This window comes from Coregonus lavaretus (assembly GCF_964263955.1).
Source record: "Coregonus lavaretus genome assembly, chromosome: 23".
Classification (NCBI taxonomy): Eukaryota; Metazoa; Chordata; class Actinopteri; order Salmoniformes; family Salmonidae; genus Coregonus; species Coregonus lavaretus.
This window is the reverse complement of record NC_140010.1, coordinates 40,688,818-40,810,713: the sequence shown is the minus strand read 5'-3', so window position 1 is coordinate 40,810,713 and position 121,896 is coordinate 40,688,818. Positions and strand designations below refer to the sequence as shown.

The window sequence follows — 121,896 nt, the reverse complement described above, 5'->3', positions numbered from 1 at the left end:
TGTCGGGACTACTTTGTTTGGTTGGGACTTGGGGAATAGGTTCGCTACTGCCGTCAGAACCGCAACTGTTCATAAAGGATCAAATGTAACTGGGTGACGGGGATGACATGGGGTTTATTGAGACAAACAAATGGGGCCTCTTCAGTGTTTTCTAATACTGGTGCACACCGTATGTAGACGAATGGACTGTAGGATGTAAATGAGAGATGAGGATGGATAAATTAAGTTAATGAAAAAACATAGCTTATATTTTTGTCAGCCCTAGAATGGCTTTTCCAGTGTCCAGAACAAAGCAGTGGATCGTGGAAGACTATTTTCTACTTGTTTTGTCTTTGGCGCTTCACATTCAGAGAGGAATTTGTGATTCCTTCAGTGAGTTTCCACCATTTGCATTGACAATGAAACACGTTTTCCAGTGGGGAATTGCTAGACACCAGACTAGTTAAATTAGATGTAATTGTATTGGAAGGTCCATAGTACAGTGAGTGTATTGCTATGAAATTGACAAGTGGATACAGTTAATCTGAGAACCTTTTGTTTTCTCAGTGGTATTTGAAATGGAACCCTGACCTAAGTTTTGCATGACTGAGGTGATGCAGTGATGTGCATGGAACAATTGCTAATTGGTGTTTGATACTGGACTTGCTGACAATGACACGTTTTATTTCAAATGTTTGTCTCAAAGCGATGCAAATATTTGTAGAGACAGTCCATTACCTTTGTACAGGACCCCAAACACTTGGACTTTGTAAGGGAGGCAGAAATGGCTTATGGGATTATTGTGGTTCCACCAATTCCACCCCAGTTTTACTGGGTGTTTTGTCTTTGCTCTCAGTTGATGTACTCCTGTATGTCCTCCTGTATGTCCTCCTGTATGTAGCCGTGCAGGAAGAGAATAGGGTAACACCAAGGAATTATATATACACTAGATGACTGATAGGGGGCGCTGTGATGAAGCCACCGTGCCTCCATCTTGGCACTCCCCCAAGCTAAGCTATATGCAATTGTTTTAAGGTCATACCAAGGATCATTTTGCTATTTGATTTTGAGACTCCTTAAAGTATGAAAAAAAAATAGTAAAACATGATTTGATGGAGAAATAAAAATGGGCCTTACAACTGTTAGCCCATACAGATTAACTACATGAAACAGCTAGCCACCCCAAAAAAAATCTAAAGGAAGTTTGTTCTGAAGTGTCTGTCCTTTATTTGAAAGATCAGGATTTGTGTAAAACATATATATATTTTTTTACACGTATCTAACCCCTTATTTTTTGGCACTAAATAGTGTCCATAAATACTTCCATTTATTTTTTTCAACCGGTACCAGGGGACCTTCAGACGAGGCTTGTGAGGCCAAAACAACCGACGTGTTTGTGAGAGTCATCTTTCCATAGAGGGTTCATAATAGTTTGTAGGCCAAACCGTTTGGACGCTACAGACTATCTTGTGAGAAGACCGATCTTCGGGATGTCTCATGGTCTGACAAATACCGCGCCAGCTCTGTCTTTCACCGCAGATGCGGAAGTGTGACATAGACGAGTGCTGTGGATTGATGCAAATAAAACAGATCTCTAGCTTAAACTGATAGATTTTTATGGGGATGTTTTTATTATGCTAATTAGATGTCCGCGGGGGTGCGGACATCGACCTTAGGGGTTTATATTAACGAATGCATTTGTAAGGATCCATGGGCTGTTCTGAATGCTTGTTGCAAGTCTTTACAAAGCACTACGGCTGTGATAGTAGGCACTATAAATGCATAATGCACAGGTGGTTTCGAGTGTTTGTATTTATTTATTGCTATTGGTGTCACTCCTCTGGTACAGGGGATGTGAGAGTGGGGAAAGACAAGGTTGAGAAAGATTGTTTATATATATACATATTGAAATGTCTGTATAAAAATGTATATAAAAACATAAAAGCAATGTCTGTCATTTTGTGTGAAATATGTATGAAAATAATATCAATTTGTTGGGTAACAAAGAGGACGTGAATTGTATGTACTGCAGAAATGTACATTTTACATAGAAGAAAAAAAGTATGAGCAATTTCTAACAGTTGCATTTGTATTACACTTGCAACCATACAATACTTTTTTGTAATTTGATTGTAAAATGGAAAGCTGTTGTGATTCATTTAAATCACTAGGAAAATTGTCAAATTGCTTTCTAAGTTACATGACTATTAGATGTAACATTTTGCTGCATCAGAAAAACTGAATTTAAAGGTGCACTATGCAGAAATCACTCGGCCATTTCCTGGTTGCTAATATTCTAATAGTTAGCCTAATTTCAGTTTGTGACTAAACAAGCAAGTATATAGTGTAGAGAATCATTGTACCATCTAAACCGCTGTGAAATATATTTTCCATAATGAAAAATATTGTATTTTCAGCTGTTTGAAACTGGTGTAAAAAACCGAAAGTAGAAGACGGAAAGCATAGAAATGGCACGCACAGAACAGATCTACCACTTCTTAGAATTGCTTTCAATGAGAATGATGGATCTATAACACATTTCTATGTGAATTTGGTCAGGTCGCTTTAAAAGTAGCTTTAGCTGCAATTACGTGACCTGTAAGATCTTATGCAGACGCGTTCTTCAGAAAGGGATACTTTTGTAATATCAGTTTATAAATCGTTGTCAAATACTGAAGCTTAATACATACAGGTATCTAAAATTGTCTTTGGGAAATCAACTACAGCCAAGGTTAGTGGAAAAAGGTATGGCTGTATTGAGTGGATCGTCCCTTCCTAGAAATGTGCAATACTTCTTAGGTCTAATGCTGCATTAATGCCCAAGTGGGAAGCTAGTAAATATCAGTTGGATGCATTCACGTGCTTTAAACTTTTTATAAATGTTTTGTTGCATGTAACTGCCAAAACTGCTGTTATCGCGGTCAGCATGTGTGAAAAGTTGGAGCTCAGGGATGATAGACGAGTTTCCCACTAGTAATTACGCATTCAAGTGGATTTTTCCCAGTCATATGTTGTAAATACCACTTGGTTATGAACACAGCATAAGTTCTGGCTAAATGTAGTGTACTATATTAGTAACAGAGCTGAGCATACTTCTCTTTCTCTCTTACATTGAAAAGCTTTAAATCCAGTACAATCAAATATACATCCATTTAAAAGGTTGAAATCACACAAGAAGAATTCAAGAGAAAAAAGTGCATTTTATTTTTGAGGGTTTGACCAGATGTTTCAATGGAGGGAAAGCAGCAACAGTCCTCCGGACTGTTAGACCCAAGGACAAAAAAACAGCAAACTCCTCAATATGCCCCTCCCAGTCAAACTCTGTAGAAACCATTCTTGTTCAAAAAAGCCTAAACTGCTTTAATTAGAAATTTCCTTCTCAAAAGTTTTAAAAAAGAAAAATGTTGCAACAAGTTCATAATAAACACCTAGAAAGGCATTGAACACGTAACAAAGCCCCTGTAAAAGAGATCTTGTCCCAGTTGAATAAAAGTGCTCCGGGTCAACAACGGTGGGAGCATGACTTTTCCATTCCTCCCTTTATTTCTTCCCTCAGTCTCACTCTCTCCCGTCTCTCATTTCTCCTTGTGAGAAAGAGGTGGGCGGAGCCAACGTGTGAGCGACTTGATGACGCCGCTGTGACTGCGCCTGACTTGCGAGGAGGCGTGTCCCGCACAGCCCCTCCTATTTGTGGGGGGGGGGGGGTGGCTAGTCTGAGTCCGAGTCACTGCTGTCCTCTGAGGAAGAGCTGCTGGAGCCCTCGGATGGGTCGTCGTCATCATCATTCTAGAGGACAGAGACAGTAGAACATCTGGGTCAAATACATTTGACTATTAGTGCTGTGTTTGATTTGGTTTGCCCACCTCAAATACTTTTATATTTTGCTTATGTATTTGACCCAAGTCTGCACAAAGCATAGTGCCGATGACCTTTGGCTTAGAAAATTCACCTCATCATCGTCGTCATCTTCACTGTCGGAGCTGCCGGACGATTCTTCGTCGTCATCAGAGTCTGACGAGTCCGTCTTGTCATCGTCCGAGTCGGACGAATCCTGCTGGAGAGCACAGGGTCACGCCTTTACCGCAAACTCGCATGTTTACAGAATGTCACACAGACGTGCACAGTATACATGCTTATAACGGCACATGGAATACACAATTACAGGACACAAACACGATAGCATAACATATACCACGCACACAAACACCCTCCGATGATAACAGGTTAAAACACACTAACTAAAAACGTACTGACGTAAAAGCACGTAAGACACAGCAAAATGTACGAGTAACCAGTGTCATACTGCCACAGACAAAATGCAGACTGTTTGAGCCTTAATCAGGGTAGGGACTGCTAAAGCCCACAGAGGAATCCAGGTCTTGACGATCTACCTTAACTCAGGGTTTCCCAAACTCAGTACTGGGACTCCCCTGGGTGCACGTTTTGGTTTTTGCCCTAGCACTACACAGTTGATTAAAATAATTTGGTTTTTAAACCATTAAAATGGCAGGAGCCCACACACAGCCCAAGGTACCACAGCCTGACCACCACCCATGCACATGCCACTGCCTCAAAATCAGAGTGTTTGTGTGTAAGGGACTGAGTGAGTGTGACTAATGCTTCTGTGTGTGAGTGCGTGGATTTTGAGTGCACGCCTGTATATCTCCGTCTCTGTGTGTGTGTGTGAGAGAAGCAGTCTGGCGAGAGCGTCGGAGTTACCTTGGCCCGGTACGCCATGGCCCGCTTGCCCCCCCCGACCCCTGCTGCTGCGGCTCTGGCACCTACCGCCTTCCCCTTCACTGTCGCCGTCACGCACACCTTGGCCCCCTGGGCCCCCCGCACCTTGGTGGTGCTCCGCCGTTTCTGCATGGGGGAAGCGAGAAGGGAGGGGGTGGGTGGGTGGTGAGGGAGAGATGGAGGACAGTGGGTGGGTGGTGAGGGAGAGATGGAGGACGGTGGGTGAGGGAGAGATGGAGGACGGTGGGTGAGGGAGAGATGGAGGACGGTGGGTGAGGGAGAGATGGAGGACGGTGGGTGGGTGGTGAGGGGGAGATGGAGGACGGTGGGTGAGGGAGAGATGGAGGACGGTGGGTGAGGCAGAGATGGAGGACGGTGGGTGGGTGGTGAGGGAGAGATGGAGGACGGTGGGTGGGTGGTGAGGGAGAGATGGAGGACGGTGGGTGGGTGGTGAGGGAGAGATGGAAGACGGAGAGGGAGAATGGACAGGGGGGTGAAAATATGTAGGGTGGGCGGCACACAAACACGGTTCAAGCTCAAAGGAATGATGATTAGTAGCTAGATGCTAATATAATTATGTTATTTTGCCATTCAAATGCAATAATGTTAGATGCCCGCTTGTGCATACAGATAGTCACTATTGCAGTCACATCAGGCTACAAAGACAGAACAAGCGGGCATCTAACAAAATATATATTTGTTGTATGGTTTTTAGTACTCCAGCTACAGAGAAGAGAGTAGCTGTAGCTATGGAATATGAAGGCTGTGAATGGGGAATACAACTATTATAGCATTAGTGTGTGTTTGGGGCATTGTATATGAAGTGCTATGTTAAATGAGTGTTTCTCACCGTGGTGGAGAACTCTCTATAAACCGCTCGCTCCTGGGGAGAGAGAGACTGAAGGGGACGAGAGAAAGAAAGATGGGGGAAAAGAGTAAGGGGGAAGAAATGACCAAATAAAAAGACTGATTTCTTCCAAAAGTGCTGTCGCTAACATTTGATCTATCATTTCAACTGTTTAATGATTTTTGAAGAATAAATACAACAATACAGGTTCTGAGTATGCGTCTTGTATCAATGTATCCTTATGCGATCTGGCTCGTTCCGTTTGATATTTGAATGCTTATTTGATTATTTTCAGGCAAGGCGACTAACAAATAGCCATTCTTTGACCTATGACCCCGAAGATTACCCTCCCTTACCTTGACCCAGGCCTCCAGCTCGGCCTTGTACCCGATCTGCTGCTCCTCCACCAGCTTTTTGTACTTGTCCTTGTGGCTCTGGCTGAGCTTGTGCCAGCGCTTGCCGATCTCCACCATGCGCTCCTTCAGGCTGAAGTGGTTCAGCTCGCCGTTGGTCAGCAGCTCCTGGGAGAACATCTGGTAGCCACTCCTGCAGAGAGAGAGACAGGGAGAATGGTTTAATTCAAGATGAATTACACCCACATAGCAGTCAATACAAACTAAGGGTGTGAACATTTAAATGAAAAGTAACCCTTAACATTAAGAAAAATCCCTAAACTAAAAACAATGAGGGTTTTTTCTCCACAAAATGTTTTACAAAATCACAGTGCGGTTATCACAAAACGACCACTAGCAGGTCCCACTCCTCATCATAAAGGGAAAATATTTAACAAATAGGCCTACCTAATGCAACAATGCTGTAATATTAGTAAGAGGGGATATGCAGCATCTTCCAAATTATTTGCCACGGATACAAAGCAATACACACATCTTTAACAGTTGGAGAAAAAAAAGCGTTGATTACAGAAATTATTCCAAATGGCACACTATAGCAGTTTGCAAAAAATCCAAAAACAAACCTAGACAAGACTCATTTATTATTCCAAACTGCAGCTCGTGGTTGGAACACACATTTCCCTACTTTAATCAACCAGTCCATTTTGAATTTGTGGTAAAGCGGTCTTGATTTGGCAAGGAATGTAGCTCGTCTACATTTGTTTGTGTAGCCCATCAGTTTTTATAGGCAGTAATTTCTGTAGGCCTAATGTGTAGAGGGAGTGGTCGGATCCAAATTGAGTGAGAGTCACGTAATGGAGGGAAAAGAGAATGTAGGGAGAAGAATTGTGATCACTTGGCTAGGTTTACTTTTTGTTGTGAGTAGCTAATGCACATAATGAAATGGAAGGAATACTAGAGTCAACGTGAATTAATGGTTGTCTTCAGGACAAGATTTCACCTGCCCGAAGCAGATTCCAGATGTCGCCCCCTAGCAGTCACACCAGGCAATATGATTTGACATGGAATTTTATGAAAATGTCTTATTTTCAAGATACACTATGCAGAATTCGCTCCGCCATTTCCTGGTTGCTAAAATTCTAATAGTGTGCCTATTTTCAGTTTATGTAACAAAACAAGCAAGTATAGAGAATCATTGTACCATCTAAACTGCTGTGAAATATATTTTCCATAACCAAAAAGATTGTATTTTCAGCTGTTTGAAGCTGGTGTACAAAACCGAAAGTAAAAGACGCAAAAACTAAACTTCAGAACGGGAAGCTTAGAAAAGGCGCACATAGAACAGACCTATCGCTTTTTAGACTTGCTTGCAATGAGAATGACAGATCTATAACTCACATTTCTATGTGAATTTGGTTGGGTCGCCCAAAAAGTGACATACTGCAGCTTTAACCAATAAATAAAATAGCGGTTTAAATGTTTTCCATTTGTCACATCCCTAACAAAAACTGCAATCCAAGAGCAAATAAATGGCATAGGTCCATCTAAATACACTGAACAAAAATATAAACGCAACATGTAAAGTGTCCCATGTTTCATGAGCTAAAATAAAAGATCCCCGAAATTTTTCATATGCACAAAAAGCTTATTTCTCAAAAATGTTGTGCACAAATGTGTTTTAATTTTATTTAACTAGGCAAGTCAGTAAAGAACAAATTCTTATTTACAATGACGGCCTACCAAAAGGCCTCCTGCGGGGACGGGGACTGGGATGAAAAATTTAAATATAGGACAAAACACACATCATGACAAGATACACAACAACACTACATCCCTGTTAGTGAGCATTTCTCCTTTGCCAAGATAATCCATCCACCTGACAGGTGTATCATATCAAATAGCTGATTAAACAGCATGATCATTACACAGGTGCACCTTGTGCTGGGGACAACAAAAGGCCACTCTAAAATGTGCAGTTTTGTCACACAACACAACGCCTCAGATGCCTCAAGTTGATGGAGCATGCAATTGGCATGCTGACTGCAGGAATGTCCACCAGAGCTGTTGCCAGAGAATTGAATATTAATTTCTTTACCATAAGCCGCCTCCAACATCATTTTAGAGAATTTGGCAGTACATCCAACTGGCCTCACAACCGCACACTACATGTATGGCGTTGTGTGGGTGAGCGGTTTGCTGGTGTGATCAAAGTGCCCCATGGTGGCGGTGAGGTTATGGTATGGGCAGGCAGGCATAAGCTACAGACAACAAACACTATTGCATTTTATCAATGGCAATTTGAATGCACAGAGATACCATGACGAGATCCTGAGGCCCATTGTCGTGCCATTCATCCACCACCATCATCATCTCATGTTTCAGCATGATAATGCACGGCCCCACGGCGCAAGGATCAGTACACATTTTTTACATTTACATTTTAGTGATTTAGCAGACGCTCTTATCCAGAGCGACTTACATGAGCAATTAGGGTTAAGTGCCTTGCTCAAGGGCACATCGACAGATTTTTCACCTAGTCGGCTCGGGGATTAGAACCAGTGACCTTTTGGTTACTGGCACAACGCTCTTAACCACTAAGCTACCTGCCGCCACTACACTACACAATTCCTGGAAGCTGAAAATGTCCCAGTTCTTCCATGGCCTGCATACCCACCAGACATGTCACCCATTGAGCATGTTTGGGATGCTCTGGATTGACAGCGTGTTCCAGTTCCCGGCAATATCCAGCAACTTCGCACAGCCATTGAAGAGGAGTGGGACAAAATACCACAGGCCACAATCAACAGCCTGATCAACTCTATGCGAAGGAGATGTGTCGCACTGCATGAGGAAATGGTGGTCATCCCAGATACTGACTGGTTTTCTGACCCATGCTCCTACCTTTTCTTTTTTAAGAAAAAAAAGTATATCTTTATTCCCAGTCATGTGAAATCCATAGATTAGGGCCTAATTTATTTATTTCAATTGACTGATTTCCTTATATGAACTATAAATTGTTGCATGTTGCGTTTATATTTTTGCTCGGTATACATATTTACAGTGCCTTCAGAAAGTATTCACACCCCTTGACTTTTCCCACATTTTGTTATGTTACAAAGTGGGATTAAAATATATTGAATTGTCAACAATCTACACAAAATACTATGTTATGTCAAAGTGGAAGAAAAATTCTAACATGAACAACACAATATGAGTCTTTCTGGGTAAGCCTCTAAGAGCTTTCCACACCTGGATTGTGCAACCTTTGCCCATTATTCTTTTCAAAGAATGTCAAGCTCTGTCAAATTGGTTGTTGATCATTGCTAGACAACCATTTTCAGGTCTTGCCATTTTCAAGCAGATTAAAGTCAAAACTGTAACTCAGAATGTTCACTGTCTTCTTGGTAAGCAACCCCAGTGTAGATTTGGCCTTGTGTTTTAAGTTATTGTCCTGCTCAAAGGTGAATTAATCTCTCAGTGTCTGGTGTAAAACAGACTGAACCAGGATTTCCTCCTTAACGATTACAAGCATACCCATAACATAATTCAGCCACAACTATGCTTGAAAATATGGAGAATGGTACACAGTAATGTTTTGTATTAGATTTGCTCCAAACATAACATTTTGTATACAGGACAAAAAGTGAATTGCTTTGCCAAATTTTTTTGCAGGATTACTTTAGTGCCTTGACACAAACAGGATGCATGTTTTGGAATATGTTTATTCTGTACAGGCTTCCTTTTCACTGTCAGTTAGGTTAGTGTTGTGGAGTAACTACAATGTTGTTGACCCATCCTCAGTTTTCTCCTATCACAGCCATTAAACTCTGTAACTGTTTTAAAGTCACCATTGGCCTCATGGTGAAATCCCTGAGCGTTTTCCTTCCTCTCCGGCAACTGAGTTAGGAAGGACGCCTGTATCTTTGTGTTGACTAAGTGAAGTGAATTGATTCACCATCCAAAGTGTAATTAATAACTTCACCATGCTCAAAGGAATATTCAATGTCTGCTTTTTTTATTTGTACCAATCTACCAATAGGTGCCCTTCTTTACAAGGCATTGGAAAACCTCCCTGGTCTTCGTGGTTGAATCTGTGTTTGAAATTCACTGCTCGACTGAGGGATCTTACAGATAATTGTATGTGTGGGGTACAGAGATGAGGTAGACATTCAAAAATCATGTTAAACACTATTATTGCACACAGAGTGAGTTTATGAAACGTATTAAGCACATATTTACTCCAGAACTTATTTAGGCTTGCCATAACAAAGGGGTTGAATACTTATTGACTCAAGACATATCAGCTTTTCATTTCTAATTAATTTGTAAACATTTCGAAAAACATCATAACACTTTGACATGATGGGGTTTTGGGTGTAGGCCAGTGACCAAAAAACTCAATTTTAAATTCAGGCTGTAACAACAAAATGTGGAAAAAGTCAAGGGGTGTGAATAATTTCTGAAGGCACTGTATAAATTGATAAAAGGACATGCAAGGGACCTATACGAACAACAATTAGCAACACACAAAAGTAAGTGAATCTAAGAGCCTCTAGACTTAAAGTCCCTGATTAAGGTGGTGAACGACACTAAAAAAGGAGAAAAACAATGATGGTGCAGGTCGTTGAAAAATAAGAAAAGCAGATGACATTTGGGGAAAAGGAGAGACGTAGCAAATGGACGTAGCAAAGTAAAACAAGAAATTTAAAAGAACATGGGCCAGGATAAGCTAAGAAAAGAAACCATATGACAAAAAGACACCAGTAACATCAATAACACTCAAAAGAGTCGGCGTGTGGTTACTCACACTGGTGGCTTCTTGGGCTCCCCTTCAAACTTGGGTTTCCTCTGGCCTGCTCCTGACTGGGGTGTTCTAAACTCCAACAATTCCCTCTGCGGGACAAGCACTGTCATTATACCACGAGCACAGTTCACCACACACACACACACACATTACCTTGCATCAGACCTGGGTGTCCTGTACATGTCAAATACTTGGAATACTATCCCAAGGGTTCCATTGTATCGGGCAAATTAAATCAAGTATTTGACAGTATTTGACCCAGGTCAGCAATATGGGCAATGGTATGGCTCATGAAAATTACACACAACAAAATACAGGGACAGTTAATTGGATAATCTTTAGAAATACCCATGACATACACTGCTCAAAAAAATAAAGGGAACACTTAAAACAACACAATGTAACTCCAAGTCAATCACACTTCTGTGAAATCAAACTGTCCACTTAGGAAGCAACACTGATTGACAATACATTTCACATGCTGTTGTGCAAATGGAATAGACAACAGGTGGAAATTATATGCAATTAGCAAGACACCCCCAATAAAGGACTGGTTTTGCAGGTGGTGACCACAGACCACTTCTTAGTTCCTATGCTTCCTGGCTGATGTTTTGGTCACTTTTGAATGCTGGCGGTGCTTTCACTCTAGTGGTAGCATGAGACGGAGTCTACAACCCACACAAGTGGCTCAGGTAGTGCAGCTCATCCAGGATGGCACATCAATGCGAGCTGTGGCAAGAAGGTTTGCTGTGTCTGTCAGCGTAGTGTCCAGAGCATGGAGGCGCTACCAGGAGACAGGCCAGTACATCAGGAGACGTGGAGGAGGCCGTAGGAGGGCAACAACCCAGCAGCAGGACTGCTACCTCCGCCTTTTTGCAAGGAGGAGCAGGAGGAGCACTGCCAGAGCCCTGCAAAATGACCTCCAGCAGGCCACAAATGTGCATGTGTCTGCTCAAACGGTCAGAAACAGACTCCATGAGGGTGGTATGAGGGCCCGACGTCCACAGGTGGGGGTTGTGCTTACAGCCCAACACCGTGCAGGACGTTTGGCATTTGCCAGAGAACACCAAGATTGGCAAATTCGCCACTGGCGCCCTGTGCTCTTCACAGATGAAAGCAGGTTCACACTGAGCACGTGACAGACGTGACAGAGTCTGGAGACGCCGTGGAGAACGTTCTGCTGCCTGCAACATCCTCCAGCATGACCGGTTTGGCGGTGGGTCAGTCATGGTGTGGGGTGGCATTTCTTTGGGGGGCCACACAGCCCTCCATGTGCTCGCCAGAGGTAGCCTGACTGCCATTAGGTACCGAGATGAGATCCTCAGACCCCTTGTGAGACCATATGCTGGTGTGGTTGGCCCTGGGTTCCTCCTAATGCAAGACAATGCTAGACCTCATGTGGCTGGAGTGTGTCAGCAGTTCCTGCAAGAGGAAGGCATTGATGCTATGGACTGGCCCGCCCGTTCCCCAGACCTGAATCCAATTGAGCACATCTGGGACATCATGTCTCGCTCCATCCACCAACGCCACGTTGCACCACAGACTGTCCAGGAGTTGGCGGATGCTTTAGTCCAGGTCTGGGAGGAGATCCCTCAGGAGACCATCCGCCACCTCATCAGGAGCATGCCCAGGCATTGTAGGGATGTCATACAGGCACGTGGAGGCCACACACACTACTGATTCTCATTTTGACTTGTTTTAAGGACATTACATCAATGTTGGATCAGCCTGTAGTGTGGTTTTCCACCTTAATTTTGAGGGTGACTCCAAATCCAGACCTCCATGGGTTGATAAATTTGATTTCCATTGATCATTTTTGCGTGATTTTGTTGTCAGCACATTCAACTATGTAAAGAAAAAAGTATTTAATAAGATTATTTCATTCATTCAGATCAAGGATGTGTTATTTTAGTGTTCCCTTTATTTTTTTGAGCAGCGTGACATCCAGCAAACAAACACCCATACACACAAATGTCAAGACTCATACAATGGCAGAAAGCAGAAGAAACCAACAACATCGAGAAAAACAGATCACTCAAACGCATCCAGACGGGACGGATCCCCCAACTCCACTCTCCGTCAGGGGTGGCTTGGAGGAGGGTGTGGGATGAGGAGGGATGGGGGAGAGAGAGGAAAGAGAAGGGGTGGGGAGGGCGACCAACATTTTGACATTTCTTCAGCACAACCGGAGAAGACAGCGGTCAAAACATCTGGTCACTGACCACGGGCCGGTACTGAACCTCGTAACGCTTCTGGTCCTCAGCCGCCTTCTTGATCCACGGGATCTTCTCCTTCTTCTCCATGTCCTTCCAAGCTGACTCCATGGCACTCTGGGCCTTCTTGCGGTCACTCTGTAACCAGAAGACACGGGACACAGAATTTGTATCCCTCCTTAGGAATGTATGGATTAAAGCACATTCCTAGATGCTGTACGGCAGGGGTTTTGATTTGACCCACCAAGGTATACAGTGTTTAAATTTTTTTTTTTAAAGGTATGGTGTTGGGGAAAAATAACTACTTTAATCTAAATGTAAAACACTAAAACGAGATAGAAAACTATAAAAATGTATATGGCCCTACAGTACAGTCGTGGTCAAAGGTTTTGAGAATGACACAAATACTAATTTTCACAAAATCTGCTGCCATGAAAATGTACTTAATCCCCCAAAAAACATTTCCACTGCATTTCAGCCCTGCCACAAAAGGACCAGCGGCCATCATGTCAGTGATTCTCTCCTTAACACAGGTGAGAGTGTTGACGAGGACAAGGCTGGAGATCACTCTGTCATGCTGATTGAGTTAGAATAACAGACTGGAAGCTTTAAAAAAGGTGCTTGAAATCATTGTTCTTCCTCTGTTAACCATGGTTACCTGCAAGGAAACACGTGCCGTCATCATTGCTTTGCACAAAAAGGGCATCACAGGCAAGGATATTGCTGCTAGTAAGATTGCACCTAAATCAACCATTTATCGGCTCATCAAGAACTTCAAGGAGAGAGGTTCAATTGTTGTGAAGAAGGCGTCAGGGCGCCCCAAGAAAGTCCAGCAAGTGCCAGGACCGTCTCCTAAAGTTGATTCAGCTGCGGGATCGGGGCACCACCAGTGCAGAGCTTGCTCAGGAATGGCAGCAGGCAGGTGTGAGTGCATCTGCACGCACAGTGAGGCGAAGACTTTTGTAGGATGGCCTGGTGTCAAGAAGGGCAGCAAAGAAGCCACTTCTCTCCAGGAAAAACATCAGAGACATACTGATATTCTGCAAAAGGTACAGGGATTGGACTGCTGAGGACTGGGGTAAAATCATTTTCTCTGATGAATCCCCGTTCCGATTGTTTGGGTCATCCGGAAAACACCTTGTCCTGTTGTGTCGTCTGCAAACTTGATGATTGAGTTACCATCAGTCCTGTGTCATGCCAACAGTAAAGCATCCTGAGACCATTGATGTGTGGGGTTGCTTCTCAGCCAAAGGAGTGGGCTCACTCACAATTTTGCCTAAGAACACAGCCATGAACAAAGAATGGTACCAACACATCCTCCGAGAGCAACATCTCCCAACCATCCAAGAATAGTTTGGTGACGAACAATGCCTTTTCCAGCATGATGGAGCACCTTGACAAAAGGCAAAAGTAATAACTAAGTGGCTCGGGGAACAAAACATCGACATTTTGGGTCCATGGCCAGGAAACTCCCCAGACCTTAATCCCATTGAGAACTTGTGGTCGATCCTCAAGAGGCAGGTGGACAAACAAAAACCCACAAATTCGGACAAACTCCAAGCATTGATTATGCAAGAATGAGCTGCCATCAGTCAGGATGTGGCCCAGAAGTTAATTGACAGCATGCCAGGGCGGATTGCAGAGGTTTTGAAAAAGAAGGGTCAACACTGCAAATATTGAGTCTTTGCATAAACTTAATGTAATTGTCAATAAAAGCCTTTGACACTTATGGAATGCTTGTAATTATACTTCAGTATACCATAGTAACATCTGACAAAAATATCTCATAACACTGAAGCAGCGAACTTTGTGAAGACCAATACTTGTGTTACACGACTGTATATTCATAAATAAATATAAATCTAATGCTGTTTTGCGGACATAAAATGTTACTCTTTCTCACCCTGTACTTGGCCAGGTAGTCTCCTATGACGCTCTGTTGCCACATCTCCTCGGCAGTCTTAGGCGTCTCGGGGAGTTTGGTCCTCTTCTTGCCGTCGCGCTTCTCTTTCGCCGTCAGGCCGGCGTGCACCCAGTGCTCCAGCTCAGCTTCACGACAGCGCTCCTGAAGGAATCCGACACAGAGACAAACCTGGCGTCAATGCAGGTGACATATACATTGTGTACCTAGTATACCTTTCAATCAGAGGAGGCTGGAGGGAGGAGCTATAGGAGGACTTGCTCATTGTAATGGAATAAATGGAACGATATCAAACACGTCAAACGTATGGAAACCACGTTTGGGACTGTTCCATTTTTCCATTACAATAAACACGTCCTCCTATAGCTCCTCCCAACAGCCTCCACTGCTTTAAAATGTAAACAATTCACCACCTTCACTGTATCTTAACAGCTCAAACATCCCCATGACCCAACATATGAAATACATTAGTAAACCTTCCTTGTGACTGACCAGGTGGAAAAAAACGTTCACCGTAACTTAGCAAGATATAGCACACCTGCACTGTAACTTAACAGAAAGACATAGCCCAACTTTCCCAGTGGCTGATAGGTGGTGACATACAGTACCAGTCAAAAGTTTGGACACACCTTTTCATTCCAGGGTTATTCTTTATTTTTACATTGTAGACTAATAGTGAAGACATCAAAACTATGAAATAACACATACGGAATCATGTAGTAACCAAAAAATGGTTAAACAAATCAAAATATATTTTATATTTGAGATTCTTCAAAGTAGCCACCCTTTGCCTTGACAGCTTTGCACACTATTGCCATTCTCTCAACCAGCTTCATGAGGTAGTCACATGGAAAGCATTTCAATTAACAGGTGTGCCTTCTTAAAAGTTAATTTGTGGAGTTTATTTCCTTCTTAATGCGTTTGAGCCAATCAGTTTTGTTGTGACAAGGTAGGGGTGGTATACAGAAGATAGCCCTATTTGGTAAAAGACCAAGTCCATATTATGGCAAGAACAGCTCAAATAATCAAAGAGAAACAACAGCATCATTACTTTAAGACATGAAGGTCAGTCAATCCGGAAAATGTGAAGAACTTTGAAAGTTTATTCAAGTGCAGTCGCAAAAACCATCAAGCGCTATGATGAAACTGGCTCTCATGAGGACCGCCACAGGAAAGGAAGACCCAGAGTTACCTCTGCTGCAGAGGATAAGTTCATTAGAGTTACCAGCCTCAGAAATTGCAGCCCAAATAAGTGCTTCACAGAGTTCAAGTAACAGACATCTCAACATCAACTGTTCAGAGAAGACTGTGTGAATCAGGCCTTCTTGGTCGAATTGCTGCAAAGAAACCACTACTGAAGGACACCAATAATAAGAAGAGACTTGCTTGGGCCAAGAAACACGAGCAATGGACATTAGACCGGTGGAAATCTGTCCATTGGTCTGGAGTCCAAATTGGAGATTTTTGGTTCCAACCGCTGTGTCTTTATGAGACGCAGTGTAGGTGAACGAATGGTCTCCGCATGTGTAGTTCCCACCGTGAAGCATGGAGGAGGTGTGATGGTGCTTTGCTGGTGACACTGTCTGTGATTTATTTAGAATTCAAGGCACACTTAACCAGCATGGCTACCACAGCATTCTGCAGCGATACGCCAGCCAATCTGGTTTGGGCTTAGTGGGACAATCATTCGTTTTTCAACAAGGCAAAGGGTGGCTACTTTGAAGAATCTAAAATATATTTTGATTTGTTAAACACCTTTTGTGTTACAACATGATTCCATATGTGTTATTTCATAGTTTTGATGTCTTCACTATTATTCTACAATGTAGAAAATAGTAAAAAAAATAAAGAAAAACCCTTGAATGAGTAAGTGTGTCCAAACTTTTGACTGGTACTGTACCGGTTGTAGTTTTGTGAGACCCACCTTGGCAGAGGTGGACTTGGCTCTATGCGGGCTGGCAGCAGCCCCCATGCCAAGCCGGGAGCCCCCCAGCTTCTCCTCCGTCATCACGCGGTCCCTCTCCTCCTCCGGGAGACTCTGGGAAAACAGAACCGACATGGAGGCTGTCATAGACTTCCACTTCTAAAACTCAGGTCAGCTAAGAATGTGTAGTGTGATGTACAGTACTATAGATATGGTTATATTCAGTTCTACTTACCTCTAGAAACCTCTGTAGGTCAATTTCATACTGCTTTTTTTTCTGTACCCAGACACACCAGCAGCGGGGAGAAAGAAAGAGCATTGCTCAGATTTGTGAATGACAATACATAAACTTTGTCATCATGACAGAAACCCTTTCAAACCTTCACAACACATCTTCGGCTATAAACAGGTATTTCTCTATATTTTCTGCAAGGTTTCCCAGAAGCAGCATGACATGGCAGCAAAAAACTAACAATTGAAACCAATAGAGGCCAAAATATTTGAAGCAGCTATTAAGGAGGCAGACCTGGACCTGTTTACGAAATGAAAAAGAAAATGCTGGTGTTCATTGCATTTCCTCATGAACAGAGCTGAACAAGACTGACCTGCTCGCAGCGTTTCTGAAACATGTCCTTCTCCTTCTGCGTCATTATCTTCCACTGCTTACTGCACAGCACCATACGCTCCGTACTGGGAACATCCTTCATGTTCACCATCAGCTCGGCACAGTATAGGGAGTAACCATTCCTGAAGACCAAAAACCATTTGTTCAGCCCCAGAGAATTAGACTACACCACAGGTCTTTAAACTCCACAGAAACCAAGAGCTACTGTTTGCATATAAAGCAGTGCTTCCTAAACTCTGTCCTCGGGACCCCAAGTGGTGCACGTTTTGGTTTTTGCTGTAGCATTACACAGCTGATTCAAATAATCAAAGCTTGATGATTAGTTGGTTATTAAAATTAGCTGTGTAGTGCTAGGGCAAAAACTAAATTGTGCACCCAGGCGGGGCCCCTAGACAGAGTTTGGGAAACACTGAATAAAGGATCTCCTATCCAAAAACTCATGAGGGCCTAAATCCCTTTTGGTCTTTTCAGAACTGCCAAGAGACCGCCGAAGTCTGGTAGTGGTAGCGCTGGTGATACTGGACGGGGGTTCGAGCGCCACCTCAGTCGCTTTTCTGTGCCCCTATACATTCTTCTACCCCCTCTCCACTTGCCCACTATTCTTTCATTAAAATAATGTGACTCCGATCAAGCAACTTACGGCGGTGGTTTGGTTGGCCTGCCGTCAAACTTGTCCTTGAGCTGCCGCTCAGCTTTGGTGAGGACGGACTTGACGTGCTCTTCAGCATCTGGATGGGCCTCTTGGTAGACTCTCATACTACCCTGTAGTGATAACCATAGATTCAATCAAACTTTTTGGGTGACAATGAGAAATGATGGACAATTTCTCCTCATCAAGACTTGTCATCGACTGTGACTTGTGCTCTACTTCCGAAAAGGGGATGAAATACTCTTTATTTAGAATGTGCATGTTTCTCTCTAGGCAGTGTATATCACACATGATGAAGAGGCAAATGTGCTGGTTTCCTCTACCAGGAAAAGGTAGTAAAGGATTACCAAGTTGTGTCCTGACAAGGTGCTATACTTTTGAATATTTACTCTTGACCCTTTACCCCTAAACTCTTACCGCATAGTCTTTTTGCAGCTCCAGGGCCTTGCTGATCCATTTGAGTCTCTTCTTGTCTGAGAGCTGGGACCACTGTCTCCTCAGAGCCTCCTTCAGCTCCTTCTGGCTCACCTGGTAACCCCAGAGAAAGGAAAGGCATTCATCATTCACCACAAAGGATTCCAACAGGGACATTTTCTTTTGAGGGTGAATTCATGGAAGCACAACACTCAACAGTTCCATTCAGTGAAATCCCAGACTTAGCTGGGCAGGTCCTCTGCAAACACTCACATCGGGGTGGAGCTTCATGTAGGTCTTCTTCTCATGGTTGTACCACAGCTGCTGGGGCGTCTTGGGCTTCTCAGGAAGGTCCGACTTCTTTCTCTCCTCTATCAACTCCGGGTGGTCCTCTCTGGCCGTGAACAAGAGCAAAGACATTAAGGCAGATGTATATGGGTGGTATACCCTTTCAACAAACAGATAGAGGAGTGATTACTTGGGTTTTTTCAAGGGAAATTAGTCAGCTTTGGAATGTGTTGTTTATTATTCAGCAGCGGAAGTTAATTTGGCCACTGAACACTAAGTAACTTGTTAACCGGCTTCAACAAGACAGAAAATGCCACTCACTTGAATCGGGCCATATTCTTCTCAAAGGACTCCTTCTCCCGCTGAAACTCTGTGATGTACTTTTGCTGTGGGGAACAGAGAATAACCCTCCGTCAATTAGTTATTAACTGAAAAAATAACAGAGATACTACAATTGAAGAAGTGTAGCTTCTATTCACAAACCACTCTCTGTTTTCTATACAGTGATGTCATGTCTAGATGTGAGATCTGCTTTGAATTAAATAAAGATTATCCCAAAGGCATAATGAAAGAGCATGGTAGAGTTGACCATCACTTTTTTCTTGTCTGGGAGCTCCTTGTATTTCTTGGACAGAATCTTGGTGAGGTCAAGGTTGCTCATCTCCGGGTGGATCTTGGCATACTTAGCTCGCTTCTCCATAAAGAACTGGAAATACGGTGTAAGGGGTTTCTTTGGGAAGTCTGGGTGTGTCTAATAGGGTGGAAAACAGAATAATTGTCAATCATATGGTAGAAGGCGTGAGATTGGCAACAGTATTGTGAATGATCAAGTCTTCTCCTCCAAATAACCCTAGTATTTCGTGGAATTTCCTGAGTACAAGTTAACACCTGATTCCTTACCTTCAATTTCTTCCCTTTGTAAGGGTTCTTCACAAACTCAGTGACGTCAACTATGAGCTCTGTCATAGTCCTAAACTTCCGCACCTGAAGACAGTGTCAAATAGATAAAAAACTGAAATTCTGTTTCAAACATTTTCATAGTGCCATTTTGCCGGTAGAAAAAGACTACAGACATATTTTTCTCCAATTTCTGTGACACTCTTCCCTCCACAGATTCAAAACAGAAACTAGATTTTCTGCTATTGTGATTGGCTGAAATTGTGATTGGCTAACCTCAGTAGACACCTTCGCCCACTTCTGTTTGCACATGTCGCCGGTGAAGTCTCCGAAGCAGACCTTCTGCCAGTCAAAGTGGGACTCGGTGGTCTTGTATTTCATGGCGTCACCATCAGGCAACAGGCTCCGAATCCTCTCCAAAAGTGTGAGGCAGTCCTCCTTACTCCATGCATCCACAACTGGAACATAGACAAACACACAACCACATCTGTCAAGCAATATCAAAGAGCAGGTGTTTCCTTTGTTTTGACTGGCCCCTTTGGTAGACACAATAAACCTCAAGCTGACCCTGGAACAGATAAACTGAGAGACATATCTAAGTAAATGTCAAACACACATTGATCTTTCAAAAGTCAACCAGAATTCAACACAATATTACAAGATAAAAATATACTCCTACATGTAATTACATAAGCATGAAGGAAGGATACACAAAATTACAAAACTATTATTAGAATAAATAATATATATTGTGGTTGATGAATGGTGGTTTTGATTATTTGGCCTACCTGGCTCGGTTTTTATCTGGACGGTCTGGGAGGCAGAGGGCACACTGCTGCTGCTGTTCATGGTGCAGCGTCTGTGGGCAGCTCAACTGACCCGATTCCTAGAGATTCTGGAACCACAAAAGCATTCAATATTTAGGGTCCTGTCTTGCTACAACTTCAAAAGAACTCCCATTATAGACAAATTAACTATGGCTAAATGTGGACATATACATGGAGAGAGCTCTTTGAGCTAAAACCTGTGAGTAAAAACTCACCAATTCCAATATGTAAAGATATTGATCTACACAATAACATTTCTCAAATTCAAGAACTGACTTTTGACGTTCCGTCCACGGGTTCTATACATTATCCTATGGTTACGTCCTGTCCACGGGTTCTATACATGATCCTATGGTTACGTCCAGGACTAAATTCATTCAAAAACATTGATATGGCTTATCCAACGGCTGTGGTAGGAACGAAGCAGGGATTTTACACAAACGTGTCTGTGGGAGGAGAGGCAACTCAAGGACCATTCCTGCAAATAGTGGTAATCATTGATCTAAATATATATATATATATTAGATCAATGATGACCAATGATCATAGGCTATAGAAATAATCACTGATCTGACATGACTTGGTTGGTAGCCTAGCATAAAATCTATTTTCACACATCTATCAGTGATGTCTTAAAGGATGGGAGGAATGAAGGATGTATAGGTTATCCCAAAACAGGGGCCTCATCTCCATTACAGGCTATGCATTTGTCTCAGCTATACCGCTAACTTAGGCTACTTGTTCATCGTATAGAGGCTAGTGTCTACTCTAGACCTGTAATAGGTTATAATAATGGACCGTAAAATTGCTCAGACAGGGCTTTACTATGCAAGCTGCACATCACATGGGTTCAGGGGAAGCCCATGAGCCAGGGACGCACAATCCTTTGACGCAATCCGTTCATTAGGCTACATTCAGAAGATAATAAGCTTAGGCCTATTAGTGACAGTCAGTGACAGTACCAGTATAGCATTGCTTTGGGGATATCTGGTGTGTAATCTCCCCCTGAACTGCAGTGGTAGGGTACACATGAACCACATACTTAGAAATCACTCCGTTTCCCCAGCCACACCAATATTTCAACATTCATTTTCAAAGGAATAAAGGTAAATTAGAAAATCTCAATTTTACAGTGTAGAAAAGTTATCAATTAAAATTGTAAACAGTTTTATATTATTCAATTTAAACAAGTGGATCAGAAAATAGAGAAATTGAAACTAACATATTATTCAATGTGAATGAGTGTATTAGATCATTAGACTAATATTAGACCCTCTGCCCAGGTTCATCCTACTATCTATCCACCCTTTTATCATATGACAGAACAACATTGCATAGCCTACTTCAGGGCAGTGGCACACAATATGATAACTGAGAGAACCGAAACGATCAATTTATTGTTTCATCGTGTTGTTTTTCCAAGGGCAGCCGATTTATTATTTATCGTAGATATGAAAATAAGGTCCTTATGTTTCCAAAACTGTACGGCAAGCGATGTGTGTTAATGTTCAGACCGAGCGTCAGGGCTCTTAAACATAACTCCCCGTACAGAAGACACCTAGGTCCAATGACAATTCGTAATGGAACGGTCATGATCAAGGGCTAGGGGACGATTAGTTCCGCGGCCATACTGGCCTTTTTCTGCTTCTTTTCATCAGGCCCCTGACCCAAAGCCTACCTAACAGCGACTGGGTTGGTCGATCTGGGTTGGGTATATAGGCTAGCCTTGGTAGATAGCCTAGGCGGGAGGGAGCGTTCTAGAGAAGGGAATAGAATGCTGGAACAGCTTGAACATTCCGTGGCGGCGGGCTGAATCGAACTGCCAGAAAGTGCGCGACTACCCCCGCCCGCTTCGCCCAAGCGGTGGCGCAGCTGTGAACCCGACGGAGGCGCCGCTTTCTCGGTGTATAGGCTACAGTGTTATGGCCCGCTCACAAGGTCAAACTTCGGAACACACAACAGATCTTGCAAATTTATTCGAGAACATAGGCCTACATTGCACAAAAAAACGTGTTACATTCATGCATCTGCACATCTACCGATAAATCCTGAGAATATATTTAACAGACAAACTATGAAAACATAAAATGCTCATCATAGACTGCATTCACATATTTCGAGGGGCCGTGTTATTGCTAATGTAATGTATTTCTATTATTGAGTCAAGACTACTCATAGCCTTCTAAATTTGTCTTGGGAACACTGACCGTTTTCTGCTTGTTACCCCAGTAATGGCGCCCTTATTCCGGCAGGAGTCAAAACGCAGCTTCCGCTGGCACGAAAAGCCTTCTTAACAAACACATTTTTGGAAAATATTATATTATACATGACTAAGATTTACAACAACAAAAACGCTCAGTAGACTTAATTTCTTATTAGCAGACTGGATGTGTAGGACACGTACATTTTGTAGTACAATTCGTTATTTTGTGAAAAGTAGTTTTAATGGTATAATTTGGAGAAGATTGCACAGTTAAACTGTCAATGTGGTTTTATAAACTACCAAAAGCAGTAAGTGCAAATTTCAGAAACGCTTATGAAGTGAGGAGTTGCTGAAAAACAGATACGCGAGCGAGCACATCTGCTTGCTCTTGCCCCGAAGCTCTCACTGCAGAGCCGCCATGAGTGTTACAAAGACTGGGGGAGACACGACTTGAAAATCGCTTATAACGTCGTCAAAACACAACTTTTCACTCACCTTTCGTGACAGTTAGAAACCAGCGTTGTTACTACAAATCAAGGTATTCGTGTTAATTATTTTAGGGCTGTTTAAGTGTCTATTTTTCAGCCGTAAACCCCAGGGAGTCAGGTTGAAACGGATCCGACAAAATAAGCGTCTGTTTCGGTATGAAACTCCGCCCAGCGCCGCAGGGGGAGGAACTCCAAGGGAAAACATGCGAGAAAAAGGAGTCAAAGACGGAGGCTGAAACTAAAGACATATGGCAGTATTTCATGAGAAATAGCTTGATTGTGGTGCTGTAATATCTTTAGTGAATAACGCATTTAGTTTACACATTTTATCAATTTAAAATAATTTCGATATTTTTTGACAATTCATGACTGTCTTATTCTTATAGTGATTATCAATAGTGTCTTCTTATTTAAAATACTTAATTCTAGCTAGACATTTAGCCGCAACCCCCTTCATTTTAGCCAGAGTCCATTAAGTGCTAAACCCATTAGCCTATCCTCGTAATAACACTGGGCCTCAGAACAAGCTACAGTGGGACATGGGAGATCCAGGGATGGAAAGTTTCATCCAAGGCTCGGAATCGAAAGGCATGGGAAAATAAATGAAATGTTCACGGATAATATCCAAGGTCTTGTTTGCTAATGCCTACCGCTATTCTGAAGTGACAACTCTAGACCACGGTCATGTAGGCTACCAACACCAATAATGTGCAACTGCAGCCAGCAATTCAGGGCGTTCCTGCATGGGATTGAGCTTTCCATTGTTTCCTTTATGAACAACCCTCACCCTTGAGCATCCCATTGGTTCCTTCATGAATGCCCCCACATCGAGTATCCCATTGGTTCCTGCATGAACGCCCCCCCTCGAGCACCATGTCTTCACTCTTGTATGTGGGTCCTTCGCTCCCACCTGCCCTCGACAGACAGGGTCGAAGGACAACCCGGTCACCCCCGCCTCATATTAACACAGCAGGCGGGAGGCTGCGACAGCTAGCACACGATGTTGCCTTCCGCCTTCCAGAGAAAACCGTGCCCGACAGGCGGGCCGAAGGACACTATCTACCGGTCATCACCGCCTCCCACTAGCACAGCAACTTGATAGTTTGATAGTTAGTGACACTGTGTACTAGCTAGCTTGCTAGTTAGCACACGGTTTCGCCCCCGCCTGCTGTGTACCGGAGTCCTCCTTAGGACTAGCTGGCTAAGCTAGCACACGGTTTCGCCCCCGCCTGCTGTGTACCGGAGTCCTCCTTAGGACTAGCTGGCTAAGCTAGCACACAGTGTCCTTCACTCCCGCCTCCCGAACGCCTGCCCTCGCCGTTGTTAACAGAACTGCGAGAAAACAGTGCCCGACCAGCGGGGGCAAAGGACACTGTCTACCGGTCGCCCCGCCTCCCACTAGCACTACAGTAGGGAGGCTGGGGCGACACCGTGTACTACCTAGCTTGATAGTTAGCGAAACTGTGTGCTAGCTAGCTTGTTAGTTGACCAGCTAGCACACAGTGTCGCCCCTGCCTCCCGCCTGCTGTGTACCGGTGTCCTACTTAGGACTAGCTGGCAAAGCTAGCACACAGTTTCCTTTGCTCCCATCTGCCCTCGCCGTCAGTCACAGAACTGCGGGAAAACAGTTCCCGACAGGCAGGAGCAAAATACACTGTCTACCAGTGTACAGCTAGCTAGCTACCATTGTTGCCCCCACCCCTTCTTCTGTGGGGTTTATTGGCCGCAGCCAATGTCATTGTGCATTAATGCCACCTAATGTACTGGAGAGCCCGCGCCTCCCGCCTGTCCTAATTTGAAAACGGACCAATAGAAGTATGCAGATGCAGGAATGCCCACTTGCAGGAACGCACCGAATTGCTGGCCCAGTTGCACCCTCCTCACCAACACAGCCGTCACGCACACTCACTGCCGTGGGATTAATTGAAACTGGCCGAATAGATGGGGAAAGGAGGAGACTTTCACTGGAATCCCACCTCATCTAGTTGAGACTGGAATGTAATAATAACCGTAGGCCTGTGGTATTTCAGGCAATGCAATTAAAGGTTATGAACCTATTTCTAGAGAAGTCAAACGTTCAGCCTGCTGCACAGACCCTATGGACGCTCTAGTCTAGAGCGCCTGGTTAAATTGTGCTTGTGCTTAGGAGCATTTTTTACATCTCTAAATGGTTAAACTAGTGAGAAATCTGTGATTTTTGACTTTCCATGGTGTGGACAGTATGTGTTACGACAGTACACAAGCTGACGGTTTGACCACATCGAATTGGGGGGGAATTACACATCCTTTTCAGATTGGTGATGTTAGTATAAAAGTTCATAGTCAACACAATGACACAAGATCAATTGCTTAAAACAGATCCATGTCTTTGGTTTTGTACTGTTGATTTTGTCATATGCGCTGGCGTTCGCAGGACTTGGAACGCAGGTATAATTTTATTTCTCAAATGGGCCGGAAAATTTGGGACAATCTCTATAAAAGTCGCTGGTCAGTGGCCATACACCTATACACGGAAATATCAGGCAACTGTTGTCACTGTTGATATCTTATGAAGGGTCGTAATTCGTTGAAGTTAACTAACAGAAAAAGTGGAGTATTCCCTTTTCCGTGATGGCAGCCTCCCGAAATCAACATCCGCCATTCCAAAATATAGGTAGAAGCCTTCTACAAATTCTCATCTAACCAACCATGTATAGGTTATTCCAAGTTGAATAGTGTACATTTAAACAGCGCTACACCCCAAACGTTCGCCCCCGTTCTATTGATTTCAAAAGAGGCGCCTTGATCCATAGGGGGCACAAGGACACGTGCCCCCACAGATTTGTCTGTTCCAAAAATGTTTTATAATAATAATATTTTGTTGTTGTTGTTGTTTCTCTGTAATACTACTAGCCACCTAGCAATTGTATGAAGTCGGCTTTAGCTACTCCAGATAGGTTCCCAATTTCCCAACCTCATAACTAGCTACCAAGAAGCCATTTCAGACTATCAATCAAGTTAGAGTAGATAGCTTGTCTAACTATCTTAGCTGGCATACCTGCTGGCAATGTTATCAGGCTTTAGAAAAGCAAGCAATTACTAGATGTACTCAATAAGACTCACAGTCCTTTCAATATTTTACCCAGATTTTAGCAGAGAAGCATATTTAGTTTCTTTAAAAAATAACCATCAGTCAGGAGGATACAGGCAGCTCAAGATGTATGCTAAGATATGCCCCCCCCCAAAAAAAGTGTGTTTCAAAAATCTCCAACTTCTGGACTGAGGAAATAGTCCCCCTCCGGACCACCCCTAAGCCATCCTCACGCACTTTGTGCCCCCTCACATTTTTGGCCTGCATGACGCCCCTGGATTTCAGCATGATATCAATGGAAGTGATGAACAAAAAAAAGTGTTGCATTACACTTACAGTACCAGTCAAAAGTCTGGACACACCTACTCATTCAAGGGTTTTTCTTTATTTTTACTATTTTCTACATTGTAGAATAATCGTGAATACATCAAAACTATGAAATAACACATATGGAATCATGTAGTAACCCAAAAAGTGTTAAACAAATCAAAATATATTTTATATTTGAGATTCTTCAAAGTAGCCACCCTTTGCCTTGATGACAGCTTTGCACAGTCTTGGCATTCTCTCAACCAGCTTCATGAGGTAGTCACCTGGAATGCATTTCAATTAACTGGTGTGCCTTGTTAAAAGTTAATTTGTGGAAATGTTTTCCTTCTTAATGCGTTTGTGCCAATCAGTTGTGTTGTGACAAGGTATGGGTGGTATTCAGAAGATAGCCCTATTTGGTAAAATTTAGTGGTGTGGATCAGAAAACTAGTCTATATCTGGTGTGATCACCATTTGCCTCACACATCTCCTTCGCATAGAGTTGATCAGGCTGTTGATTGTGGCCTGTGGAATGTTGTCCCACTTCTCTTCAATGGCTGTGTGAAGTTGCTGGATATTGGCGGGAACTGGAACATGCTGTCGTACACGTCCATCCAGAGCATCCCAAACATGCTAAGTGGGTGACATGTCTGGTGAGTATGCAGGCCATGGAAGAGCTGGAACATTTCCAACTTCCAGGAATTGTGTGCAGATCCTTGCGACATGGGGCCGTGCATTATCATGCTGAAATATGAGGTGACGGCGGCAGATGAATGGCACAACAATGGGCCTTAGGATCTCGTCACAGAATCTCTGCATTCAAATTGCCATCGATAAAATTGAATTGTGTTCGTTGTCCGTAGCTTATGCCTGCCCATACCATAACCCCACCGCCACCATGGGGCACTCTGTTCACAACGTAGACATCAGCAAACCGCTCGCCCACACAACGCCATACACGCTGTCCACCATCTAACCGGTACAGTTGAAACCGGGTTTCAGCCGTGAAGAGCACACTTCTCCAGCGTGCCAGTGGCCATCGAAGTCGGTTACTGAACTGCAGTCAGGTCAAGACCCTGGTGAGGACGACGAGCACACAGATGAGCTTCCCTGAGACGGTTTCTGACGGTGTGTGCAGAACTTCTTCAGTTGTGCAAACCCACAGTTTCTTTAGCTGTCCGGGTGGCTGGTCTCAGATGATCCCGCAGGTGAAGAAGCCGGGTGTGGAGGTCCTGGGCTGGCGGGGTTACACGTGGTCTGCGGTTGTGAGGCCGGTTGAACGTACTACCAAATTCTCTAAAACGACGTTGGACGTGGAGATGGTAGAGAAATTAACATTAAATTATCTGGCAACAGTTCTGGTAGACATTCCTGCAGTCAGCATGCCAATTGCACACTCCCTCAAAACTTGAGACATCTGTGGCATTGTGTTGTGTGAAAAAAACGGCATATTTTAGAGTGGCCTTTTATTGTCCCCAGCACAAGGTGCACCTGTGTAATGATCATGCTGTTTAATCAGTTTCTTGATATGCCACACCTGTCAGGTGAATGGATTATCTTGGCAAAGGAGAAATGCTCACCAACAGGGATGTAAACAAATTTGTGCACACAATTTGAGAGAAATAAGCTTTTTGTGCATATGGACAATTTCTGGGATCTTTTATTTCAGCTCAATAAACATTAGACCAACACTTTACATGTTCCATTTATATTTTTGTTCAGTATAGCTATCTGTCTACTACAAATTGTCCTCTAACCAGTGATGTACACATTATTCCCAGATTCCGTGTGGTTTTTGAGCTGTGGTAGTTTCAATCGATGAGTGATTTATTGCCACTTGACAATGTGTGTGCAGTTTTTAAGGTGCATGTTTAAAAAAATACAAGTCATACGATTATGTATAGATAGTACATTTTATGTTTATGTTTTCAATTATCACAAACTGTTTCTGCATATTGGTTATTGATTTGGACACTTTAAAACTGTGTTTTGACATTGGGCTATTTATCAATATGTCTTGTCAACAGGAAGCAGCGACAGCATCATTTTCTATTTAAGTTTTAGGAATATACCAGACATCACCATGCCTACGTATTCCGTTTATCGTCATCAAGTTTAATTTGCCACGGACTCATGATACTTTTATTTCAAACTTTGACAGCAGTGTGTGATACACGTTCTTTTTGGCTGTTTAGGTGATAGATCATACAATATGATGATGACAAGAAGAAATTGTACCATACATCATTTATATGGCCTATCCTTAATATGAATGTCTACTTTAAATTAATCATGTTTCGGTATCCCTCCCTTAACAACTTTACACATATCTTTGTACAGGGACAGACACATCCTTGCAAATAGAAAAGAAAACACAACTTTCAGTTTAATTTAATCATTAATAGACATTTACTTGTACATATATAAAAATAACATTTAAAATCAGTCAAAGCCCTAATTCTACAAACTTGACATGGATAAGAGCAAGGCAGATTGTCTATTTTAACATCTTGCAATGTAGCTAAAGCCAAAGCACTTGAACCATGATTGATTCCTAAGAAAATATATGGATATATTTGTATGTAATATATTATATTTCTTCTTTATTTCTCACTCATGCTATAATATTTGCAGTTAGAATACAATGTGAGAGAACAATATATCAAAAATATTTTAGCATATTTCTGGATGCTAGCTTTGCAACATTGCTTTGGGATAATTGTGTGGAAAGATGATATGACCTGGTGAACTTGACTAAGCACACACATTGAAAACTGTAACAACAGCAAGCAAATCTGCAAAGGAGGCAATTTTTTGGACCACATGATGACAACAAACACATACATGGCAGCCAGTGCTCTTCCTTTGCAGTGATTCAATGAGACACTGTTATCCTACTACACACTTTTGAAATACTTGCAAACAACTGTAATTTTTCAGTGCACCGGCATGATGTTTCACTTTAATGTGGTAGAAAGTAAACATAATCTCAATAACTTGTATTATAACTGCGTTTGTCACAACACATTCAGTGACATTTTATGATGGAAACAGCTGTTATTTATGGACTATCCTCATTGGCTTTATAGACATGATTAGCTACTGAGGCCCAAAATGATGTGCATACTTAAAAATGCTTAACATTTTATTGAATAGAATGTCTCCTACTTTTGGTTAATGTACATTAAAGCCGACATTCTGTACATACTGTTGTTCAGACAGTTAAACCAAGACTATACACCTAGGAGTGCACAACAGTGAAAATGAAGTAGGTAATGGGACCAAACATCTTTAACATGTTTGGAGAAGCACAGTGGTGAGATCTAAGCAGCAAGTGATTGGTCGAAAGCGACTTACAGTATCTGCTCTTCAAAAAATATAATGTTTTTTGTCAGTCATACAGGATTTTTTTTGTTGTTGACACATTTACTTTCTTAGGCACAGATTGCCAAATGAATTAATGAAGGCTTCTCGTGTGTACCATCCCAAATATACACCAGGGGGTACTGTAGTGCTACTTTATTTCTAGGGCTGTATTCATTCAATTGCAAATAATGAATCAATTTGAATAAGGGCTGTTTTTAAACAACAGTGGCTGCGTGTCCAAATTCTCTGGATGCCTCTTACTGATAGCTAAACAACCAAACCTTCTGCGCATGTGCAGGATTCTCTACTTTACGAGCAAGCCCTTTGTCAAATCTGGTTAACGCCTACACGGTAACCCATAGGTGTATCCATATACCGTATGAAAACATTCTGCCCTCTCATTGGCTAGAATGTTCCCGCCTGTTCCCGCCTCCTTCCTTCTGCCTTTGCAGACATTTATTCCTGTTGTTAGAGAGGAGACTCCTGTATCTTGTCAGTATGTCACCTTTGTTAGCTCTGGGGAAGAGGCGTCCACGGGGGCGGGATAGGGGCAGAACGAGGCGGTTCGATTTGGTCGTGAAGCCTTTAAACAACAATATAACTGATGTAGGCACCCCTATTCTTAATTTATCATACCCCTGTAAACACACCCCCAACACCTGAACAGACCCTGTCTGTCCTCTAGAACAAAAACACATTCGATTCAATCACTGCACACGTTTCTAACACAAACTTACTGAGACGCAACCAGAACTCTTTGGTGGGCTTGTTTAAACTGGTACCGCCCGTATGTCATCATAACCAGCTTGCATAGCCACATATCATATGTGATAACGCCACCACAGAAACAAACAGAAGACACAGTAAACAATACATTATTTATATCTGCTTTCTGCAGAAGTCTTGAATAGGCACTGGATATAGGCTACTCAGGGGGAATACACTACAATGGCAAATGGCAGCACACTTACAGCTAACATACTATCCCTCACCTGCTTACAAAACAAATGTTTCTGTATGGATGGTTTCTCTGCCATTCCAATTGCCTTTAGTCCAGTACAATATGTCTAATTTGTACTGTACCTCAAATTGCTTAAATACAAGATTGGCAAATAGCTTGCGACTGTGATACCAGTATAACCTTATTACACATAAGGTTATAATGGTATCACAGTCACATGCTATTTGCCAAAAGACAGTTGGACAGGCCCCACAAACACACACTGCTAATGATTGGTTGATTGTTCTATAATGCGAAGCTCTTCCACTCTTGTATTTAAGCAATTTGAGGTACAGTACAAGTTAAACATATTGTACTGGACTAAAGGCAATTGGAATGGGCATATTACCCTTCCTCTTTGAAAACAACGTTTAACTGAATGTGGCCTAGTGGCCCTCTTGATGGGGGAGCATTAGATTAATCGAATTTTTGTTGCTTTTACTTTGCTTACCACTTTTGTCAGTGTGCATTATAGTAAGTGCTTCTCAGTGAAGCTACAAAATGAATTAAATGAATTTGCCATACTGGTGGGCCATGTAAAATCATGTGGAATTGAGAACCATGTAGTGTACATTCTACCCACTCTTGAATGCAAAATGTACCATAGTAGTAATAAATATGTAACATTCTAAAGACTATTGCAATGATACGCCTAACCGTGGGCACTAGACTGAATGGTAAATGTTTGTCTATGACTATGTTGTATACATTTATCAGTAATAAAGTGCTTCTTCTTAGGTCATGACCTCAGTGAAGGTGGTTCCTGCCCAATTCCAATGCACACTTTGAGGAGAAGGTGGAGACTTGAAATTGGGCTCTAGTCTTTGACACATAGCAATTCAAACTCCCACCTGACATTAAAACACATCCCAAAGATACCTAAAAACACGATTCGACATTGTAACTCAAATAATGTCGAAGGATAAATCCACCTTGCAAAAAGCAAAATAGTGAAAATAGACAAAAAACATGATTTGGAAGTTGGAACCCTAAAAACCTTTCAAAATAATAAAATAAAAAATGAGTAAAACCTTTCAAACTATCAGTGGTGCGTTATAAAATATCAGGTGAACAAACAAAGGATTTGGTGGCTTAGGAGCAACTTCCTGGAGTATAGGGCTAGGGTGTCTATTGGTTGGCAGAATGTCCATCACGTTGGCCCCATCTCTGTGTACTCATCCTGTCCCTCCCGCTCATCAAACTTAGGTTCTGCGTCATCTGCATCCAACTAAGACACAAAGAGAGACCAGACATAAAGAGAGACCAGGGGTAGAAGTCAAGGGTCATGTTATGGCCAGGGTTCAGCTGCAAAGGGTATCAGACTTTCCCAGATAATTTCCCAGGCAAAGGCCCCCGAAGCAACATCCAACTGTAAACTAAAACCAATAAAACCCTAACTCTTTTAGGCGGTGGCAACAGTGTGTGTGTGTGTGTGGGGGGGAGGGGGGGGGGGTAGACTTACACACTGCATCTCGCGCGTGGTGAAGATGCGGGGCAATAGGAACCATTTGACGGGCACGGTCAGGATGAGGACGAAGGGGAATGCCAGCGAAGCCGCGGTGGACATGACCGCCCACAGCGCTGCCAGACACACCAGCTGGATCCCCGTGAACAGGTGCATGCGCAGAGTCCTCACCTGTAACACACACATATTAGAGTAGCAGTAGTAGTCAGAGTCAAGAGTCGGCTTTCCCTGCCCTTCAGATCCTAAGGACACTTTTACAAGATAGAACCAGTGTTGTTGTAAAGTTTTGATCAGCTACTCTGGGGGTTTGTATCATTTGATTTACACAACATGCCTACCACTTTGAAGATGCAAAATATTTTTTTTTGTGAAACAAACAAGAAATAAGACAAAAAACAGAAAACTTGGGCGTGCATAACAATTTTTTATTTAAAAAAAAATTGTCATTTAGCAGACGCTCTTATCCAGAGCGACATACAGGAGCAATTAGGGTTAAGTGCCTTGCTCAAGGGCACAGACAGATTTTTCACCTAGTCGGCTCAGGGATTATAACCAGCGACCTTTCGGTTACTGGCACAACGTTGGATGAGTTCTGGTGGTGTACAGCAATCTTGAAACCATACCACAGATTCTCAATTGGATTGAACCTCCGTCCCAGTCTCAAATCTCTGGAAGGCTGAAACAGGTTTCCTTCAAGAATTTCCCTGTATTTAGCGCCATCCATCATTCTTTCAATTCTGACCAGTTTCCCTGTCCCTGCCGATGAAAAACATCCCCACAGCATGATGCTGCCACCACCATGCTTCACTGTGGGGATGGTGTTCTCGGGGTAATGAGAAGTGTTGGGTTTGCGCCAGACATAGTGTTTTCCTTGATGGCCAAAAAAGCTCAATTTTAGTCTCATCTGACCAGAGTACATTTTTACATTTACATTTACGTCATTTAGCAGACGCTCTTATCCAGAGCGACTTACAGTTAGTGAGTGCATACATTATAATTGTTTTTTTCATACTGGCCCCTCGTGGGAATCGAACCCACAACCCTGGCGTTGCAAATGCCATTCTCTACCAACTGAGCTACCTCCCTGCCGGCCATTCCCTCCCCTACCCTGGACGATGCTGGGCCAATTGTGCGCCGCCCCATGGGTCGAACTGACTTCTCCTACTTAACATGCCTTGTTGTTCTGTGGTGAGTCCCTTGTCAGGACATACAGTACACATATAGATGGCATTGCACAGGGCACAAACAATTGTAATCAGATCAGATGGTAATTTTCCATGTTTCTTTTTGTTGTTCAATTGCTTCACCTCTTTAAAAGTATTTTTGTGGTAGTCTAAGAAGTTTAAAACATTTTACTTAAGCGAAGCAGTGAAATATAGTAAAAGTTAAATATATAAAAATATCTGGTCTGATAGGGTTAACTCTTGTCCGAGGTAAGGCTGCAGACAGTCAAAAGGGAAAATAGTGCCAAAATGCGTAGGTTTTCAATAATAAATACTAATTTTTCCTACTCAACGTCCCTTGTCCTCAAATAGTGGCAGAATTTCTCACACAGCTAGTAAAATTATAGCCAGTAACTTCCCAGTGGGCAAAACTGGTTGAAACGTAATTTCAACCAGTTCTGCACAGTGTTTGTCCCTCCATCGGTCTTGTCAGAGCTCTGAGGTGCTGGTGGTGGCTCTCTTCTGGCTGATGGACCTGGACCTCCTTAAGTTGAAGGTCTGCTTGGAGGTCCTAACCTCCCTGGTGATGATGTAGTCACACAGAGCGGCCAGACAGCACGTGATGTTGGCCAGACTCATGGCCACCTGCAGGAACAGGCTGATCCTCGTCTTGGCCACGCAGTCCTCGATCACGTGTCTATGTACCTATGATGAAATGTTTTCCACACACATAGCTACGTCTAGCCTACTTGGACACCGGGTCCCCATATTTCCCACTCTCCCACGCCGAATAGCCTGAAGCCATAGGGCTCTTCTCGCAGGTTCAAGAGTACCTTCTTCCATATGTTTGGGGAGTCTCCCACATGCCTTTTGGCGAACACCAAACCTGTTTGCTTATTTATTTATTTAAGCAATGGCTTTTTTCTGGCCACTCTTCCGTAAAGCCCAACTCGGTGGAGTGTACGGCTTAAAGTGGTCCTATGGACAGATACTCCAATCTCCGCTTTGCAGCTCCTTCATGGTTATCTTTGGTCTCTTTGTTGCCTCTCTGATTAATGCTCTCCTTACCTGGTCCATGAGTTTTGGTGGGCGGCCCTCTCTTGGCAGGTTTGTTGTGGTGCCAAATTCTTTCAATTTTTTGATAATGGATATAATGGTGCTCCGTTGGATGTTCAAAGTTTCAGATATTTGTTGTAACCCCCAACCCTGATCTGTACTTCTCCACAACTTTGTCCCTGACCTGTTTGGAGAGCTCCTTGGTCTTCATGGTGCCGCTTGCTTGGTGGTGCCCCTTGCTTAGTGGTGTTGCAAACTCTGGGGCCTTTCAGAACAGGTGTATATATACTGAGATCATGTGACAGATCATGTGACACTTAGATTGCACACAGGTGGACTTTATTTAACTAATTATGTGACTTCTGAAGGTAATTGGTTGCACCAGATCTTATTTAGGGGCTTCATAGCAAAGGGGGTGAATACATATGCACGCACCACTTTTCCTTTCTATATTTTTTAGAATTTTTTGAAACAAGTTTATTTATTTTTTTCACTTCACCAATTTGGACTATTTTGTGTATGTCCATTACATGAAATCCAAAGAAAAATCCATTTAAATTACAGGTTGTAATGCAACAAAATAGGAAAAACGCCAAGGGGGATGAATACTTTTGCAAGGCACTGTAGGTGTGGTCGAGGTTTGGGCAGTACACTGACCTTGCAGACATAGGTGTGGTCGAGATTCAAGCAGTGCTGACCTTGCAGCTGTAGGTGTGGTTGGGATTTTGGCAGTACTGACCTTGCAAACATAGATGTTGTCGTGGTATAGCGGTACTGACCTTGCGGACATAGGTGTGGTCAGGATGATACTTGGGGGGCATCAGAAGCAGCAACATGCGCTCGGTGAGCTGGATACCGTTGAGGGACATGACGCCCATGTAGAGGAAGATCCCAAAGAGCACAGCGATGGGGATCTGACGCAGGAGATCGCCGATCACAATGGACAAACCTAGCAAGGGGAGACAGACGTGAGAAGATACATTTTCCTTGGAAATTAACACACCATTTACATGAAGCATGTGTCTCGACCCTTACAAAAGAAACACATGAAAAAATCCTGTGAAAAAAACGTGGCTTTCCGAGACGTATAAACACACGTGTGAACAAATCACTTGTGAAAAATAAAAAACTATTTTTGCTGAATTTTTCGTTTTAGACACGTGAAGTTTCACAAATACATTTTTTAAGTGTTTTTTTTTCTCACAACTTCCAGTTATATCTGGTCTCCCATCCATGGACCGGCTAAGACTGCCCCTGCTTTGCTTCAGAGGCAAACCAGCAGTGGGATGCAGAGCACTATGTTGCTTGAATGAATCTTACAACTGGAAAAAGTCAGCGAAAGCAAAGGCCGGGGTAACGTAACCAAAAATTGCAGAAAAGAGGGAGCCATTTTATTTAATCACGTTATCATATAAAATATTTCACATATATCAATTCATTTGTTCTCACATTTCAAAATTATTTCCTTGCAATGTTTTTTTTGCTATCAATATTTTTGGGTTTATGTTTTGCTTTCAATATTGTTTGCGATACTAAGAATTTGGTTCTCGATTTCAGAAGTTTTCCTTGATATTAATGGCACAAAAGTAACTCACTCACTAGAGGATTGCACCATATAATAACACTATTACTCTATTAAAGGTTTTTAAAGTGGCAATCCTTAATTGAAACCTTAACAAAGTGTCTCCCCGCCCAGTGGCGACCCGTCATTCAGGGCAGGTGGGGCAGGGCAGTTTTTTGTTGTTGTCTGTTTTGCATGTTATTTTGGCATTAATACGTGTCACATATCAGTTTGCAAACAGTTAATAAAGCTGCATACAAATATGGTCTCTTTTTTGCTTTCTTGAGTAAGGCAGCTCAAAAATTCAGATGTTTCAGGCTAGCTCATTGCTATCTGTGGTGGTGGGGCAGCCAGCGGAAAATACAGTGCGTAGGTGTTGGTAATGATTGGCTCAGTGTTCCGTCACTCATGGGGACTCTACGTCACCGCAAAATCTACAGGGAGAGCTCGGAAATTCAAGCCCCTTGGGATTTTTGGAAAACCTGTGCATTTTGGGAAAGTTTCTGGAATTTTGCAACCCTACTCTCGAGTTAGACATTGGCCCTAAGTTAGAGGGGTAAAGCCTACCAACGAACAAAGCTACGAGGAAGCCCGTCACCCTCTGCTCTTTCAATTCCTGGATACGGGGCTTGTCGCCAGGGGCCACCCCCTTGTAACGCTCTGCTACGCAACCCGAGTGTGATGGACCCAGACATTATACATCGGGTTAGGGCCAGGTAGGGCCTGTTTCTTAAATGTTTTTTGAAGCTGAGCCATTTGTGCGTGCTCTGCTGCGCAGTACAGTCATTTCTGACTAAGATCATAACAAGGTGTCATAACAGTGCTTTAACCTCGTCAAATATAAAACAGGAGAGATTATTTCACAGAAAATAACAATGTTCCTTGAGTTTTGTCTGAGTTTAGAGTGACGAAAAGTAGCTAACAGCTTACTGCTGTCTCATGTCTCTTCATTGAGCAGAGCAACCCAAGCAGAGCTGTTGCTATGGATACTCACAGACTCAGAGCCTGCATGACCAGAGCGTATGACCAGAGCCATTTGAATGTCATCCATTAACCTACCCCCAAGAAATGTATTTTGTCCACTGTTCCTCGAATGTCCCTCAAAATCGTTCTCTTGTCCCACATTTGACCTTTTTAGGTGTGGTCACCCTAATTCCAACAGTGGAAACATTACTACTGCAACATGTTAACAGCATCTTTTCACATAACAACATTATTTTAACCCCACATGGGAATTTGCAATTCCACATGTCAAAGTGCCATTTTCACATTGAAAACATATTATTCTCCTCACATGTGAAAATATGGTTTCCCGTGAAATTTTAACCCAACATGTGAAAACAGCTATTTTTGGAAAACCTGTGCATTTTGAGAAAGTTTCTGGAATTTTGCGACCCTACTCTCTATTTAGGCCTGGGCCCTAAGTTAGAGGGGTCATGCCTACCGACGAACAGAGCTACGAGGAAGCCCGTCACCCTCTGCTCTTTCACTTCCTGGATACGGGGCTTGTCGCCGGGGGCCACCGCCTTGCTCATGACGGTAAGGGCGTTGGCGTGAGTAACAGAACGCACGGTGGCAGCGGCCAACCAGGGCAGACCGAACAGGGCCGAAACCCCACCTATGGCCACGATGATGAGCAGGTCAAGGTGGAAGCCGGAGCCCTTCAACAGCATCCGTTCCTTCTTACTGACTATCAGCCTGACGGAAGGAGAGAGACCAAAGAGAGTGTGGAAGAGAAAGAGAGGAAGTGAAGAAGAGAGAGAGTGTATAAAAGGAGAGGAACATGGAGGGAGAGGGATTGAGTGAAGGAGAGAGAGAGATGACTTGTATTACTCTATAATATGTAAGATGGGGGTGCAGAGGTAACGGGTTGGAGGGGTCCCTTAAGCCGGGTGTACACTACGACTTTCAAACTCCTAACATCGCTAAACCAAGTTAAATGACCATCTTTCCTGTAGTTTTTTTTTTGTCTTGCCAACGTATTGGTGCTCACACTAAATGATGTGGCACAGACGGGGGTCACACACTACAAGATTCTTCCCTTGGTCGTGAGGATTGTCGATACCACGCTGTCTCGCTACAACAATGATGTTATGATGTGATTAGATTTAACGTAGCTGTGGCTCAAAGCAGCCTCAAATGTTTTCAGTCAGACATTTACGCTTGCCATACAGAGTTGAAATATCTAGCCAACATTTTGAATTGAATAACATTGCTTGTGAACTTCAGAGGTGTAACGATTTGACAGTTTGGCTTTGATTAAAGGAAGTACAAACACATACTAGTAGTAGTCATCGTTCCTACTTGAGAGTCTACACATTCTGGGTGATGCGAAACAACGTTATCATCTCACTGGCTTCTTCTCTGGCGAGCTCTCATTGGCTATTGCTGATCACCGCTCTCAAAACGTGTCATTGCACATCTCACACTACAAGAGCATTGCAGATTTTGTGCCGATAAAATCAAATATGTCTGAAAATATCGGGATGTCTGGGACTGCTCAAAGACGAGATTGGTAGCCCTCAGATTGCGTCTCTGACCCGCTCATATAAACAAGCATCGGTGACGGCCGCGCGCCCTGAGCAGGCAACGACATGGGGATTTTGTCTCCGATCTCAAAAACGTGTCTGGGACAGCTAAATCAGGGCCTTCTAGTGTACACCCGGCTTTACGTGGTGATCTGCGTCTCCATGAAGATGAGGATGAACACAAGCAGGGCGGGTAAGATGCTGATGGCCATCATCCAGACAGGGAACTGGCCGTCCGAGCCCAGCGGGGGGATCAGCCACCCTCGCTTCTCAGGACTGGTCACCGAGAAGCCTGTGGGCACGCTCAGCTTCTGAATAGGGGGGGGAGGGGGGGGTCAAAGGGAAAAGGTTAGCCTGGGCTGTTCTCACTTCTGATTGGACTCTCTTGACATTTGATCTTGACCTATATCTCACCTGAGTGTAGGTGTCTTTTATGCTGTAGTCCACCAACACCATGATGAGAATCGCTATGGGAACCCCGAAGTCTCCAATCATCCTACGGAGCTGAGACAAAGAACACGCACAAGTCAGATTGAATATAAACCTGTTGCTTACTGCCACATGCTCTGCCACACGCATTAAAACTGCAATATGTAACTTTTTGGGCAACCCGACAACATGTACATAGAAATGTGAGTCATAGATCTGTCATTGTTATTGAAAGCAAGTCTAAGAAGCGGTAGATCTGTTCTATGTTCACTATTTCTATGCTTCCCAGTCTTAAGTTTAGTTTCTGCATCTTTTACTTTCAGTTTTGTACACCAGCTTCAAACAGCAGTTTAGATGGTACAATGATTCTCTACACTATACTTGCTTATTTTGTCACATAAACTGAAATTAGGTAAACTATTAGAATTTTAGCAACCAGGAAATGGCAGTGATTTCTGCATAGTGCACCTTTAATGCATTTTGAATGTATTTTTTAAGGGCCAATACTGTATGGGTATGGTGAGGCAGCCCAGGCTTACTGTACTTACCTTGCCAGGGAAGAAGGCACTGTTCTTGAACTTGCGCAAGTAGAACGCAATGAAGAACGTTCCGGACATGAGCACCAGCGTCAGGAGGGCTGTGTTGGGCTCCCCCACCACCTTGCCAGGCACGCCGACCACAGTGTTGTTGCATGATGATGATGTCCATGTGTCGTTGACCAGGTAACAGCGTTGGAGAGGATGCTCTTGAAAGATCTGGTTGGGTTTTTAGACAGATAGACAGACACAGAGACAGACAGACAGGCAGACACACAGGTAAACACACAGACAGTTTTCTCATGAGTCTCATACATTCCTGCACCATGGCAGCTGTGTCAGGTGTGCGATAGATGACCTCCGTTTCAAATGCTCTTGACGGAGTCATAATGCATGCAGCGGTATGCTAGCAATGAAAGCTATTAACTTGTTGGCCAGCGGACAAGCTAACCCAATCAGCTCCAGCCCAGTGTTAAAGGGCGCTCCTCTTCCCAACCCAACCTCACCTTGCCCAGTTTTGAGAAAGTCTCGTAGATGAAGATGAGGGAAATGAGGAAGGAGAAGATCTCCTGGGTAAAGCGCGAGACAAAGCGGACCAGGAAGCTGCCCTCAAAGGCCACTATGAGGACCACGATGAGCACCAGCCAGAAGCCAATCCACACCCGGCCGGTCAGGTACTCTATGTGGTTGGCATTGCAGAACTGCAACACAGAACAACGAGGCACAACTTTGGGGGATGTTCAGAAAGTGACATTATCATGCACACATTACAACTGTATTCCTTGCACCAGCTAGGGTTGCACAATTCCAGAAACTTTCCCAAAGTTCACAATTTCTTTTCAGTTAAAGGATTTCTGGAATTAGAAAGGAATAAGCAGGAAATCCTTCAACTGAGAATCCTGTAATTTTGCAACCAGTCTATTACTTGTAAATCCTTTCCAGGGGAGTGAACAAGTGCACAATTTGGGGAGAAGGGGGAGTAACGGAATGGAAGAAATGGGGTAGTTGCTCACCGAGTAGAAGGCCTCCTCAAAAACCAGGAGGGGTCCAGAGAAGCCCACCACCAACAGAGGCTGTGCCCCCAGGAGGGAGAAGATGACCCCCTGCATCGCTGTGGCGATGATCAGCTCTGACACGCCAATCAACCCCCCCGTTTTCTCACCTAGAGGAAGAAGAAGAGAGGAAGGGATGGAGAAAGTGAATACCAACTAAAAATGATACAGCCAACGATAGACTCTATCCCTATTTTTTAGCTTAATTTCTATTTAGTTATTGTTTCCTTCCTTCCCTCCTTCTTTCCCTCCACCCCTCCTTTCTTTCCTCCCCCAATGGGTGACTGAGTGACTGACCCAGCAGTCCTCCAAAGGTGACGGCGGGCGACAGAGCAGCGAAGTAGATGAAGATGATGGCAGCCATGCACTGGGGGTTGAGCGCATCACGGAAGTCGCTGGCATATTTGGGGTAGCGCCGTGCGGCGTCACCAATCAGCCCCCCAAACAGGCGGCCCGACCGGCGCAGAGGGTCATCCCCAGGTTTGAAGGGCGCCTGCGGAGCTGAGGGAGAGGGTTATTTGGTGGTCAGTTAGCCCTCAAGCTCCTTCCTCCAGTATGCATCTTTGTCACCCTTGTTCATGGGACCTTTGGGCATTTTGGCCTGTAGTTTGCCCTCCGGTTCCTCTCTGTAATATATGTCTGTGCACATCTGAGTGTATCAGTGTATGCCTGTCTCTATTACCTTTATCCTTTGGGCTCTTGGGCTCTTTGACCTTGAGCTTCTTGCCCTGCTGCTCCTCTCTCTTGTGGAGCATCTCTCTCTGGAAGCGGGCCACCGAGCGAAGCAGCTCCTCGCCGCCCACCTCAGATGGCGGCAGCACAATGCTACAGTCCAGAAAGCTGTTGATGGCATTCAGCAGGTCCTGCCGCTCATCCGCCAGGTACGCCGCCTCGTGGAAGTGCTGCGGTAAAATGCCACTTAGCAGAGTTTTTCAAAGTGATTTACAGGACAGTAAGTGCATAATTTTTTGGTATGTGATCCCTGTGGGTGTTGAACCCACAATATTGGTGTTGCTAGTGCCACACTCTTACCAACTGAGCCACACATGGCAGTATGGGTTACCCAACGGTTAACTCGCCTTGTCAGACATAAGTGTGGAGATGGAGCGGCCGATCTGGTGGTAGTCGATGTTGGCGATGGGCGGGCCCATTAGAAGGAAGAGGAAACGCACAGGAACGGGCACCTCCAGCACGGACTCCAGCAGTACGGCTTCCTGCAGACGCACAACCGCCATGGATGGCTGCTCCAGGAAGGCCACGGTGCCTGCGGGAGACAGTTATTACATGTAATTGAACTTTAATGATTCGAGGCAAGCAACACTGAACCATGCATGAGAGCACCAGCTGTTCCGGACGACTGTGTGATCGTGCTCTCCGAGCCATAAGACTGCTAAATATTTAGTTAAATAGTTAATCAAATAGCTACCCAAACTATCTGCATTGACCCTTTTTGCACTCACTTTCTTTTACTCATCACATATGCTGCTGCTACTGTTTATTGTCTGTCACTTTCTTCCTATTTATATGTACATATCTACCTCAATTACCTCGTACCCCTGCACATCGACTCTGTACTGGTACCCCATGTATATAGCCAAGTTATCATTACTCATTGTGTATTTATTATTACTTTTATTATTAAGTGTTTTACTTTTTTATCATTTCTCTATTTTCTTTCTCTCTGCATTGTTGGGAAGTGCTCGTAAGTGAGCATTTCACTGTCTACCCCTGTTGTTTACGAAGCATATGTCATGACTTCCTCCGAAGCTGCCTCCTCTCCTTGTTCGGGCAGGCTTCGGCGTTCATCGTCACCGGCCTTCTAGCCACTGACGCTCCTCATCTCATCATTGCATTTGTTTTGTCTTGTTTATTACACACACCTGGTTCATATCCCCTCATCATTACCTGTATAAGTGTTCCCTCTGCCCCCTTGTCTTTGTGTGTGATTGTTTATTGTGAGGATAGTGAAGCTCGGTGGAGCTCCTTGTATTTTGTATCGCCGGGATATTTCCCCGTGTGCCTTGTTGGTTCCAGTGCGCCTGTTTTGCGCACTGGAGTGTTTTGACGCATTACTGCGTAACTCTGTGTTTTCGGAATAAATCCTGTTATTCTGTGATTTACCTTCCTGTGCCTGACTCCTGCGCCTGACTTCTTCGAAATCACTCATCACATGTGACAAATAACATTTTATTTTATTTGAGTAGTAAGGCATACCTACGAGGACGACAGTGGCCTCTGCATTTTCCGGAATCTTCTCCAGCAACTTGAGCTCATGTTTGGACTTGGACCTGTGCATGCCCAACATGGGAGGATTGTCTTTCTGTAGACGAACAGGGAGTTTAGACACCAAAAACCCACACACACTCAAGACTCAAAAACCATAAACAATCACCCAGACAAGTGGACAAAGATGAATGCACACCCACCCACAAACACAACTCAAACAACACACTATTACACAAACAGAGCTCACAAAATTCCTGCACACACACACACACAGACAAACTCAACCCCACACACTCCCAAAACCACAGCCACACTTTCAAGTGAAGACCTCGCTCTTCTCCATGTCAATGCGGGTGTCTGTAAGGGTGCCGGCGGCCTCTCCTCCACCAATGAGGGGGTCAGTGACAGAGGGCTTGGCTTGGCCTGTGTGGTTGCTGCTGCTGTGGTGATTCACCATCAGGGAGGCCAGGCTGGCGGCAGAGATGTTCCGCGTGAAAGAGCTGTGTTCCTTCTCGTCGCTCGGGTGACTGCGGGCAGAGAAGAGGAGAGAGAGAATGCCTGAACTGAGTTTGTGTAAAAGTACCAATGATGTATATAAACACTGTGAATATCGTAGGTAGCAGGGTAGATAGAGGATTGCAGACAGTTAGAGGAAAGTACCTGTGTTTGAGTAGTAGGGCTCTGAGGACATTGGCCCGGTCCTCCACTTTGATCTGGTCAGAGATTATCATCTGCTCCACCACCTGATGGGCGATGCCAGGCAAGGTGTGCTGGTTCAGGTCCAGCAGCACCGCACCTAAAGAACACCCCCCAATGTTTCCCTTTAACGCCACAAATGCTACTTCCTTCTCTTGCCTTTCTTATCCTTCGATTTGTATTTATTCCTCAATTGTATTATCTTCCTCCCCTCTCTCTTCCTCCCAATCTCTTCCTCCCCTCTCTCTTTCTCCCCTCTCTCTTCCTCCCAATCTCTTCCTCCCCTCTCTCTTCCTCCCCTCTCTCTTCCTCCCAATCTCTTCCTCCCAATCTCTTCCTCCCCTCTCTCTTCCTCCCAATCTCTTCCTCCCCTCTCTCTTCCTCCCAATCTCTTCCTCCCCTCTCTCTTCCTCCCCTCTCTCTTCCTCCCAATCTCTTCCTCCCCTCTCTCTTCCTCCCCTCTCTCTTCCTCCCCTCTCTCTTTCTCCCCAATCTCTTTCTCCCCAATCTCTTCCTCCCCTCTCTCTTCCTCCCCTCTCTCTTCCTCCCAATCTCTTCCTCCCCTCTCTCTTCCTCCCCTCTCTCTTCCTCCCAATCTCTTCCTCCCCTCTCTCTTCCTCCCCTCTCTCTTCCTCCCCTCTCTCTTCCTCCCCTCCCTCTTCCTCCCAATCTCTTCCTCCCCTCTCTCTTCCTCCCCTCTCTCTTCCTCCCAATCTCTTCCTCCCCTCTCTCTTCCTCCCCTCTCTCTTCCTCCCAATCTCTTCCTCCCCTCTCTCTTCCTCCCCTCCCTCTTCCTCCCAATCTCTTCCTCCCCTCTCTCTTCCTCCCCTCTCTCTTCCTCCCAATCTCTTCCTCCCCTCTCTCTTCCTCCCCAATCTCTTCCTCCCAATCTCTTCCTCCCCTCTCTCTTCCTCCCCAATCTCTTCCTCCCCTCTCTCTTCCTCCCCAATCTCTTCCTCCCCTCTCTCTTCATCACTCCTTTTTCTCTTTTCCTAACTCACCCACTCCCCTCCCTCTTTACCCTCTGCTTTCCCAACTCCTTCTCCCCCCCTCGCCCTCTTTATACCCACCTAGTCCCACCCTCCCTCCCTCCCTCCCTCCCTTTCTTCCCTCACTCTCCCCTCTTTCTCTCACTGTGGGAGATGGTCTTGCGGAGCTCCAGGAGACTACGGAAGGAGAGCGAGGCGACGTGGGGTTTGCCCCAGCGATCCGTTTCCTCCTCCACGTCCTCCTCAAATTTGATCCAGCGGGCTGTCTCCCGCCACTGCAACTCCTGGTTCTTATCCATCACCAGCTCGTTCAGCTCCACAAACACCTGGGATAATTTTTTTGATACAATATCAATATTTATATCGATTTTATTTTTAAAAAATATTGCAACTCTGTGAAGTCCAAACAACTGCTTGCTGATTGTCCATTGGGCCAGGTGTAAATGTTTTGGTAGCCTTTTAACATATCCCAACCAGTTTGAAAACAATGGGAAGCCCTTGATGGCCCATCTGCAGGCAATCATGTACACCAAGTTGAGAGCCTGTGCGAAGGTCTGTGAGAGGATTTTGCAGTACGGCTTTTTACATAATACTGTAGCTTAACAGGAACGATAAACCGATATCACAATATGCCTTGCACATATCAATATCAAATGAATGATCGATGTTTGTGCCCAACACTATTCTTTACAGTACACAGTAGTACTGATCTGGAGCATCTAATCTAGAAACCATCTAATCTCGTGTTTTCCTAACACCCCCAGATACAACACACAAAAACACACAGCAAACATTTGGGTGGAACACAGGGTCTTTCTGTAGACGAACGGGGGAGTTTAGAATGTCACACACACATTTTCCCATTTTAGGTGAGTTCCAACTCATGTGTCGCAATAACCAAAATACATTTTATACATTGGACCATACTTAAATTAGTGTTTCTAGTGTTATTACTGTGAGAACAAGAATAAATCCTTAAGTTTCCCTATCAAAAAGAAGTGTTGTATCAACCAGACTAAGCTCCCATGAACAACAATAAGACGTTACAACAGGTGCATGAAGACATTATGGCAGCATCCAGCATGCATCAAGTGTCTACAAACCCACCATGCTGTATAGGTGTGGCGTTAGAAGGTAAGTAACTGCAGTCCAAATCAATCTGAAGGCTAACACGGCAAATCCATTGTGACCCGGGCTAAAACCGGGTTGTGTTTTTTCAAAACGACCCTACCTTCTGGTGCCGTGCCATACGAGCCACGAACTCCAAGTGAATCATTCTGTCCGAACGCGAGGTGGACCGATACTCTTGCACTGGCTGGGTGAGTGAAAAGCAGAGATACTGACAAATCTAATAGGGCAGGCTTGCCTTACAGTCCCTAACACACACACGTTCATAAACACAAACACACAGTTACTGGCTCAACAAGAGAGCGCATGTGAAATGGTCTGTCCATTGTTTTACGTTCACTCTATCACACCTGAAACACACACACAGAAGAGACTGACGTTTACCTGGCTACCCTAATACAACAAACTGAACTCCCTCGTTGACTTCCTAGAGCCCCCTTGTGTCGTGTTACCTCTCCTCTTTGTCTTGTGGCATGTGAAAGTCATCCCTAAGTTCATTTTTAACGTCTCACCTTTCCCTGACTGACTTAAGTACCAAAGCAGGGAGTTAATGTACAGGTGAGACATTGACTTCTTAACCCAAACTCTTCTTCATAAAAACAACTTGTGCTACTCACGTCACTGCCTGCTACTTGTAACCAGCAGTAACACTACTGGCCTACATCAGTGGGGGTCAAATGAAGTGTAATAGCATACAAAAATGTTATGTAAGTCTATGATGGACCATTCCGGTAAAGTAGTAGCAAAACATGGAATTTTGCCAAATTCACTGCCCCATAGAACCCATTATCCCCTTGTTCCCTGGTACCCACCTCATGTGGGGTACGGTCCAACTTGCGGCTGTGGGCACTAGGCTCCTTGTGGTCCTTGCTGATGTGCACCACCTGACCCTTGTTGCTCTTCCTGACCAGGTGACGGCGCACCGCGGGCACATCCTCGAACCTGTGGCCTAAGGGACATTGAAAGAGAAAAATAGAGAGAAATGTATTTTCTGGTCCCAAACTGCTTTTCGCCTTGTTGAGTAAAGGTAAAGACATCTTTTTTCATGACAACATCAAAACGTTTGGGAAAGACACCATATTTAGGTTGTAAACAGTAAAATATGTATTTTTCTGGTCGCTGAAATTATGTTTAAAATACCTCCTTTTACAATCAAACCAGTCACAAAAGACTTCAGAATAATGTCATTGCAACTAGTTTTGCCTGCTGCAGTGTGTTTTAACAAGCACGGTGGGAACACACTCAGATTCCCACGGGTGTACTTTTCTAGAAAACAACATTTCAGGATTGGCTTAACAATAGGAAAGCTTTCCAGGGAATCATGGTGGGACTTTAAGGTTTTAAAACCCAAAGAAAACTAATCAACCTTTGTCCAGACCAACCCCACTTTCTTCACTCACTTCACATATCTCAAATAGAGGCAAATCCATGGCTATCAAATTAAGATAATGGTTAGCAAACCATTGATACAAACTTTTAACATGTTGATCTGAATGACAAACTTGCACATTATATTATAAGTTATAACAATATAATAATTATGTAAATATATATTATGTAATGGATACTCACAAAGAAATTGCTTCTGACTCAAAGAAAAGTGCAGTTGCAACGTTTTGACTTTCAGAACACAGAACCAAACCATGCTTCCAAAATGAATGATTGTTTTCCAAATAATGACATATGGGCACACGGCACACACACGCATGCACACAGACTTTTATCTGAACATGAAACCAACAATGGAAAACTGGAAAAGAACTGGTGGTGGGCAGCTATGGGCTACTCATATTCCTACGGTGCACAGTAAGCATGTGGGATGGACGGCCTTGTTTGCTTGTACACAGAACAATTCATTCCATATTAGGATCAGATTTAAGATAACAAATGCAAATTGACTGTGGAAAATTTGCATTTTGTGTCTACATATCAAGGTTTTGTAAGCTTTCCATAAGGGTAAGGACAATCCAGATATAAAAACATGTCTTGGTCAAGGCATTATTGAACAACGTTCTTTCATTGTTTCTCCTTAGTGATGATTGGATAGGTTATCCATGAAGGTTACTGACAAATACCCTATAGATTAACATACAACCAAAGTGATGTCTAGGAGATGTCATGATAATTTCATATATCCTAATGATTCACACTAAATTATTTCGCTGCTTTGTCTCTCGCTACATACTTTAGTATGAGACTGCCATCATTGAAGTAATTTGTGGTGACGAGGGGTGTTGTACAATGCAAAGTCATCAGCGATTGGATCGTCTCTAACCAATCAGAGTATCAAAGCCAATGAAGAAACCAATCGGTTTCTGGACCAATCAGAGGGCCCCGAATGTGTTCGCATTCGGTGAAGGGTCGGGGAGGTACTCAGATCCAGACTCATTGCAGAGAAGAAACTAACGTCCGTGGGCGTGGCGTAGTGTTTGGCCGGAGCAATGAGTCTAGGGAGCCAGGCAAAATGTCATAGTGATATCAGGGTCAAATCTGAGTATTTCCATCATGTTAAAATAATGCCATAGATAAATCAAAAGAATAAGTCATTTGCTTCAGTGATGTAGCTAGTATATCTGTGTAAAGTGTTTTCAGAAATGCAAAAATTATGTCATAATGATGATAGCCCCATACAGTGAGGGAAAAAAGTATTTGATCCCCTGCTGATTTTGTACGTTTGCCCACTGACAAAGACATGATCAGTCTATAGTTTTAATGGTAGGTTTATTTGAACAGTGAGAGACAGAATAACAACAAAAAAATCCAGAAAAACACATGTAAAAAATGTTATAAATTGATGTGCATTTTAATGAGGGAAATAAGTATTTGACCCCTCTGCAAAACATGACTTAGTACTTGGTGGCAAAACCCTTGTTGGCAATCACAGAGGTCAGACGTTTCTTGTAGTTGGCCACCAGGTTTGCACACATCTCAGGAGGGATTTTGTCCCACTCCTCTTTGCAGATCTTCTCCAAGTCATTAAGGTTTCGAGGCTGACGTTTGGCAACTCGAACCTTCAGCTCCCTCCACAGATTTTCTATGGGATTAAGGTCTGGAGACTGGCTAGGCCACTCCAGGACCTTAATGTGCTTCTTCTTGAGCCACTCCTTTGTTGCCTTGGCCGTGTGTTTTGGGTCATTGTCATGCTGGAATACCAATCCACGACCCATTTTCAATGCCCTGGCTGAGGGAAGGAGGTTCTCACCCAAGATTTGACGGTACATGGCCCCCTCCATCGTCCCTTTGATGCGGTGAAGTTGTCCTGTCCCCTTAGCAGAAAAACACCCCCAAAGCATAATGTTTCCACCTCCATGTTTGACGGTGGGGATGGTGTTCTTGGGGTCATAGGCAGCATTCCTCCTCTTCCAAACATGGCGAGTTGAGTTAATGCCAAAGAGCTTGATTTTGGTCTCATCTGACCACAACACTTTCACCCAGTTCTCCTCTGAATCATTCAGATGTTCATTGGCAAACTTCAGACGGGCCTGTATATGTGCTTTCTTGAGCAGGGGGACCTTGCGGGCGCTGCAGGATTTCAGTCCTTCACGGCGTAGTGTGTTACCAATTGTTTTCTTGGTGACTATGGTCCCAGCTGCCTTGAGATCATTGACAAGATCCTCCCGTGTAGTTCTGGGCTGATTCCTCACCGTTCTCATGATCATTGCAACTCCACGAGGTGAGATCTTGCATGGAGCCCCAGGCCGAGGGAGATTGACAGTTATTTTGTGTTTCTTCCATTTGCGAATAATCGCACCAACTGTTGTCACCTTCTCACCAAGCTGCTTGGTGATGGTCTTGTAGCCCATTCCAGCCTTGTGTAGGTCTACAATCTTGTCCCTGACATCCTTGGAGAGCTCTTTGGTCTTGGCCATGGTGGAGAGTTTGGAATCTGATTGATTGATTGCTTCTGTGGACATGTGTCTTTTATACAGGTAACAAGTGAGATTAGGAGCACTCCCTTTAAGAGTGTGCTCCTAATCTCAGCTCGTTACCTGTATAAAAGACACCTGGGAGCCAGAAATCTTTCTGATTGAGAGGGGGTCAAATACTTATTTCCCTCATTAAAATGCAAATCAATTTATAACATTTTTGACATGCGTTTTTCTGGATTTTTTTGTTGTTATTCTGTCTCTCACTGTTCAAATAAACCTACCATTAGGACTGATCATTTCTTTGTCAGTGGGCAAACGTACAAAATCAGCAGGGGATCAAATACCTTTTTCCCTCACTGTATGTAGGAATGCAAGAACGATGTCATAGTTAAGTCTGAAGTTATATCACAGCCCTGTGTGGTCATAGAAGTTCTGCTATGACGTCACAAAAATGCCAACGTTAATCTCCTGTGAAGTCATTGAAGTGATGCTGCTATGATGTCATAGTAATATCAAAGGTATAGTCCCAGTCAGTACTAAATAGAAAGTTGCTGCCCCGCCCACCTGTGGGGAAAACAACCAATGGTAACCTTGGTTACCCCATTGGCTCAAGGCAAAAACTTTTTCAAATGCAATTTTCTTGTTGTCTGCTTGTTTTAGTCAATTACAAAACTACATTTAAGTAAAGTACATGTCTAAAGACTACTTTTCAACATTGCCTGTTTTCGACCGTTCTCACTACTTAGAAAAATGTAATATTATTGTAGGGCTTCCCTCATGCCCCTTTTCATGATGGCGCTACATTAGCCACATGAGTAAGTGCTAGCTAGCTACCAACCAGAACATTAAGCTAGTCAAGACCAACAACATAAACAAACTGACTATACAGCTACAAGTAGTGAGTGTACTAAACAAACTATCCTAAACAAGTTAAATGTCTTGTGATGAAATGTTTTCCACACACATAGCTACGGGTAGCCTACTTGGTCCCCACAATTTCCCACTCTCCCATGCTGAATAGCCTGAAGGCACAGGGCTCTTCTTGCAGGCTCGATTTCCCTACGTGGGAGCATTGCGAACCATAGGTTGGGATTTTTGACCTGGTCACATTTACTTTAACAACACAGCAGCTTTTCAACATGTTTTGTTATTTCTGTATAACAAAAAATGTACGACGAAGTTGGCTTTTTTACAATTGGGGTCAATGGGAAAGAATGTTTGTTTTCCCCAGTTTGTGGGCGTGGTTGAAGGGAATTCTTTCTTATGACATGAATACCAACTCAGAGTATTCCCTTGTGTAGTATGAAAATACTGATGATATCACAGTAATATCAAAGTTAATCCCAGGTGAAGTCATAGAAATAATGCTACAATGATGTCACGGTAATACCTAAATGTATCTCCTGTGTAGGCCTGGAAATACTGCAATAATGTTATAGTATTATCAAAGTTAATCCCCTGTGAAGTCATTGAAATTAGGCTGCTATGATGTCACAGTAACAACAACATTAATCCCAGGTGAAGTCATAGAAATAATGCTTCAATGATGTCACAGTAATGTATATATTTAGTCTTTATGTCAGAGTAATATGAAAATGTATCTCCTGTGTTGTCATGGAAATAATGCTACAATGATGTCACGGTAATATCAAAATTAATCTTCTGTGTAGTCATGGAAATCCTGAAATGATGTCACAGTAATATCAAAGTTCATCCTCTGTGAAGTCATGGAAATAATGCAGCAATGATGTCACAGTAACAACAACATTAATCCCAGGTGAAGTCATATAAATAATGCTTCAATGATGTCACAGTAATGTATATATTTAGTCTCCTGTAAAGTCATTAAAAAGGAGCTACAATGATGTCATAGTAATACTAAAATGAATCCCCTGTGAAGTCATTGAAATCATGCTGAAAACATGTCACATGACCAAAGTTAATAGTTTAGTCATGAAATGCTGCTATGATGTCACAGTAAAGTGTGAATCAGCCCCCTGTGTCATGGAAATGCAAGTATTTCTTAGTAATATTAGCCTTTTGGTCATTATATGTCATTATGTACTCCAAACCACAGAGATTCTATAAATTACATGATGTAATTCTATGCTCCAAAAATCATACCCCTCTGAGTATAGTTCCTGTTAAGGTTTCCACTTTCCAGATAGTGTTTCCTTGCCACTGTGGTACTGCATGATCTTTGAGGTTCTAGGTTGGAAAAATTATATTTATTTATTGATTGATTTGTTGATTGACTGACTGATTAATTGGAACTCACTCTTGATGCCATCCAGGTCGGCGGAACCCAGCATCTGGGCCTCGCTGTCGTCAGTGGCCTGGCGCTGGTGGCGCTCCTGCTGCCCGCCCGTCATGTTACCCGAGCGCAAGCGCTCCTGCAGGTCGTAGCTGTGGCTGCCAGGGGGCGGTGTTCTGGAGGAGGAAGAGGAGGCGGAGAAGGGAGGCGTGGAGCCCCGTGTGGAGGGGCTGTGGGACTCCTGGGAGGGGGCGGAGGATAGGCCATTCCTCCCTTTGTGGGGGGCCAACACCGACTCCAATGGCTCACTGGGACAACGACGATGACATGCAAGTAATTAGACAGACGGATGGACAGGCAGGCAGGCAGACAGACAGATAGATAAAGTACTGTGACTGTGTGTTTCTCTGTGCACACACGTAACTCTATGCATGTGTTTGCAAATGTGTGTAAATTGCTTTGTCAGTTTGTGTGTGTGTCACAGGAGGTTGGTGGCATCTTAATTGGGGAGGACGAGCTCGTGGTAGTGGCCGGAGAGGAATAAGTGAAATGGGATCAAATACATCAAGCACATGGTCTCCATGTGTTTGATGCCATTCCATTCACTCTTTTCCAGCCATTATTATGAGCCATCCTCCCATCAGCAGCCTCCACTGGTGTGTGTGTGTGTGTATTGGTACGTCAGTCTGTGCATGTGTTTATGTGCATGCATGTTTGTGTGCATCTTTCTCACTTACTCCGTGGGTGTGGCATCCTCTGGCAAGTTGGTACCCAGGGCAGTCTCGGGTACGATGGTGAGGCGTCTGGGAAGGGTGGCACTGCCAGCCTTGCTGTGCGTAGGGGTAGGAGTGGCACTGGCAGGGTCATCCTCAGACACAAAGAACTACAGAGAGGAAAGATTGGGGTCAATGAGGAAGAGGCCTACCTAATAAAAAAGAAAGTAGCTGTGTGTGTGTGTGTGTGTGTGTGTACAGTATGTACTCTATGTATGTGTGTTTACTATAAACTAATATACTATAACCAATACTGTGTATACTATAAACCACTATACTATAATGTAAACCATTATAAGCTTGCAACTCCACCTGCACATCGTCGTTGTGTGTGTCCGTGTCTGTATCAGGTGTGGGTGTGGTGGTCAGCCCCCCCTCTCCATTGTTCTGGCTGTAGGACTCTTCATCTTCCTCCTCTTCTTCCTCGTCCTTCTCTATGGTGCATGCTCCGCCAGCCCCGGATCCACTCCTCCACCCGGCTGTAGGACTCTTCTTCTTGCTCTTCTTCTTCCTCCTTTCCGGGGGTAGTTTGGACAGCGGGTGGTGGATGTGGTGGGAGGAGTGGCGGTGGTCTGCAGACAGGAGAGAGAAACCGTGTTGGGTCAAGTAGTCATTTGGTGACACACTTCCTTTTTGAGCAGCTTTGTCTGTCTTTTAATGTGCGTCAAAAGCTGATGAAAGCTACATTTTTGATGGACAGGGATGGCCCATACTCTATACTATTTCCAACCAGAATGTGATGTCAAGCTGTACACGGTAACGGCAGATACTCTTGCTTTGGTACATAAAACAATGATTTAATAGATATGAAGGGTAACAAGTGAAACATTGGTGGCTCACACTCAAAGTCCTCCTCGTTGTAGGCACGGTGTTTCTCTGGGGGTCCACGGGCCGGTGGGTGGAGGATCTGCTGGAAGAGCTGCACCCCCAGGGTCTTGTTCAGGTCCCGCTCTTCATCATCATCATCTTCACTCCGCCTAGAAGGGGGCGGTGGCTGGACCGGCTACAAGGGGAGGGTGGGTGGTCGATGGGTGGTTTGAGGTTAGTGATGATTTCATCATAGTCACGGATTCATAATTACATAAGATTTGATGTATTTTGTGCATTGCCCTATGACAAACAATGTCAGTATACAACAAGTTATTGCTCACGTATACCCTTTAATCATATATCATTGGAAAGCTTAGATACACAGCTATCAATCAGACACATTTTTGGAATGTTCAGGTCAACAGTACCTTGACCTTTGACCTCTAGGGTACATATCAGAATTACCTGTATAAATTGCTTTAAAAAGTAAACCCTGATACGTTTTAATCTTTGTTTGACAAGTGGTTCTGAAAGGTCATGAAATTACCTTTCAAATGATATATAATAAAACCAACGTAGAAAGCACCAGCTACAACTATTGTTTAAAAATAGCCCATATTGTGCAATTGACATTAAAAAGTTGGAAGCTTAGCCATAGAGTTTAATGTAGCAGCAGCTATGTTTTTGGATTGCAACTTTGGTGATAGAGGCACCGCTTTTCACACACACAGCTAGATCAGGGTTTTAAAAAGATTTTGGAGATACAACTCAATGGCGTCTCATTGGATTAACTCTGCATTACCATACCTGTATGAAATATAATTGTAGTATGCCCAATAATATGTTAAATGTTCATAGTGATGTAGAATACACAACCAAAGGAGCCATGTGTGCCAGATATGACAAATTATTCACACAATTGTGGTAAGAATGTGCCCATAAAGCTGTCTGAATCACTCATTTCTGAACATGTTTCAATCCTTAATTGCAATACTTCATCTTCAAACATTTACAGCGCCTTCAGAAAGTATTCATACCCCTTAACTTATTCCACATTTTGTTGTGATACAGCCTGAATTCAAAATGGATTGAATATTTATATATATATACACACAATTTATATATATCTACACACAATGTTTGTTAGGACATTCAAAAAAGGCATAACAATAGCGTAATTGCTAACAAGAAATTAGCATCATCATAAACTGCTGATTAAACTACAGCATACTATGGGATATGATTGGGAGTCATTGAAAGTGCTAAGTGCATGGCATCGTGGATGACAATAGGCAACACTAGAGGGAGACATAGCCACTGGTAAATGCCAGGTGACTGACTAGTTGAAAGAGCTTGATGCTTCAAGTATTTTATTGCAATACATATATTTGATTTGATTTATTTCATTCATGCTTGCAGTCCACAAGACTGAATTATGCAGAATTCACAGATACATTTAGACAAAAGCTTAAAAAACACAGGATACTACATTCAATTAAAAAACATCCTTACCAATTATAGTTTAAAAGTCAATTTGGTTGTTAAAAAGTCTGAAGGCAGTGGTTACATTTTTCAGTCTATTTGTCCTTGCATTGATGCTGAACAGTTGGCTCTGGTTGCGGAGGACTCTGCCAGTGCTGTCTCCCCTTCTCTGTGGTAGGAGATCATGTATAGGGTGGTCAGATTGGTGCATGTCAGTGACCAATCTTACTGCTGCTTGCTCTCTCCGTGAATGTTAGTGGTGGAAGGGTCAGTGGCATGTCTCTGTTTTTCGTTATTATCTTGCTTGCCCTTTTCTGTACCCTATCCAGTGCAGCTTGCTGCTTCTTTGTGCAGCCCACAAGCAACACACTGGCATACTCCAGGCATGGTCGGATCAGAGTGGTGTAGATGTCCACAAGGTCATCAGTGGGAAAGCCGTTTCTTGCCATTACAGTCAGGAAGTGGAGACGCCTTGATGCCTTTTTCACTACCTGATCAATGTGTTGGTTCCCACTAAGTTGGTTGTCCAAGTGGAAGCCAAGGTATTTTGTGCTTGTTACAACTGGAACAGCCTGTCCACCCAGTATTAGTGGAGCTGGTTGGGGAGGATTTTTGGAGAAGCAGATTCTTAGTTTGACAGACTTCTTCCCATTAAGAAGCATGTTGTTCTCTGCCGCCCATTCCTCCAGTTGCTTAGCCTCCTCTTCCATTCTCAATGTTTGCTAGCCTTAAAGAATGGGACAGGCCAATGTCGTTGGCATAGCCAGTGTCCAGTGTATCCTCAGAAATGACTCTCAGTGGACATGTGAAGCAGGAATTGGTTAGACGACCCCACCCTCTCTGACCCCAGATATTACCTTTGTACATGAGCAGTACATTTCATTTGCCATCACCCTCTGTGTTCTCCCTGTTGTATAGCTGTGAAACAAGGTGAGTAACCTTGGACACTGACCCACACTGGCCAGATGCTGGAGAAGTTTAGCATGGTCGACGCGATCAAAAGCCTTTGACATGTCCACCAGCAGAACCCAGACCATTGTGGGTTGCTTTGAGTCTGTCTCTGTAAGCCAGGTGTGTGTGGCTCTGACCAGCGCATTTGTTGTGCTGTGTTTAGGCAAGTATGTATGCTGGTTTTTGCATTCTTCAAGAGCAACTGGTATGAGCTTCTTGGCAATGAGCCTTTCCTGGACTTTGCCAAGACAGGACGTCAGAGAGATTGATCTCCAATAATTTTTCTGTCCAAGACTGGAGACCTTAGGATTGGGGCAGATGTTAGCGGTCTTCCACTCTGTAGAGCCCAGTTGATAAGAAGTGTTAACTAAGTGAGTGACCACTGGCGCTCACTTAGTTAGGGGGGGGGGGGGGGGGGTACCATCTGGACCACATGCTTTCTTTGGACTGAGTCTTGAAAGAGCTTGTTTCATTTGTCCAATATTGCATGGTTCTCCTTCCCCAACAGGCCTAGGAAGAGGAAAAACAGTGAAGGATGTATTTCCTGTCCATGCTTCAGCAAAGAAGTTGTTCAAGACCTCAGCAACATTGTCATTTTCCACATCGTCAATCTGTATCGGCCCTCTAGATGATTTTTAACGATCAAGCTCTTTATTGATGAAGTCCCACCACTCTTTTGGGTTCTTATTTTTAAGGGCTTGAATTTCATTTGTGTAGTAGTTTTTCTTTACCCCTCGGATGAGCTTATCTGTACCCCCATCTGTCAAATCTTTTTTGCCTTTTCTTGATGGCCACTTTTAGTAGTTCCGTCATCCATGGCTTGTCACGGGCTGTTGTTTATTGATTTTGTATGGGCATACTGTATATCAAGGGCCATTTGTATGTTGGTGTTGAAGATCTCCAACTTTTCATCCATGTTCTCCTCATTGTAGACAGCTGACCAGTCAGTGATGGCCAGACACCAGGCTAGGGCCTCCTTTCTCTCTTGAGACACCTGTCGCCCTACTCTGTATTGCGTTTCCTTCCCATGTCTAAGGAAAACTGGTGGGAGTGAGCTGCAGACACTGGTGGCCACTTGAGCCCAGCGGGGCCAACTCAGTAGGGGTGCTGATCAGATCAATCATGGAGTCTGCACAGGTCTTATTTTTGACAACCTGTTTTAGATCGGGGTGGGAGTTAATGATGGCCTTGATAGGTAGATGATTGAAATCCCCAGATAAGACAATACCTGCTTCAGGTGATTTCAACGTCACAGAGTCAATGGTGTTAATGAGACAGTTAATAGCTTGCTGTTGCAGTTTATTCTCATTAGCCCATGGAGGATGGTAAAGTGTTCCAACAACAATTGTTGGAATTGATCTGGGAAGCCACTCTGGGCGCAACTGAATCAAACTCATCTCTTTCAAGGTCAGCCCGTATCTTAACCTGGAGACTATCGTCTACATACATGGCCACTCCTCGTCCTTTCATATTGAGGCTAGGATTTCTGTCCTTTCTGAACAGCTGAAAACCCTCTATGTTACAGGCTCCTAACCAATTGTGCTATTGTGTGTGTTTTGTCGCGTTATTTGTAGCTTATTTTGTACATAATGTTTCTGCCACTGTCTCTTATGACCGAAACGAGCTTCTGGATATCAAGACAGCGATTACTCACCTCGTACTGGACAAAGATTTTTTTCTTTAATGAGTTGGACGCAAAGGATTTACTTCAGACACCCGACAAGGCCCAAATCCCTGTCATTCGCAGGAGAAAGAGACAGAGATATCAGGGACGTAGGTCAGGGTGCCTTGTAAGGATCCGATGGCGAGTGGGTAATCTGCCTCTACCATCAGTCCTATTAGCCAACGTACAATCATTGGATAACAAAATAAATGAGCTACGATCACAAATATCCTACCGGGACATTAAAAACTGTAATATCTTATGTTTCACCATGTCGTGGCTGAACGATGACATGGATAACATACAGCTAGGCGGTCTTTGTATATTTGTAAAGAACAGCTGGTGCACAAAATCTAATATTAAGGAGGTTTTGCTCGCCTGAGGTATATCATGATAAGCTGTAGACCACACTATTTACCAAGAGAGTTTTCATCTATATTTTTCCTAGCTGTCTATTTACCACCACAAACCGATGCTGGCACTAAGACCGCACTCAATGAGCTTGATAAGGCCATAAGCAAACAGGAAAATGCTCATCCAGAGGTGGCGCTCCTAGTGGCCGGGGACTTTAATGCAGGGAAACTTACATCCGTTTTACCTAATTTCAACCAGCATGTTAAATTTGAAAGCTCTCCCTTGCCCTCCATTTGGCAAATCTAACCATAATTATATCCTCCTGATTCCTGCTTACAAGCAAAAACTAAAGTAAGAAGCACCAGTGACTCGGTCAATAAAGAAGTGGTCAGATGACGCAGATGCTAAGCTACAGGACTGTTTTGCTAGCACAGATTGGAATATTTTCCGAGATTCTTCCATTGGCATTGAGGAGTACACCACATCAGTCACTGGCTTCATCAATAAGTGCATCGATGACATCGTCCCCACAGTGACTGTACGTACAGTACCAGTCAAAAGATTGGACACACATACTCATTCAAGGTTTTTTCTTTATGTTTACTATTTTCTACATTGTAGAATAATAGTGAAAACATCAAAACTATGAAATAACACATATGGAATCATGTAGTAACCAAAAAAAGTGTTAAACAGATCAAAATATATGTTATATTTTAGATTCTTCAAATAACCACCCTTTGCCTTGATGACAGCTTTGCACACTCTTGGCATTCTCTCAACCAGCTTCACCTGGAATGCTTTTCCAACAGTCTTGAAGGAGTTCCCACATATGCTGAGCAATAGTTGGCTGCTTTTCCTTCACTCTGTGGTCCAACTCATCCCAAACCATCTCACTTGGGTTGAGGTCGGGGGATTGTGGAGGCCAGGTCATCTGATGCAGCACTCCATCACTCTACTTCTTGGTCAAATAGCCCTTACACAGCCTGGAGGTGTGTTGGGTCATTGTCCTGTTGAAAAACAAATGATAGTCCCACTAAGCCCAAACCAGATGGGATGGCGTATCACTGCAGAATGCTGTGGTAGCCATGCTGGTTAAGTGTGCCTTGAATTCTAAATAAATCACAGAATATGTCAACAGCAAAGCACCCACACACAATAACACCTCCTCCTCCATGCTTTACGGTGGGAACTACACATGTGGAGATCATCCGTTCATCCACACCGCGTCTCACAAAGACATGGCAGTTGGAACCAAAAATCTCAAATTTGGACTCATCAGACCAAAGGAGATGTGTCTGTTACTTGAACTCTGTGAAGCATTTATTTGGGCTGCAATTTCTGAGGCTGGTAACTATAATGAACTTATCCTCTGCCAGTTTCATCATAGCGCTTGATGGCTTTTGCGACTGCACTTGAAGAAACTTTCAAAGTTCTTGAAATGTTCTGTATTGACTGACCTTCATGTCTTAAAGTAATGATGGACTGTTGTTTTGTCTTTGCTTATTTGAGCTGTTCTTGCCATAATATGGACTTGGTCTATTACCAAATAGGGTATTTTCTGTATACCCCCTCTACCTTGTCATAACACAAATGATTGGCTCAAACGCATTAAGAAGGAAAGAAATTCCACAAATTAACTTTTAAGAAGGCACACCTGTTAATTGAAATGCATTCCAGGTGACTATCTCATGAAGCTGGTTGAGAGAATGCCAAGAGTGTACAAAGCTGTCATCAAGGCAAAGGGTGGCTATTTGATTTGTTTGACACTTTTTTGGTTACTACATGATTCCATGTGTGTTATTTCATAGTTTTGATATCTTCACTATTATTCTGCAATGTACAAAATAGTAAAAATAATGAAAAATCCTTGAATGAGTAGGTGTGTCCAAACTTTTGACTGGTAGTGTATGTCTACCTGAAATATGTTGGAAGGCTTGTGCTTAAAGTTTGGGGAAAATAGGATACAAACGTAAATGTTTTAACAAACCCCAATTTGCACCACTTCTGTAGAATGACCCATATAAGGAATAGGTTGCCATTTGGGACCCAACTAAAATCTCTGTACAGATTTCCGCCGCCTTGGCGTTCTACACATACAGAGCACACACCCAAACACACACGGACACACATACACACACACACACACACACACACACACACATAGCCGAGACGAACAAGCTGTGGCTCTCTTTCATGCAAACACACACCTCACAAGAACATTTGCACATTTTCTTTATATGGATTAAAAAATATTTGCATGAACAACGCCAATTGGATGGAAACCTAGCTAGTGACACACATTAGAACATTTTTGTTTTAGTCCAACATTTTCCTCACAACAGAATTCTGGAGATCTGAAAACATTGATGGACTGGAAGAAGTGCTTTCAGAATACTTCAACTGGACAAGAAGAGAACAGGGAAAGGTTACTTGGGCAATTAGATCCAAACATTGTAAAATAATGAGGTACTCTGCTGGCCATAGAATCAGTATGCATCGAGGTTACTGTTGACTGAATAAATACATGACTCATTGTATTTCACACAGCCTTTAACAGTTCAACTCTATTGTTGCACCCTTCTAGAGGTCAGTAAGTGGTAATGCTTCACCAACCCCATCTGTGATTGACAGGTGCGTATGGTCAGTCCAGTTGCTATGGTAACGACAGGTGTTTCTCTGGGCTGCAATTATTCCGATTAAAGTCTATTGTTTGACCGAGAGCAACCAGGCCTCAAAGATCAAAACGGACAAAAGGAGAAGGAAATTGCTTTCATCAGACAAACACACACACAAACACATACTTGCAGTCATGCTAGCACCATCACCACCACCTTAACCGCCCTCCCACAAACACTCCTTCCCACCCCCAATATGAGCATTAGGGTCAAAGCTGGTGTTAATATGTAAATCTAGGCAGGAATGCTGGCGTGTGGGCATCGTCCCATCACATATCAACCATGTCTGAGAGGAACTAGCCAAAGGTGTCAAAACATGGAACACTTCATGGGTCTTAGCTAGCGGGGGTTTAGCCCATGTCCCAGCAGGCAAAACTGGACGAACTGGTTGAAATGATGTCATAATGGTTGTAGTGACGTCAGTTCAACCACTTCTACTCGCTGGGGTCACGAGACAGCAGGGGTCTTTCGACACTGAATAGTGATGGGGGGAAAAAAGTCTAAACAGTTACATATCAGGATAAATTTTTTTTATGATATATCGTATCGTATCGTTTTGACAATATCAAAATATACTTTTTGCGCTAGTTGGCTAAACTGCACCAAAACTCCAGTATTTTTCCTTCATAGCTTGTTCTCCATCTTATTTTGAAATAGGGAGCCATTTTGTTTTCAGCACTTTTATTTCCATGACTTCTCAATACTCCTTTTCTCATGGCTCTCTCTTGTCCCTCTGCAGCAGACATGCAGTGAGCAATATGCTTGGAACATCGAATCGCAATAAAATCACAGTATCAAATCGCGATACATATCGTATCAGCACCTAAGTATCGTGATAATATCATATCTTGAGGTCCCTAGCAATTCCCAGCCCTACAGCAAAACAGTCCCAACAAACCGCCACAAAAAAACGCTGCATGAGTCGAAAAGTCAAATGTGGCAACTAAGGGTGGCGGTTGGTTTTGTTTTCAATTAATTTGTAACAGAGTTTTAAATTGGCTTTACAGCTTCCTCTGGTGCAATATAATAATAATAATAATAATAATAATAATAATAATAATAATAATAATATATGTATTTTATATAGCGCTTTCATACAGAATCTCAAAGTCTCTTTAAAAAACAAACAAAAACAAATTCAGGGGGCTGGCAGTTCATGGGAGATGGTCTTTCACAGCTAGATGATGATGCAGTTCAGTAAAGGAGTAGCTTGAGTGGAGGTGGCGTTGATGGTACAGCCAGGGAAGGAGAAACGACAGACAGGCAGGCCCGGAGCTCTCCATCAGGCATCTCTCTCTGAAGTTCACAGCTACTCCTTGTCTGTAGGTAGGCTGGAACATCCACCACCGAATGTGTAGCACCGACCTGGGTGATGCTTCGACAGCTTCACCTGAGAGACCACCACACTTTGGCCTCGTAATCAGGAACAGTCTTCTACGAGGCGAGCCTCTGTCATCGCCTCACACCACAGTCCACATCCTTCCAGAAACCAGGGCAGGTGGAACAAAAAGCCGATGCTGTGTTGATGCATCATTCAAATTAGACATGCCAGCTAGCTAGTTATAGCTAACCAAGCCATAGCTAACCACTAACCAAGCCAAGTAAACTTGCCATCGTCAGTTCTCGAAGTAAACTTGCCATCATCAGTTCTGCAACTACATAGGTCACCACCAGATATTTTAGCTCAACTCACAACAGGTTATATAAAACCAAAACATTTGTACATTGTTTTTAAATGTAACAAGAAACACTTAAAAAAAATTACATGTACAATATTTACAGATACAATTACATATCGGGATATTATTTGATGATATATCCCACATAAAGAAATACTACTGTAGTATCCCTCGATCATGTGTAGTACTTAGTATAGAATTTTGTAGTATACTGTAGAATCCTATAGTAAATACTACATTATTATCCACAAAAAAACACTGTAGTAAATACTACAGAAATGTCAGCAAAAACACTACATTTGTTTAACTATAGTAAATAGTACAGTATTTAATTTCCATATACCCTGCCTAAACCCATCCTCCACATCCCAGTATGTGCCACCCGTAAGTGAGAAACCTACATGTCAAGTATAGACCATATATTGTGTTCCCTGTAGTTATAGAAAAGAGCAGAAGCCCTGAACTCTCCGTTCAGAACCCAGTCCTACCTACATACCTACCTACCTACAAGTTATGGAACATTTGCTCTTTTAGTATTCCTCCACTAAGCTTCCTCAAGGAGAAATCCTCCCACTTCAATGTTAAAGATAATAAAACAAAAACACTTTGTTAAATACTACATTAATGTACCCAAAAACACTACAGTAATTACTATAGTATATACTACCATTTTTATTTACGACAGTATTTATACAGTAAATACTACAGTATTCACTGACATTTTTTGGCGGACTTCAGTCCGCTAAAACACTACAGTGAATCCTACAGTAAAGTCCGCAAAATCATTACAGTGAATACTGTAGTATTCCTACCATAGTATACACAATGGTATTTGGCAACCTCATGGCGCCATGGAAACCACAGAACCACGGATATAAGCATTACCTGACTAATAAGTAAAAAACACGAACTATACATCAATAAAACAAACTATACATCAATAAATGTCTCATAATGTGTGTATAGAACTTGTGTATAGAAGAACTCATGTACAGTATATAGATGTAAGGTTTAAACTCACAGCTGAGGTGGCTGTGGCCTTAGTGTTCGTGGCGACGTTGGTGTCGCTGGCATCCTTAGTGTTGCTCATGGCTCCGTGCAGATCACAAGGTCCCAGCAGTACGTTGCGACGCAGTCCTTAGCCCTTTTCACTCTCTTTCTGACTCAACAGAGGACTTTTGGCTAGCATAACCTGCGAAAAGGACAGGAAGGGTATTGTTGGTCTTAGTCAGATGACTACTGGGTAAATTGGGTAAAATGTTACGTCAATCACCCAAATTGTCTTTTGGTTAGTGATTTCATTGTATGTCCTACATGATGATTATATGGCCATTATAATGACATAGGCAATGCCAATTGTCATGATGTCATTTACACACTTAGGACCACATCACCAGACCAGGAAAAACTCAGGGCCCTAGCCCAATAATAATATAACAGTTATAAATAAGTAGGGTAAGATTCAGGGTTGTTCCTGGTCAGGTCACAGGGTCTGGAATAAGTCCTGGCCCTAACCATATCGACGATCTCTTGTGAGTGAACAACAAGATTACAGTATTGTGATTCTGAATGGGGCAATCAATTTCTCTACTGTAGCTCTGAGTTTATTCATGAGTGAAGTATTTTTTTATGAAAACATGTGCGATAGCTTCATCATGAAAACACTGCTAAGAATTGTTCAGAGGAGATTATGATGTATCCACCTTGGCAAGACCACAACATCCAATTTAGGGTGGAAAACCCATTTTTTATACACTTTTTTGCAAGGGAGCAAATCAACTCAGCTGGTCAGGCAGTGTCTTGTAACACTCAGCTGGTGTTACTATGGTCTACCATAGTCTATTAGTGGCTACCTGGTTTGCGCAATGAGTAACCTTGCCTGAGACCTGAAGACTTAAATTACCTCCCCGAGCTAATGCATAAGACTTAGCTCAGTGGGCTAACGGTGTTCAGGCGGAAAGCCGACCCGGGTGCGAACCCAGTAGGTCACATTGGCGCCAACAATGGTGTGGGTGCCAGCCCAATTACACTGACCCAGTCCTGGAAGGTTATGCACTGCTCCCCATCTAATAGAAGTTAGATAACATCCATAAACTCCCATAAACAGCTGAGAGCTTTTCTGATAGTGGAGAGAGTTTGTCTACAGAGAATAACATCTACAGTTATTATGAGTGTATTCTTTTTAGAAGCAGTGACTAAGGGTCAGGGTTGCCAGATTGGTACCTGGTATTTAGATAACATATTTAGAGCATTTCTTGAAGGATTGCCTTCAGAACATCTCAATGCAGGGCTTGAGGGTCAGGGTTTCCAGATTGTGTTCTCTGCTATGGTCAGATAGTGGGGTTGCCATTAGAGCCCGACCGATATATCGGTTCACCCATATTATCAGCCGATATCGTCCTTTTACTGCTAAATCGGTTATGGCTGATAATTCAACCGATAACCGATATTCAATAAATATAATAAAAAAAGGTTAATCTTATGCTTATCTGAACACTTGCGGCCATTCTCATGATGTCATTATTGTCACAATGTATAAAATCAACATTTGAAGCATAGTTATTGGACAATTGCTCTTTTGGATGGCAATTTCTGAGAATTCAGTGTGGGAAAATTAAACTTTTTCATTTCCCCACTGTAAAACAGTATATCGGCAGATATATCAGTATTGGTAAGTTTTGTCCCCCAAAAAATCGGAATCGGTATCAGACCCAAAAAAACATTTTGGACGGGCTCTAGTTGCCATATTGTGTAGGCAAAATCCACTTGGAAATCCCCCAAATGACTAGCCCAAACCATTTCAGTGAGTGAATTGACACGCTCAGCATTTCCCCCACAATTTTTGTGATTCTATGTCAAATTGGATCAAGTATTGACAGTATGTTGGTCTCGTTTAACTTTTCTCTCACTTTTGTGTAATCAAAATGGGACCCATATCTCCCTCTGATTTCCATGGATGCATCTCAATAGTCTACAGGGTGCTTCCTCTCCTCATCCCCCACCCGTTACATGCACTGAACTGAGAGGACACCACTCTCCCTCTGAGTGATAAGGAATATATCCCCAGTCTCGCCACTGCAGGACGGGACAGTCAGTGTGGTTTACATCAACAAGGTCACTGCTGCAATGTCACCGCCTTCGGAAAAGTACAGCCACAAACTGAGGAGGAGGAATGGGATGGAGGATGTTCATTAGAGGTATCCGATGACACTTCATGCACTCTTAGAAAAAAAGGTGCTATCAAGAACCAAAAAGGGTTCTTCGGCTGTCCTCATAGGAGAACCCTTTTGAATAACTCCTTTTGGATCCAGGTAGAAACCATTTGGTTCCAGGTAGAACCCTTTTGGGTTCCATGTAGCATAACCCTTTCCACAGAGGGTTCTACATGGATCCCAAAAGAGTTCTACCTGGAACCAAAAAGGGTTCTCCTATGGGGACAGCAGCAGAACCCTTTTGTAAGCCTTTTTTCTAAGAGTGTGGTTGGGAATGATATGATACTCATATATTATGCATATGTATAATATGTGATAGTCATATTATTATATTTGAATGGGGATGGGAATGGTGGATCTGCATTACAGATAGTGCTGAATCATTTGAGGTCACAGGGGAGTTCATTAGAGACTCATGTTGAGATTTTGTCATCACTCACTACAAAGTGTTCGCGTTTGCTTGAGGTATGGTTTCATCTTTGGTGGTCCATTTTATGGTGAAACTGGTGAAGCTGATAGCCCTCAAAGACTAGGACACAGAAGCAGGCAGACACACACACAGACACACACACACACACATACAGAGGCCACATGTAAGAGAGCAATTAGGGGACCTCATAAGTCTCAATATTACTCCCAGATATAGAAGCAGTAGCTGTGTGTGTGTGTGTGTGTGTGTGTGTGTGTGTGTGTGTGTGTGTGTGTGTGTGTGTCAGTCTGTCTCTGATTACGTTATTGGTTCTTTCAGTTCAACCTTCATTTCATCAGTGGAAGAGATCCATCTGATGACTCAATCATGACCCATCTCTCCCTGATATCAAATCGATACTGCTCCTAGCACATAGCTGTCAAAAACCAGTTGAAGAACACCAAAGAAGAAACACAAGTAGTTCCCAGCAGAAAATGCCTTATTACCTTTCCATATCAATACACAAAGCTTCTAATTTATAATCCCCTCTGCCAAATGCACAGCAGGGATTATTTACCTATTTTTAAAACACAGTGAAAATAGCTGTTATTGTAGACAGGATCATGAGGTCACAAAAAATGCACATCTTTCAATGCATTAGGGCTATAACTACACATATTACCATACTACACATGTCAGCGTTTAGTGAAGTGAAATCTCTGACTACTATTTTTGACTGTTTAAAGCCCTAGAGAGCAGAAGTCTACACAAAGGGACCATGGTTCTCTTTGGTGAGGACCCTCTTCCCTAGCACCATCCCCCTCATCGATTCAAAGGGCTTAATCATATCAAAGCGCTTAGTGGAAAAAAAGCATCAAAGACTCGCCAGCCAGCACTTAAACAATAAGAAAGGCACCTTTGTTGTGGTTGTTTTAGTGGTCGGTGGAATGTTAAGGTCAATCTGTGGTGGACGTGCAGGTGGTGGGCCGATTATTAAAGGGCTAAACGGTCAGTGTTGGGCAACCCACCAGGGATTACAGGGTTAAAAATGTTTGTATGAAAAGATTGGTGTGATTGTTAACATGTGACTAGTAAGGGTATGGATCGAAGATCTTAGCTACGATTGTTTGGTCAGACTTGATAAAAGTTTTGGCACTGTGGCAATTCACGGACCATACGGTTTTGGGAAAGTTACGGGTACTCTGAAGATATGTGGTAGGCCGGGAGCGACTCTACTGTAGATCTTAGGGCATGAAAAGCAAGAGTACGGACCTTCTTCTTTCAGGTCATAACATTAGCATTGGTGGGAGGCTACACTGATCCTAGATCGGTGCCTAGCTGGGAATCTTCTACCCAGAGCTCTGGCACCAAACTGAGGAAGCCAGAGGGGGATTTCTGTCACGGCCTGAGCTTAATGCCCTACATTTAATATCCAATGAATGAAAGATTAACTTAATTGGCATGCGGGAGTAACAATGTTACTATTTTTTATTATAGTCATGTCAAATCCTGACCCCTCAAAAAAACACCACTGGCTCCTGCAGGTACAATGCCAGAGACAGACTGGCCATCGGGCAGCTTGGGTAAAAGCTAGATGGGTTGGTCCATCTTTAGCCCAGTGGTTTTTCGTGCAGAATGATTATTATTTGGCTAATAATGGGGGCCTGTAGGAAAAATATCGGTCAGTGTGTTAGAAATTCCTGGGCCTATTTCTGGTCCTGTACAAAGGTCATAGAACTAAATATTCTGTACCTCATTCTACGACATATTAACACTTGAGATGGCCACAGCATTATCATTTTAAAAATACGAGTTGACAGGGAAAACGCCTGGGCCTGTATTCAAAAAGCATCTCAGAATAGGAGTGCTGATCTACGATCAAATCAAATCAAATTGTATATGTCACATGCGCCGAATACAACAGGTGTAGACGTTACCGTGAAATGCTTACTTCAAATCAAATCAAATTGTATTTGCCACATGTGCCGAATACAACAGGTGTAGACATTATCGTGAAATGCTTACTTACAGCCCTTAACCAACAATGCATTTATTTTTTTATAAAAAAAAGTAAAATAAAACAACAACAACAACAAAAAAGTGTTGAGAAAAAAAGAGCAGAAGTAAAATAAAATAACAGTAGGGAGGCTGTATACAGGGGGGTACCGGTGCAGAATCAATGTGCAGGGGCACCGGCTAGTTGAGGTAGTTGAGGTAATATGTACATGTGGGTAGAGTTAAAGTGACTATGCATAAATAATTAACAGAGTAGCAGCAGCGTAAAAAGATGGGGTGGGGGTGGGGGGGCAGTGCAAGTAGTTCAGGTAGCCATGATTAGCTGTTCAGGAGTCTTATGGCTTGGGGGTAGAAGCTGTTGAGAAGCCTTTTGGACCTAGACTTGGCACTCCGGTACCGCTTGCTGTGCGGTAGCAGAGAGAACAGTCTATGACTAGGGTGGCTGGAGTCTTTGACAATTTTGAGGGCCTTCCTCTGACACCGCCTGGTATAGAGGTCCTGGATGGCAGGAAGCTTGGCCCCAGTGATGTACTGGGCCGTACGCACTACCCACTGTAGTGCCTTGCGGTCGGAGGCCGAGCAGTTGCCATACCAGGCGGTGATGCAACCAGTCAGGATGCTCTCGATGGTGCAGCTGTATAACTTTTTGAGGATCTGAGGACCCATGACAAATCCTTTCAGTCTCCTGAGGGGGAATAGGCTTTGCCGTGCCCTCTTCACGACTGTCTTGGTGTGTTTGGACCATGATAGTTCATTGGTGATGTGGACACCAAGGAAGTTGAAGCTCTCAACCTGTTCCACTACAGCCCCGTCGATGAGAATGGGGGCGTGCTCAGTCCTCTTTTTTCCCCCTGTAGTCCACAATCATCTCCTTTGTCTTAGTCACGTTGAGGGAGAGGTTGTTATCCTGGCACCACACGGCCAGGTCTCTGACCTCCTCCCTATAGGCTGTCTCATTGTTGTCGGTGATCAGCCCTACCACTGTTGTGTCGTCGGCAAACTTAATGATGGTGTTGGAGTCGTGCCTGGCCATGCAGTTATGGGTGAACAGGGAGTACAGGAGGGGACTGAGCACGCACCCCTGAGGGTCCACCGTGTTGAGGATCAGCGTGGCAGATGTGTTGTTACCTACCCTTACCACCTGGGGGCGGCCCGTCAGGAAGTCCAGGATCCAGTTGCAGAGGGAGGTGTTTAGTCCCAGGATCCTTAGCTTAGTGATGAGCTTTGAGGGCACTATGGTGTTGAACGCTGAGCTGTAGTCAATGAATAGCATTCTCACGTAGGTGTTCCTCTTGTCCAGGTGGGAAAGGGCAGTGTGGAGTGCAATAGAGATTGCATCATCTGTGGATCTGTTGGGGCGGTATGCAAATTGGAGTGGGTCTAGGGTTTCTGGGATAATGGTGTTGATGTGAGCCATGACCAGCCTTTCAAAGCACTTCATGGCTACAGATGTCAGTGCTACGGGTCGGTAGTCATTTAGGCAGGTTATCTTAGTGTCCTTGGGCACGGGGACTATGGTGGTCTGCTTGAAACATGTTGGTATTACAGACTCAGTCAGGGACATGTTGAAAATGTCAGTGAAGACACTTGCCAGTTGGTGCGCACATGCTCGGAGTACACGTCCTAGTAATCCGTCTGGCCTTGCGGCCTTGTGAATGTTAACCTGCTTAAAAGTCTTACTCACATCGGAGAGCGTGATCACATAGTCATCCAGAACAGCTGGTGCTCTCATGCATGCTTCAGTGTTGCTTGCCTCGAAGCGAGCATAGAAGTGGTTTAGGTCATCTGGTAGGCTTGTGTCACTGGGCAGCTCGCGGCTGTGCTTCCCTTTGTAGTCTGTAATAGTTTTCAAGCCCTGCCACATCCGACGAGCATCAGAGCCGGTGTAGTACGATTGAATCTTAGTCCTGTATTGACTCTTTGCCTGTTTGATAGTTTGTCGGAGGGCATAACGGGATTTCTTATAAGCGTCCGGGTTAGAGTCCCGCTCCTTGAAAGCAGCAGCTCTACCCTTTAGCTCAGTGAGGATGTTGCCTGTAATCCATGGCTTCTGGTTGGGGTATGTACGTACAGTCACTGTGGGGACGACGTCATTGATGCACTTATTGATGAAGCCAGTGACTGATGTGGTGTACTCCTCAATGCTATCTGAAGAATCCCGGAACATGTTCCAGTCTGTGCTAGCAAAATAGTCCTGTAGCTTAGCATCTGCGTCATCTGACCACTTTTTTATTAACCAAGTCACTGGTGCTTCCTGCTTTAGTTTTTTCTTATAAGCAGGAATCAGGAGGATAGAGTTATGGTCAGATTTGCCAAATGGAGGGCGAGGGAGAGCTTTGTATGCGTCTCTGTGTGTGGAGTAAAGGTGGTCTAGAGTTTTTTTTTCCCTCTGGCTGCACATTTAACATGCTGGTAGAAATTAGGTAGAACGAATTTAAGTTTCCTTGCATTAAAGTTCCCGGCCACTAGGAGCGCTGCCACTGGATGAGCGTTTTCCTGTTTAGTTATGGCCTTATACAGCTCATTGAGTGCAATCTTAATGCCAGCATTGGCTTGTGGTGGTAAATAGACAGCTATGAAAAATATAGATGAAAACTCTCTTGGTATATAGTGTGGTCTACAGCTTATACTTATGATACTCTACCTCAGGCGAGCAAAACCTCGATACTTCCTTAGTATTTGATTTTGTGCACCAGCTGTTGTTTACAAATATACACAGTCCGCCACCCCTTGTCTTTCCGGAGTCAGCCGTTCTAGCCTGCCGATGTAGCGTATATCCCGTCAGCTGTATGTTGTCCATGTCGTCGTTCAGCCACGACTCGGTGAAACATAAGATATTACAGTTTTTAATGTCCTGTTGGTAGGATAACCGTAATATTAGGTCATCTAATGTATTTTCAAATGATTGAACATTGGCTAATAGGTTTGATGGAAGAGGCAGTTTACTCGCTCACCGACGGTTCTTACAAGGCTCTCCTGCGAATGATGGGGATTTGGGCCTTGTCGGGTGTCTGTAGAATATCCTTTGCGTACGACTCGTTGAAGAAAAAATCTTCGTCCAATACGAGGTGAGTAATCGTTGTCCTGATATACAGAAGCTCTTTTTGGTTATAAGAGACGATGGCAGAAACATTATGTACAGAATAAATTACAAATAACGCGAAAAAACACACATAATAGTACAATTGGTTAGAGGGCTGTAAAACGGCAGCCATCTTCACCAGTGACATCTCAAGCCCTTAACCAACAATGCAGTTCAAGAAATAGAGTTGAGAAAATATTTACTAAATAAATAAAGTAACACATTTAAAGTAACACAATAAAATAACAATAACGAGGCTATATAAAGGGGGTAGCGGTACCGAGTCAATGTGCGGGGGTACAGGTTAGTCGAGGTAATTTGTACATGTAGGTAGGGGTAAAGTGACTATGCATAGATAATAAACAGCGAATAGCAGTAGTGTAAAAACAAAGGGGGGGGCGGGGTGTATTTTGTAAATAGTCCAGGTGGCCATTTTATTAATTGTTCAGCAGACATATGGCTTAGGGGTAGAAGCTGTTAAGGAGCCTTTTGGACCTAGACTTGGCGCTCCGGTACCGCATGCCGTGCGGTAGCGGAGAGAACATTCTATGACTTGGGTGACTGGAGACTTTGACAATATTTTGGGCCTAGTATATATGTCCTGGATGGCAGGAAGCTTGGCCCCAGTGATAAACTGGGCCGTACGCATTACCCTCTGTAGCGTCTTACGGTCAGATGGCGAGCAGTTGCCATACCAGGCAGTGATGCAACCGGTCAGGATGCTTTCAATGGTGCAGCTGTATAACTTTTTAAGGATCTGGGGACCCATGCCAAATATTTTCAGTCTCCTGAGAGGGAAAAGGTGTTGTCGTGCCCTCAGGTCCCCCCTGTCCATGTCATCTTATTCATTATGATCTAAAAGGCTAAACTAATCCTAGATCAGCACTCCTACTCTGAGAGGCTTTATGAATACGGGCCCTGGTATGATTATAGTGTAAGAAATACAAGGCTGTATGTCCATCTTCACAGAAAAGAAAGACCCATATAGTGAAATGACAATACATTTATCTTATGAAGCCCATATATGAAACATAGAAAATGCATGTGAACCTAAATCAGCCACAAAACTACAGCAATTTATGAGAATAGAATAACATATTTTATGTCTCAGAACCACAATGAGAAAGCACGTTTTCCTATTTCTCTTATATCAGCTTGAAGAAAGCAGGTACCGTTGCACTTAAGGGCATTTCCATCTAAAAGGATCCATGAGCACAAACGTGGAGTTCATAGGAGCATGTCAAATTGGGTGTCAAATGAAAGCTAAGAGTCTAGCTATATTTTAGAAAAATTAAGGCATATATACATTTTTCAACCATTTTCCATTCTAAAAATTGGGAATAAGCAAAGGCTTTGATTTCTGGTGAAACAGATGGAAAAGGGGTCTTGGACAACATTTACCATAGTCTTAAAAGGTATTAGATATACATAAAACATAAATGTTGAAGTTAAGAACCCTGCCAACTAATATCAACAACAATTATATTTTGTTTGGATCAATGATTTGCCTTCTGTAAGTTTAAGAAACATTGCCTTGTGCCTTGTAATTCCGCTACCAAAACCCCAGATATCTTTAAGATATTTTCTAATTTCTCTCACTCATGAGGAGGGAGGATAATGAAAGTTCACAGAAGTAACAAGTAAAAGTAGACCTAACAATTCATTAGTGCTTTTACTGATATACAACCAATTAATAATGCAGTAAAAAAAATAATAATGGGTGATTCGAACACAAAAATTGACAAAACTCAACCCCTAAAAATGAAATAAAATAAAAGATATTTTGGGAATTTCGTCTATTGTTGTATGCGAACCGCCTTCTTATTTGTGAACATCAGCTAGTTCATCAAATTATATATTCAACTTCCATATATATAGTACCAGTCAAGTTTGGACACCTACTCATTCAAGGGTTTTTCTTTATTTTCTACATTGTAGAATAATAGTGAAGACATCAGAACTATAAAATAACACACATGGAATCACGTAGTAACCCAAAAAGCGTTAAACAAATCAAAATATATTTTTCATTTTAGTAGCCAACCCTTTGCCTTGATGACAGTTTTGCACACTCTTGGCATTCTCTCAACCAGCTTCACCTGGAATGCTTTTCCAACAGTCTTGAAGGAGTTCCCACATATGCCGAGCACTTGTTTTCCTTCACTCTGCGGTCCAACTCATCCCAAACCATCTCAATTGGGTTGAGGTCGGGGGATTGTGGAGGCCAGGTCATCTGATGCAGCACTCCATCACTCTCCTTCTTCGTCAAATAGCCCTTACACAGCTTGGAGGTGTGTTGGGTAATTGTCCTGTTGAAAAACAAATAGTCCCTCTAAGCGCAAACCAGATGGCGTATCGCTGCAGGATGCTGTGGTAGCCATGCTGGTTAAGTGTGCCTTGAATTCTAAATTAATCACAGACAGTGTCACCAGCAAAGCACCCCCACACAATCACTCCTCCATACTTCACGGTGGGAACCACACATGCGGATATCATCCGTTCACCTACTCTGCATCTCATAAAGACACAGCGGTTGGAACCAAAAATCTCAAATTTGGACTCATCAGACCAAAGGACAGATTTCCACCGGTCCATTTTAGCAAAATAATTAAAATTTAAAAACAGAAATACCTTATTTACATAAGTATTCAGACCCTTTGCTATGAGACTCGAAATTGAGCTCAGGTTCATCCTGTTTCCATTGATTGTCCTTGAGATGTTTCTACAACTTGATTGGAGTCAAGTGTGGTAAATTCAATTGATTGGACATGATTTGGAAAGGCACACACCTGTCTATATAAGGTCCCACAGTTGACAGGTCATGTCAGAGCAAAAACCAAGCCATGATGTTGAAGGAATTGTCCGTAGAACTCAGAGACAGGATTGTGTTGAGGCAGAGATCTGGGGTTAGGGTACCAAAAATATTCTGCAGCATTGAAGGTCCCGAAGAACACAGTGGCCTCCATCATTCTTAAATGGAAGAAGTTTGGAACCACCAAGACTCTTCCTAAAGCTGTCCTCCCAGCCAAACTGAGCAGGCGGGGGAGAAGGGCCTTGGTCAGGGAGGTGACCAAGAACCCGATCGTCACTCTGACAGATCTCTAGAGTTCCTCTGTGGAGATGGGAGAACCTTCCAGAAGGACTACCATCTCTGCAGCATTCTACCAATCAGGCCTTTATAGTAGAGTGGCCAGACGGAAGCCAATCCTCAGTAAAAGGCACATGACAGCCCTCTTGGAGTTTGCCAAAAGGCACCTAAAGACTCTCAGACCATGAGAAACAAGATTCTCTGGTCTGATGAAACCAAGATTGAACTCTTTGGCCTGAATGCCAAGCGTCACGTCTGGAGGAAACCTGGCACCATCCCTACGGTGAAGCATGGTGATGGCAGCAACATGCTGTGGGGATGTTTTTCAGCGGCAGGGACTTGGAGACTAGTCAGGATCGAGGCAAAGAAGAATGGAGCAAAGTACAGAGAGATCCTTGATGAAAACCTGCTCCAGAGTGCTCAGGACCTCAGACTGTGGCGAAGGTTCACCTTCCAACAGAACAACGACCCTAAGCACACAGCCAAGACAACGCACAAGTGACTTCGGGACAAGTCTCTGGATGTCCTTGAGTGGCCCAGCCAGAGCCCGGACTTGAACCCGATCGAACATCTCTGGAGAGACCTGAAAATAGCTGTGCATCAACGCTCCCCATCCAACCTGGCAGAGCTTGAGAGGATCTGCAGAGAATAATGAGAGAAACTCCCCAAATACAGGTGTGCCAAGTGTTATGCACGCCTCTCGGAAGAGGGAACGCAACACCCTGCTACAACTCAACTCTCCGTGGTGTGAAAGAGGTATGGGACTGTAGGTGTGAGTAAGGATGACAAAAGGCAGAGAATACCGTTAACAGGGAATTTATTCCTTCCTTTAAGCCCCCTCTCCTACCTTACCTGCCTACCCACTACTTACTTAACTAGCACCACCTGGTGCACTAACCAAAATACAAGGGATGGTCCGCCCAGGTCTTTCCTAGTGTGCATAGACAGTCAACTTCTACGGGTAATGTATGCCCGCGGGCCTCTTGCCTAAGCACTCCCTAGGTGCCTTCCCCTTCCCCCCTTGGGAACAAATGAAACAGAATAATACAAACTGGTTCACAACAAAACCTGAGAAAAAAAACTAACTCAGGACATTAAAGATACTCTCTGAGCAACAAACTAACACAAAACATTTCAATCAGCTCTCACAGCAACAACTACACAGTACATACCAAATGTCTTAGCAACAACCAACATGCTATAACTCTCAGCAATTCTGGTTCCCCTCTTTCCTTTTCTGAGCAACTGGGGCTTATATAGCTTCAGGAGGAGTTGGTAAATTGGAGACAGCTGCGTCCTGACGAGGGCGCAGTGTCAGCTCTCCAATCATCAATGTTTTTCAACTCAATCAGCTGCTTGTTGGGGAATTTCAGGAACCCATTTCCTGAAATACCTACATGAAAATACACAAACCACAACATAGAAACTGGGGAACGTAACACCAAGCTCGTAGAGTCATGCTTAAGAAGACTCAATGCTGTAAGCACTGCCAAAGGTGCTTCAACAAAGTATTGAGTAAAGGGCCTGAGTACTTATGTAAATGTACTATTTCCTTTTTTTTTTTCTTTTTTTTTGCAAACATAAAAAAAAGAAAACATGGCTTTGTCATTATGGGGTATTGTGTGTAGATTGATGAGGAAAAAATACAATTTAGTCAGTTTTAGAATAAGGCTTTAATGTAACAAAATGTGGAAAAGTCAAGGGGTCTGAATACTTTCCGAAGGCACTGTATATATATATATATATATATATATCTATATATATATATATATATATATATATATATATATATATATATATATATATTGTGGCGTACAGCAGGTTAGGCACCAGCGGGAGACTCGTCGAGGCCTGGTGACAGACGAAGTCTACATCACTAATTGGGGCTGATTGTGGTTGGTGAGTAATCAAGAGGCTGATTGCTCACCAGCTGGACGAGTCCCATAAAGCTGCCAGAAGGGGGACTGGGGAAGAGAGGTTACTCCCTTTCAGTCGTGCTCAGTACCAGAGATAACGGAGGGAGCTCGGTTTTGATCCCTACAAGACCCCGGAGCCCAGAAGACGGTATCCCAGAGGAACTCACCTGGAGGAGCCCAGAAGACGGTATCCCAGAGGAACTCTCCTGGAGGAGACCAATTCTTTTCTCATTGTTTATTATTTAAATAAACACCCTTGAAACCGAGCTAATACAATTCTGTCCGTGTCTGATCTGTGTAAACTTCTTGACCAAACCCCCTGGTCTGCCACAATATAAATGTATATGTATATTTATTTTTATATATATATATATATATATATATATATATATATATATATATATATATATATATATATATATATATGTATCTATTTCAGTATGTATGACACCTGAGTAGGCCACATCAGAGAAGTGGAAATGGAAAACTGCAAAATAATCGTTTTTTGCTTTCGTCTCCCCAGCTCCTCTCGTTTACCGGTATGACTCAAGGTAACAGAGGACAGTGACTCAGCAGCAAACCACATCTGATATTCATGCACTCTGGGGCAGACTATCGGATTGTGAGCCCTGATGTAAAATGACCTAAATATGGGTGCAACAAAGACACGCAACATTTTCTTCAATGGATTGAAAAGCACAACTGCTTTGATGTTTGCAGATAAGAACCACTCTCAGAAAGTATCTTGGGGCTTTCTCCATTCATTTCATTTCGTTCATTCAAAGTGTTTCCCTGGTCTACACCATTTCCCATCCCTGTCCTATCAAAATAGAGTTTTCAATAGCATCTGCAACCACTAGTGCATGTGGAAAAAAGGTCATAACCTCATAAGGTCTGCAGTACACGTCATTCCCGCCATCTTGGGTAATTGACAATGCCTAGTTTGGTCAAAGTTGATCAGAGCTAGCTGACCGGCCTGGCCTGCCCTCTAGATTCACTTGGCACCCATTGGGCCCTGGTCAAAAGTAGTGCACTATATAGGGAAGAGGGGGCTGTTTGGGACACACAATCGGTGTGAACATGCCATGCCTCGGGCCAAAAACATAAGCAGGTGCGAACACACACGTACAGTGCTGTAGTTGCTATGCCCCTCCGTTGACTTTCAACTTGGCTGAGCACTCAGTGATGGAAAGAATGCAGAAACATCATGAGCCACTTATGCCACTTGAACAGCCAGTGACTGCACCAGCTGCATACATCCAGTACTGAACAGTGGCTGGAGAAGTACATTTTTTCATGCCTACTGGCAAAGTGGCTAGCTAGAAGCGCCAAGGTTGTATTATTATGGTTATGCAGTGCAGTCTTCTTTTTGTATATTGGGAACCCACGAGAGCAGCAAGACACTAGACATGCCAAGGTAAACAAATTGGCATGATAAGGTAAAGAGACATTAAGACCCATGGGCTACTCCTCTGCCACCAATTTTGCAACAACGTTTCTATCCAAGATGGATCTTTATCAGGGCCCGTATAAAGTACATCTTGCAGTTATAGAATATGCTTAAAATTAGATTTTTTGTGTGACTTAGGCCCGTATTCTTAAAGTGTCTCAGAGTAGGAGTTAGCTTTTTAGATCATGATTATATGGACAGGGGACCTGATCCTAGATCAGCACTGAGTTGCTTTGACAATACGGGCCTAGGTCAAAAGAATCTAAGTTTAAGCATATTCTATAACGGCAAGATTAACCTTGTGAGATAAGAGGTTGGTCTCCAAAGATTAGAGGCTAGTGTAGACACTCCATAGACTAGACAAAAGGAAAATAAGCTAATAATGATGATCAGTTGACTGGTCATTATCATTCATAAGGATTTCCCTTTGCTGAAGTAAGATACAATGTGGCTTCACAAAGCGGTAACATTGATCTCTCCAAAATAGTGGATGTCATGAGTTAGATACCATCTGTAACTCAATACCTTATCATTCCTCTCCTCTCAAAGAAAGAGAGAAAAATAGAGGGATGGGGGGAAAATGTACTGAAAAGAAAGGTAGTGCCTCGCAAGGCAAATACTACATTGAGAGATTAGCACATATTGAAAGCTGCAAAAGAACAACATGATTTTTCATTGCCCCCTTCGGTACATGTTTTGTGTTTACAGCTGTAAGGTCAACACCTAGTGACCTACTGACTGATTAGTGACGCAGACTCAAGTTACTCAGCTAGTGCTCATAGGCACAAAATGGAGAGAAATCTGTTTTACCGTCCAACAGGAAACAGTCATAAAAAACACCTGCCGTTTTTCTTCTGTTTTCACTTCACTCAACAGATAGGAATCCACAACCCCCACTTCCTCACACGCGCTTGCACACACAGCGGCAAGACAAACTCTAACAAAACCTCTGTGTCTCGCTATGTGACATAATAACATTACAACCGCTTATTAGAGGCTTCCAGTTACAAAGGAGAGAGGATATTTTTTCTTCACAAGGGACACCGAAACCCAAACTGAGAAAGACTGCAGAGTTTAAGGGAGGGGAACTAAAAGAGGCAACACATACTTTTAAATCATTTAATTGAATGCTCTTATCCAATGGATGCTCTTATCCAATGGTTGCTCTTATCCAATGGATGCTCTTATCCCAGCAACTCTCCCAGTAAGTGTAAGTAGGCCTACAGCAAGGAGTCTCAGCCGCAGCATAACAATGAGCATAGCTGGTGCGAATCCCCCGCTAGTCAACATCACAGTGCTGCTGTATATTGCACAACACTTCAAAAGACAAACAGTATAAAGTGAGTAAAGTCTAGAGCAGTGTGTCTATGAGCTCGCAGCGGACGACGTGACCAAGGTGACTGGAGACAACGAACCCCACTGCCACAAACAGAGTGAGGGTGTGTGTGTTTGTGTGTGTGTGTGTGAGAGAGAGAGTGACAGAGCTTACCTCAGTGTGCTCACTGCAGAGAGCTTCCAGCAACAGCAAACATCGTAGTGACAGAGTCAAAACCCACTGAATTCAGAAAGGCAGGGAGAGGGAGAGAACACCGAGAAGAGGGAGTGTGTGCATGTGTTTGTGTGTGTGTGTGAGAGAGAGAGAAAGAGAGAGAGAGAGAGAGAGAGAGAGAGAGAGAGAGAGAGAGAGAGAGAGAGAAAGAGAGAGAGAGAGAGAGAGAGAGAGAGAGAGAGAGAGAGAGAGAGAGAGAGCGAGAGCGAGAGAGAGAGAGAGGGAGAGAGGGAGGGAGGGAGGGAGTGAGGGAGAGAGATAGGGAGGGAGCGTGTGTATAAGGGATGAAGAGAGAGGCAGAGCAAAAGAGAGTGAGGGAGACTGTGGTTAGTGCTGTATTCCTGTCTTGGCTCTGCACTCCCCCTGACACACATTTTACATTTTAGTCATTTAGCAGACGCTCTTATCCAGAGCACCTTACAGTTAGTGACTACATACATTTTCATACTGGCCCCCCGTGGGAATCGAACCCACAACCCTGGCGTTGCAAACGCCATGCTCTACCAACTGAGCTACACGGGACCTGCGTCACTAAACACGGCACGCACACACTCGCCCTACACTCGCAACCATTGAGTACCAACTAATGTTTCAAACCCTCCCCCAACATCCAACCCCCCTCGATTAGGTTTTCTCCTCTAGCCCTCTGACAAGCATGTGACCATGGGAGATGACTCGACAATAAGGGACACACACTCACACACACAGACTCACTCAATGTTAAACACAGTGTGAAACATGACACAGTGACACATGTCGAAATACATTTGCATACACACACTGTCTACAGCCGCTATTCATAATATGATAATGACCTACATGTTTTGAAAATGCGGACAAGGTTATATATGGATTGTAGATCCCGATTTTATCCCACTAGAAACCAGATTGAGAAGCATAAAGGCTATGTGTAGAGTGAAAAATAAGTTATTTGAAATAGTAAAAACTATTGATTAGAGGTTAAACAACATTCGAACATTAATGTATTCAAATTTTATACCAGGTGAGTCAGCAATTGTTTAAAAAAATTATTACACACAAGAAACAATAGGTCACTAAAAAGGATGACATCCAGGAAAATCGAACACCTAGCTATAAAACATCAGTTTGATTCCTTTTTAATTATGTTAAGTGTGTTGTGACCCAACACTTTAAATAAATGCAATTTAGATAGATCTGACTTGACTTGACTCAGTATGACATTGACATGAGATGTCAACTCACATATGACAGAAACACTGCTGTCCTCACAGACCATACCATATACAGTGCCTTGCAAAAGTATTCAGACCCCTTGGATTTTTCAATTTTTATTGTGTTACAAAGTGGGATTCAAATTGATTTAATTGTCTTTTTTTTTGTCAACAATCTATACAGGGGATACTTTTCAAAAAAATGTTATGATCTATAAAAATGTAATAGCTAAAATAATCGTTGCAGAAGTATTCAGCTCCCTGAGTCAATCCATGTTAGAAACACCTTTGGCATCAAATACAGCTGTGAGTCTTCTTGGGTAAAGTCTACAAGAGATTTGCACACCTGGATTGTGCAATATTTGCCCATTATTCTTTTCAAAATTCTTCAAGCTCTGTCAAGATGTTGGGGATCATGGCTAGACAGCAATTTTCAAGTCTTGCCATAGATTTTCAAGCAGATTTATGTCAAAACCGTAACGTGGCCATTCAGGAACATTCACTGTCTTCTTGGCAAGCAACTCCAGTGTAGATTTGGCCTTTTATTGTAGGTTATTGAAAGGTTAATTCCTCTCCAAGTCTCTGGTGTAAAGCAAACTGAAGCAGGTTTTCCTCTAGGATTTTGCCTGTGCTTAGTTCCATCACATTTATTTTAATCCTGAAACTCCCCAGTATTTGCCGTTGTCAAGCATACCCATACCACGATGCAGCCACCACCATGCTTGAAAATAAGGAGGCAGCTACTCAGTGATGTATTGGATTTGCCCCAAACATAAGGCTTTGCATTTAGGCCAAAAAGTGTATTCCTTTGCTTAATTTTTTTTCCAGTATTACTTTAGTGCCTTGTTGCATACAAGATGCATGTTTTGGAATATTATTCTGTATATTTTTGTATTCTTCTTTTCAATCTGTCATTTAGGTCATTATTGTGATCCATCCTTAGTTTTCTCCCATCACAGCCATTGGACTCTGTAGCTGTTTTTAAATCACCAGTGGCCTCATGGTAACATCCCTGAGCAGTTTCATTCCTGTCCTGCAGCTCAGTTCAGAAGGACGACTGTATCTTTGATGTGTGGGTGGTTTAACACATAATCCACAACATAATTATTAACTTGACCATACTTAAAGAGATATTCAATGTCTGATTTGTTATTGTTACCCATCTAGCAATCACTCCCCTTCTTTATGAGGCTTTTCGAAAAGCTCCCTGGTCTTTGCAGTTGAATCTGTGCTTGAAATGCAATACTTGACTGAAAGATATTACAGATGTATGTTCGTGGGACAGAGGAAGGGTTAGTCATTCAAAAATCATGTCAACCCCTATTATTTCACACAGAGTGTTTAGGCTTGCCGAAACAAAGTGGCTGAATACTTATGCAACGACTATATTTTTGTTATGAATTTTTAATTTATCTTAAAATACATATTACATTTTTCTTCCACTTTGACAACAGAGTATTTTGTGTAGATTGTTGACAAAAAATGACAATTAAATCCATTTTAAAATGTGAAGAAATCCAAGGGGTCTGAATACTTGCAAGGCACTGTATCAAGGCACCAGCTAAAATGGCTGACAAATTGTGCCATTCTGAGTGTACAGGAACACCTTCCTAATACTGAGTTGCACCCCCTTCGCCCCCCATGTTGACTCCAATGCTTCCAACCATTCTTGATATACACGGGAAACTGTTGAGCGTGAAAAACACAGCAGCGTTGCAGTTCTTGGCACAAACCGGTGCACCTGGCACCTACTACCATACCCTGTTCAAAGGCACTTAAATACTTTGTATTGCCCATTCACCCTCTGAATGGCACGCATACACATTCCATGTCTCAAATGTCTCAAGGCATAAAAATCCTTCTTTAACCTGTCTCCTCCACTTCATCTACACTGATTGAAGTGAATTTAACAACTGACATCATTAAACCAGGACACTTTCATCAGGTCAGTCTATATCATGGAAAGAGCAGGTGTTCTTAATGTTTGTACACTCAGTCATGAAGAAGTAGTACCCTAAACCACGCCCACAAATTGGGGATGTCAACTGCCATTCGCCATCTGCGCCCATTCAACATAGTCTAGATTTACGTAGTTATTACTTCTAAACAAAATAACTTTTGGGGTTCTCATAGGCTTAAAGTTGTTTTGATTATTATTTGAACAGTCGCTAAGATTATATTTGGTTATGATCGTTGCAAAATACTTATTTTTGATGCAGCAGTTGTTAGCTAGAATGCTAATGCTCATTGACAGACTCATAGCATAGCTAGTCAAAGAGCATTTTACTGCTTGAAGTTTGAGTGTTTTTTAAGTATAATGCAGTTGATTGGCAATATTGACACAAACATTATATTAAGCAAGACGTTCATACAAGCCTTACAATCCAATTAAAATCCAAAAGTAGTGTGAAATGCACTCATGCAGTAAGCAACGTGTAAAAAATCTTTTTTTTGCTGGCAGTCTATGAGAAATCCCCTGTGTTTTTCCCCACGGTGGGGAAATTGGTCTTTAACTAGTCAGTCATGACATCCATAGATATACAATCCTAGATTCTCAGAATCGCTAATGACAGATATTTTAAATGATCCTAATGTCTATGCTCTCACCCTGTGAAAAGTCAATGTCATAGTCCAAACACACACACACACACACACACACACACACACACACTTGAGCATCAGTCCAACACAAACAGTGATAATGAGGGGCAATCTCAAGCCGTGAGAGTGGTTTCCATGGTGACAGACAGAGCCAAATTGGTGCCACTCAGGGTTATGTTGTCAGGGCATGGTGCGCCATTAGATAATACTAGTTACCAAGGGGACAGACTTTACATCATGCAATGTCATTTCTCCAGAGCAGCAGTTACATGTCAGTAACAAAACATGAAGCACAATTAGCAACATTAGCATTTCCAGACTAATTCCCTATGTGAACCTATGTACACTGCCTTACAAAGGTAAAACGCAGTAACTAACCTTTTGGTCTTGAGATGAGACTGAAATCAGGCTCTGTAGTATCTGTTTTATCTTGTGACAAAGTATCCTGGTTCAATTATGTTCTGTTTCAGAGAAAATTGCATGTGAAATTTGCAGTAACTTCAAAATCCAAGTAAAATCCAAGGCAAATCAGCGGTCATGGTTGACATGCATAACAATTACTTCACAATAAGATGATACATCGGTGCATTATCACTTATCAACATACAACATATTTGGCTGGCTAGCAAAAAAATTTTAAAGCCATTTTTCTCAGTTTCACTGTCGGCATAGTTACTGCGTTTTGCCTTTGTAGGGTAGTACATGTAACTGCCTAAATAATGGAAACACTTGAGTAAATGAGAGATGTGAAGTATATTAAAAGCAGGTGCTTCCACACAGGTGTGGTTCCTGAATTAATTAAGCAATTAACATCCCATCATGCTTAGGGTCATGGGCCATGGCTACTATGAATGACATTGCCCCCATCCACAGGGCACGAGTGGTCACTGAATGGTTTGATGAGCAAGAAAATGATGTAAACCATATGCCATGGCCGTCTCAGTCACCAGATCTCAACCCAATTGAACACTTATGGGAGATTCTGGAGCGGCGCCTGAGACAGCATTTTTCCACCACCATAACACCAAATTATGGAATTTGTCGTGGGAAAATGGTTTCACATCCCTCTAATAGTGTTCCAGACACTTGTAGAATCTATGCCAAGGTGCATTGAAGCTGTTCTGGCTCGTGGTGGCCCAACGCCCTATTAAGACACTGTTGGTGTTTCCTTTATTTTGGCAGACACCTGTACAGTATCTTCCCCGTTAAGCATGTAGTACATTTCATGCCCAAATCATCTGAAAATGATTTAAAACCAACTCCTGGAGTAACACAATCCAGATTTGGACATGACATTTAATAGATAGAAGGAAATTACATTATCCGGTCATGGCGGAATACAGAAATGGCCACCACTGCCAAAAAATTGTTGTTGTTGTTGATGGCTCCATTTCTGAAAAAGTTCAGGGCCCCAAACTGTGTGTGTACCAAGTTTCATGCTTTCAATGAAAAAGTGAACGATTTGCCCCAATGTCTATATCTTCAGCCTCAGAAATCTGATCTCCTATGTAGGCCTATCACCAACCAAAACAACAGGCAGTATCCAAACCCACAACACTTACAGTTGAAGTCGGAAGTTTACATACACCTTAGCCAAATACATTTAAACTCAGTTTTTCACAATTCCTGATATTTAATCCGAGTAAAAATTCCCTGTCTTAGGTCAGTTAGGATCACCACTTTATGTTAAGAATGTGAAATGTCAGAATAATAGTAGAGATAATTATTTATTTCAGCTTTTATTTCTTTCATCACATTCCCAGTGGGTCAGAAGTTTACATACACTCAATTAGTATTTGGTAACATTGCCTTTAAATTGTTTAACTTGGGTCAAACGTTTTGGGTAGCCTTCCACAAGCTTCCCACAGTAAATTGGGTGAATTTTGGCCCATTCCTCCTGACAGAGCTGGTGTAACTGAGCTAGGTTTGTTGGCCTCCTTACTCGCACACGCTTTTTCAGTTCTGCCAAAAAAATGTTCTATAGGATTGAGGTCAGTGCCACTCCAATACCTTGATTTTAACTTCCTGACTGATGTCTTGAGATGTTGCTTCAATATATCCACCTAATTTTCCTTCCTCATGATGCCATCTATTTTGTGAAGTGCACCAGTCCCCCACAGCATGATGCTGCTACACCCGTGCTTAACGGTTGGGATGGTGTTCTTCGGCTTGCAAGCGTCACCCCTTTTCCTCCAAACATAACGATGGTCATTATGGCCAAAAAGTTCTATTTTTGTTTCATCAGACCAGAGGACATTTCTCCAAAAAGTATGATCTTTGTCCCCATGTGCAGTTGCAAACTGTAGTCTGGCTTTTTTATGGCGGTTTTGGAGCAGTGGCTTCTTCCTTGCTGAGCGGCCTTTCAGGTTATGTTGATATAGGACTTGTTTTACTGTGGATATAGATACTTTTGTACCTGTTTCCTCCAGCATCTTCACAAGGTCCTTTGCTGTTGTTCTGGGATTGATTTGCACTTTTTGCACCAAAGTACGTTCATCTCTAGGAGACAGAACACGTCTCCTTCCTGAATGGTATGACGGCTGCGTGGTCCCATGGTGTTTATACTTGCGTACTATTGTTTGTACAGATGGACGTGGTACCTTCAGGCGTTTTCTAAGGTCTTGGCTGATTTCTTTTCATTTTCCCATGATGTCAAGCAAAGAGGCACTGAGTTTGAAGGTAGGCCTTGAAATATATCCACAGGTACACCTCCAATTGACTCAAATTATGTCAATTAGCCTATCAGAAGCTTCTAAAGCCATGACATCATTTTCTGGAATTTTCCAAGCTGTTTAAAGGCACAGTCAACTTAGTGTATGTAAATTTCTGACCCACCGCTGTCTGTGGTTGGAAACGGCCCAACTATGTCTACCCCCAGTCTCTCCATGGGCTCCCCTACTGGGAATTGTTGTAGGAGGGCGTGTGACTGACCTGGAGGTCCTTTCTTAGCAGCACACTCGTCGCACTGCCTACAAAAGTCCTCCACATCCCTCCTGTGCCTGGCCCAATAGAAGCCTTTACGTATGCGCTTTAACGTTTTGGAGACCCCAAAATGCCCTGCACCTACTCCCCCGTGAAGCTGCTGTAACACGCTCCCTTGCAGCCTTTTGGGCATCACTACCTGCCACGTAATTTCTCCAGTAGCTGGCTTTTTCCACCCCCTCTGGAGCACTCCCTCAGCCACTCTAAGGACTGTGAATTTAGCCCACAGTCCTATGGTGACTGGTGATAGAGGGGCTACTTCCCCCCACGGCGGTCGTCTTCTCTCTTCCACCCACCCCAGCACAGGACGCAGCTCTGCGTCCTCCTCCTGGCGACGCCTCCACTCCCCGACGTCCACAGCCTCAAGCTCCCGGCACTCTGTCACACTCAGCTGACTCACCGTGACGGTGACTCCCTCCTCCATGCACAGTTCCCTCTCTCGCTCCATCCGTTTGGCGCAGTACCCACAGCCGTCCTCAGCACACGGGCGGCGGGACAAGGCGTCTGCATTGCTTTGGCGAAGGCCGGCCCTGTGCTCCACCTGGAAGTCGTAGGGTTGCAGCTCCTCCAGCCAGCGGGCGATCTGACCCTCTGGCTCCTTGAAGGAGAGAAGCCACTGCAGGGCGGAGTGATCCGTCCGGACCACAAACGGCAGGCCCCCCAGGTAGTACTTGAAATGGCGTACTGCTGCCACGACAGCCAAAAGCTCTCTCCTTGTCACGCAGTAGCGTTTTTCAGCCTTATCAAAAGTTCTGCTGTAATAAGCTACTATGTGCTCCCCGTCAGAACCACGCTGAGACAGCACAGCCCCCAAGCCCTCATTGCTTGCGTCGGTGTCCAGGATAAACTGACGATTCGGGTCTGTTGAGGCCAGGACAGGGGCCTCCACCAGGGCACGTTTGAGGGCCTCAAACGCCCGCTGGTGCTCTTCGGTCCACTGAAAACAGTGTCCTCCTTGAGAAGGTGGTTCAAAGGGCCTGCTACCCCCGCAAACCCCTTCACAAACCTACGATAGTAGGATGCAAGACCCAGGAAGCTCTTAACCTCTTTTTTCCCCCCTGGAACTGGCCACCCCCTCACAGCCTCCACTTTGTCTGGCATCATGCTGATGCCCTCACCACCCAGCTGATGACCCAGGAACGCCACCTCCCTTTGCATGAAATGGCACTTTTCCGGGTGTAATTTTAGCCCCGCCCCCGAAATCCTCTCCAACACTCGCCTAAGTGCCCCCAGTGCCCCCTCAAACGATGTGCCGTGCACCAATATGTCGTCTAGGTACACGACACACTCGTCTCTCGGAACCCCCACCAGCACTCTGTCCATGAGCCTCTCAAAGGTGGCAGGAGCATTACAGAGCCCGAAGCACAGCACCTTGAACTGCCAATGGCCCCTATCTGTGGAGAAGGCAGATTTTTCACGTGCCCCAGGCGAGAGGGGCACCTGCCAGTAGCCACTGCGCAGATCAAGGGAGGAGAACCACGAGGACCCTCTGACGTGGTCTAGCGACTCATCGATCCTCGTAGGGGGTAAGAGTCTTTAGTGGTGACAGAATTTAGGCCCCTGTAGTCAGCACAAAACCTAAGTTTAACCCCTTTCTTAGGCACCATGGCGACCGGCGCGGACCATGGGCTATCTGATGGCTCAATGAAATCAGCCCGCAACATGTCAGCAATAGCTGCTGCTTCCCTCTTGGCAAGGGGAATACGACGGGCCGAATTTTAATGGGTCGGGCGTCCCCAGTGTCGATGTCGTGCTGAACCAGGTGCGTTTGCCCTACCTCATCTTCCCCCCAAGCGAAGCTATCTTTAAAGTCAAACAGCAGCTGCTTTAACTGTCTCTGTTGTCTCTCATCCAGACCTTGACAGTTTTTCAGCCACACAGCCTCAACGGCGTCGATAACTTCCTCCTTCCCCCCGTCGGGCTGATGGGGTGAAGGAGCCAGTGTGTTTTGGGCTACTGGGCTGCCTGTGCTTGCACCATTATGGGGAATGAAGGTCGTTGCCGCCGGAGACAGCTTCTGGGATGGCACAACGACCAATGGAGCAGCCGGGACAACCAGTGGAGTTTCGGCAATCTTGGAGGAAGACAGAGGGACAGCCCTGCCCCCTGCTGGCCCTCCCGAAGGCGACATTCCGACAGCCTTAAAGTGCCCGAAGCTAAGTCCAACTGAGCCCCACAGTTTTTCAAAAAGTCCATTCCCAGTATACAGGGGTCCTGTACCGCTGCTACCCACACCGGACACCCCACAGTTCTCCCCCCCACAGTCACAGACAGCTGACACTTCCCTAACATGGGGGCTAGCTCCTCCGTGACAGTCCGTAGCTGGACAAGGGTCGGCTCCACCCGCACCCCAACAGGTAGTATGTCTGGTCTCACCAGGGTTACAGTAGAGCCCGTGTCGACCAGGGCCAAACATTCCACCCCCTCTACCTTGACGATGACATTGCAGAAGTCCCCAATGGTGGTACGTCCCACCACAACTACCGGACTAGGAAACACGACGGCAGCTACACCCTGGGGAAGCAGGTCCCCACCCTCTTGCCTGCGCTGCTGGGTACCTCTTCTGCTTACTGTGGGTTCGGGGGCGGGGGGGTTGGCCCACGCTGCCCCCTGCGCGAGAACCCGCTGTCGTATCCCTGGTGACGGGAGAATCTGCCACACTCCCGCTGAATGTGGCCAGGCTGGCCACAACCCCAGCAGACAATGGGAGTTGAGCTGACACTGCGATGTTGCCTGGAGCCCCTCTCAATGACAAGCGAAGCGGTCTTGACTAACCCGCCCAACTCGTCGACCCACTCTGGTTTGGTGACCCCCGGCACCCCGGCTCTCACCTCTGGTTGACTGGCAACCTCCACTCCCACTCCCTCACCCCAGATCAGCTCCCTCTTCCTGGCTATCTCCACTGCAGCCTGCAGAGATGGTGGGTCCGCCATCTGAACATGCTTATCCAGTTCGGTGGAAGAGAGCGCTCTAATAAAACTGTCCCGTGCCAGCTCGTCTTGCACCCCAATCGGCATAGTTGCATAAGCCCGCCTGGTCAGGCTCAGAATACCACTTGCCAACGCCTTTAATGATTCCCCCTGAAGTCTCTTTTTGTTACTCAGTTCAATCCGCAGCATGTTGGGCTGCGCATCGCTGCCGAAACGGCCCCCCAATGCCTCCACTAGCGCACCGTAGTCGCCCCTCTCGTCCGGGGCTAGCGTTAGCAGGCATTCCGACGCCTCCTCTGCCAGGCTCAGGGCAAGCTGTAACGCTTTCGTCTCGTCAGACCACCTAGCGGCTCTAGCCAACAACTCGAATTGAGTGAAAAAAACTTCCCATTTACCTTGTCCATTGAACTTTGGAAGTTTAGCCGCTACCGTGGCTAATGGCAATAGGGCGCTGCCATCTCTGTTTACATAAGCAGGCCCAGCCATTTCCGCACGCGGTGGCGTCGACATCCCCGTCGCCGTGACGTCTGTTCTAGTCGAGCGGTGTGAAGGAAAACCCGCCAGTTCTGCCATCTTGCTGACTGACAATTTAACTTCCGCCATGTGGCTCTCCAGCTCTTCTACAGCAGTCGTCGCCTGACCCTCCCGACCAGGTACCCCCGAGCCCACAACGGACACTTTGTCCGACTCTTCCTTAATCTTCCGCCTCGCCCCGAGCATCATGACCGTAGATGCGAGTCACGCTAAAGCCAACCACAGCCTATACTGAAACAGCTAACTCGCCTAATCTCGATCTATCCCGTAGTTCGAAAGCACTTCTGACACCAATGTAATGACCCAGCTGGGTCATAAAGGAAAAGAAAGACGGGCACCAGGTGTACAGGCAGAACACAGGTTTATTCCTAAATGGGCTATTGTTCAGGCCACAGCCCACGCCGCTAAATCCCGAACGTCACAAATATAACATGTCAAGTTAAGGGTCCCGAACAGAAGAGAGAGAGATGAGACAGTAACCCCTATTTATGCATTTCAAAACCCAGCGGGATTACCCATCACACCCCCCCAACCTTTCCATCTGTCCTGGCATATTTAACCCCTGCTAGCACCCATGAGAACAATAACACACCCACGAACACAGAACACAATACCGGGTCGTTACAGTATATTATCAGTGTCGTCTTTCAACCACGACTACAGTTTTTAATGTCCCGTTGGTAGGATAGTCTCGAACGGAGCTCATCCAGTTTATTCTCCAGTGATTGCACGTTGGCCAATAGAACGGATGATAGAGGCGGGTTACCCACTCGCCGATGAATTCTCACGAGGCACCCTGATCTGCTCCCCCTGTATTTCCTTCTTGTCTTCATGCAAATAACGGGGATTTGGGCCTTGTCATGACATTATATACTTCGCGTCAGACTCATTAAAGAAAACATCTTCGTCCAGTTCGAGGTGAGTAATCGCTGTTCTGATATCCAGAAGCTCTTTTCGGTCATAAGAGACGGTAGCATCAAATTATGTACAAAATAAGTTACAAACAATGCGGAAAAACACACAAAATACCACAATTGGTTAGGAGAACGTAAAATGGCAGCCATCCCCTCTGGCGCCATTCTTTCTTTGGGACCAAGTTCTGTAATTGGGGACAAGATACACATGCGTTCAATACAAGGCAAGTTTACCACTGTTCCAGTGGTTTTAAACTTCTTTATTGTTGCCCTAATAGTGGTAAGTGGTATATTTGTTTTTTTAGCAATTTTTTTGTACCCATTGTCTGATTTATGAAGGTCAAACCATTTGTCTCTTTTCATTTGTGAGTTCTTTGCCTTTTCCCATGGTGATGGATGACAAAGGGATGTTACATGCGTGTTACCAAATTTTTATACCCCAGTGAAACAGGAAGCCATGGAAGGCCACAATACAGTTCCTTAAACTGAGATTCATTTAAAAAAGTACAATTTTAATGCAGATTAAATGTTGTTGTTTTTATTTATATGAATGTTCAGGGGTGCCAATGATATTGATGTAAGGGATCGGGGGTTGGCTGGGTCTAGACAGAGTCTGACACTTCCCCGATCTACAGAGAGGGGGAGTCATCAGACTCGATCTGGTTCACCTGAGTTCTGAGCACACCTGTCAGTAATTAGTATAGGATTTAAGGTGTGCTCAGAAGTTCAGTCGGTGCGAGGTATTGTTCCCTTGTGACTTGCTAAGCGTTTTGTTCCGAGAGAGAGAGAGAGAGAGTTTGTTGTTTTTGATTACCCGTGTATCCGACCTGTGCCTTGTTGTTTGACTCCCCGTATTGCTTAATCCTCTGCTTGTCTACCCCAGTGATTACCGTTCTCTGATCCTGTGCCTGTGCCCTCGACTACGACTAAGCCCGCTCCCTTGGTACCTCTGCCTGTCTATGCCTGGCCCGGTTTTGACCACAGCCCGCCCGACCACGATTAAGCTATTCCCTTGTCTGTCCTCTAATAAAGCATCGCTATTCTGCGATTGGATCTTACCACTCTGTCCGAGTATTCATTACAGAATACCTCGCCATTACCATGGATCCAGCGGAATTACAGAGGCGATGGGAGATACAGGAGAAACGGATGGATGAACTCCTGCAGCTACTCAACGCTGGTGCGGCTGAGGGCACCACCCCGAGCACGGTCAGTCCTCGTCCTACACCTCCGATTTCTCTACCGACAAGGTACGACGGGGAACCTGGCAAATGTCAGGGGTTTCTACTCCAGACGTCCCTGTATATGTCGTATAATCGTACGATGTTTCCCGATGACCGTAGCAGGGTGGATTTAATGATTTCTCTGCTAACGGGAAGAGCACTGGATTGGGATACTGCGCTTTGGGCAGCTGAGGTCCCCGAGTTGAATGCGGAAGTTCAGTTCAAGAGACTGTTCCAAGAGGTGTTCGACCACCCAGTATCTGGGCGTAGTGTGGGAGACCAACTATGCGAACTTCAGCAGGGCCGCCGCACAGTAGCCGACTCCGCTTTGGAGTTCCGTACGATAGCAGCCGGTAGCGGATGGAGCGAGACTGCTTTGCTCACCGTTTTCCGAAGAGGGCTGCGCAAAGACGTACAGACTGAGTTGGCTTGTCGAGGAGATATCACTGCGCTACATGATTTTATCAAAATATCCATCTCTATTGATAATCTGATAGTGCAACACAAGGTATCCACAGTCCGGGAGCCCTCGATCACTGGTCCTAAGGAATCTGAGGAGGAACCTATGCAACTGGGACGGTCACCTCTACAAGGTTCGGTGAGACAACAACGTCGGCAAGACGGACTATGCCTGTATTGTGGTCAGTCGGATCATTTCGTTCGTCTATGTCCGGTACGACCAAACCGTACCCCAGGATATCGCCTCGGAACTGCCAAACCGGTGAGTGAGACTCAAGTTTTGAACATTACATCAAAACAAATGTATGTGCCAGTTACCTTATCTGTCGGAGAGAAAGTGCGCAGGTTGGAAGGACTTATTGATTCCGGAGCGGCTGCCAGCTTTCTGGATATGGGTCTTGCTGAGGAGTTGGGAGTTCAACTTATCCCAATTCAACCTCCCCTGCGAGTCAACGTGCTAGACGGTGAGCCCATGGGCACTGGGTTCATTACGCACCGTACAGAGGTAATCAAATTACAAGTGGGCTCCATACACCATGAGAACATCATTTTTTTCGTCATCTCCGCTCCACGGGAGCCGCTAGTTCTCGGCCACCCCTGGCTCGTCACCCATGATCCGGTCATCTCCTGGAAATCTGGCGATATCACGGCTTGGAGTGAGGTATGTAGGGCAGAGTGCCTCAATTTACCGTGCAAAATGTCTACTGTGGAGGATGCGCAGGGTGCGGTGTCTACTGTTGTCCCTACAGAATACCAGGATTACGCGCAGGTGTTCTCCAAGGAGAGGGCCACCGTGTTACCACCTCATCGGGCCTGGGACTGCGGGATTGATCTGCTATCCGGGGCTACACCTCCTCGTGGAAGAATCTACCCGTTGTCACAGCCGGAACGAGAATCAATGAGCTAGTATATTGATGAGGCGCTACAGCAAGGGGCCATTCGCACATCTACGTCTCCCGCCGCATCCAGTTTTTTCTTCGTGAAGAAAAAGGATGGCGGACTGCGTCCTTGTATAGACTATCGAGGGTTGAACGAGATTACCATCAAAAATCGTTACCCCCTTCCTTTGATTCCAGCAGCCCTCGAACAGGTGGGACAGGCCTCCATGTACAGTAAACTGGACCTCAGGAGTGCGTACAATCTGGTGCGTATTAGAGAAGGGGATGAATGGAAGACCGCTTTCATCACACATCGAGGACACTACGAATATTGTGTCATGCCCTATGGACTTACCAACGCGCCCTCAGTATTCCAGGCGTTCATGAATGACATTTTCAGGGACATGATTGATCGCTTTGTTATCGTGTACATTGATGACATCCTAATCTATTCTAACTCTCTGAGTGAACATGTGTCCCATGTACGACAGGTGCTGGATCGGCTCCTACAACAATCTCTGTTCGTGAAGGCAGAAAAGAGTGAATTCCATGTCACTACGATTTCCTTCCTTGGGGCCATACTCACTCCCGAAGGGGTTTAACTGGATGAATCCAAGGTGCAAGCGGTACAAGACTGGCCTCAACCCCAGACGGTGAAAGAGCTCCAGAGATTCTTAGGGTTTGCCAATTACTATAGACGGTTCGTGCGTAATTTCAGCACAACCGCAGCGCCCCTGTCGGCGATGACCAGCTACAAGGGTCGCGGTCTGAACTGGACGGAGGGGGCAGTGCGTGCGTTTGAGACGTTGAAACAACGCTTTACCACCGCTCCTATTCTATGTCAGCCGGACCCTACCTTACCGTTTATCGTGGAAGTGGACGCCTCGGAGGTTGGAGTTGGAGCCGTGTTATCCCAACGCCAAGGTGAGCCGCCTAAATCACGACCCTGTGCTTTCTTTTCAAGGAAGCTGAATTCTGCCGAGCAGAACTATGACGTGGGTAATCGGGAATTACTGGCGGTGAAGTTAGCACTGGAGGAGTGGAGACATTGGTTGGAGGGAGCAGAGCATCCGTTCCAAGTGCTCACGGACCACCGCAACCTGGAGTATCTTCACAGTGCCAAACGACTGAACTCCCGACAGGCAAGGTGGTCTTTATTCTTCAACCGTTTCCGATTCACTGTTTCTTATATCCCCGGGTCCAAGAATGGTAAGGCGGACGCGCTTTCCCGACGGTTCGAGCGCGCGGAAAGACCCATGGAGCCAGAACCTATTCTCCCCATGAGTTGCCGTGCTGGTCCTGTGAGGTGGGCTATTGATGACACTATTCAGGAGAGCTTACAAGCGGAACCAGCCCCTCCAGAAACCCCGGTGTCTAAGGTGTTTGTGCCAGCCCCACTTCGACCTCAACTGATGGAATGGTGCCACACGTCGCTGGGATCTGGTCACCCCGGGATCACTCGAACTACACGACTCATCAGCCGCAAATACTGGTGGGATTCCCTCACAGATGACGTCAGAGACTATGTCTTATCCTGTCCCGTATGTGCTCAGTCCAAGGTACCTCGTGCACTACCGGAGGGTAAGCTGATGCCATTGCCAACTCCTCAACGACCCTGGTCGCACATTGCAATGGACTTTGTTACCGACCTACCAGAATCAGAGGGCCATACTGTAATTCTCGTGGTCATCGATCGTTTCTCCAAGATGTGCCGGTTAGTACCCATGACCCGTTTGCCTAACGCCACTCAGATGGCTGAGACTATGTTTACCCAGGTGTTCAGGCAGTTTGGTGTCCCGGAGGATATTGTTTCCGACCGGGGACCCCAGTTTGTATCTCGGGTATGGAAGGCCTTCTGCGAACGCTTGGGCATCTCGGTTAGCCTAACCTCCGGATATCATCCCCAGGCCAATGGGCAGACAGAACGGCTCAACCAGGAAATTGGGAAATATCTACGGCAACAATGTTCGCGGCAGCCGCAAGAGTGGAGCCAATTCCTTCCTTGGGTAGAGTATGCTCAGAACTCACTCGTTCACACCTCCCTACGCCTAACGCCCTTCCAGTGTGTTCTAGGGTATCAACCACCCCTGTTCCCGTGGGATACCGCATCAGGGATGGTACCGGCTGTGGACGAGTGGTTCCGTCGGAGTGCGCAGGTCTGGGAGACGGCCCATCAACATCTCAGTCAAGCCTCATAACAGCAAAAGACCTACGCCGACCGACGCCGGAGACCTACTCCCACTTATCAACCCGGGCAACGAGTGTGGCTGTCTACCCAAGACCTGCGGTTCCGACGGAGCTGCAAGAAGCTCCAACCCAGGTACATCGGTCCTTTCAAGGTACAGAGACGTATTAACCCTGTCACCTACCGTCTGTTACTCCCTCGACACTACAGGATAAACCCTACGTTCCACGTCTCCCTATTGAAACCTGTCCACTATAGCCCGATGTACCCCCCAATCGCTCAACAACCTACTACACCACCTTTGGAGGAGGAACAGGACACCACCTATACAGTCCACGAGATACTGGAGTCAAGACGGAGACAAGGGGGCATCGAATATCTCGTGGACTGGGAGGGATATGGACCTGAGGAACGGTCATGGGTCCCTGCTAAGGACATACTGGATCCCGCTTTAAAGGCCGCTTTCCACGCTGAACACCCAGATCATCCAGGACCCCGACCCAGAGGAAGACCACCCGGTAGAGGTAGAAGGCCGTCAGGAGCCGGCCCTGGGGAGGGGGATACTGTAAGGGATCGGGGGTTGGCTGGGTCTAGACAGAGTCTGACACTTCCCCGATCTACAGAGAGGGGGAGTCATCAGACTCGATCTGGTTCACCTGAGTTCTGAGCACACCTGTCAGTAATTAGTATAGGATTTAAGGTGTGCTCAGAAGTTCAGTCGGTGCGAGGTATTGTTCCATTGTGACTTGCTAAGCGTTTTGTTCCGAGAGAGAGAGAGAGAGAGAGAGAGTTTGTTGTTTTTGATTACCCGTGTATCCGACCTGTGCCTTGTTGTTTGACTCCCCGTATTGCTTAATCCTCTGCTTGTCTACCCCAGTGATTACCGTTCTCTGATCCTGTGCCTGTGCCCTCGACTACGACTAAGCCCGCTCCCTTGGTACCTCTGCCTGTCTATGCCTGGCCCGGTTTTGACCACAGCCCGCCCGACCACGATTAAGCTATTCCCTTGTCTGTCCTCTAATAAAGCATCGCTATTCTGCGATTGGATCTTACCACTCTGTCCGAGTATTCATTACAATTGACACATCTTTTTGAGATTGTTTTTTATTACTTGTTAAACATTTCAACTTATTTAAGAAAAGTGCAAGGGTGCCAAAATATTATCTGGAAATCTACTATCGGCAATTGATTGAATCCCAGCCTTAGAAATAGTCATTTGGGATGCAAGAAATTGAATTGATAGGTGACTATGCTTTGCCACAAACTGCATGTTAAAAAAGGCTTAATGGTCATGGGTTAGCATTACAGAAAAAAACATGATAAGATCACAAGAGACTCACCCCTAAATGTTCATTCGTATTTTCTTCCACATGCAAGACTGAACGATCGTTGTTTGGACAAAGTCGTGTACTTTTTACAAAGTTGAAAAAAAGTGTAGATAAATGTGTTCCCCTATAAGAGTTGTGTAAGTTGCTCTGATTGGAGAGCTGTACCCTATGAATCTCTCTGTTAAGGCTGTTGATATTGGTTTGGCAGATCCCATCAGTATCTGAGAGGTTCTCCTGTTGCCACTGACTGATGCACAGGACTGTTGAAAGCTGAAGAGGGCAACCATATAAGGGTGGGTTCGGAATGTATGTGTATAAATGCATGTGTAACTGTGTGTGTGAGAGAGAAAGAGAGCAAGAGCGTAGGATTAATTGGTAAGATTTGAACTCCCAAGGGAAGACTCAATAGCACGTGGTCATACTGTTGTGCTCAATGGCACAAAAAAATCAATAAATACCTGGAAATAAACTTGAGGTAAATAGTGATTATTCTCAGTTCTGTGAGATCCTGCTGTTTTGAGTTATATGACTCCTGTGGGAAAGGAGATATATGAGAGAGAAAATAAGAAAATGATTGTGTATACCAATGACCATACACATCCCAAACACTAAAATTGTTGTTTTGAGGGAGTGTAGGAGGACAGGACTCACTGGAAACAAGTATTGGCTGTTATGGGACAGGTCTCTCACAGGTATAGAATAACCTCACAGTGCCTGGGTTGGTGCACTTTCTTTGTTTATGTGCAGGATGTGTATATTAATTACTGTATTTTCCATGTGGAAGGCAATTTCACTTGGTGTGAGTTTGTTTAGCATCCTCCCCCGTCACTAAGTGTGTGTGATTAACTTCCACTCCATTACTAACCACACAGCCCTCAAGGAAAGACATTTAATGGATCATTACTTATCCCTGTTCCGTTACATCAATAAAAACAACGTAATTGCCATTTACATGAGGCTTTACACTCTCCAAGCAACATTTTTGAGTTAACATAATTTATTCTATACCACTAATAACATTTTAAAATGGATAAAGTAAGATCCCTTTACTAATATAATAAAAATGCAGGGTAAAGTGTGAAGTAAATGAACCATTAAAGGTGCAATATGCAAAAATCGCTCTGCCATTGTAAAAATTATATTAGTTTGCCTAATTTCAGTTTTCGTGACAAAATAAGCCCTCAAACTCAACTCTGGATCTCGAAGCCAGTTCCACTGCATATTTTCATTGTTACCCTCTAATCAGGGACTGACTTAGACCTGGGATACCAGCTGGGTGCAACTAATTATCAAATCAAATCAAATCAAATTGTATTGGTCACATGCGCCGAATACAACAGGTGCAGACATTACAGTGAAATGCTTACTTACAGCCCTTAACCAACAGTGCATTTATTTTAAACAAAAAAAGTAAAAATAAAACAACAACAAAAAAAGTGTTGAGAAAAAAAAGAGCAGAAGTAAAATAAAGTGACAGTAGGGAGGCTATATATACAGGGGGGTACCGTTGCAGAGTCAATGTGCGGGGGCACCGGCTAGTTGAGGTAGTTGAGGTAATATGTACATGTGGGTAGAGTTAAAGTGACTATGCATAAATACTTAACAGAGTAGCAGCAGCGTAAAAAGGATGGGGTGGGGGGGCAGTGCAAATAGTCCGGGTAGCCATGATTAGCTGTTCAGGAGTCTTATGGCTTGGGGGTAGAAGCTGTTGAGAAGTCTTTTGGACCTAGACTTGGCACTCCGGTACCGCTTGCCGTGCGGTGGCAGAGAGAACAGTCTATGACTAGGGTGGCTGGAGTCTTTGACAATTTTGAGGGCCTTCCTCTGACACCGCCTGGTATAGAGGTCCTGGATGGCAGGAAGCTTTGCCCCAGTGATGTACTGGGCCGTACGCACTACCCTCTGTAGTGCCTTGCGGTCGGAGGCCAAGCAGTTGCCATACCAGGCGGTGATGCAACCAGTCAGGCAGATTATCAGGCAGAACAGAAAACCAGCAGGGTCCGGACCTCGTAGGGTAAGTGTTTAATACCCCTGGTGTAGAGAATCATTGTACAATCTAAACCTCTGTGAAATATATTTAAATATTGTATTTTTAACTGGTGTACAAACCCGAAAATAAAAGACATAAAAACAAAACTTAAGAATGGGAAGCTTAGAAATAGCGCACATAGAACAGATATACCGCTTCTTATACTTGCTATCAATGAGAATGACAGCTCTATAACTGACATTTCTATGTGAATTTGGTCGGGTCGCCCAAAAAGTTACATATTGCAGCTTTAACTTCTCATAGTTGGTTTGAATCACATGATGATGTCATCGTAAATAATTATCTTCTATCTTCTTGAGTACAAAACATAGAAACCTGCTGTTTTCACATGTTGGGGTGGTGCTGGAGATGATGATGATGTTGAAAAACGCTGATGTTGAAAAAGGGTGAAGTGCCCCTTTAACACAGCTTTTGCTGACTTGTAAATAAAATCACCCCGGTGATGGCATGATAATACTGAAGCACCAATGTTCACTACCAATTTGTCAAAATGATGACTAACCTCAGTGCTTGACGAAGTTGATTTAATTTCACATTGAATTATCTTCAGAGTGGTCTTGAGTGCCCCTCTGCTATCTCGCTGATGTAACCATGGCAACATTTATATCAATCAGTCATGAAAGTCTTGTGACAATTGAAACAAAAATGAAGGCGACATCGCTTCAAAGATCGGAAATGAATATTAATTCATTCATTTTATTCTATGTCAGCACTTGATTGCATTGTCATGGAAATAATGGCATACTCTGTGAGATGTCAAATGTCTTAAAGCTATGGTTACATGCATACCATCAAAGAGTGGAATAATATTTTTCCAAAGTTTTATGTCATGAGTGCACTCCCATTTCAAAAGGGGGATGTGGTATCCACACTAGAACAAAGACTTACCAAAGCCATGGCTTGTGGTGAAACTCTCAAAAATCTTTCTTTGCCTTCCCACACAAGAACCAGCAATCATAACCTGGTCAAAGGATGTGGACGTTTAGTTTTTGCGTTGCTTCAGGAGTCTTGGGGAAATACTACACTGACAGTGGGTTATTCCGAGAGTGTTTAACTAACATCAACAATTGGGGAGGGAAAGAAACAATCCAATTAAATAAACTGGAGGCTGAGCTAAACAAAGCCACAGATGCCCAAAATGGGTTTTACCTGAGCCTTTTATGCTCTAAAATGGACATCCTGTTATGTGGGCTGTTATGTGTGCCCTAAAATGCCATTTGCCACGCCAAGTGAACCATTCCACTTATTCATAAGGCTGCACAGAGATATACTAGGGAATGACATTACAGGTAGTTCAGTTCTGTGTGCATATATGGCCAATTTGCAATGGTTGTTTGTGTCTAAGTGGTAGAGTGTACATGTTGGCTGAGTTTGTTGGGGGTAATGGATTCAGTACATAAAATCATGTATTATACTAAATCAAATGTAAGCCTCGCTTCGTGACAACTCCTATATTATGAGCTTTGCTGTTGTCTTGAGCTGAAGCTTTCATAAACCTCTCATCCCACCCAAGGGCATAGCAAGGACCAAATTTGAAGCAAAAACAATACTAAACCCTCCAACTCTCATGGCATGTAGTAATGGTAACATCATTTATATACATAAGCAGTAACATCATGTTTTTGTGTGTGTCTCTTTCTGTTTCTGTTTTGTAGCCCCAGAGATGGTAACACATGTAAATTGCATGCATTCTGCCTCAACCGGGACCCAGCTTTCTTCTTTATTACACCTGGTTCCTCATATAGTGCCTTCAGAAAGTATTCACACACGTTGACTTTTTCCACATTTTGTTGTGTTACAGCCTGAATTTAAAATGGACTAAATTGAGTTTTTTCTTTCACTGGCATACACACAATACCCCATAATGTCAAAGTGGAATTATGTTTTTAGAAATTTTTGAAAATTAATTAAAAATGAGAAGTTTAAATGTCTTAAGTCAATAAGTATTCAACCCCCTTGTTATAAGTTCAGGAGTAATACTTTGCTTAACAAGTCACATAATAAATTGCATGGACACATTAATAGTGTTTAACATGATTTTTGAATGACTGCCTCATCTCTGTACACATACAATTATCTGTAAGGTCCCTCAGCTGAGCACTGAATTTCAAACACAGATTCAACCATAAAGACCAGGGAACTTTTCCAATGCCTCGCAAAGGAGGGAACCTATTGGTAAAAAAGCAGACATTGAATATCCCTTTGAGCATGGTGAAGTTATAAATTACATTTTGGGTGGTGTATCAATACACCCAGTCACTACAAAGATACTAGAGTCCTTCCTAACTTAGTTGCCGGAGAGGAAGGAAACCACTCAGGGATTTCACCTTGAGGCCAATGGTGACTTTAAAACAGTTATAGAGTTTAATGGCCGTGATAGGAGAAAACAGAGGACGGATCATTGTAGTTACTCCACAATACTAACCTAATTGACAGAGTGAAAAGAAGGAAGCCTGTACAGAATAAACATATTCCAAAACATGCATCCTGTTTACAACAAGGCACTAAAGTAATACTGCAAAAAAAATGGCAAAGCAATTCACTTTTGGTCCTGAATACAGTGTTATGTTTGGGGCAAATCCAATACAACACATTACTAAGTACCACGCTCCCTATTTTCAAGCATAGTGGTGCGTGCATCATCTTATGGGCATGCTAGTAAGGACTGGTGAGTTTTTCAGGATAAAAAATAAAGAAATTGGAGCTAAGCACAGGCAAAATCCTAGAGGAAAACCTGGTTCAGTCAGCTTTCCACCAGACACTGGGAGATGAATTCACCTTTCAGCAGGACAATAACCTAAAACACAAGGCCAAATCTACACTGGAGTTGCTTACCAAGAAGACAGTGAATGTTCTTGTGAGGCCGAGTTACAGTTTTTATTTAAATCTTCTTGAAAATCTATGGCAAGACCTGAGAATGGTTGTCTAGTAATGATCAACAACCAGAGATTGAATAATTTTTTCAAAGAATAATGGTGTCAAGGGTACTGATGCGACGGTGTGGTGGAATCAAGTGCAGGACACAGGAGCTCAGTCAAACTTGACTTTACTGGCAAAGCACAGAAATACACAGGTAAACTAACCCGGAGGTGAACAATACACAACAGTGCGTAAAATACAAAACCCGACTACGCACGAACAACAGTGCGACGGTAAACTAGCGTCTGTCCAAAACAGTCGAACACCAACAGACAGGAAAACAATTACACACAACACATGACAGAAACAACGAGAACTTATAGGACACATAATCAACACTAAACATGAACAGGTGTACTAAACAGACCAAACCAATCAAACAACGAAACAAAGAACGGTGGCAGCTAGTACTCCGGAGACGACGACCGCCGAAGCCTGCCCGAACAAGGAGGAGGAGCAGCCTCGGCCGAAACCGTGACAGTACCCCCCCCCCTTGACGCGCGGCTCCAGCCGTGCGCCGACCCCGGCCTCGAGGACGACCAGGAGGACGCGGAGCAGGGCGCGTGGGATGACCACGATGGAACTCAGTCAGAAGTGACGGGTCTAAGATGTCCCTCCTCGGCACCCAGCACCGCTCCTCCGGGCCGTACCCCTCCCACTCCACAAGATATTGGAGACCCCCCATCCGACGTCTCGAATCCAAGATGGATCGCACGGTGTACGCCGGTGCCCCCTCGATGTCTAATGGGGGCGGAGGAGTCTCTCTGATCTCATCTTCCTGGAGTGGACCAGCTACCACCGGCCTGAGAAGAGACACATGGAACGAGGGGTTAATATTCTTATACTCAATAGGCATTTGTAATCTGTAACACACCTCGTTCAGTCTTCTCAGGACTTTAAACGGCCCCACAAACCGCCGACCCAGCTTCCGGCAGGGCAGGCGGAGGGGCAGGTTTCTGGTAGAGAGCCAGACTCGATCACCAGGTGCGTACACCGGCCCCTCACTGCGGTGGAGATCGGCGCTCGCCTTTTGACGACGGATGGCCCGCTGCAGATGGACGTGTGCAGCGTTCCACGTCTCCTCCGAGCGCCGCACCCACTCATCCACCGCAGGAGCCTCGATCTGGCTCTGCTGCCAAGGTGCCAGAACCGGCTGGTAACCTAACACACATTGGAAAGGGGTTAGGTTAGTTGAGGAGTGGCGTAGGGAATTCTGGGCCATTTCTGCCCAAGGAACATACCGTGCCCACTCCTCCGGCCGGTCCTGGCAGTATGATCTAAGAAACCTACCCACATCCTGGTTCACGCGTTCCACCTGCCCATTACTCTCAGGATGGTAACCCGAGGTAAGGCTCACCGAGACCCCCAAACGCTCCATAAATGCTCTCCAGACTCTGGAGGTGAACTGGGGACCTCGATCAGACACAATATCCTTGGGTACCCCGTAGTGCCGGAAAACGTGGGTGAATAGCGCTTCGGCGGTCTGTAGGGCAGTAGGAAGGCCCGGCATAGGGAGCAAACGACAGGCCTTAGAGAACCGATCCACAATGACCAGTATAGTGGTATTCCCCTGCGAGGGGGGAAGGTCAGTGATGAAGTCCACCGAGAGGTGAGACCATGGTCGTTGTGGAACGGGCAGGGGTTGTAACTTACCCCTAGGCAGATGTCTAGGCGCCTTACACTGGGCGCACACCGAGCAGGAGGAGACATAAACCCTCACATCCCTGGCTAACGTGGGCCACCAGTACTTAGCACTAAGACAGTGCACTGTCCGGCCAATACCAGGATGTCCAGAGGAGGGTGACGTGTGAGCCCAATAAATGAGTCGATCCCGAACCTCGAGCGGAACGTACGTCCGACCCACAGGACACTGTGGAGGGCTAGGGTCAGTACGCAACGCCCGCTCGATTTCAGAATCGACCTCCCACACAACCGGTGCCACTAGACAAGACTCCGGTAGTATGGAAGTGGGCTCAACGGACCTCTCCTCTGTATCATGCCGCCGGGACAGGGCGTCTGCCTTACCGTTCTGGGACCCAGGGATGTACGTGATTTTAAATACGAACCTGGCTAGAAATATGTTCCACCGAGCCTGGTGAGGGTTCAGTCTCCTAGCTGCCCGGATGTACTCCAGGTTCCGATGGTCAGTCAAAATGAGGAAAGGGTGTTGAGCCCCCTCAAGCCAATGCCTCCACACCTTTAGGGCCTGTACCACGGCTAACAGCTCCCTGTCCCCTACGTCATAATTTCGCTCCGCCGGGCTGAGCTTTTTAGAGTAAAAAGCACAGGGGCGGAGTTTAGGTGGCGTGCCGGACCGTTGAGATAGAACAGCCCCTATACCGGCCTCAGACGCGTCCACCTCTACCTGAAATGGTAAGGCGGGATCCGGATGCGCCAGCACCGGAGCCGAAGTAAACAGACCCTTCAGTTTCTCAAAAGCCCTGTCCGCCTCAGCTGACCACTGCAAGCGCACCGGACCCCCTTTCAGAAGGGACGTGATGGGAGCTGCTACCTGTCCAAAACCCCGGATAAACCTCCGGTAGTAATTCGCAAAGCCCAAGAACTGCTGCACCTCTTTAACAGTGGTTGGGGTTTGCCAATTACGCACGGCTGACACACGGTCCACCTCCATCTTCACCCCTGACGCGGACAACCGATAACCCAAAAAGGAGACCGACTCCTGGAAAAACAGACATTTCTCTGCCTTGACATACAGGTCGTGCTCCAACAGCCTCCTCAACACTCGACGCACCAGGGCTACATGCTCGGCTCGGGTAGGAGAGTACACCAGAATGTCATCAATGTACACGACCACACCTTGCCCCTGCATGTCCCGGAAGATCTCATCCACGAATGATTGGAAAACCGAAGGAGCGTTCATCAACCCGTATGGCATGACGAGATACTCGTAATGACCCGAGGTGGTACTAAAGGCTGTTTTCCATTCATCGCCCTCCCTAATGCGCACCAAGTTACACGCGCTCCTGAGATCCAGTTTTGTGAAGAAACGCGCTCCGTGCAATGACTCCGTCATAGTCGCAATCAAAGGGAGAGGATAACTGTATTTCACAGTAATCTGATTGAGACCACGGTAATCAATGCACGGGCGCAACCCTCCATCCTTTTTCTTCACAAAAAAGAAGCTCGAGGACGCAGGGGAAGTGGAGGGCCGTATGTATCCTTGTCTCAAAGATTCGGCTATGTAAGTCTCCATAGCCCTTTTCTCCTCTTGAGACAACGGATACACGTGGCTCCGCGGGAGCGCCGCTCCTGCCTGGAGGTCTATCGCACAATCCCCCTGTCTGTGGGGAGGCAACTGCGTCGCCCTCGATTTACTGAACACAAGTGCCAAATCCCCATATTCAGGGGGAATGTGCATTGCGGGCACTTGGTTTGGACTCTCCACCGAGGTCGCCCCCACGGAAACACCCAGACATTGCCCCTCACACTGAGCAGACCACTCCTTGAGAGCCCTCTGTTGCCACGAAATGGAAGGGTTATGGGTACTTAACCAGGGAATTCCCAGCACCACCGGGTACGCAGGAGAGTCGATCAGATATAGCTGAATATTCTCCTCATGACCCCCCTGCGTACACATCTTAAGTGGTGCTGTGACCTCCCTAATCAACCCCGAACCCAACGGGCGGCTGTCTAATGCATGAACGGGAAATGGAGCGTCAACCGGAAGGAGGGGAATCCCTAAATCTAAACAAAATTTCCGATCAACAAAATTCCCAGCTGCGCCTGAATCTACTAGCGCCTTATGCTGGGAATGAGGTGCAACCTGTGGAAAACGTACAGGTATACAAAAATGTACAACAAAAAGCTCTGGGTAAGTGGGGCGTCTACTCACCTGGAATGGCCCCCCAGTGCGTGGCCTGTTGTCCCCTCCCAATAGAGACCCTCCCCAGCACCTGGCCGCAGTGTGCCCTCCACGGCCACAAGTGGTGCAGGGGACAGCCTCCCTCGGGCTCCTTCTCCTCCTCTCCCTAGCGCCAGCACCTCCGAGCTCCATAGGGCTCGGCTCGGAGGTGCTGGAGGATGGAATGGACGGACCCCACTCGGAACGTCCACGGGTGGCCAGCAGGGTGTCCAGACGGATGGACATGTCGACCAGCTGGTCGAACGTAAGGGTGGTGTCCCTGCAAGCCAACTCACGTTGGACGTCCTCCCGTAAACTACAACGAAAGTGATCGATGAGGGCCTGTTCATTCCACCCTGCATCTGCCGCTAGAGTCCGGAACTCCAATGCGAACTCCTGGGCGCTCCTCCTCCCCTGTCGGAGGTAGAATAGACGCTCCCCCGCCGCTTTCCCCTCAGGGGGATGGTCGAACACGGCCCTGAAGCGACGGGAGAACTCCGCATAGGAGATGGTGGTGGCGTCTATCCTCCTCCATTCGGCGTTGGCCCATTCCAACGCCTTGCCGGTGAGACAGGAGATGAGGGCGGAAACGCTCTCGTGTCCCGAGGGCACCGGGTGTACAGTGGCCAGGTAGAGCTCCACCTGCAGGAGGAACCCCTGACACCCGGAAGCTGTGCCGTAATACGCCCTCGGGAGCGAGAGCCGAATCCCACTGGGTTCCGGAACATGGACGGCCGGACTGACCGATGGTGGTGGTGAGGTAGGTGGAGGTGTGGGTAACCCTCTGGACTCCCATCGGTGCAAGGTGTTAATGACGTCCTGCAGAGCGGTCCCCATTCGCTGGATCTGATCATCCTGGCTGCGGACGCGCTCCTCCAACGACTCAGGCGCTGCTGTCGCTCCTGCTGATTCCATAGATGGTGTGTAATTCTGTCAAGGGTACTGATGCGACGGTGTGGTGGAATCAAGTGCAGGACACAGGAGCTCAGTCAAACTTGACTTTACTGGCAAAGCACAGAAATACACGGGTAAACTAACCCGGAGGTGAACAATACGCAACAGTGCGTAAAATACAAAACCCGACTACGCACGAACAACAGTGCGACGGTAAACTAGCGTCTGTCCAAAACAGTCGAACACCAACAGACAGGAAAACAATTACACACAACACATGACAGAAACAACGAGAACTTATAGGACACATAATCAACACTAAACATGAACAGGTGTACTAAACAGACCAAACCAATCAAACAACGAAACAAAGAACGGTGGCAGCTAGTACTCCGGAGACGACGACCGCCGAAGCCTGCCCGAACAAGGAGGAGGAGCAGCCTCGGCCGAAACCGTGACAAATGGGCAAATATTGCACAATCCAGGTGTGGAAAGCACTTAAAAGACGTACCCAGAAAGACTCACAGCTGTAATCGCTGCCAAAGGTGCTTCTACACAGTATTGACTCAGTGGTGTATATACAGTGGGGAGAACAAGTATTTGATACACTGCCGATTTTGCAGGTTTTCCTACTTACAAAGCATGTAGAGGTCTCAAAAATCCAGAAAATCACATTGTATGATTTTTAAGTAATTCATTTGCATTTTCTTGCATGACATAAGTATTTGATACATCAGAAAAGCAGAACTTAATATTTGGTACAGAAACCTTTGTTTGCAATTACAGAGATCATACGTTTCCTGTAGGTCTTGACCAGGTTTGCACACACTGCAGCAGGCCACTCCTCCATACAGACCTTCTCCAGATCCTTCAGGTTTCGAGGCTGTCGCTGGGCAATACGGACTTTCAGCTCCCTCCAAAGATTTTCTATTAGGTTCAGGTCTGGAGACTGGCTAGGCCACTCCAGGACCTTGAGATGCTTCTTACGGAGCCATTCCTTAGTTGCCCTGGCTGTGTGTTTTGGGTCGTTGTCATGCTGGAAGACCCAGCCACGACCCATCTTCAATGCTCTTACTGAGGGAAGATCTCGCAATACATGGCCCCATCCATCCTCCCCTCAATACGGTGCAGTCGTCCTGTCCCCTTTGCAGAAAAGCATCCCCGAAGAATGATGTTTCCACCTCCATGCTTCACGGTTGGGATGGTGTTCTTGGGGTTGTACTCATCCTTCTTCTTCCTCCAAACACGGCGAGTGGAGTTTAGACCAAAAAGCTATATTTTTGTCTCATCAGACCACATGACTTTCTTCCATTCCTCCTCTGGATCATCCAGATGGTCATTGGCAAACTTCAGACGGGCCTGGACATGCGCTGGCTTGAGCAGGGGCACCTTGCGTGCGCTGCAGGATTTTAATCCATGACGGTGTAGTGTGTTACTAATGGTTTTCTTTGAGACTGTGGTCCCAGCTCTCTTCAGGTCATTGACCAGGTCCTGCCGTGTAGTTCTGGGCTGATCCCTCACCTTCCTCATGATCATTGATGCCCCACGAGGTGAGATCTTGCATGGAGCCCCAGACCGAGGATGATTGACCGTCATCTTGAACTTCTTCCATTTTCTAATAATTGCGCCAACAGTTGTTGCCTTCTCACCAAGCTGCTTGCCTATTGTCCTGTAGCCCATCCCAGCCTTGTGCAGGTCTACAATTGTATCCCTGTCCACACAGCTCTCTGGTCTTGGCCATTGTGGAGAGGTTGGAGTCTGTTTGATTGAGTGTGTGGACAGGTGTCTTTTATACAGGTAACGAGTTCAAACAGGTGCAGTTAATACAGGTAATGAGTGGAGAACAGGAGGGCTTTTTAAAGAAAAACTAACAGGTCTGTGAGAGCCGGAATTCTTACTGGTTGGTAGGTGATCAAATACTTATGTCATGCAATAAAATGCAAATTAATTACTTAAAAATCATACAATGTGATTTTCTGGATTTTTGTTTTAGATTCCGTCTCTCACAGTTGAAGTGTACCTATGATAAAAATTACAGACCTCTACATGCTTTGTAAGTAGGAAAACCTGCAAAATCGGCAGTGTATAAAATACTTGTTCTCCCCACTGTACTTATGAAAATTAGATATTTCAAATGTGCACATTTTCTAAAAACATGTTTTCACTTTGTCATTATGGAGTATTGTATATGTAACAGGGTTGGTTATGTTTCCACTTGCCTCTAAAGAAATGTGTATTTAATGTTCAAGCATTCTTATTGGTTGGTTCAACTCTGATGACAATAAGGCGTGTTGTGATTGGCCCCGCTTGCAGCTAGGGGGAGATCGTGAACGTCAGCTCTTCCCAGTATGAAAATGTGATGCAAGGGGTAGGTCATGTTCTGAATACTGTTTTATATTTTACAATGTGTACAAGGTTGCTGTACGTTACTGATTTATACATGTGTGGGTATATGGTATCTGTTAGGGATTGAGGGGCTTTCTGGGATGTGCTTTGGCATATGATTGCTTTAGATAAGTGTGTTAGCTAGCATACACCGACGTAAAGGTCACATAAGCCCACTGCTAACACAGTTGCCTTCATGCTACAGATTTTGCCATCTACAGCCATCCATATCGTTAAGCTCTGCACAACTAACGTGCTGTTTCCCATTTAACAACAGGTATTTACACGTTATATTTTGTATTATATTTTTGTATTTTGTTCGCCGAGTATGAAAATGTGATGCAAGGGATTTTGCTATCTACAGCCATCCATATCGTTAAGCTCTGCACAACTAACGTGCTGTTTCCCATTTAAAAACATAAATAAATGATGCTCAACTGGGACCACTGGCTGATGTGATTTATTAGGAGAAAACACAACGCAAAGAGAGTACGATATACATCTGTTACATATGTAGATTGGTGAGAAATAAAATCTATTTAATCCATTTTGAATTCAGGTTGTAACACAACAAAATGTGGAATAAGTCAAGGGGTATGAATACTTTCTGAGGGCACTGTAGACTCCTTGGAAGAATCACATAGGTGAAATGGTATTTAGAAACATTTAAACTACTTAGTATCAATCAATCAATGAATCAAATGTATTTATATAGCACTTTTTACATCAGCAGATGTCACAAAGTGCTATACATAAACCCAGCCTAAAACCCCAAACAGCAAGCAATGCAGATGTAGAAGCACGGTGGCTAGGAAAAACTCCCTAGAAAGGCAGAAACCTAGAGAGGAACCAGGCTCTGAGGGGTGGCCAGTCCACTTCTGGCTGTGCCGGGTGGAGATTAAAACAGTGCATGGCCATTAAGGCAAGATTTTTCTCCAAGATGTTCAAACGTTCATAGATGACCAGCAGGGTCAAAAAAATAATCACAGTGGTTGTAGAGGTTGCAACAGGTCAGTACATCAGGAGTAAATGTCAATTGGCTTTTCATTGGCATTTAGAGGTTGAAATAGCAGGTGTGGTCGAGAGAGATAGTTGAAAACAGCAGGTCAGGGGCAAGGTAGCACGTTCGGTGAACAGGTCATGGTTCCATAGCCGCAGGCAAAAGAGTTGAAACTGGAGCAGCAGCACGACCAGGTGGACTGGTGACAGCAAGGAGTCATCAGGCCAGGTAGTCCTGAGGCATGGTCCTAGGGCTCAGGTCCTCTGGGAGGGGAGGGGAGGGATAGAGAGAGAATTAGACGGTGCATACTTAAATTCACACAGGACACCGGATCAGACAGGAGAATAACACCAGATATTTTTTTTATTTTACCTTTATTTAACCAGGTAAGCCAGTTGAGAACAGGTTCTCATTTACAACTGCGACCTGGCCAAGATAAAGCAAAGTAGTGCAATAAAAACAACACAGAGTTACATATGGGGTAAAAAAAACATAAAGTCAGAAATACAACAGAAAATATATATACAGTGTGTGCAAATGTAGCAAGTTATGGAGGTAAGGCAATAAATAGGCTATAGTGCAGAATAATTACAATAGTATTAACACTGGAATGCTAGATGTGCAAGAGATTATGTGCAAATAGAGATACTGGGGTGCAAAAGAGCAAAATAAATAACAATATAGGGATGAGGTAGTTGGGTGGGCTAATTTCAGATGGGCTGTGTACAGGTGCAGTGATCGGTAAGGTGCTCTGACAACTGATGCTTAAAGTTATTGAGGGAGATAAGAGTCTCCAGCTTCAGAGATTTTTGCAATTCGTTCCAGTCATTGGCAGCAGAGAACTGGAAGGAATGGCGGCCAAAGGAGGTGTTGGCTTTGGGAATGACCAGTGAGATATACCTGCTGGAGCGCAGACTACGGGTGGGTGCTGCTATGGTGACCAATGAGCTAAGATAAGGCGGGGATTTGCCTAGCAGTGATTTATAGATGGCCTGGAGCCAGTGGGTTTGACGACGGACATGTAGTGAGGACCAGCCAACAAGAGCGTACAGGTCACAGTGGTGGGTAGTGTATGGGGCTTTGGAGACAAAACGGATGGCACTGTGATAGACTACATCCAATTTGCTGAGTAGAGTGTTGGAGGCTATTTTGTAAATGACATCGCCGAAGTCAAGGATCGGTAGGATAGTCAGTTTTACGAGGGCATGTTTGGCAGCATGAGTGAAGGAGGCTTTGTTGCGAAATAGGAAGCCGATTCTAGATTTAACTTTGGATTGGAGATTCTTTATGTGAGTCTGGAAGTTGAGTTTACAGTCTAACCAGACACCTAGATATTTGTAGTTGTCCACATACTCTAGGTCAGACCCGTCGAGAGTGGTGATTCTAGTCGGGTGGGCGGGTGCTAGCAGCGTTCGATTGAAAAGCATGCATTTAGTTTTACTAGTGTTTAAGAGCAGTTGAAGGCTACTGAAGGATTGTTGTATGGCATTGAAGCTCGTTTGGAGGTTTGTTAACACAGTGTCCAATGAAGGGCCAGATGTATACAAAATGGTGTCGTCTGCGTAGAGGTGGATCTGAGAGTCACCAGCAGCAAGAGCGACATCATTGATATACACGGAGAAAAGTGTCGGCCCAAGAATTGAACCCTGTGGCACCCCCATAGAGACTGCCATAGGTCCAGACAACAGGCCCTCCGATTTGACACACTGAACTCTATCTGAGAAGTAGTTGGTGAACCAGGCGAGGCAGTCATTTGAGAAACCAAGGCTATTTAGTCTGCCAATAAGAATGCGGTGGTTGACAGAGTCGAAAGCCTTGGCCAGGTCGATGAAGACGGCTGCACAGTACTGTCTATTATCAATCGCGGTTATAATATCGTTTAGGACCTTGAGCGTGGCTGAAGTGCACCCGTGACCAGCTCGGAAACCGGATTGCATAGCGGAGAAGGTACGGTGGTATTCGAAATGGTCGATGATCTGTTTGTTAACTTGGCTTTCGAATACTTTCGAAAGGCAGGGCAGGATGGATATAGGTCTGTAGCAGTTTGGATCTAGAGTGTCACCCCCTTTGAAGAGGGGGATGACCGCGGCAGCTTTCCAATCTCTGGGGATCTCAGACTTTATGAAAGAGAGGTTGAACAGACTAGTAATAGGGGTTGCGACAATTTCGGCGGCTAGTTTTAGAAAGAAAGGGTCCAGATTGGGTCCAGATATAACAGACTGACCCTAGCCCACCGGCACATAGACTATTGCAGCATAGATACTGGAGGCTGAGACAGGGGGGGGTCGGTAGACACTGTGGCCCCGTCCGACGACACCCCCGGACAGGGCCAGCCAGGCAGGATATAACCCCACCCACTTTGCCAAAGCACAGCCCCCACACCACTAGAGGGATATCAACTGACCACCAACATACTACCCTGAGACAAGGCTGACTATAGCCCACGAAGATCTCCTCCACTGCACGAGTAGTTTTGTATGTAATGCAGAGGAGAATGACTGCCCCCTCTCATTGAAGCCATGAAGTTCAGAAAACAGTATCCTCCATTGCAGTCAATCGGAAAATGTTAATCTTTGTGGTCAATCTTCATGTAAATAAAAAAAAAGTGTTTTGAAGACAATCATGGTACCAATAATTGCTTCTATTACACCAGATCTATGTCCTTGAACCGATTATTTTAAAATCGCACTCAGAAGAAGTTCAGTTGCTACTGGCAGCCTGCAGTACCCCGGTTGGCCTTCAACTTCAGATACTAAATTACATTTACATTTACATTTACGTCATTTAGCAGACGCTCTTATCCAGAGCGACTTACAAATTGGTGCATTCACCCTATAGCCAGTGGGATAACCACTTTACACATTTTTATTTTTTATATTTTTATTTTTTGGGGGGGGGGGTAGAAGGATTACTTTATCCTATCCCAGATATTCCTTAAAGAGGTGGGGTTTCAAATGTCTCCGGAAGGTGGTGAGTGACTCCGCTGTCCTGGCGTCGTGAGGGAGCTTGTTCCACCATTGGGGTGCCAGAGCAGCGAACAGTTTTGACTGAGCTGAGCGGGAACTATGCTTCCGCAGAGGAAGGGGAGCCAGCAGGCCAGAGGTAGATGAACGCAGTGCCCTCGTTTGGGTGTAGGGACTGATCAGAGCCTGAAGGTACGGAGGTGCCATTCCCCTCACGGCTCCATAGGCAAGCACCATGGTCTTGTAACAGATGCGAGCTTCAACTGGAAGCCAGTGGAGTGTGCGGAGGAGCGGGGTGACGTGAGAGAACTTGGGAAGGTTGAACACCAGACGGGCTGCGGCATTCTGGATGAGTTGTAGGGGTTTAATGGCACAGACAGGGAGCCCAGCCAACAGCGAGTTGCAGTAATCCAGACGGGAGATGACAAGTGCCTGGATTAGGACCTGTGCCGCTTCCTGTGTAAGGCAGGGTCGTACGCTCTGAATGTTGTAGAGCAAGAACCTGCAGGATCGGGTCACCGCCTTGATGTTAGCGGAGAACGACAGGGTGTTGTCCAGGGTCACGCCAAGGCTCTTCGCACTCTGGGAGGAGGACACAACGGAGTTGTCAACCGTGATGGCGAGATCATGGAAGGGGCAGTCCTTCCCCGGGAGGAAGAGCAGCTCCGTCTTGCCAAGGTTCAGCTTGAGGTGGTGATCCGTCATCCATACTGATATGTCTGCCAGACATGCAGAGATGCGATTCGCCACCTGGTTATCAGAAGGGGGAAAGGAGAAGATTAGTTGTGTATCGTCAGCGTAGCAATGATAGGAGAGGCCATGTGAGGATATGACAGAGCCAAGTGACTTGGTGTATAGCGAGAATAGGAGAGGGCCTAGAACTGAGCCCTGGGGGACACCAGTGGTGAGAGCACGTGGTGCGGAGACAGCTTCTCGCCACGCCACTTGGTAGGAGCGACCGGTCAGGTAGGACGCAATCCAAGAGTGAGCCGCGCCGGAGATGCCCAGCTCGGAGAGGGTGGAGAGGAGGATCTGATGGTTCACAGTATCAAAGGCAGCAGACAGGTCTAGAAGGACAAGAGCAGAGGAGAGAGAGTTAGCTTTAGCAGTGCGGAGAGCCTCTGTGACACAGAGAAGAGCAGTCTCAGTTGAATGACCAGTCCTGAAACCTGACTGGTTTGGATCAAGAAGGTCATTCTGAGAGAGATAGCAAGAGAGTTGGCTAAAGACGGCACGCTCAAAAAGAAGGGATACTGGTCTGTAGTTGTTGACATCAGAGGGATCGAGTGTTGGTTTTTTGAGAAGGGGTGCAACTCTCGCTCTCTTGAAGACGGAAGGGACATAGCCAGCGGTCAAGGATGAGTTGATCAGCGAGGTGAGGTAGGGGAGAAGGTCACCGGAGATGGTCTGGAGAAGAGAGGAGGAGATGGGGTCAAGCGGGCAGGTTGTTGGGCGGCCTGCAGTCACAAGTCGCGAGATTTTATCTGGAGAGAGAGGGGAGAAAGAAGTCAAAGCATAGGGTAGGGCAGTGTGAGCAGGACCAGCAGTGTCATTAGACTTAACAAATGAGGATCGGATGTCGTCAACCTTCTTTTCAAAGTGGTTGACGAAGTCATCCACAGAGAGGGAGGAGGGGGGGGGGATTCAGCAGGGAGGAGAATGTGGCAAAGAGCTTCCTAGGGTTAGAGGCAGATGCTTGGAATTTAGAGTGGTAGAAAGTGGCCTTAGCAGCAGAAACAGATTAAGAAAATGTAGAGAGGAGGGAGTGAAAAGATGCCAGGTCGGCAGGGAGTCTAGATTTCTTCCATTTCCGCTCAGCTGCCCGGAGCTCTGTTCTGTGAGCTCGCAATGGTCATCAAGCCACGGAGCTGGAGGGGAGGACCGAGCCGGCTGGGAGGATAGGGGACACAGAGAGTCAAAGGATGCAGAAAGGGAGGAGAGGAGGGTTGAGGAGGCAGAATCAGGAGATTGGAGGGAGAAGGATTGAGCAGAGGGAAGAGATGATAGGATGGAAGAGGAGAGAGTAGTGGGAGAGAGAGAGCGAAGGTTGCGGCGGCGCATTACCATCTGTGTAGGGGCAGAGTGAGTAGTGTTGGAGGAGAGCGAGAGAGAAAAGGATACAAAGTAGTGGTCGGAGACATGGAGGGGAGTTGCAGTGAGATTAGTAGAAGAGCAGCATCTAGTAAAGATGAGGTCAAGCGTATTGCCTGCCTTGTGAGTAGGGGGGGACGGTGAGAGGGTGAGGTCAAAAGAGGAGAGGAGTGGAAAGAAGGAGGCAGAGAGAAATGAGTCAAATGTAGACGTAGGGAGGTTGAAATCCCCCAAAACTGTGAGGGGTGAGCCATCCTCAGGAAAGGAGCTTATCAAGGCGTCAAGCTCATTGATGAACTCTCCAAGGGAACCTGGAGTTTGATAGATGACAAGGATATTAAGCTTAAATGGGCTAGTGACTGTGACAGCATGGAATTCAGATGAGGAGATAGACAGATGGGTTAGGGGAAAAATTGAGAATGTCCACTTGGGAGAGATGAGGATTCCTGTGCCACCACCCCTCTGACCAGATGCTCTCGGGGTATGCGAGAACACATGGTCAGACGAGGAGAGAGCAGTAGGAGTAGCAGTGTTTTCAGTGGTAATCCATGTTTCCGTCAGCGCCAGGAAGTCGAGGGACTGGAGGGTAGCATAGGCTGGGATGAAGTCAGCCTTGTTGGCAGCAGAACGGCAGTTCCACAGGCTGCCTGAGACCTGGAACTCCAGGTGTATGGTGCGTGCAGGGACCACCAGGTTAGAGAGGCAGCAGCCACGCGGTGTGAGGCGTTTGTGTAGCCTGTGCTGAGAGGAGAGAACAGGGATAGGCAGAGGCATAGTTGACAGGCTGTAGCAAATGGCTACAATAATGCAGAGGAGATCGAAATGAAATGAACTAAACATCAGGGAAAGGAGAGAGCGGGGCCTTCTTCACCACAACTCCCAAATATAACTCTCCCAACTTCCACCTCAGAGACTATAATTGTTTCACTGAAACACCCGAATAAAACTCTCCCAACTTCCACTTTAGAAATTAGAATTGTTGTAAACTACAGCAGTTCAATGTTTCAAGGAATAGACTCAACTTACTTTATTCAGCTAGCTAACTATGACTATGACTAGAGGGGACAGCACTGAGCTAGCCTGCAACGTCACTTCCTGGAGTAGCTCAAACTGAGCATTAGATGTTTCCAAAAACTCCCTCATTAAGCAAGATGGTGACACGCTAAAATGACACTTCCTGATTTTCTAATGCGCCACTTAGACTTCACATAGGAAATAATAGGGTGACGTCATCGATGGCTTCGTCAATATTTATTTTACAGTCTATGATGTAATGCCGTGAAACTGATCAATTGTGGTGATATTGTCTCTAATCTTTCTCTAATTTCTTTGCAGGATGCAGTTGTGGGTACAATGCGGACATGTATCCCCACTTATATCGAATTAACACAGGTAGCAACTCAATGCTAGAATAGACACTGAAACACCACCTACCATTTATGTCATAATAAGTTCACAGATGGTTGCAGGACATATCTCCAAAGGCAAAACCCTAGTTTAGCACTGCCCTCTTGTGTTATTTTCTGGAGCAGCATATGAGCTTCTATTTATGCAAAAATTAACCAAAATCACAGGCGGCTGGTGGCACCTTAATTGGGGAGGACGGACTCATAGTACTGTCTGGAATGGAATAAATGGAATGTTATCGAACACATGGCAACATATGAATATGTCTGAACTCAGAATCAAATAAGCTTAGCAAAAATAACATGGTTACTGTGGTAGAACATTTATTGTGATTGCCGATTTTCTGCATTTTTCAAAAAGTCCCATCAAGTAGCCTGGTTTCAGATGTGTCCATGTAAACAGGATTATTAAGGAAATCGTTGTTCTTGCAAAGCATGTAAATGTTTTAAACGAACTATTATATTAATCTGACTTGTAACCATCCTCAGAATGAATGGAAGTAGGCTATAGACTTATGGGAACTTCGTAAATGGCTGCTCTTCAGAAACTACCTAGAAATGTGTTTTAATGTACAATCAGGGCTCTCCCTACGATTTCCTGACAAGGTGTTGCTGATGAAGGCCTAAGGGTGTCTCGCTTCCTCTTCCGTCTCTGACTGAACTACGGTTGTCAATAGTTACTACAGCCACAAAGTCAAAATTGGCTATATCGTAAAAATTCAGGAAAACAAACATGTGCTTTTTGGTCTTCATTTAAGGTTAGGTATAAGGTTAGCAGTGTGGTTAAGGTTAGGTTTAAATCAGTAAAAAAAAAGAGAAATGGTAGAAATAGACAGGTTTTAGCCATAATTATGACTGTGGCAACTACTGACGACCCTGAGCTTCCGCAACACCGCATGTTTCCTTGATAATCAGTGTACTCGTGCCAACTACCATTGCGAAGATCAAAGCATGTGCGGGCAATTGTTATTGCTTAGTTGACTAAACGCTGTAGCTAACTAGCTAGCTACCTTTGTTGTAATGAATTCTTAGCTAGGGAGCTAACTACAAAATCATATTGGTTATGCACTTGACTAGCACATACAATTTTGGAAAATGTATTTGGCAAACAGTTCATTCTCCACATCAGTGGTGTCAACGGACAAAGTGGAGAGCTGCCATCCAGCTCGAGGGAGGAAAATAGTACTACGACTACTGGGGGCAGGCCGGAGCGGAGAGCAATAAATTATTGGGCAGAGATTTTTGATCATAGCCGCGGGAAGTTGTTTTGAGTAGGTGTTGCTGACAAAAAACAACAACTTTATAATAAAGTATTGCATGCATCTATGCAGAATAACAATAAAATACTATTCCTAATGTTATGAGTAGCCTAAGCATAGGACAAGATTCGGTAACAGTATCACTGCAGCCTAAGTTAATTTAACTCATGGCCGTTTGCAGAAAATCCTGTTGTGAACAGCGCACACATTTCTTTGTCCTGCATAATTACAACGGGTGTGTGTGAGAGAGAGAAAACAAGAGGGGTGTTGTAACTAAATGAGTAAACAAGATTGTGCCTAATAAAACTGAGCACAAAAATAAACAGTTTCAGGATCATGGAAAGCTTATGTGAGCCATCACGTAGAAAAGCGCTCACCTCGATCCAGCACTGGCGCCGGCCCTGTTTTGCTTGCTAGTGGGCTAGTAAGTCTTTGTGTTTGAAATGGGCCAGAGCAGTCCTGCGAGCCGAGGGCGAGAGAATGCCATGTTCCATATTTGATATTGTTCCCATTCCCTTTTCTCCAAGTTTATTGTAAACTAAGAAAGAATTGAAGTGGGAGACTATTGCGAGCACTGCTCCAGATCACTTGATATTCACCACAAGCGGGAGAGCAGAGGGAGAGAGAGAGGGGGAGAGGGAGAGAGAGAAGTGAGAGAGATACCCACCTCAACTCAAACTAAACTGTCTATACGACTCAGGGGAGAACGACTGCCCACACTCATTGAAGCCACGGAGGTTCAAGGCCGACCGCGGTACTGCAGGCATTGTTAGCAGAAAACAGGATCCCCCATTATAGTGAATGAAAAAATGGCAATCTTCCTGTAAATATATATATATATATATATTTTTAAGACAATCTTGGTACTAATAATTGCTTCTAATACACTAGATGTATGTCCTTGAACCGATTATTATTTTTAATTGCACACAGAAGTAGTTATGAGGATAATTTAGTTGCTAATGGCAGCCTGCAGTACCCCGGTCGGCCTTCAACTTGAGTTACTCAATGGGAGGGCACAGCACTGAGCTAGCCTGCAGCGTCCTGGAGTAGCTCAAACTGCACATGTCATGTCTCCATGAGACGCCATCTTAACTGACTTAATTTGGCTTTAATGCACTATTGAGTCTTCACATAGGAATTAATGCTGTCACGTGATCAAGGGCTTTGTCCATTCATACATACTGTACAGTCATTGGTCCGACTCCAAACCCCCACTACTGAATATATAAGAGCCAGTGAGGCTGCAGAGGGGAGGACGGCTCATAATAACGGCTGGAACAGAGCAAATGGAATACCATTCCACCCCTTCCGCTCCAGCCATTACCACCAGCCTGTCCTCCCCAATTAAGGTGCCACCAACCTCCTGTGATAGGAGCATAAATCATGAGCGCACCACTTACAAAAAAGGGCTGAGAGCTCTCCATGCAGAATCGAGCTGGTGCCACCCAACTAAATCCAGCAAAGTGGACTCTCCTATCACCAGAACCTATCAAAGCACACAATCATTAGGAAGATTGCTCAACAAACCACAACACAACACTTTTTTGACAGTAGTTCTCACAAGCAAAAATTGTTCCCTGAAAATTGTGGGTTCTGGGATTTTTGCTCACTGTTCTTGTGATCATTTTGACCCCACGGGGTGAGATCTTGCGTGGAGCCCCAGATCGAGGGAGATTATCAGTGGTCTTGTATGTCTTCCATTTCCTAATAATTGCTCCCACAGTAGATTTCTTCAAACCAAGCTGCTTACCTATTGCAGATTCAGTCTTCCCAGCCTGGTGCAGGTCTACAATTTTGTTTCTGGTGTCCTTTGACAGCTCTTTGGTCTTGGCCATAGTGGAGTTTGGAGTGTGACTGTTTGAGGTTGTGGACAGGTGTATTTTATACTGATAACAAGTTCAAACAGGTGCCATTAATACAGGTAACGAGTGGAGGACAGAGGAGCCTCTTAAAGAAGAAGTTACAGGTCTGTGAGAGCCAGAAATCTTGCTTGTTTGTAGGTGACCAAATACTTATTTTCCACCATAATTTGCAAATAAATTCATTAATAATCATACAATGTGATTTTCTGGAAAAAAAAATCTCAATTTGTCTGTCATAGTTGATGTGTACCTATGATGAAAATTACAGGCCTCTCTCATCTTTTTCAGTGGGAGAACTTGCACAATTGGTGGCTGACTAAATACTTTTTTTCCCCACTGTATATTCACGTCACCAAATAACTGATTAAAACAAACTGTGGTCTGTAGTAGTCTAAACAGCACTCTAGGGAAGCACCATGGTGTAGCTGGAGGACAGCTATTTTCCATCCTCCTCTGGCTACATTGACTTCAATACAAATTATCAAAGAGTCCAGCCACCCTAGTCTTAGACTGTTCTCTCTGCTACCACACGGCAAGCGGTACCGGAGCACCAAGTCTAGGTCCAAAAGGCTTCTTAACAGCTTCTACCCCCAAGCCATAAAACTCCTGAACAGCTAATCATGGCTACCAGGACTATTTGCATTGCCCCCCCACCACACCCCACCCCACCCCACCCCACTCTTTTACGCTGCTGCTACTCTGTTTATTATTATTTATGCATAATCACTTTAACTCTACCCACATGTACATATTACCTCAATTACCTCGACTAACCGGTGCCCCCGCACATTGACTCTGTACCGGTACTCCCTTTATATAACCTCCCTACTGTTATTTTATTTTACTGCTGCTCTTTAATTATTTGCTATTTTAATTGTTTTCTAAAACTGCATTGTTGGTTAAGGGCTTCAAAGTAAGCATTTCACTGTAATGTCTACACCTGTTGTATTCAGCGCATGTGGCAAATACAAATGTATTTGATTTGATTTGATTAGGAGGCTTGTGCTTCTCAACCCCTTGCATAGACCTACATGGTAATTTTGACAAGGGCTTTGGCGGTCATGACATTTTGTCAGCCGGTAACTGTCATGCAAATAGCTGCCGGTCTCACGGTAATTTACCATTAATTAACATAAACACATTTAGCATCTCCTGGCTTCCTACAAGCCACTGATGCAGACCTTTGGAACATCTACATTTAAAAAAAAGTCTTAATAAATCCATTTAATACAGTGCCTTGCAAAGTATTCATCCCCCTTGGAGTTTTACCTATTTTGTTGCATTACAACCTGTAATTTAAATTGATTTTTATTTGGATTTAATGTAATGGACATACACAAAATAGTCGAAATTGGTGAAGTGAAATGAAGAAAAAAAAAGTTATTTAAAAAAAATAAGGTGCAACCAATTACCTTCAGAAGTCACATAATTAGTTAAATAAAGTCCACCAGTGTGCAATCTAAGTGTTACATGATCTGTTACATGATCTTAGCAAATATACACCTGTTCTGAAAGGCCCCAGAGTCTGAAACACCACTAAGCAAGGGGCACCACCAAGCAAGCGGCACCATGAAGACCAAGGAGTTCTCCAAACAGGTCAGGGACAAAGTTGTGGAGAAATACAGATCCGGGTTGGGTTATAAAAAAATATCAGAAACTTTAAACATCCCACGGAGTACCATTAAATCCATTATTTAAAAAATTGAAAGAATATGGCACCACAACAAACCTGCCAAGAGAGGGCCGCCCACCAAAACTGATGGACCAGGCAAGGAGGCCATTAATCAGAGGCAACAAAGAGACCAAAGATAACCCTGAAGGAGCTGCAAAGCTCCACAGTGAAGATTGGAGTATCTGTCCATAGGACCACTTTAAGCCGTACACTCCACAGAGCTGGGCTTTACGGAAGAGTGGCCAGAAAAAAACCCATTGTTTATAGAATAAAATAAGCAAACATGTTTGGTGTTCGCCAAAAGGCATGTGGGAGACTCCCCAAACATATGGAAGAAGGTACTCTGGTCAGATGAGACTAAAATGGAGCTTTTTGGCCATCAAGGAAAACACTATGTCTGGCACAAACCCAACACCTCTCATCACCCCGAGAACACCATCCCTACAGCGAAGCATGGTGGTGGCAGCATCATGCTGTGGGGATGTTTTTCATCGGCAGGGACTGGGAAACTGGTCAGAATTGAAAGAATGATGGATGGCGCTAAATACAGGGAAATTCTTGAGGGAAACCTGTTTCAGTCTTCCAGAGATTTGAGACTGGGACGGAGGTTCACCTTCCAGCAGGACAATGACCCTAAGCATACTGCTAAAGCAACACTCGAGTGGTTTAAGGGGAAACATTTAAATGTCTTGGAATGGCCTAGTCAAAGCCCAGACCTCAATCCAATTGAGAATCTGTGGTATGACTTAAAGATTGCTGTGCACCAGCGGAACCCATCCAACTTGAAGGAGCTGGAGCAGTTTTGCCTTGAAGAATGGGCAAATATCCCAGTGGCTAGATGTGCCAAGCTTATAGAGACATACCCCAATATACTTGCAGCTGTAATTGCTGCAAAAGGTGGCTCTACAAAGTATTGACTTTGGGGGGGTGAATAGTTATGCACGCTCAAGTTTTCTGTTTTTTTTTGTCTTATTTCTTGTTTGTTTCACACAAAAAAATATTTTGCATCTTCAAAGTGGTAGGCATGTTGTGTAAATCAAATGATTAAAAAAATAATAATAATCCATTTGTATTCCAGGTTGTCCAGTCGCTCAGGCAGCTCCCTGAAGGAGAGTTCGTCCTTCATCCCCTCCGATAGCCCCTGCACGTAAAGGACGACCAGGGCGGCCTCCTCCCATTCCATCCTGCCTCTCGAGCCCGGGTCCGGAACTCCACGGAGTAGTCCGCCACCGAACGGTCACCCTGCCGGCAGGCCGTGAGCATCCTCCCGGCCTCATGCCCTGACACCACCCAAGAGGTGTCAAACACCTTGCCCGCCACCAGGC

The 121,896-nt window shown here is 44.6% G+C and overlaps 2 protein-coding genes across 11 annotated transcripts; both read right to left on the bottom strand.

Moving 5' to 3' along the window:
* Positions 1-3,159: 3,159 nt before the first annotated feature.
* LOC311098755 (nucleolar transcription factor 1-A-like) lies at positions 3,160-24,575 on the bottom strand. Of its 10 annotated transcripts, none has more exons than XM_084139310.1 (21): positions 23,177-23,345; positions 22,686-22,764; positions 20,440-20,546; positions 19,928-20,109; positions 19,655-19,738; positions 19,350-19,505; positions 19,076-19,140; positions 18,740-18,860; positions 18,470-18,580; positions 18,044-18,165; positions 17,384-17,525; positions 17,014-17,055; positions 16,779-16,892; positions 14,837-14,998; positions 12,943-13,071; positions 10,724-10,809; positions 5,920-6,109; positions 5,567-5,614; positions 4,699-4,842; positions 3,929-4,033; positions 3,160-3,765 (listed from the first exon to the last, which is right to left on the bottom strand). In XM_084139310.1, the coding sequence occupies exons 3-21, from the start codon at positions 20,498-20,500 to the stop codon at positions 3,688-3,690; spliced, it is 2,142 nt and encodes a 713-aa protein (XP_083995436.1). In that variant the 5' UTR covers positions 20,501-20,546; positions 22,686-22,764; positions 23,177-23,345; the 3' UTR covers positions 3,160-3,687. The 10 variants fall into 10 exon arrangements, with proteins under 10 accessions (XP_083995436.1, XP_083995435.1, XP_083995442.1 ...); XM_084139309.1 differs by having other exon boundaries at positions 22,686-22,767; positions 23,177-23,327; XM_084139316.1 differs by having other exon boundaries at positions 12,961-13,071; positions 23,177-23,327.
* Positions 24,576-32,064: 7,489 nt separating this feature from the next.
* Positions 32,065-63,346, bottom strand: LOC311150634 (anion exchange protein 2-like; the record flags this gene model as incomplete). The annotated part of the gene is made up of 23 exons (XM_084188124.1): positions 32,065-32,142; positions 32,377-32,550; positions 35,378-35,547; positions 37,604-37,857; positions 38,832-38,998; positions 39,102-39,191; positions 39,665-39,871; positions 40,159-40,353; positions 40,666-40,814; positions 41,002-41,205; positions 41,387-41,606; positions 41,784-41,968; positions 42,919-43,024; positions 43,259-43,457; positions 43,591-43,726; positions 44,761-44,941; positions 45,847-45,930; positions 46,556-46,692; positions 51,891-52,174; positions 52,604-52,749; positions 52,952-53,211; positions 53,480-53,633; positions 63,278-63,346. The coding sequence occupies 23 exons, from the start codon at positions 63,344-63,346 to the stop codon at positions 32,065-32,067; spliced, it is 3,849 nt and encodes a 1,282-aa protein (XP_084044250.1).
* Between the last annotated feature and the right edge of the window lie 58,550 nt (positions 63,347-121,896).

Excerpts from the sequence above, each read along its gene's own strand:
- LOC311098755 (XM_084139311.1), bottom strand. The coding sequence starts at position 20,500 with ATGAACAGCAGCAGCAGTGTGCCCTCTGCCTCCCAGACCGTCCAGATA. Across the intron at positions 10,810-12,942 it reads AGGTTCAGTACCGGCCCGTG|AGGGAATTGTTGGAGTTTAG; the intron begins GTCAGTGACCAG and ends CTTGTCCCGCAG. Across the intron at positions 4,034-4,698 it reads CCATGGCGTACCGGGCCAAG|CAGGATTCGTCCGACTCGGA; the intron begins GTAACTCCGACG and ends TGTGCTCTCCAG.